The sequence below is a fragment of the Phyllobates terribilis genome, unplaced genomic scaffold, assembly GCF_046119375.1.
Source record: "Phyllobates terribilis strain yellow unplaced genomic scaffold, ASM4611937v1 Scaffold_11__3_contigs__length_659146591, whole genome shotgun sequence".
Taxonomy (NCBI): Eukaryota; Metazoa; Chordata; class Amphibia; order Anura; family Dendrobatidae; genus Phyllobates; species Phyllobates terribilis.
Window position 1 is genome coordinate 172,234,341 of NW_027362771.1, and position 144,179 is coordinate 172,378,519.

A 144,179-nucleotide genomic window follows, 5' to 3' on the forward strand; every position below is an offset into this window, starting at 1 on the left:
TTTTCTGCAGACCACGCAATGGTATACTGTACAGATAAATCCAGTGACTCACTGTTTACATTCTCTCTGGTCATAGCCATTCGCTTTCCCTTTTCTTTTCCATTCAGCCCAAACCACCATGACCACTTCTTCCATTCATGACTGATCTGTACAGAAATTGTATTTATTAAATAAGAGCTTTAGAGCTTGCCTTCTATGTTTGGAGGAAGTACTATCTATGACACATTTACTTTAGTAGCATGCCAGCAGATTGGTCCTTGGGTATGTTTTGATGTTGATCAAATGGTTCAGTTTCCTTTGTTTGGTGCTAGTACTCCATGGTGGAATGCATCAAGTGCTTTCACTTATTTACGCCAGGCTATTGGTGTGATTCTCTATTAGTAACTCACCATTATTTATTTATTTATTATGCGTTGCTTATATAGAGCCATATTCCGCACCGATTTGCATACATTATTATCTAATTCCCTAAAATAAATTCCCTATCAGTATGTCTTCGGAGTGTGTAAGGAAGCCCACACAAACATGGTGAGAACATAAAAACTCCTTGCAGATGTTGCTCCTTGGTGGGATTTGAACCCAGGACCCTAGTGCTGCAAAACAACAGTGCTAACCACTGAGCCACCGTGCACCATTAGACTGAAGTTTTACCTATGTATATAGTATTTGTGAAGTAGGGAATAAAGACTCTCATTTTAAGACAAGCAAATCTCTGATGAGTCCTTTACAAACAAATGTGGATACTGAGGCTGAGTGTAACATAGTCCGTTAACTCTCTTGTCATATGTGTGAGATTTTTCCCAATATTAAGTTTTCTTGATTTATGGATGCATTCTCTTCCTATCCTGAGTGCTCTTGTCTCTTTTTGCTTTCTTAATTTTACTTGACTCACATAGATACAGGAGCTGAGTGCTACATAGTGAGTTAACTACCCTGTGTTATGTGTGAGCCTTCGGGCTCGCTCACACCACCATATCAATCGGACGAGTGTTATATCATTATTTATTAAATAGCACTCAGACCAATGTTATTCACTGGGGCCATGCTGATGACTGTTTTTTTTTCTCTGACAGAATCTGCCTGTGAAAAAAATTGAAGCATGCTGCGATTTCACTCTGAAATCGGATTGATACGAGAAAAAAATCGGATTCCGTACGGAGACACAGTAAAGCCTCTGATTCTTATGTATACATTACACTTCTATAGCCTAGGAAACTGTAAATGGTTTTGTAAATGATAATAGCTGCTGAGTAAAAAAATGGATTGTATACGAACTGCACATGGACAGCACACAGATCACAAGTGAAGAAAAAATTGTACTACTTTTCTGGATGAAATCGTACCAATTTTTGATACTGTGACCCCAGCCTTTCTCTCCCAGTATTCAGATTTCTTGTTTAAAGAACTATTCTTTGTGTAACCTGAGTGCTGTTTAAGGATGAGCGGACCCATGAATATTAGGGTTCATTGGTTCGACCCAACTTTAGTCCAATGTTTGTTTCAGGTACTGAAACTCTACCCGAACTTGAAGCCAAACCCGAACCCCATAGAAGTCAATGGTGACCCGAACCCTGGTGCTGTAAAATGGGTCTAGTAAGGGCTAGTGGGCACTCTAGCTCTGTCCCTCTCTCCGTTCTCCCAGAACTCAAAACACTTAAACAGACTTCCGACCACTTAAACGGACTTCTGGGAGAAGTCGGTGTTCAGAGATCTGCAGCGGACGCTAGGTGACCGTTACGAACCCCGAACTTAAGGTTCGAGCTCGCTTATCTCTAGTGCTGTTGTCTCTTTTTGTTTTCTTAATTTTATGAATTACTGCAGAATGTAACGGACATTTTTGCATGTCACTTTTTCAGCACTCTACTCATATTCTGGAAAGGAAGTGTTGCCTTTATAAGCAGTATACTCTTTATAAGCACTATACAGTAGTTTTATGGAGAAATGATAAACCTTGGGTAGTGACCTCTGTAATTTTATACAGTCCATGTGTCAAAAAACATTCTAAACTACAAATAAGTATTTTATGAGATTTCAAGGTAAAAGTAATTTGTTATGTAATCTTTTTGCTAAATATTCCTAATCTGCTAGAGAAATAGTCTCCATGAATCATAATTGCAACTCTTTCTTGTTTTAAGCTGACATCATTCAAGAGGTTGATTATTAAAATTGTAAATAATTAAAGCTTTATTTATTAGAAGGTCCACAAGAAACAATTTGGCTTTTAATCTTTCCAGTCAACCATGTATAGCATGTGGACATGATCCTCTGAATATTTCATGGAGTCATTTTTAACACAGCTGCCTGTTCACACAGTAAAACAGCATTCATTTCAAAGTTGTGAAGGGAAGCTTTTAATCATTACAGCAACAGAGCAAAGATGTCAAGGATTATTAGGTGCAATTCATATGCATAATGTTGAAATTCAGATTTCACCAAAGATATATACGCATCTACAATTATGGCATAAATCTTATTTTCATGCAACGGATTGTTATTTTTAATACTGTGTATGCTTAGAAAAAATATGACGTTGCTCAAAATGATTTGTCTTTATCTACATGACATGTACATAGCAAAGAGAATCTATCATTTCAATTTTCTGAATAATATACAAATCTAGAGTAACTACTACTGTACCTTAATAAAAAGTATGCACTGGATCTCAGTTAGGTTGTCCGTGATGCATTTTTCCTCTTTAGCATATTACTTACTGTTATTCCCATAATTTTCTACACATCTGGAATTATTTCACAGTTACTGTTCTATTTGCTCAGCAGGAGCAGTAAGCAGTCTCTCATATCAAGATGCAATATTAGCCTTCTATATAGCCCACCATGAGATCTATAAAATTAAGACTGCTTAAGTATAAAACAGGGATGCACTTAAAATTTAGCAGCTGAGAGCAAAAATAAATAGGCAAATTATTTCTATAGAATTTAGGAAGTGGACCTTTTATGCTGAAATCTGATTTGCACTAGCCAAATGAAGTGTAGAGTCCATGGGATTTTTCTGGATCCTCTGTTTTCACCACCTGAATATTACAAGTTAAACTGAGTCAGAATTTTTTGGATTATGCGAGCTATACTTTTCAACACATCAATGAAGGTGTGAATGTAACCACAGGGTATCGTAAAGTTTGTGGTGCCTAAGAAATGAGAGACCAGCAGAGGTAACAGAGTCCAAGAAACAAAAAGAGAGCTGAGCAGAGCTTTAGTCGATAAACAGTCCAGAGGTCAGTAACTGTAATGAATCATAAATGGGAATAGCCAGCACTAAACCAGCAAGCCAATGATGCCTAGAATTAGGCAATGTCAGCAAGCTGAATCCACATTTAAAAAAAACTGTCATCAGGATATTAGACAAGTAACTGAAGGCTTGTTTGTAAAGGCCATTTAATGCTTATTAAATGAATACATTTCTTTGGAGTTTTTAGTTTGGAAATTATAGCGCAATCCATCTCTGAAGTTTTAATCGCATTGGGCAGACACTTCACTTCCAGCTGTCACGACTGTCACCTTTTTCCCTGCCTGCAATAGAGCTACAGTCTTTGACTGACAAATAACTCCCATCTTCTCCTGCCCAGGATTTTGTGCAGATTCTGGATAATTAGCTAGTGTTATCTCAGATGGGGATGAGTGTAAAGCGCCCAAACGAGTTAGTCGTGGGCGAGCTTTAGCCCCTGCTCGCTTTGGCACCCTACAGACAAAGTGTGTCCTCGTCCTGGTGTGCTGCTCTGTATGTGGTGTCTCCCACTTCCTTCTAGCCAGCCAACCTCTTCTGATTCCAGGAATCCTTCTTCTGGAACCAGGGCAGCAATAAATTCTGAGGACACATTGTTCATAAAAACAACCACAACTTTATTTGGTAACTGGCAGTATATACTGTATTTACAGGCAGGTATAAGGGATAAGGCTCAAGGTTTGTCATCTTTCCCACAGGTACCAGATACAAATTCAGCTCTGGTTGCCGATATAGGTGAAGCATCCCTGCTACTTTCTTCTCTAGCCGTAGGGATTCTTCCTCAATATTGACAGTATATGTGGATCCCATTGCACTTCGCCTCTGAAAGCTTGAGTTCTGACTTCTTTTGCAGCCTCACAGACAGATTGTGCCCCCCAGGCCCTGACGACTATCTCGAGGTTCCCAGGCCAGCTAAAGGGACTCTTGCAGAGGGATTTTCTAGAGATCCATTGTCCAGGATACTAGGCCCACGTCTACCCTTGCAGCCCCTAATGAGTCTGTTGCTCTTTGCTGTACTGCACAACTACTGACTGCTCATTTCCTGCACTTGACACTAGCACTCAGTTCCATCTCCCTCTACTGGGCTGGCTGTTACAGTTAACCCTACATAGGCCAAACTGAGTCCCAGAGGATTCTAACTTCGAGAACATATTTTTAACCCTTTTTAGCATCAGGAGCAGACTATCACCTCCACTACTACATTCTCACACACTTTAATTATGGTCGTCCTCGGCCATACTAGACAATCAGTGCAAGTGTTAATCTTCATAACATTATAACACATTGCTAAAACATTAAATGAAAGACTGGTCCTGACATCTTCTTCTTTGTGGGAAACTGACCCTTCTTAGTTAAGGGCCCTGGAACAGCAATCAGAACAGTTCATAGTTGTAACATTCTAAACTTCTCAGTAGCATCGGTCCTTCTTGTTAAGGACCCTGGAAACACAATGTCCATGTCCATTTTATTAACATTGGTCCATAGGTGAATTCAGCAACAGCCCTCCATTTGCTTAAGGGCAGAGTGTCGGAAAAAAAACACACCATCTTAATGGTAGAGAATATTAATACTCAAGGCTTGCTTCAGTGCCTCAAATTCCAGCAGAAAAAGGTACAACAGGGGCAACAAAAATAAACAAAAAGAAAGCAGCAATAAAAACACTCAACTTCGCTGCTTCAGGCCTCATCGGCTTCTAAGGTAAAATAACAGTCCTTCAGTAGGCTTTCAGAATGAACTTTTTAACACAAAACATGGGGCGGATCACCCTCAGCAGGGATTTCTTTGATGTGTCACTTCAACAGTGAGGGACTGGTCCCAGCAGAAATCATAACTCAGGGCTGGGTAACCTCTCTCTCTTGACTCTTCACTTCTTTTTCCAGGCTTCCTTCCTCTGCTTCATAAAAGCAGCCCAAGCTGAGGAGGAAGGTTGTTTCCTCCACTTCCAGGGCTGGTCAGGGTACTTGGTGGGCCCGGGGTCCTCTTCCGATGAAGTGTCGCTGCCGCTGCAGACTTGGGTGGGACCATAACTGGTCTTCTTTAACTTATGGACTATTTAGTCCACTGTGCTCACTCGGTGGTCTTCCACAGGCCTCTGACCAGCAGAACTAAGCTTTTCCACTTGTGAAGATAACAAGCCTGATGCATATGCCTCACAAGGATATTCGGCCACATCGCGACTCTCAAGGGTACCACCGATTTTTTCCTCAAACTCGTCACCCATCTGATCAGGTGTCATTCCTTCCTCACGAGGCCCACCGATCTTTGGCACCAACAGGAAACCCTTGAGTGCCTCCGTAGCCCATCTTTGCTTGGCCTCCCATTTGGCCCTTTTTCGAAGACCTCTTAGTCCCTTTCTAGGATGCCTTCCCAGGTTTATGACTGCACCAGGGATGGGGTGTCACTGCCCAATATATGGCTCCAGCACATGAGCTGAAGCTCGTTTGCCAAAAGAACCATGTCTGGTTGTGGTACAGTTGTCCACTGCACTGTGATAGGCAGTAGAGGTGGCGGTCCATGAGCAGCGCCAGTTGCTCGGTAACTTGCTGCTGGTACCTGCACAGTAACTCAGGCAGGGGAATAGACGAGTGATTTGGCAGTTAAAGTCTGAAAGCCAACGGTGGGTGGGGAAATAAGGAGACAGGCATGAGACCTAGAAGTGCAATTTCTGCTTACCGCACTTGTGAATAAAACATCAGATATGATTGCTCTACAATTTACAAACTAAATACTACAAGAAAGCTATGCATTTAATAACCTTTAAAAGGCCATTACAAACATGACTTTAGTTAGATGTCTTATTTCCTGATAACATGTACAGTCAGTTTGCATGATATCTTGAGCAGATAATGAAAGATCAGTGCTGCAACTTGGAAGACCAAAACCACAGTCCACGCTAAGTAGAGGAGGAGAGTGTCTCAGACTGCTTGGCCATCTTGCTCAATAGATGGAAAGATGTTTAGTTTCCACATTGCTCTTTGAGAGGAGATGTGAAAGAGGAATGTGGAAACTGAAGCAGGTGAGTAACCATTTTCTAGTACAGGGAAAATATATATATCTTTGTACCATGTTAGCCATGCCTGATGAAGAGACCTCAGTAGTCTTGAAAGCTTGCAATTTGTTACCATCTTTTCAGTTAGCCTTTAAAAGGTATCAACCACTGAGGACTCCCAAACCTAAACATTTTCTAGTGCATTTTAATCTGAACTTCACTGCAAAAACAACTTGGACTGGCATCCATAAAATAGCATAATAGCAAAAATGTAGTCAGACACTTACCTGAAGTTATGGGCAGATGATCAGCTAAGAGCAAAACGGGAAGTCGAATTCAGGATCTGAAGGCTAATTACAGACTCTATAGATACAGTAATTTAAAATTACTGGAACTTTTATTTACTATGTAGCACACATCCTAATGACAAGAAAATGGTAATATCCAGCTGATAACCCCATCTCTGAAAAAATGGGTGGAGATGGGCCAGGACGGGGGCGTAGTGACCTCTGATCCTCAAATTCATGATGAGCGATGATGTTTGCTATGCTATAAATATTATTCCAGTAAGGGCTGGAGTAGGATTTGTGGCAAGGCGCATGAAACAGGAGTGTCTAACTCCAGCATGCCTCAAGACTGAAGAAATCTGTTGCGGCCAGAAGATTCTTGAATGACATGACATGATTGAGCTAGCTGTAGTAAGCATGGCCTGAAGCCAGAAATAGAGCTGTTAGTTGAGGGCCCAAGGATACTAGAAGGAGTGAGGCTTAAGAGACAAGGTGTAAGCAGGTTCGGGAAGCATAAGAACAAAACTAAGCTGACCAGGTTGTGGCATGGACACAAATGCAAAAGCATACCTCCCAATTTTGAAGAACAAAAAGAGGGACATATGATGTGGCACATGCAGCGCGCCATGGTAATTTTGGCCATGCCCCTGGCCACACCCCAATCGACTCGCATTTACCATTATCTTTCTCCCCCGGCAGGAGGAGTTGTCAGAGGGGCACTGGTCATGAGGGACATTCAACAGATGCCCGAGACTGCAGGGCACAGACCCAAATACAGGACTAGAGATGAATGGATTGATTCACAGGACTCCAGTCCAGCGTCCAGGTAAGTGGTATCTGGCGGCTGGACAGGAGGCCGTGAATCTCTACCCCTCAGGCGCCCCTGGTGCGGATTTTGATTACCCAGGGCAGCGCAACATTATCTGTGTGTCCATTCAGTACGGATCTCATACTATGTACACCCTGTAGTATCAGGGCACCACAGATCCCAGCAGATGCTGGTTGCTATAAATCACCACTGGACAGAGATCATTGTTGTAAGGTAACGATAACAGGAACTTAGTTCTTACAACCTTGACAACAATGATCTTTGGCCAGTGGTGATTTATTGCAACCAGCGTCTGCTGGGATCTGTGGTGCCCTGATACTACGGGGTGTACATACAATAAATAACGTGTCAGATCATTTCTCTCAGAGAAGTTTCACTTTCTATTCGGGGCTGAAGGCTGCACTAGAACCTGTTACTGTTATGATCTGCTACAAGAACTAAGGAAAGAAAGGGAATCTGTCCCTACAATAAGACTAAGCTGATTCCCTACGTTGCAGCGGGCGACCTGTTCCTTGCGAACAGACCCGCCTTGGTCCTCAGCTAGTCTGAACGCAGACCTATAGAATAAAGGGAGGGGTCCCTAAAAGAACTAAGGACTGGGACAAAATTGGACACCTCCTAGCAGATGTTGTAGCAGAGCAAAAAGACAAACAGACAAAAAGTACTTAGAGGTCCAAAGGACCAAACAAACTAGAGAGATTGGTACAAAAGCACCTGGCTAGATAGAGAGTCAAATAACACTGAAGTCCAGCAAAGCCAGAAGGGCGGAGCTGGAATAAATAGGCAGCAGGTCACGTGACCAAAATAGAAAAAAACTAACAGGAGAGTTCTAACAGCTCTTCCTGCATTGTGCAGACCTCCTGTAAGCTTCAGGTCAGCCGGACATCCATGGTCTGATGGCTACTCCTCAGTGATCCTTACTACTCCACAGATCAGATGAGAACTATTTCCAATGTATTAATGCTGACTGAAAAAGAGGAGATAATCCATCATGTCTTCTACTCAGGATTCCCCCAGCAGGAGCAGCTCCTGTGTGCTTCATTGTGGCTGCTCTCAGTCCCTGTGTGTGCCTGCTTCTTCACTGCTGTGGCTGCTGCAACCACACAACGGAGCACACGCACAGGAGCTGCTGCTGCTGCAGGAGGGGATTGGTTTTTTTGCTTCTGAAATTACCTCACAGTACAGGAGAACGCCGGAATTATAAGCTGCTTCTGGTCAGTGAATGACCAGAAGAGGAGACAGAGGGGTGTGGCCTGATACAAGGGGGGCGTGTTGGCTGCTTCTCACTGCTTTGTGGGAGAAGTAGGGTCTCGGCTGGGACTGCGGGATGAAAACTCAAAATCGGGATGGTCCCACAATATGGGGGACGGTTGGGAGCTATGGCAAAAGTGTTCTATAGAGAGGTAGAAGGAAGATAACAAGGACATGGAGAGTTCAAGTACTTTGAAAACTTTATGCCGCCACTCATAACCATTATGTCTGTGCCTATGTGCAAAATAGATGATGTGAATACTAAGCTTTGGACTGAGATCTTAATTGTATACTGCATAAACCGGGAGTAGTTATACCATAATATACACTGTGTTCCAAATTATTATGCAAATAATATTCTCTCAGATTTTCCCAAATGACCTATATGAATTGCAGTCATTGTAATTTTATAGTCAAATAACTATTAGAGTACAATTGAAAGGTTTTTGTACAAACTGCCTATGATAACAGTATATTTTTTAAAAAATAAAAAACTCAAACTGCACTCAAAATGCATGTTCCAAATTATTATGCACAGCAGAGTTTTCAACCTTTTCATTTTAATAAAGTACAAAAAAATGGTCATTTTTTAAATGGTAAGGATTAGCAGGTTATTACAAACTGAAATCAAACAGTTTTCAACTCAAAACTTTATTCTAGGTGATGTTACATTTGCACATAGGACCGCTTGTTCGAAAGGAGCTTCTGAACTCTCTCGTCCATTGAATTTGTCAGGTTTTGGATGGTTTCTGCTTTAATTGTTTTGCATGAGGACAGAATACTCTCCCAGAGCTGTTGCTTAGATGTGAACTGCCTCCCGCCATCATAGACACTCCTTTTGATGATGCTCCAGAGGTTCTCACTGGGGTTGAGGTCAGGGGAGCATGGGTGCCACACCATAAGTTTGTCCCCTTTTATGCCCATAGCAGCCAGAGATGCAGATGTGTTATGTGCAGCATGAGACGGGGCATTATCATGCATGAAATGCTTTTTCACAAGCACACAAAAAATATCCCTGTATTAAGGGAGCAGAAACAGATGTTCTGTTTTGAAATTGAAGAAATAGTGGCTTCTTAGCTACTCAACTAGTGAAAAAAAAAATCTCAAATTTTTTGCATCTGCAACAGGTTTGCTATTTTAAAAATGACTAAACAATTACAATGGCTTCTTATCAAGCCTTGCAAAAATGATCTCTTTATTTAAAGAAGAGGAATAGGCTAGCAGTTTTCAAAGTGAAGAAACAATGTCATGTCAACAAGCTGGGAAAAAATTAACCCTATTTTGGGAGCTGTTTCATACTTAGGTACCCCGAAGAAGATAAGCCTTTTAGCAACAGTATAATATAGCTATACAACTCACTGGACAAGTACAGAAGATGTGTGGAAATTTAGAGAAAGTGTCAGTGGCAAAAGTTGCACAGCAGAATTGAATGACATTGCAGGCAAAGAGATGAATGGTACTATGGATCCAATGACGGCTGCCCTGGCAGGAGCTATACACTGCATATGACATAAAGGACAAGTAAAGTAAATGGCTGGCCCCAAGCACAAGTCACATTTGTCCTCCTTTGACTCTGGAATTCACATTAGCGGGAAGGAAGGTGAGGGTGTAATAAACTATTTGTTACATAATAATAATCTTTTTATTTATATAGCACCAAAATATTCCGCAGCACTTTACAATTCAGACAATATGGGCACTGTCCCCATTGGGGCACACAATCTAGATTCCCTATCAGTACATCTTTGGAGTGTGGGAGGAAACCCACATAAACATGGGGAGAACATACAAACTCCTTGCAGAATTTGTCCTTGGTGGGATTTGAACCCAGGACCCCAGCGCTGCAATGCTAACCACTGAGCCACCGTGCTGCCGCACATTCCTCATCTCAATCACAGCTCGATTATGTAACCTTTAACATTGACACCATCAGTTGGAGTTAGTGTTCTGCTCAGGCCACGTCCTCTGCCCACATAACGGTTAATGTCGTACATAGCGGAATTTCCAATCCGTAAATTTCACCTGTTTCTATTCTGCCCAAAGTCCCATAACCCACAGCTCCCTGGGCTATACGGAACGTATTACACCAGAACAACTTCTTCAGTAGACATTTTGAAAGACATCAAAAGTCTTCATTTGTTCTCGGATGACATGTTGCAGTCGCTAGCTGGTGGATTCTGATGACTTTTAAGAATTTATGGCATGCAGTCAGCCTTGCAGAAAGATACCAAGCAACTATTATTTCTTACAGAAAGTGGTGCCCACTCTTTTTCACATGCGAGAGAATGTACACCACTCTATAAACTTGACTTTCAGCTACAAAATGCACTGCATTATAGATACCTAAACCATAAACTATGGCCAAGGATAATACATGAGTTTTCTTGCTCACTGGGTGAATGTTTTCAAAGGCAGCAATGAGAATGTAGGCCACTCTCTGGACTTGTCTTTGAGCTACAACGTGCACTGCACTATAGAAACTTAGAGCAGAAACTATGGTCAAGGACAATATATGAGTTTCAACTCTCTGTAGGTGAATGCCTTCTATGGCATCGATGCACCACAGTATCTGTGTAAGTGGTGAGACTTCCGTGACTGGAAGCTATGTTCATTTCCACTACCAGACGGTAGTTATTTGTGTCCTCCTTAACCCCCACTGAATCTTGTTTAACTGACATGACCTCAAGCCACCTGGAAGAAAATTGTTTGCTGTGCATCAAGCGTCTACTTGCCCACTGGTTGGCTCCCATGAACTGCAACTTGGAATTGCTGTTAGCAACTCTGTCCAGAGCATTCTGGTTGCATTACAGTTAGCCAAATAATTCCCATTCCCTTCATGGCCCACATCTTGAATTTAATAGTGCACGTTTTCTTTCACAAATATGCACGCAACAAGGTGTACCCGATCAGGATGGTCCTAACTCTTATAGTTCACTGGCGGGTCCCTAACTCTTGTAGATTTCCAAAGGCAGGTTTTGAAACAGTGATGTCTGGGTCCTGCTCTGCCACCATCTATTTAAAGGCCTGCTGGAACATAGCGAGGTAAGCTACAAGAGTTAGGGACCATCCTGATTAAGTACACCTTGTCGCTCTTTTGATCATAATAGTGTCAACTAAGTACCCCAAGTTATATACATTTATGATTAATTTTTTTATTTATTTACTACAGAGTTTTTGCTCATTTTATTTTATCCTAGGTGCTGTTAAATGGCCACAGTGTGAATGTGCTCCTACACATTGCAATTATACCAACATGTGCTCTGACTTATTTATTTGTTTTTGCTTTATTTTTTTGCACTTTGTACAAACAGGAATTTGTCTCCCTCTTTTTAGGCTGGTCATTTTGTCTATATTGCTTTCCAGTGCTGTCTATATTGCTGAACATTGAGGTCTGGGTCCTGCTCTGCCCCCGACTATTTTGAGTACTGCTGACATGTAGAATTGTGAACTGCAAGAGTTAGGGTACATCCTGATTGTGTACACCTTGTCACAGTGGCGTGGCTTTTACGCTCTTTTGATCAAAATAGTGTCACCCAAGTACCCTATGTTATATACATATACTATTACTAGTTATTTATTTACTACATTATATTTGCTCATTTTGTTATTTCCATAGGTTCTGTCTGTCAAGTGGCCACAGTGTGAAAGTACAACATATCAACATCTGTTCTGGGCCATTTATTTGCATTTACTTTAGTTTTTTGTACTTTGCACAAACAGGGGTGTGGCTTTCTGTTTTTGGCTGGGAGTTTTGTATATATTGCTTTCCACAGGCAAGTGTCAACAGGTTTAGGTCCTGCTCTGCCTGATCTATTTTGAGATCTGCTGATACATAGAGAGGTAAACTATGTCTTATCTCTAATTGGATAAATCCTGATTGGGTACAGCTTGTCATGATGGAATGGCTTTTATGCTCTTTTGATCAAATAGTGTCAACTAAATACCCTATGTTATTTATGTGTACTATTAATATGTATTTATTTATTTACTACAAGGTATTTGGCAATTAGTTTTTATCTTAGATTCTGTCTAGTGATGAGCGAACGCGCTCGCCACTACTCGGTACTCACCAGAGCATCATGGTGATCGACAAGCTCTGACACCAAGGATGCAACAACAGGCTGAGGGGCATCAACATTATTAGAAAGGATCATGTTTGCTTCCAAAGATGTTCATACCATTTCAAGGTGGCTAATAGTGATGAACGAACGTGCTCGCCACTGCTTGGTACTCGCCCAAGCATCACTGTGCTCGACGAGCTGGGCGCTCGGCGAGTATTTCCGGGTTGCTCGGGCAGAAACTCGGGTCCCCTCCTTGCATGTTTGGCGCTCTTTAGAGAGCCAATGAACATGCAGGGATTGCCTGCCATGCACTGTAATGCAGTAGCCATGTTGGTTGTGGGCATTACAGTGATTGGCTGGCCGCACAGCGTCATCAGGTCTATATAAGACCTGGCACCGCCATGCTTGTCACAGTCACTCCGGATCAGACAGTGTAGGGAGAGCTGCTGCTGTGTCAGGGAGAGATTTAATCGTGTATTAGGTAGTGTAGGGAGAAAAACCTTATATTACACATATCCATCTTAACAAACAGTCCTTTTGAGGACTAACTAATCCATCTGCAGAGATATCAGGCAGGCAGTGTATATAGGCAGGCAGGCAGGGTATATAACAGACTGCAGTGCACATAGGACAAGAGGCTCCATTCCAGTTCTGCCTTCTGATGCTGTTAGATTCCTTGAAATAGGCCCCGGTCTCAGGGGCCAGGAAAAATTTTTTTTGGATCTTAATCCTCATAACTTGCTTAAAAAGCAATCCAGAGAACACGTTTTTTCTGCGCCATTTGCTTGTTGGCACTGCTGAATACAGCCAGGTCCTTTCCATATTACAGCGCTAAAAATCCAGCTATTTAAAACTGTGTTTTCTCCATCACACGGATCACATATACGTTTTCAGAAAATACTGCCATTTCTGGCCTGCATTAAAAAACATTTTTCAGTGTGTAAGCAAAGTTTGTCACACTGGTTTGCTGTTCAAAACAGTTACCTACAGACCAGGTATTTAAAAGTATGTTTTCTCTGTCACACGGCTCACATATACGTTGTCAGAAAATACTGCCATTTCCGGCCTCCATTAAAAATTTCAATCAGTGTGTCAGCAAAGTTTTTGACACTGGTTTGCTGTTCAAAACAGTTACCTACAGGCCAGGTATTTAACACTAGAACTACTGATGGAGTCATTTTGACTCCTTTCATTTTTTATTTCTCTTCTGTGACTACATTTTTCAGAATTCCGACTTGAAACTCGGTGACTTTTCCTCAAATATGATGTGAAAAAAGATTTTGTGAGAATAAATAATTTTGGTGAAAAATTTGCGCGTTTTTTTCAAAATTTACCAAGAACTACTGAAGGGAGTCATTTTGACTCCCTACTATATTTTGAGGTCCTTTTGTCACTAAATGTTGCTATAAAGTTTTGTGCATAATTTTTTCACTCTGTCTTATTTACCCTGATGTTCATATAGATGTAGTTCAATTTACATGTCAACTTTTCACATTTTCCTTGTGTTTTACCTGCTTGTATTACTGTGTAATGTGTATTGACACATATAAAGAACTGTACGCTTGCAGAAGCATGCAGGAACAATAATTTACAGTTTACTCTATCTGATGTGGAGCTAGATGCATTCATTGCGATATTCTATGCTCGTGGAATATCTGGCACGAACCGTCACTCGATTAGCAGTATTTGGTGTAATGACTGGGGAATACCGTTTTGCAAAGCGACAATGTCTAGGGACCGCTTTGTTGAAATTATGAGGTTTCTCAGATTTGATGAGAAATCTACTCGATCGGAGAGACTGCAAACGGACAAGTTTGCTCTATTTTCTACTGTGTGGGACAGGTTTATTGAAAATTGTATTGCGTGTTACAAACCTGGCCCATACATAACGGTGGATGAGCAACTTTTCCCAAGCAAAACTAGGTGTCCATTCACGCAGTACATGCCTTCCAAACCAGATAAATATGGCCACAAATATTGGCTAGCTGTTGATAAGAGGAGCAAATATCTGGCAAATGGCTTCCCTTATCTAGGCAAAGATGACACACGCCATGCTGAGGACCGTTTAGCTGACCATGTGGTAATGAAGTTATTCGACCCGTTTTTGAAAAAAGGTCGCAATGTTACAACCGATAATTATTTTACTTCAGTAAAATTAGCTAAACAGCTAAAAAGCAAAGGAACAACCATCGTGGGAACACTGAACAAGATAAGGCGAGAAGTGCCTAAAGAAATAAAATCCATGAAAGAGGAATTGTACAACACTAAAGTGTTTAGAAATGAAGACAATTTTACACTTACAGTATATCAAGGAAAGCCCAACAAAAATGTTGTCATTTTGAGTTCCGTCCATCCAGATGTTGTTGTTGCGTCTGATTCCGCTAAAAAAACTCCAGAAACGGTAAAGTTTTACAATGAAACAAAATATGGAGTAGATGTAGTGGATCAGATGGCACGAAAATATACCACACGAACATGCACAAGGAGATGGCCTGTTCATGCATTTGAAAATGCCTTAGACTTTGCGGGTATAAATGCATGGATAATATTCAAGGAGATTACCCACCAAAAAATGTCACGCAAGGCATTTTTGCAAACGCTTGTGAGAGAGTTGAGTGGTCCTTATGTCACAGATAGGGAAAAGGGTTCCACGTCCCAAGTTTCTACATGCTCAGAAGTGATGGTTCAAACAAAATTTTGTCAGATCAAAGAAAAGTGCAAGAAAAATAGATCTGTCGGAAATTGTAAGACTTGTGGTAAGTCTTTGTGTGGGCAATGTACTGCCATAAATCAAAGGCAATGCCTAAAATGCGAAACACCAAATGTTTAGAAGGTGAATTCTGCGCCATATTTTCATTTTTATGCTCCTCCACCTACATTTTCTCTGCTTTTTGTTCTTCAGTTGTTGTTTATATGTGTGCACTTGAATAAAAAAAAATGTTTGAAAAACGTCTATTATAATTATTGTTATTTTCTGTAGAAAAATAAGAAAAGCAGAAAAAAAACAATCAAAAGCATTACTGTTGGATCTCACAATAATAATACAGTGCAAAAAATATAATTATTATTAAATAACCACAAATGAAACTCTAAAAATAAACGAAAACAAGCAAGGAGTCAAAATTACTCCTTTCAGTAGTTCTAGGCGGGGTCACGAGTCCAGTAGTCCTAGTGTTAAAACTGTGTTTTCTCCATCACACGGATTACATATAAGTTTTCACAAAATACTGTCATTCCTGGCCTCCATTAAAAAAAAATTTCAGTGTGTCAGGGAAGCAATTCACAGCAGTTTGCTGTTTAAACTACTTACCTACAGGCCAGGTATTTAAAACTGTGTTTTCTCCGCCACACGGCTCACATATACGTTGTCAGAAAATACTGCCATTTCTGGCCTCCATTAAAAAAAATTTTCAGTGTGTCAGCAAAGTTTTTGACACTGGTTTGCTGTTCAAAACAGTTGCCTACAGGCCAGGTATTTAAAACTATGTTTTCTCCGTCACACGGATTACATATACATTTTCACAAAATACTGCCATTTCTGGCCTCCATTCAAAAAAATTTTCAGTGTGTCAGTGAAGCAATTGACACCAGATTGCTGTACAAAATAGTTACCTACAGGCCAGGCATTTAAAACTCTGTTTTCTCTATCACACGGATCACATATAAGTTCGCTCCAAACTCAGTCATTTGTAGTGAGCGTAGAAGATACTGACCTCCATTTAAAATGGGCAGGGCACGTGTCAAGGGACGGGGAACTGGACGTGATGGTATTGGTGCATGGAGAGGCTGAGGACAAGGCCGTGGGCAAGCTGAAATTGTGCCACAACAAACACCCACATCTTCTCGCCTGACCTTCTTGTCCCAATTTATAGGGAACCGCAGCACATCACTATTGAATCCAGAGCAGTGTCAAAAGGTTGTTGGTTTGATAGCGGATAATGCTTCTAGTCACGTAGCCACCACCACCACCACCCTGTATTCCACACGGTCAAGTCTAAGTAGCCGTGAGTCTGGACCGCATATTCCTCACCTGGATCCTCCTTCCTCCCACTATGCCGAGTACCCAGAGACAACTGATCCCACACTTGGACACTCTGAAGAGCTGTTCACTTTTCCATTTATAGATTCGGGCCTCTCGCCCGATCCACTTGAAGCGGGGCAAGAGGAGATCGCGTGTAGCGATGCCCAAATATTTGAGCAGCCATGGACACACGAAGGTGACGGTGGGAAAGTGTCACAAGAGGTGGATGAGGATGAGTCACAATTGCCAGAGAGTCAGGAGTAGGACCAGGGTGCGGAAGTGGAAGACGAGGTGGTGGATGATATAGTAACTGACCCAACCTGGCAGGAGGACATGCAGAGCGAGGACAGCAGCACACAGGGGGAGGGAGGCACTGCACCCAAACAGGCAGGAAGAAGCAGTGTGGTGGCTGCAGACAGAAGGCAGGCAATTGTTCCCCGTAACACCAACACAAAGGAAGTTGCAGGTACAACTGTTAGGTCTTCCCGAGTCCGGTTGTTTTTTAAAGACTCTGCCGATAACCCCAAAAAGGCCATTTGCACCACCTGCCAGGCTATCATCAGCAGGGGTGGAAAAACGACCAGCCTGACCACCACCAGCATGATCAGGCACATGGCAGCAAAGCACCCGACGCTATGGGCCGAACCCCAGGGTCCAGGAACAGTATCTGCGGGTGGCACCATTGCTTCTTCCGCTGTTGTGGAAGCAAGCCGATCCCCTGTCCATGGTGCATGCGAAGATGCCTCCTGCCCTGCACCTGTCATTGCACACTCTCAAGTAGCAGCATCAGGAAGCACGTCTATGTCCTTGTCCCAGCACAGCGTTCAGTTGTCCATACCCCAGTCCTTGGAACGCCAGCGCAAATATGCAGCCAACGCTCCACAAGCCACACTACTAAATTCTCAAATTTCACGACTGCTTGCGCTCGAAATGTTGCCTTTTAGGCTCGTGGAGACGGAAGCATTCGGCAACCTGATGGCGGCGGCCGTCCCTCGGTACTCGGTCCCCAGCTGCCACTATTTCTCCCGGTGTGCCTTCCCCAAATTACACAAGCACATGTCCCAAATCATTAGCCATGCTCTCAACACCGCAGTTACCGGTAAAGTCCACCTAACCACGAACACGTGTACAAGTGCTTGTGGGCAGGGACGATACATCTTGCTGATGGCACACTGGGTTAATGTGGCACCCCAGGGGTCCGGTTGCCACAGTGACATTGTCTCCCTCACTAGAGGTGATGCCATGCCTGGAAGCAAGTAGGGGTCCCCTAATCAGGTTTTGCTAAGCATGCAACACTTTCCTGGCTCCAGACCAGCAAGGGGAGCTCCTCCCCTTGGCAACTGGGATATGGAGGCGGGGTTAGTTAGACTTAGTGTGAGGATGTTACGGGTCCGGGTGGTGGAACCTCTGTGCCGAGGTGCAAGGAGGGACCCAGAGGGGCGTGACTAAGTATCAACCTGAACCGACCCTGGTCGTACGGTGGCTAACGACACCGTGACCAGGAAGGATCCGGGCTGAGGGACCAGGTGCTACTCTGGGGACGACCTTGTAAGAGAGCAGGTGGCTCCCACGGGTCAGATGGCTTGGACTGACCGGTATGGCGGATGGACACGGCAAGCAGACAGAAGTCTCTGGTGGCAGACAGGTGGTCACGGTACGTGACGGCAGAGCAGGAAGTAGTCTCTGGTTTTACCAGGCAGGTGGTCACAGCAAGTGACGGCAGAGCCTCCAGGCAGGCTGGCAGGAAACAGGCTGGCGCTCCCAGGTGAGCGGGCAGACTGACTAGGCAGGAAACAGGCAGGTAACAGGTGAGTGCTCCCAGGTGAGCGGGCTTACGGTCTCTGCAGGTAATATATGGTTGCTCCCAGGTGAGCGGACTGGCAGACAGGGCAGGTAACAGTCGGATGCTCCCAGGTGAGCGGACTGGCAGACAGGGCAGGTAAGAGGCGGATGCTCCCAGGTGAGTGGACTGGCAGACAGGGCAGGTAACAGGCAGATGCTCCCAGGTGAGCGGACTGGCAGACAGGGCAGGTAACAGTCGGATGCTCCCAGGTGAGCGGACTGGCAGACAGGGCAGGTAAGAGGCGGATGCTCCCAGGTGAGTGGACTGGCAGACAGGGCAGGTAACAGGCAGATGCTCCCAGGTGAGCGGACTGGCAGGCAGGGCAGGTAACAGGCGGATGCTCCCAGGTGAGCGGACTGGCAGACAGGGCAGATAACAGGCAGATAACAGGTGAGCGCTCCAGGTGAGCAGGCTGGCAGGTTCGGCAGGGAACGGGCATAAAACAGGCTGGCAGGCAGGACAAGGAGTCAAGCTAGCAGCGGGACCTGAGGGCTGAAGCAAAGATCAGACACTGTGCAACAACTTTGCTCGGGCACCTCCATTTTGGAGGAGGTGCCTTATATATGGGAGGTCCTCCGGCAATTGGCCGGGGACTCCTTAGGACGATGCGCGCGGTCCTTTTAAGAGAGCGGGAGCGCGCGTGCCCTAAGCACATTGCCGGGGAAGGAGCGCGTGCCGGCAGCAGCGGGGGAAGAAGCGCTGGAGGACGCGGCACCAGGAGCGGGAAGGTGAGAGGGACGGCGTCTCTGCCTAGCAAGGGGCAGAGACGCCGATGCTACAGTACCCCCCCCTTTAGGCCCCCTCTTTTTTCAGCCTGAAAGAAATTTTTCAAGGAGAAGCGAGGCGTGGATGTTCTCCCTGGGTTCCCAAGATCTCTCCTCAGGACCAAACCCCTTCCAATCTACCGGAAAAAAGGTCTTTCCTCTTACCCTCTTGGTGGCCAGAATACTCTCTACCTCAAAGATGTCCTCAGCGGAAACCAGAGCAGGAGGAGTACCTGGATTGTAGGAAAAAGAGTTAAAGACAACGGGTTTGAGGAGAGATACGTGGAAGGAGTAGGGAATCCGTAAGGTGGCCGGGAGTTTTAACTTGTAGGCCAATGGATTAATTTGTTTGAGGATTTCAAAAGGGCCGATGAAGTGAGGACCTAACTTGTAGGAGGGTATCTTGAGCCGCACATGTTTGGAGGAGAGCCAAACCTTGTCTCCCGGACGGAATTGAGGCGGATCCAGAAGTCTCTTACCAGCATATCTCTTCATCCGCTCGGAGGACTGAAGAAGTGCGGACCTAGTACTCTCCCAAATGGTAGAAAACTCGCTGACAAGAGACTCCGCAGCAGGGTTTAGCATAGAGGTGGTTCTGCCTGAGCCTAAGCAGGACCTGACGAACATCCCTCCGGTGTGTGGGAAGATCCGGAGAGAAGACCAAGATGTTGTCCAGGTATACCACCACGCAGGAGTAAAGAAGGTCACGGAAAATGTCATTGACCAGTTCTTGGAAGACGGCGGGAGCATTGCAGAGGCTGAAGGACATCACACGGTACTCGTAGTGTCCATCCCAGGTATTAAATGCCGTTTTCCACTCGTCTCCTTGATGGATACGGACCAGGTTATATGCTCCACGAAGATCTAGCTTGGAAAAGATCCTGGTGCCTTTAAGGCGATCAAATAACTTGGAGATGAGCGGCAGGGGGTATTTATTTTTAACTGTGATCTGATTGAGTCCTCTATAGTCAATACAGGGGCGTAGCGAGCCATCCTCTTTTTGACAAAGAAGAATCCGTCTCCAGCCGGGGAAGTAGACTTCCGGATGAATCCCCTAGCCAGATTCTCCTCTATGTACTCAGACATGGCCCGGGTTTCAGCTGCAGACAACGGATAAATTCGCCCACTGGGTGGAGTGGCGCCAGGTACCAGGTCGATCGGGCAATCATATGGCCTATGAGGTGGCAATGTCTCTGCTTCCTTTTTACCGAAGACGTCAGCATAGGGCCAGTAAGAAGCCGGAAGACCGGGCAAATTAGCTGGGGTAGGTGGCGGACGACCCGGACGAACCGGAACCAGGCAGGTCTTATGGCAGGCCGGCCCCCACCGAAGTACTTCACCGGAATGCCAGTTCAACACGGGTTCATGTGTCTGGAGCCAAGGTAGGCCTAGCAGAAGGGAGTGGGAGAGTCCGGGTAGCACATGGAAGGAGATTACCTCAGAGTGCAGCATTCCCACCTGCAGGGTTATGGGTTCCGTGACGAGCAGGATGGTCACCGGAAGGAGTCCTCCATCCACGGAGGCGACTGACAATGGTTCAGCCAGAGACTTGGTGGGAATACAGTATTTCTCAACCAGGAACTGGGAGATAAGGTTTCCAGTGGATCCAGAATCCAGGTGGGCGAGTTCAAAGTGACGGTTCTCTCCCCAGGAGATAGAGACAGACAAAGTCAGGGATGGAGAGGACTTACTTTTGTCTAGGGCGACCTCTCCGAGCGGTCCTAGACACTGGAGTTTCCTGGCCTCTCCGGGCAGGAACGGATCAGGTGCTCCTTACTGCCACAATAGAAGCAGCTCCCCTCGGCTTGGCGTGACTCTTGGCGAGATTTGACCATCTTGGTCTGGTCAATCTGCATGGGCTCGGGAGAGTGCGCCCGGGGAGTGACAGAAGAGGAGACAGGTCTCTGGAAAGTAGGAGCGAGGCGGGGAAACCTTCTCTCACGGGTGGTCTCTTTGGTGCGCTCTTGAAACCGGATGTCAATCCGGGTAGCCAGCGACACCAGGTCATCCAGGGTGGTAATAATGTCCCGAGCGGCGAGCTCATCTTTAATCCGACCGGAAAGGCCCTCCCAGAAGACGGACACTAGGGCTTCGTTATCCCAGGCAAGCTCAGAAGCGAGGGTGCGGTACCGTATGGCATATATTTTACCAGGCAGGTGGTCACAGCAAGTGACGGCAGAGCCTCCAGGCAGGCTGGCAGGAAACAGGCGGCCGCTCCCAGGTGAGCGGGCAGACCGACTAGGCAGGAAACAGGCAGGTAACAGGTGAGCGCTCCCAGGTGAGTGGGCTGATGGACTCTGCAGGTAATAGACGGCTGCTCCCAGGTGAGCGGACTGGCAGACAGGGCAGGTAACAGGTGGATGCTCCCAGGTGAGCGGACTGGCAGACAGGGCAGGTAATAGGCGGATGCTCCCAGGTGAGCGGACTGGCAGACAGGGCAGGTAACAGGCGGATGCTCCCAGGTGAGCGGACTGGCAGACAGGGCAGGTAACAGGCAGGTAACAGGTGAGCGCTCCAGGTGAGCAGGCTGGCAGGCTCGGCAGGTAACGGGCATAAAACAGGCTGGCAGGCAGGACGCGGAGTCAGGCTAGCAGTGGGACCTGAGGGCTGAGCAGAGATCAGACACTGTGCAACAACTTTGCTCGGGCACCTCCATTTTGGAGGAGGTGCCTTATATATGGAGGTCCTCCGGCAATTGCCTGGGGACTCCTTAGGACGACGCGCGTGGTCCCTTTAAGAGAGGGGGAGCGCACGCGCGCCCTAAGCACATTGCCGGGGAAGGAGCAAGGGGCTGAGACCCCAATGCTACAGAGGAGTTGAAGTGAGGACGTCGATGAGAGAGGACCTGGGGAGTGGAGCTGCGCGGCAGTTCACCCCAGAAGGAACCAACACAGAGGAACCGGACACGGGAGTCCTAGGCTGTGGGGCACTGAAGGCCCAGCAGCAGAAACCGGAGGGCAGGAGACTGCATGACTCCTGGCCCCATCAGACGCCCGGAGGCTCAGCAGCACCGCAGGGCCCAGCACCGCCATGTAGGAGCGATGCATCAGCAAGGCCCGAGCTGCCTGCCATACGGGTGAGCACAAAGATGTTGTAGTCAGGGACGAGGGCCACCGAACAGCTACAAGCAGCAGGGCCAAAGAGATTAGTGGAAAGGGAAGGCCTCCAACTTCACCTGGTGAGGTGGATTCCTTACTTGATTCCAGGCTGCCTGGACTTCCACTTCAAGCCAGTACCCTAGTACCAGTTTGCCTAATCACCGCCAGTAAAGATAAGAGGAAACCGCCATTAAGTTGTGGACTGATTATTGCTGCGCCATCAAACCCCGCACTACAATGCCCAGCATCAACTATAACATCTACACTGCCCTGGAGCTAAGCTCTACCTGTGGAGAGCCACACCAGTTTTGCTGCACTAACATCAGCTCCAGAGGACCTGTTCCGCAGAGGCGGCTCCCTTTAGCTGCATACCACAGGTGGCGTCACGAACTTTGTACATAAAAACTATAAAATCCACTTTTTACTGACTGCCCTGGGTCACGGACCGGGTCACCGCCACTGCGACATCTCCCCTAGCAATGACCGGCCTGGCACCAAGTACCCCACGGCCCAGGGGGCGCGTCATTAACATAGTGGAAGCAGGGACCCTGTCGGACCTTGGGACGGAACACGTCCTCCAGATGCCAAGGATTGCGGGCCCTAGGTCAATCAGGGTTGCCCCCATGGTCTACAGCTACTGCACCTCATCCTCCTCAGCCTCCTCCTCCTCTTCAGCCTCCATCTCCGAAATGACCACATCAGTCACAAGCTGGAAGCTCTACAGCACTGCCTCGGCCAAGCGGCAACAGGCTGTGCTGAAGCTAATATGCTTAGGTGAAAAAACGCACAATGCTGAAGAGTTGTGGACAGCTGTGAAAGAGCAGGCAGATCTGTGGCTCACACCGCTGAACCTACAGCCAGGCATGGTCGTGTGTGACAATGGCTGGAACCTGGTGGCGGTTCTGAGGTGAGGCGAGCTCACACACGTACCATGCATGGCCCATGTGCTTAACCTCGTGGTTCAGCGGTTTCTCAAATCCTACCCGGAGCTGCCAGATCTGCTTGTTAAAGTACGCCACCTGTGTGCCCATTTTAGAAAGTTAGCTACAGCTTACTCCACCCTTGCAGTGTTTCAGCAGCATTTGCAGCTTCCGGCTTACAGACTAGTGTGTGATGTCCCCACGCATTTGAACTCTACACTGCGGATGTTGGGAAGGATTTGTGAGCAGAAGAGGGCAGTTGTTGAGTACCAGCATCAACAAGGCAGTCGGTATTCAGTTCTGACGCCACACATATGACCTCAGGAATGGACATGGATGTCAGACATATGTACCATCCTCCAAAATTTTGAGGTCTCCACCAAGATGGTGAGCGGCGATGACGCCATAATTAGCATCACCATCCCACTTCTCTGTCTTCTGAAACGCTCTCTGCTCACAATCAAAGAGGATGTATTGCAGGCGGCGCACGATGAGATGGAGCAAGGAACCATACAGGGTGATTACACACAGCCAGGTCTCATCTCATCCCAACATGGATTGGGTGACAATGAGGAAGAGGAGGAGGAGGAGGAAGGACAGGAGCTAGTTTCATGCACTATAGATGGTACTACCTGCACAGCTATCATACCGTCTGTGCAGTGTGGATGGCAAGAGGACAGAGAGGAGGAGGAGAGCATGGTCAGTCATCCTCTTGGTGAGGACAAGGAATTCTTGCCTGTTTGTAGTCTGGCATGCATGGCTGAGTTTATGTTACGCTGCCTTTCCCATGACCCTCGCGTTCTCAAAATTTTGGATGACAGCCATTACTGGTTGGTGACACTTCTAGACCCACGCTACAAGGAGAACTTTATATCTCTTATTCCTGAGGCGGACAGGTCTACAAAAATGGGGCTGTACAAGAAGGACCTTGTTGCGGAAATATTAAAAAAATTCCCATCTTAAAACACTGGCGGCAGAGGGCACACTTCGTTGGACAACCAAGGAGTACAGGCGACAGAGACACAACTCCAATCTAGCAGAGGCAGGGGAACACTGTTAAAGTTCTGGGAGAGTTTTCTCAGACCCTCCCATCGAACAGGCCCTGAGGCGCGGGGTACTCTCACAAAGAGTGCAAAGTTTGGGAAGATGCTGAGGGAGTACCTTGCTGACCGTACCAACGTCCTCCATGATTCCGCTGTGCCTTATAATTATTGGGTATCCAAGCTGGATACGTGGAATGAACTGGCTCTCTATGCCTTGGTGGTCCTGGCCTGCCCTGCCGCCAGCGTTTTATCAGAGCGGGTTTTTAGTGCCGTTGGTGGAATTATTACTGATAAGCGCATCCACCTGTCAACTGAAAATGCTGACAGGCTGACTCTTACAAAAATGAACAAGGGCTGGATTGGGCCAGACTTCTCAACACCACCAAATGATAGCAGAGTAACATAAACTCCAATCCAGTGTCTTTTCTTGAGAGGTGTTTTCCCGTGCACCTTTTCACACCCACACATGGGTATACACTTCCTGATTTTGGCTATTTGCTCTTGTCCTCCTCCTTCTCCTCATCCTCCACCACCATATCACCAGGGTGACCGTGGTCCGTGATGCAACACCCACATAATTTTTTTAAAGGATGTTTATGATGCCCGTAAAAAAAAATTTTGATACAGTATGTTCATGTATATCCCCCAGGGGTAAATGTTTGTCAGCCCATACACTTAGTGCATGGGAATTACAAGTATAGGAGGCAAGCTCTATTCTAATGGGAACATTTTTTTATGAGGCCCTCCTCCACGTCTCTTCCAAGGGGCATTGAAGTGCCTCCAAATTTTTGGCAGCCCTTGCATTCACTGCATAGGCCAATACTAGGGGAGACTCTCTCATTTCTAATGGGAATTTGTCTTTACTGTGGCCCTGCTCTACGTGTCTTTAAATTCTTAGTGGAGTTTTTCCTAAAATTGTCAGCCGTTGGACTCACTGCATACCCTATAACTGTATAGCAGACTCTCTCCTTTCTAATGGGAACATGTCGTACCTTGTTACTGTGGCCCTGCTCTGTGTGTCTTTAAATTCTTAGTGGGGTTTTTCCTAAAATTGTCAGCCATTGGACTCACTGCATACCCTATAACTGTAGAGCAGACTCTCTCCTTTCTAATGGGAACATGTCGTACTTGTTACTGTGGCCCTGCTCCATGTGTCTAAATTCTTAGTGGTGTTTTTACTAAAATTGGTCAGCCGTTGGTCTCACTGCATACCCTATAACTGTATAGCAGACTCTCTCCTTTCTAATGGGCACATGTCGTACCTTGTTACTGTGGCCCTGCTCTATGTGTCTTTTAATTCTTAGTGGGATTTTTCCTAAAATTGTCAGCCGTTGGACTCACTGCATACACTATAATTGTACAGCAGACCCACTCCTTTCTAATGGAAACATGTCGCACCTTGTTACTGTGGCCCTGCTCTATGTGTCTTTAAATTCTTAGTGGGGTTTTTCCCAAATTTTGGCAGCCCTTGCAGTCACAGCATGGGCATTACCATTTATAGGAGACCCGCTCCTTTATACTGGGAACATTTTTTTTACTGACACCCTCTTCTATGTCTCTTCAAAGGGGTATTGGGTTGCGTCCAAATATTTGGCAGCCCTTGCAGTCACTGGATACGCAATAACAGTATAGGAGACCCACTTGTTAATAATGGGAACAAAGCATAGCCGGCTGATGGTTCTCTAACAATAGATAGGGCCGACTGCTGGCCTTTTAAGAATAGTAAGGGCCGTCTGATGTCCCTATAAAAATAGGCTTTATGACTTTCAGAGTCCCTCCATAATAAATAAATCAGGAAGTGTCTGATGATGTGTCACACACCACTTTATCAGCTAAGGTTGTAAAATGTTAAAATGACATTTACCTGTGAATGCATTTGTCTTAAAAAAAATCTTAAAAAAAACAAACCAATAGGATCTTTCTTTAGTATAAAAAATAGTGTCACCAGTTTAACAACAATGTAATCACATTGTTCAGCACATGCACCTCCTCCTTCATCTCCGAAATGACCGCATCAGTCACAAGTAGTGTTGAGCGATACCTTCCGATATCAGGAAATATCGTATCGGATTGGATCGGGCCGATACCCAAAAAGTATCGGATATCGCCGATTCCGATACCGGAAACCAATGCAAGTCAATGGGACACAAAAATCGGAATGAAAATAAACCCTTTCTTTCCTTGTAGGTTAATTCTACATGAAGTAAAACAACTAAGAATAATGTAGAATGACATGAAAAGCAGGCAATTCATCAGCGGCATTCACCGGTACCCGACAATTTACAACAGAAAGAATAGAGCTTCACACATAGATTAGGTAGATAGGACCATGTCAGTCACATATATATGAAGTACAGTGACAGTGTTGCTTACTGTACTTGTCATTTAGTGTAAAGGATTTATTTAAAAAAATATTAGTGTTTTCGTGCACCGTCTCTTTAAAAAAGCCGGCCGGCAATTCAGCAGCGGTACCCGACAATTTATAACAGACAGAATAGAGCTTCACACATAGATTAGATAGATAGAAACATGTCAGTCACATATCTATGAAGTACAGTGACAGTGTGGCTTACTGTGCTTGTCATTTAGTGTAAAGGATTTATTTAAAAAAATAATAGTCTTTTCATGCACCGTCTCTTTAAAAAAGCCGGCCGGCAATTCAGCATCTGTACCCGACAATTTAGAATAGAAGGAATAGAGAATCACACATAGATTAGATAGATAGAAACATGTCAGTCACATATATATGAAGTACAGTGACAGTGTTGATTACTGTACTTGTCATTTAGTGTTAAAATAAAGGATTTATTTAAAAAAAAATTGGCGTGGGGTTCCCCTTAATTTTAGGCTCTAGCGGAGGTTAAGCAGACAGCTGGGGCAAATGTTTGAAGCCTGGGAAGGGGGTAATACCCACGGAGCTTCCCAGGCAACTAATATCAGTCCCCAGCTGAATACCTAGCCTTTACCAGCTATTAAAATGGGGGAACCCCCCCAAAAAAATAACGTGGGGTCCCCCCTAATTTAATAGCTAGCAAACGCTAGGCAGACAGCTGGGGGCTGATTTTAATAGCCCAGGAAGGGTGCCATGAATATTGGCCCCCTCCCAGGCTAGAAACACCAGCCGTCAGCCGCCCCAGAAATGGCGCATCCATAGGATGCGCCAATTCTGGCACTTAGCCTCGCTCTTCCCACTGCCCTGTAGCGGTGGCAGTGGGGTAATAGGGCTGGGGTTGATGTCAGCTCATAATGCCAGCTGACATCAAGCCCAGGTTAGTAATGGAGAGGCGTCTATAAGACACCCCCATTACTAACCCCATAGTCAAAGTTAAAGAAAAACACAAACACCCAGAATAAAGTCCTTTAATTGAAATAAACACACAATTCTTTATTGTTCTAAATTAAACCATACTTACCATCACGCCCATTCCAGCTGAAGCCAACGATCTCCTGCAATAAAAGAAAAATAATAAAGCAACCTCATCCTTACCTTTCCATGGTTCCCACGACAGCTTCAGCTCTGCTACATCGAGATGACAGGCTGGACCGCAGCAGAACGCTGCCATCCAGCCTGTCATCCCGCAGACACTGAGAAGCGCAGGCATGCTTGCGCTCCTCAGTGTCTCTCTGTGACGTCATCCAGATGAGCCGAGTTCATGTCCAATGAACTCAGCTCACCTCATGCACGTCACTGACAGCGTGGGAAAATTCTCACGCTGAAGCGCTGAGTGCAGGAGAATTTTCCCACGCTGTCAGTGACGTGCATGAGGTGAGCTCATGTCCAATGAACTCAGCTCACCTCATGCACGTCACTGACAGCGTGGGAAAATTCTCCTGCACTCAGCGCTTCAGCGTGAGAATTCTCCCACGCTGTCAGTGACATACATGAGGTGAGGTCATGTCCAATGAACTCAGCTCACCTCATGCACGTCACTGACAGCGTGGGAAAATTCTCACGCTGAAGTGCTGAGTGCAGGAAAATTTTCCCACGCTGTCAGTGACGTGCATGAGGTGAGCTGAGTTCATTGGACATGACCTCGGCTCATCTTTATGCCGTCACAGCCAGACACTGAGGAGTGGAAGTATGCCTGCGCTTCTCAGTGTCTGCGGGATGACAGGCTGAATGGCAGCGTTCTGCTGCGGTCCAGCCTGTCATCTCGAGAGCTGAAGCTGTCGTGGGAGCCATGGAAAGGTAAGGATGAGGTTGCTTTATTATTTTACTTTTATTGCAGGAGATCGTTGGCTTCAGCTGGAATGGGCGTGACGGTATGTATGGTTTAATTTAGAACAATAAAGAATTGTGTCTTTATTTCAATTAAAGGACTTTATTCTGGGTGTTGTGTTTTTTTAAATACTTTACTAGAAATTCATGGTGGTCATGTCTAATATTGGCGTGACCCCATGAATTTCGGGCTTAGGGCCAGCTGATAATGCCAAGCTGGCCTTAACCCCTTTATTACCCAGTGAGCCACCGCACCAAGGCCCTGGATGAGTTGGGTACAGCGCCAGAAGATGGCGCTTCTATGAACGCGCCATTTTCTGGGGCTGCTGCGGACTGCAATTTGCAGCGGGGGTGGCCCAGAAAGCTTGGGTCTCCCTGCGCTGCGGATTCCAGCCCCCAGCTGCCTAGTTGTACCTGGCTGGGCACAAAAATAGGGCGAAGCCCCACGCATTTTTTTTTTTAATTATTTCATGAAATTCATGGAATAATTAAGAAAAAAAGGGCTTCCCTATATTGTTGTGTCCAACCAGGTACAAATAGACAGCTCGTGGTTGGGGGCAGCCCATTCCTGCCTGCTGTACCTGGCTGGACACAAATATAGTGCGAAGCCCCACGTCAATTTTTTTTTAATTATTTCATGAAATAATTTTTTTAAAAAAGGGCTTCCCTATATTGTTGTGTCCGGCCAGGTACAAATAGGCAGCTGGTGGTTGGGGGCAGCCTGTTCCTGCCTGCTGTACCTGGCTGGACACAAATATAGGGCGAAGCCCCACATCAATTTTTTTTTAAATAAATCCTTTATTTTAACACTAAATGACATTTGAGGAGTTAATAAAGATGCAGTCCCTAAATGATTATTTATTTTTTAATTAATTTTTCCCAAAACTTTTGACGTGGGCTTCGCCATATTTTTGTATGCCAGCCAGGTACAGGATCCAGCTTCTATGAACGCGTCATTTTCCGGGGTGGCTGCGGACTGCAATTTTCAGCGGGGGGGGGGCAGAAAGCTTGGGCCTCCCTGCGCTGCAGATTCCATCCCCCAGCTGCCTAGTTGTACCTGGCTGGACACAAAAATAGGGAGAAGCTTCACGGATTTTTTTTTTAAATTATTTCATGAAATAATTAAGAAAAAAAGGGCTTCCCTATATTGTTGTGTCCAACCAGGTACAAATAGGCAGCTGGTGGTTGTGGGCAGCCCGTTCCTGCCTGCTGTACCTGGCTGGACACAAATATAGTGCGAAGCCCCACGTCAATTTTTTTTAAATCATTTCAGGAAATTCATGAAATAATTAAAAAAAATTGATGTGGGGCTTCGCCCTATATTTGTGTCCAGTCAGGTACAGCAGGCAGGAACGGGCTGCCCCCAACCACCAGCTGCCTATTTGTACCTAGCCGGACACAACAATATAGGGAAGCCCTTTTTTTCTTAATTATTCCATGAATTTCATGAATTTAAAAAAAAAATACGTGGAGCTTCGCCCTATTTTTGTGTCCAGCCAGGTACAACTAGGCAGCTGGGGGCTGGAATCTGCAGCGCAGGGAGGCCCAAGCTTTCTGGGCCCCACCCGCTGCAAATTGCAGTCCGCAGCCGCCCTTGAAAATGGCGCGTTCATAGAAGCGCCATCTTCTGGCGCTGTACCCAACTCATCCAGGGCCCTGGTGCGGTGGCTCACTGGGTAATAAAGGGGTTAAGGCCAGCTTGGCATTATCAGTTGGCCCTAAGCCCGAAATTCATGGGGTCACGCCAATATTAGACATGACCACCATGAATTTCTAGTAAAGTATTTAAAAAAAACACAAACACCCAGAAAAAAGTCCTTTAATTGAAATAAACACACAATTCTTTATTGTTCTAAATTAAACCATACTTACAGTCACGCCCATTCCAGCTGAAGCCAACGATCTCCTGCAATAAAAGTAAAATAATAAAGCAACATCATCCTTACCTTTCGATGGCTCCCACGACAGCTTCAGCTCTGCTACATCGAGATGACAGGCTGGACCGCAGCAGAACGCTGCCATCCAGCCTATCATCCCGCAGACACTGAGAAGCGCAGGCATGCTTGCGCTCCTCAGTGTCTGGCTGTGACGGCATCCAGATGAGCCGAGGTCATGTCCAATGAACTCAGCTCACCTCATGTACGTCACTGACAGCGTGGGAAAATTGTCACTCTGAAGCGCTGAGTGCAGGAGAATTTTCCCACGCTGTCAGTGACGTGCATGAGGTGAGCTGAGTTCATTGGACATGACCTCACCTCATGTATGTCACTGACAGCGTGGGAGAAGTCTCACACTGAAGCGCTGAGTGCTGGAGAATTTTCCCACGCTGTCAGTGACGTGCATGAGGTGAGCTGAGTTCATTGGACATGACCTCGGCTCATCTGGATGCCGTCACAGCCAGACACTGAGGAGCGCAAGCATGCCTGCGCTTCTCAGTGTCTGCGGGATGACAGGCTGGATGGCAGCGTTCTGCTGCGGTCCAGCCTGTCATCTCGATGTAGCAGAGCTGAAGCTGTCGTGGGAACCATGGAAAGGTAAGGATGAGGTTGCTTTATTATTTTTCTTTTATTGGAGGAGATCGTTGGCTTCAGCTGGAATGGGCGTGACTGTAAGTATGGTTTAATTTAGAACAATAAAGAATTGTGTCTTTATTTCAATTAAAGGACTTTTTTCTGGGTGTTTGTGTTTTTTTTAAATACTTTACTAGAAATTCATGGCGGTCATGTCTAATATTGGCGTGACCCCATGAATTTCGGGCTTAGTGCCAGCTGATAATGCCAAGCTGGCCTTAACCCCTTTATTACCCAGTGAGCCACCGCACCAGGGCCCTGGATTAGTTGGGTACAGCGCCAGAAGATGGCGCTTCTATGAACGCGCCATTTTCCGGGGCGGCTGCGGACTGCAATTTGCAGCGGGTGGGGCCCAGAAAGCTTGGGCCTCCCTGCGCTGCGGATTCCAGCCCCCAGCTGCCTTGTTGTACCTGGATGGACACAAAAATAGGGCGAAGCCCCACGTATTTTTTTTTTTAATTATTTCATGAAATTCATGGAATAATTAAGAAAAAAAGGGCTTCCCTATATTGTTGTGTCCGGCTAGGTACAAATAGGCAGCTGGTGGTTGGGGGCAGCCCATTCCTGCCTGCTGTACCTGACTGGACACAAATATAGGGCGAAGCCCTACATAATTTTTTTTTAATTATTTCATGAATTTCCTGAAATAATTAAAAAAAAATTGACGTGGGGCTTTGCACTATATTTGTGTCCAGCCAGGTACAGCAGGCAGGAACGGGCTGCCCCCAACCACCAGCTGCCTATTTGTACCTGGTTGGACACAACAATATAGGGAAGCCCTTTTTTTCTTAATTATTCCATGAATTTTATGAAATAATTAAAAAAAAAAAAAACGTGGAGCTTCTCCCTATTTTTGTGTCCAGCCAGGTACAACTAGGCAGCTGGGGGATGGAATCTGCAGCGCAGGGAGGCCCAAGCTTTCTGCCCCCCCGCGCTGAAAATTGCAGTCCGCAGCCGCCCCGGAAAATGGCACGTTCATACAAGCTGGATGCTGTACCTGGCTGGCATACAAAAATATGGCGAAGCCCACGTCAAAAGTTTTGGGAAAAATTAATTAAAAAATAAATAATAATTTAGAGACTGCATCTTTATTAACTCCTCAAATGTAATTTAGTGTTAAAATAAAGGATTTATTTAAAAAAAAAATGGCGTGGGATCCCCCATAATTTTAGTCTCTAGCGGAGGTTAAGCAGACGGCTGGGGCAGATGTTTGAAGCCTGGGAAGGGGGTAAAACCCACGGAGCTTCCCAGGCTACTAATATCAGCCCCCAGCTGAATACCTAGCCTTTACTAGCTATTAAAATGGGGGACCCCCCCCAAAAAAATGACGTGGGGTCCCCCCTATTTTAATAGCTAGCAAAGGCTAGGCAGACAGCTGGGGGCTGATATTAATAGCCCAGGAAGGGTGCCATGAATAATGGCCCCCTCCCAGGCTAGAAACACCAGCCGTCAGCCGCCCCAGACATGGCGCATCCATAGGATGCGCCAATTCTGGCACTTAGCCTCGCTCTTCCACGCTGCCCTGGTGCGGTGGCAGGGGGTAATTGTGGTGGGGTTCATGTCAGCGCCAGCTGCCATGAAGCCCAGGTTAGTAATGATGGGCGTCTATAAGACACCCCCATTACTAACCTACAAAGTGTTAAAAAGAAAAAACACACTACACCCAGAAAAAAATAATTTATTTGAAATAAAACACACCATTTTATTTATTTCTTAGTTTACTAAAAATAATAGTTACCTGTCCACGTTCCTGTGCTGATCTCCCATGCACAGCTGTCACATCTGGAGATGGTGACAGCTGTGCATGGCTGCTGTAAGCTCACACTGCCGGGAACACGTCCGCTCCCGGCAGCGGGAGCCACTGACTGAGGTCACCGGAGGGCATTCAGTCAGCACAGCTCCGGAGACCTCTTTTACGGCACTGCTGTACCGTGGGAATTTCTCACGATACAGCAGGGCCGTAAAGGAGCTAACCGGAGCAGCGCTGCCTGAACTCCGGTGAACCCGCTTATGCAGTGACGGGGCTGCTTTACGGCCCCGTCATTCTAGCGGCGGCAGCAGTTCAGAGCGGTCACATTCTATGTGGCTGCTCTGAACTGGAGATCATGAGTGGGACACTCGTGGACTACTACGGAGGGGTAAGGATAAGGTTGTGGTTTATTATCTTATATTTTATTACAGGAGATTGATGGCTTCGGGGAATTAGGTGTCTAGGTGAGTATAGGTGTAGTTTTTTATTTTTTACTTTATTTTAGGTGGCGATCGGCGGGGACAGGTAATGTATGAACTAATTTATTGTAGGTAACCACTGGCCACCAATGACATGTATATAAAATTTATTGGGGCACAGTAGGGCAATTTAAATAGCAGGATCAGGCTGATGGGAACTACTGCTCCCATCGAGCTGATCCTGCTGGCACGAGTGGACGGGGGACAGACATAGGCCGATGGGAGTAGTAGTGTCACATCGGCCTATGTCTGCCTGCACGCACAGACACCGCGCACACCCGCACAAACCTCGCACAGACACCCCGCACACACACCCCGCACACACACCCCGCACACACACCCCGCACACACACCCGCACACACACTAATCATGACCGGTCTGATGGTCTGGGACGTGAGGCTGACCTCTGCGGCCGTGGGAAAGTTCATGTGAGTTCATGCAATGCAGTCAAGCATGAACTCACAAGAACCCTCTGAGGGCACCGCGGCTACTTCAAATGAACAGCTGATCGGCATTAGAGATGAGCGGTGTTCGACTAGAACTGTTCGCCAATCTCAAATTCGAGCTGTTTTGGACGGTGTTCGAGTTGTTCGACGAACCCGAACGATTTGCAAAAAATTCGGCTGTTCGAGGTTATGTTCGATAACTGTTCGTGCACCAAAAGCGTGTCCTGCATGTCTGGCGCTATTTAGAGCACCAATCATGCAGGGATTGTCTGCCACTCACTGTAATGCCACAGACATGGTGGTTGTGGCATTACAGTGATTGCCCAAATCGATGGGAACAGTGCCAACAGTGAAACACGAAAAGCCGGCAATTCAGCAGCGGCATACACCGGTACCCGACAATTTAGAACCGAAAGAATAGAGCTTCACACACAGATTAGATAGATATAAACATGTCAGCCACATATATACGAAGTACAGTGAAAGTGCTGCTTACTGTACTTGTCATTTAGCGTAAAGGATTTATCAAAAAAAATAACAGTGTTTTCATGCACCGTCTCTTTAAAAAAGCCGGCCGGTAATTCAGCATCTGTACCTAACAATTTAGAATAGAAGGAATAGAGAATCACACATAGATTAGATAGATAGAAACATGTCAGTCACATATATATGAAGTACAGTGACAGTGTTGTTTACTGTACTTGCCATTTAGTGTAAAGGATTTATTAAAAAAAATAATAGTGTTTTCATGCACTGTCTCTTTAAGAAAGCCAGCCTGCAATTCAGCATCTGTACCCAACAATTTATAACAGACAGAATAGAGCTTCACACATAGATTAGATAGATAGAAACATGTCAGTCACATATATATGAAGTACAGTGATAGTGTTGGTTACTGTACTTGTCATTTAGTATTAAAATAAAGGATTTATTATTAAAAAAATTGGCGTGGGGTTCCCCTTAATTTTAGGCTCTAGCGGAGGTTAAGCAGACAGCTGGGGCAGATGTTTGAAGCCTGGGAAGGGGGTAATACCCACGGAGCTTCCCAGGCTACTAATATCAGCCCCCAGCTGAATACATAGCCTTTACTAGCTATTAAAATGGGGGACCCCCCCAAAAAATGACGTGGGGTCCCCCCTAATTTAATAGCTAGCAAAGGCTAGGCAGACAGCTGGGGGCTGATATTAATAGCCCAGGAAGGGTGCCATGATTATTGGCCCCCTCCCAGGCTAGAAACACCAGCGATCAGCCGCCCCAGAAATGGCGCATTCATAGGATGTGCCAATTCTGGCACTTAGCCTCGCTCTTCCACGCTGCCCTGGTGCGGTGGCAGGGGGTAATAGGGATGGGGTTGATGTCAGCTTATAATGCCAGCTGACATCAAGCCCAGGTTAGTAATGGAGAGGCGTCTATAAGACACCCCCATTACTAACCCCATAGTCAAAGTTAAAAAAAACACAAACACCCAGAATAAAGTCCTTTAATTGAAATAAACACACAATTCTTTATTGTTCTAAATTAAACCATACTTACCATCACACCCATTCCAGCTGAAGCAAACGATCTCCTGCAATAAAAGAAAAATAATAAACCAACCTCATCCTTACCTTTCCATGGTTCCCACGACAGCTTCAGCTCTGCTACATCGAGATGACAGGCTGGACCGCAGCAGAACGCTGCCATCCAGCCTGTCATCCCGCAGACACTGAGAAGAGCAGGCATGCTTGCGCTCCACATTGTCTCTCTGTGACGGCATAAAGATGAGCCGAGGTCATATCCAATGAACTCAGCTCACCTCATGCACGTCACTTACAGCGTGGGAGAATTCTCACGCTGAAGCGCTGAGTGCAGGAGAATTTTCCCACGCTGTCAGTGAGGTGCATGAGGTGAGCTCAGTTCATTGGACATGAGCTCACCTCATGCACGTCACTGACAGCGTGGGAGAATTCTCCTGCACTCAGCACTTCAGCGTGAGAATTTTCCCACGCTGTCAGTGACGTGCATGAGGTGAGCCGAGTTCATTGGACATGACCTCGGCTCATCTGGATGCCGTCACAGCGAGACACTGAGGAGCGCAAGCATGCCTGCTCTTCTCAGTGTCTGCGGCATGACAGGCTGGATGGCGGCGTTCTGCTGCGGTCCAGCCTGTCATCTCGATGTAGCAGAGCTGAAGCTGTCGTGGGAACCATGGAAAGGTAAGGATGAGGTTGGTTTATTATTTTTCTTTTATTGCAGGAGATCGTTGGCTTCAGCTGGAATGGGTGTGATGGTAAGTATGGTTTAATTTAGAACAATAAAGAATTGTGTGTTTATTTCAATTAAAGGACTTTATTCTGGGTGTTGTGTTTTTTTTTAAATACTTTACTAGAAATTCATGGCGGTCATGTCTAATACTGGCGTGACCCCATGAATTTTGGGCTAGGGGCCAGCTGATAAAACCAAGCTGGCCCTAACCCCTTTATTACCCAGTGAGCCACCGCACCAGGGCCCTGGATGAGTTGGGTACAGCGCCAAAAGATGGCGCTTCTATGAACGCGCCATTTTCCGGGGTGGCTGCGGACTGCAATTTGCAGCGGGGGGGGGGCCCAGAAAGCTTGGGGCTCCCTGTGCTGCAGATTCCAGCCCCCAGCTGCCTAGTTGTACCTGGCTGGACACAAAAATAGGGCGAAACCCCACGTATTTTTTTTTTAATTATTTCATAAAATTCATGAAATAATTAAGAAAAAAAGGCCTTCCCTATATTGTTGTGTCCGGCCAGGTACAAATAGTCAGCTGGTGGTTGGGGGCAGCCCGTTCCTGCCTGCTTTACCTGGCTGGACACAAATATAGTGCGAAGCCCCACTTCAATTTTTTAAATTATTTCAGGAAATTCATGAAATAATTAAAAAAAAATTGACGTGGGGCTTCGCACTATATTTGTGTCCAGTCAGGTGCAGCAGGCAGGAACGGGCTGCCCCCAACCACCAGCTGCCTATTTGTACCTGGCCGGACACAACAATATAGGGAAGGCCTTTTTTTCTTAATTATTTCATGAAATAATTTAAAGAAAATTGACGTGGGGCTTCGCCCTGTTTTTGTGTCCAGCCAGGTACAACTAGGCAGCTGGGGGCTGGAATCCACAGCGCAGGGAGGCCCAAGCTTTCTGGGCCACCCCCGCTGCAAATTGCAGTCCGCAGCCACCCCGGAAAATGGCGCGTTCATAGAAGCGCCATCTTCTGGCGCTGTACCCAACTCATCCAGGGCCCTGATGCGGTGGCTCACTGGGTAATAAAGGGGTTAGGGCCAGCTTGGCATTATCAGCTGGCCCTAAGCCCAAAATTCATGGGGTCACGCCAATATTAGACATGACCACCATGAATTTCTAGTAAAGTATTTAAAAAAAACACAACACCCAGAAAAAAGTCCTTTAATTGAAATAAACACACAATTCTTTATTGTTCTAAATTAAACCATACTTACCGTCACGCCCATTCCAGCTGAAGCCAACGATCTCCTGAAATAAAAGAAAAATAATAAAGCAACATCATCCTTACCTTTCCATGGTTCCCATGACAGCTTCAGCTCTGCTACATCGAGATGACAGGCTGGACCGCAGCAGAACGCCGCTATCCAGCCTGTCATCCCGCAGACACTGAGAAGCGCAGGCTTGCTTGCGCTCCACAGTGTCTCTCTGTGAGGGCATCCAGATGAGCCGAGTTAATGTCCAATGAACTCGGCTCACCTCATGCACGTCACTGACAGCGTGGGAAAATTCTCCTGCACTCAGCGCTTCAGCGTGGGAGAATTCTCACACTGAAGCGCTGAGTGCAGGAGAATTCTCCCACGCTGTCAGTGATGTGCAGGAGGTGTGCTGAGTTCATTGGACATGAGCTCACCTTATGCACGTCACTGACAGCGTGGGAAAATTCTCCTGCACTCAGCGCTTCAGCGTGGGAGAATTCTCACGCTGAAGCGCTGAGCGCAGGAGAATTCTCCCACGCTGTCAGTGACGTGCAGGAGGTGAGCTGAGTTCATTGGACATGAGCTCACCTTATACACGTCACTGACAGCGTGGGAAAATTCTCCTGCACTCAGCGCTTCAGCGTGGGAGAATTCTCACGCTGAAGCGCTGAGCGCAGGAGAATTCTCCCACGCTGTCAGTGACGTGCAGGAGGTGAGCTGAGTTCATTGGACATGAGCTCACCTTATACACGTCACTGACAGCGTGGGAGAATTCTCCTGCACTCAGCGCTTCAGCGTGAGAATTTTCCCACGCTGTCAGTGACGTGCATGAGGTGCACCGAGTTCATTGGACATGAACTCGTCTCATCTTTATGCCGTCACAGAGAGACAATGTGGAGCGCAAGCAAGCCTGCGCTTCTCAGTGTCTGCGGGATGACAGGCTGGATGGCAGCGTTCTGCTGCGGTCCAGCCTGTCATCTCGATGTAGCAGAGCTGAAGCTGTCGTGGGAACCATGGAAAGGTAAGGATGATGTTGCTTTATTATTTTTCTTTTATTGCAGGAGATCGTTGGCTTCAGCTGGAATGGGCGTGATGGTAAGTATGGTTTAATTTAGAACAATAAAGGATTGTGTCTTTATTTCAATTAAAGGACTTTATTCTGGGTGTTTGTGTTTTCTTTTAACTTTGACTATGGGGTTAGTAATGGGGGTGTCTTATAGACGCCTCTCAATTACTAACCTGGGCTTGATGTCAACTGGCATTATAAGCTGACATCAACCCCAGCCCTATTACCCCCTGCCACCGCTACAGGCCAGCGTGGAAGAGCGAGGCTAAGTGCCAGAATTGGCGCATCCTATGAATGCGCCATTTCTGGGGCGGCTGACGGCTGGTGTTTCTAGCCTGGGAGGGGGCCAATATTCATGGCTCCCTTCCTGGGCTATTAATATCAGCCCCCAGCTGTCTGCCTAGCCTTTGCTAGCTATTAAATTAGGGGGGACCCCACGTCATTTTTTTGGGGGGGTCCCCCATTTTAATAGCTAGTAAAGGCTATGTATTCAGCTGGGGGCTCATATTAGTAGCCTGGGAAGCTCCGTGGGTATTACCCCCTTCCCAGGCTTCAAACATCTGCCCCAGCCGTCTGCTTAACCTCCGCTAGAGACTAAAATTAAGGGGAACCCCACGCCAATTTTTTTTAATAATAAATCCTTTATTTTAATACTAAATGACAAGTACAGTAACCAACACTATCACTGTACTTCTTATATATGTGACTGACATGTTTCTATCTATCTAATCGATGTGTGAAGCTCTATTCTGTCTGTTATAAATTGTCGGGTACAGATGCTGAATTGCCGGCCGGCTTTTTTAAAGAGACGGTGCATGAAAACACTATTATATTTTTTAATAAATCCTTTACACTAAATGACAAGTACAGTAAGCAACACTGTCACTGTACTTCATATATATGTGACTGACATGTTTCTATCTATCTAATCTATGTGTGAGGCTCTATTCCTTCTTGTATAAATTGTCGGGTACCGGTGTATGCCGCTGCTGAATTGCCGGCCGGCTTTTTTAAAGAAAGCGTCTTCTGAGCAGTTTGTCAGCTTTTGGACACCTTTGAAGGTGTTTTCTATGTGTTTCTATGTGTTTTTGTTTGCCTGCCATTGGTTTTAACGGTGTTCGACGGTGTTCTAAGGTGTTCGACGAACAGTTCGACGAACAGTTCCTCGAACATCCCGGTGTTCGACGAACCGAACCGAACCCGAACACTACGGGGGTGGCTCAACACTAATCGGCATCACCTGATACCTCAGCTGTTCATTTGAAATAACCGGCGGGAAAGCGCAGCACAGAACGGGAAAGCCCGCGGTGAAGTCTTTTCACTGCCGGCTTCCCCGCCCGGGTCCTTCGCTCCTTGGTGCTGCGCTCCCCGCCCGGTCCTAATTTACGATTGGGATTGGAGGTGGCGAGGGGAGCGGAGGATCGGGGTGGGAAGCTGCGGGGAAGCAGTATGGGGCTGTGTGATTGTTTAATAGCCGGCGGCTTTTTACCGCGCGCCGGCTTTTAAACAATCAGGAGAATTCTCCCCCGCTGGGATGGCATTCTGATGACAGGCTGGATCGCGCTGCCATCCAACTTGTCATCCTTCACAGACACTGCAGAGCGCAGGCATTATGGGAACTTCCGATTCCGGTATTCGATATTGTAAAAGTATCGGAATTAAGTATCGGAATTCCGATACCGCGAATATCGGCCGATACCCGATATTACAGTATCGGAATGCTCAACACTAGTCACAAGCTGACCGCACTGCAGCACTGCCTTGGCCAAGCGGCAACAGGCTGTGCTGAAGATAACATGCTTAATGCTTAAATGACAAACCGCCCAGTGCTGCCGAGTTGTTGAAATCTGTAACACAGCAGCCTGATCTGTGGCTCTCACCGCTGAACATACAGCCAGGCATGGTCGTGTGTGACAATGGGCGGAACCTGGTGACCGAAAAATGACAGCCGCGGTAGATATGGTTTCCCATTATGCCAGTCCTTTCACCGAGCTAAAGAATATGGCTGTGGGGAAATACAACTCCCACTGAGAAGCTGTTTCAGATTGAAAAACATTGTGCCCACCAGAGGATTTGATTCTGAAGGTTAACCTTTCTCCCCCGCTCAAGAGCCCCATAGCAGCTGCAAAGTTAGCACTATCATGAACTTTCCTGACGTAGAAGCCAAGGCACACCAGAGGATTCTCTGGTGGGACCGTCCAACCCTGCCGAGAAGCAGTACTGGCTAAGAAAAGTGTGTGGAAAGGTTCCGGGACACTCTATGGCTGCTTTTTTAATGTGGATCGGCCATGCTTATGCATGTTATTTCTCAAACCGCATTACTGATCAGGCCATTGTCCAACTCTGTATTCAGGAAATTAAATGCGCAAAGAAAGATGTGTGTGTGTCATAGCACCACCGACAAGGGCGAGTTGATGTTGGACCGGCTGCCATTGCTTCTGCAACAAGCTGCATTACAGGACTTCCCGTGAGAAATGACATGCAGGGTAGATACGGTTTCTCTCTATGCCAGTCCTTTCACAGAGCTAAATACAACTGTTGGCAAAAAAAAGTTGTGGACTGGCTCTGTACTGTCCCTGGCCACATTCACCTGTCCACGCGTTTGTGGTTAGGAGGTCCTTCCCAGTAAGTGCACTGGGGAGGGCACGGGTAATGTTGTGGGACCCGTGTTTGTGGAAGGCGGAGGCGATACGGGGAAATATAGTGGCGGCTGGGGACCTAGTATGGACACCCGGCTGCTGCCGGCATGAGGTTGTGAAAAGCTTCCGCCTCCACGAGCTTAAAAGGCCATATTTCAAGTGCAAAAAGCTGCCCAGAAATCTGGCAGTTTAGTGTTGCGGCCTGTGGGTGGGTGGGTTTTTGGCTTCATACTTGCACTTGCATTCCAAGTAACAGAAAACTAAGCAGATGGTGGCCTCTATCATTATCATGGCCTCACCTCGGCACTATGAACTCTCCTGAAGGAGAAGCCAGGACAAGCCGGAGGAGTCTCCGGTTCTCTAGTGGGCCCGTCCAACCCTGCCGAAAAGGAGCCCTGGCTAAGAAAAGTGTGGGGGAAGGTTCCCGGACACTCTTTGGCTGCTTTTTTAATGTGGATCGGCCATGCTTATGCATGTTATTTCTCAAACCGCATTACAGATCAGGCCATTGTCCAACTCTGTATTCAAGAAATTAAATGTGCAAAGAAAGATGTGTGTGTGTGTCAAAGCATCACCAACAAGGGCGAGTTGATGTTGGACGGGCTGCCATTGCTTCTGCAACAAGCTGCATTACAGGACTTCCCGTGAGAAATGACATGCAGGGTAGATAGGGTTTACCTCTATGCCAGTCCTTTCACCGAGCTAAATACAACTGTCAGCAAAAAAAAGTTGTGGACGGGCTCCGTACCATCCCTGGCCACATTCACCTGTCCACGTGTTTGTGGTTAGGCGGTCCTTCCCAGTAAGTGCACTGGGGAGGGCACTGGTAATGTTGTGGGACCCGTGCTTGTGGAAGGCAGAGGCGATACTGGGAAATATAGTGGTGGCTGGGGACCGAGTATGGACACCCGCTGTCGGCATAAGGTTGTGAAAAGCTTCCGCCTCCATGACCTTAATAGGCCGCATTTCAAGTGCAAGCAGCTGTCAAAAATTTGGCAGTATAGTATTGCAGCCTGTGGGTGGGTGGATGGCTGGCTGCCTGCACACTTGCGTTTGTATTCCAAGGAATGGGGTAGGGACAACTGAACGCTGCAGTGGGAGAAGGACGTGGATGGTGATTGTTGTAAGTCTGCAACGACAGGTGCATGGCGGGAGGCATCTTTTCATGTGCCAAGGATCACTTATGATGGGCACACTTTTAGGCAGTGACCTGGAAGTCAGAGATGCTTCCAGAGGTCTTCCCCATGCTGTTCCCATGTTTTTTCAGCGCTGTATGCATGTGTCTGATGATGTGTCACACACCACATGGCCAAATAAGGTTGTAAAATGTTAAAATTACATTTCCTGGTGAATGCATTTGTCTTGGTTTAACGCAATGCAAAAGTGCAAAAACGCATCAAAAACGCAACGTGTGAAAATAGCCCAAGGTGTGGAGGAGTATTTTTGGTTTTGGTTATTTATTTTGCCTTCTATACAAGTCATTACCCTGGAAAGGATGTTCCTTAACATATTTCCCAGGAAAATCCATTTTGGTTCCGTTTTTGTATGTTTTCTTGTGAGTCCGTAAAAGTGGCATAATACTCTGACAACGTTGTTAACAGCAGTGACCTGGGAGTCAGAAATGCTTCCAGGGGTCTTCCCCATGCTGTTCCCATGTCATTTGAGAACTGTTCCCATCGATTTGGGCAATTTTTAGGCCCTCTGCAGACCGCCGGGGGAGCCACCTGCTCGAGTTTCCCATAGACTTACATTGGGCTCGTTGCCCGGGTCGAGCACCCGAGTTATCCAATTTGCTCGACCAGAGCAACGAGTACCCAAGCATTTTAGTGCTCGCTCATCACTAGTTCTGTCTGTTAAATGGCCACAGTGTGAATGCGCAGTGTGAATGCTTCACCAACTTGTTCATTTCATGCCTAGAAAACTTGCTGCAGTCCTTAAAAATCATGGAGATCATACAAAATTCTTGATGTAGTAGTTTTGGATGTGGGGTGTATTCATTTTTTTCACCTAATTTGGTTAAAACAGGAGATTTTGTAATTAAAGTTATATTATTAACCTTACTTTCACGTTATGGGTTAAAAAATGTTATCTGTAGCTCAGTCTAGGCAAAATTTCTGAAATTATTCTTGTGTTCTGTAAGATATTGATTAAAATCTTGCTTTTCAAGGGGGGTGTACTTATTTATGCTCAGTACTGTATATTTCTATACATATATATATGTATATATATATATTGTGAGGCAGTGAGGGGAATCATATGTGAGAGACGGTATAAATCCCCCTGGATGCACATAGAGAATTATTGAACCCGCTGGAGTGCATTGCAATCACAGACACAGCTGTGGTTGAAGTGCAAAATAAAAGTAAGGCTTTGTGCCCACGATGCAGAAATGCTCCGGATTTTTCCTCAGCGTTTCTGCATCTCCCTGGCAGAAAAAACGCATACAGATTTCAGGGAGAGGCAAGCGTTTATCACGCGTGTTGCACATGCAATTTCGCATGCAGGTTGTCAAGTGCTTTCCAAGCGATTTTAGCATCACTTGGAAAAGTGCTTGACATCTTGATTACACTATATACACTGTGTTCCAAATTATTATGCAAATAATATTTTCTCAGATTTTCCCAAATTACCTATATGAATTGCAGTCATTGTAATTTTCCAGTACAATTGAAAGGTTTTTGTACAAACTGCCTATGATAACAGTATATTTTTAAAAAAATAAAAAACTCAAACTGCACTCAAAATGCATGTTCCAAATTATTATGCACAGCAGAGTTTTCAACCTTTTCATTTTAAAAAAGAACAAAAAAATGGTCATTTTTGAAATTCTAAGCATTAGCAGGTTATTACAGACTGAAATCAAACAGTTTTCAACTCAAAACTTTATTCTAGGTGATGTTACATTTGCACATAGGATCCCTTGTTCGAAAGGAGCTTCTGAACTCTCTCGTTCATTGAATTTGTCAGGTTTTGGATGGTTTCTGCTTCAATTGTTTTGCATGAGGACAGAATACCCTCCCTAAAAAGTGCCCAAAACGATAGTGACAGTGCTCAAATGACATGGGGACAGCATGGAGATCGCCTCAGGAAGCATTTATGACCCCCAAGTCACTGCTGTCAACAACGTGGTCAGAGGTATTAAGCCACTTTTACCGGCTCACAATAAAACGTTCAAAAACTAAACTGAAACTGTTTTCCTGTGAAATATGTTAAGGAGCATCCTTTCCAGGGTAAACTCTTGTGTATAAGGTAAAATAAATAACCAAAAACAAAAATACTCCTCCACACCTTGGGCTATGTTCACAAGTAGAATTTCTTATGAGTTTTTGTACTTTTGTATTGCTTTCAACCGTGTCAAATGCATTCACCGGGAAATGTCATTTTAACATTTTACAACCTTATCTGGCCATGTGCTGTGTGACACATGCATACAGTGCTGAAAAGACAAGGGAACAGCATGGGGAAGACCCCTGGAAGCATCTCTGACACCCAGGTCACTGCCTAAAAGTGTGCCCATCATAATTGATCCTTGCTGCATCAGAAGATGCAGACTTGCAACTATCCCTGTGCAAGTCTTTGTCCCAGGGCAGTGTTCAATTGTACCTCCCCCATTCCTTGCAATGCAAGCGCAAATATGCAGCCAACCACCCACCCACCCGCAGACTGCAATACTATACTGCTAGCTTGCACTTGAAATTGGGCCTTTTAGTTTGAAGGAGGCCAAAGCTGGCCACTACCTCATGGCTGCTTCGGCAGAGAGGTCTCCATACTTAGTCCCCAGCCGCCACTATTTGTCCCGGTAACTTTCCCCACACTTTTCTTTAAGGCAGCATTGGACGAGCCCACCAGACAACCAGACTCCTCCGGTGGGCCCTGGCTTCTCCATCAGGGGAGTTGAGAGTGCCAAGGTGAGGAGCATGATGATGATGATGGAAGTTAGCATCTGCTTTGTTTTCTTGGAATGCAAGCGTAAGTGTGCAGCCTGCCACCCACTCATCCCCAGGCTGCAATACCATACTGCTAGCTTGCTTGCACTTGAAATGAGTCCTTTTAGGCTTGTGGAGGCAGACGCTGGCCAACATGTCATGGCTGCGGCGGCGGCCTGGTATCCATACTCAGTCCCCAGCCGCCCGGCGGCCGGGTGTCCACGCTTGGTCCCCAGCTGCCCCATGGCCGGGTGCCCACACACGGTCCCCAGCCACCTGGGGGCGGCCGGGTGTCCATAAACGGTCCCCAGCCGACCCTATTTGTCCCGGTGTGCCTTATACACAAGCGCGCATACCAAAACATTACCTGTGCCCTCCCCAGTGCATTTAGTGGGAAGGACAGCCTAACCACAAACACGTGGACAAGTGAATGTGGCCAGGGATGGTCCATCTCACTGACGTCTTCACACTGGGTTAATATTGTGGAAGCCGGGACACAGTTGGACACTGGGATGCAACACGTCCTCCAGACATAGAGGATTGCGGGTCCTGGGTCAATCAGGCTTCAACACAAAGTTCAGAAGGTAGACAGCAGCAGTGGTCGGCCTCCTACACAACGAGTAAATTATTCATGATCATGAGGCCATCCATCTCCTTAGCTTTCTGTTCCTTGGAATGCAAGCGCATGTATGTAGTAGTGGCTAGGCCTGAGGTGGTCAGCGTTTTGGCGCATATCCTACCTCCTCCAGGATTGCTGGATGTTTTCCAGCTACTATCCCAGTTCTATGACTCCCATTAAAACAAAGCTTCAGGTGATGAATGATGGATGAGGTGGTGGCAAAGGAGAAAGAGCAGGAGGAACAGGGACCATTCACATAAATATTAGGCCAGTCAACCACACATGTCTTGTAGGATATGTTTCTGTACCAAAAGGAGCGGTTTGGCTACACAGTTATAGGGCATACAGTGAGTGCAATGCCTACCAAAAATTTTGAGGCACTCCAATGCCCCTTGGAAGTGACATGGAGGTCAGAGGGCCTTAACTAAACCGTTTTTTCCATTTATAGCAACTGGGTCTCCTGTACACGTTGGCCTAAGAAGTGAATGGAAGGCTTTCCAAAAATTATGAGGAACTGCAATGCCCCTTGAAACAGACGTAGATTACAGCGTACTAAAAACCTTCTAATCATTATTGGGGAGTGGGTCTCCCTTAGTGTTCGCCTATGCATTGAAAAGCAAAAGCTGACTAAAATTAGGAGGAAATGCAATGCCCGTTGGAAGCATCGTTGAGGTTAGAGGTAATTAAAAACACATTTTCAATGCCCCTTGGAAGAGCTGTGGAATTCAGAGTGGTTTAACAAGACTGTTTTAATGCCCCCTTGGAAGAGACGTAGAGGTCACAGTAGCTTAACAAGACGGTTTTAATGCCCCTTGGAACAGTGGTGGAGGTTACAGTGGAATAAAAAGACAAAATCAAGGCCCCTTGGAAGAGTGGTGGATGTTACAGTGGAATAAAAAGACAATATCAATGCCCCGTGGAAGAGATGTAGAGGTCACAGTAGCATAACAAGATGGTTTTAATGCCCCTTTGAAGAGTGGTGGAGGTCGCAGTGGAATAAAAAGACAAAATCAAGGCCCCTTGAAAGAGTGGTGGATGTTACAGTGGAATAAAAAGACAATATCAATGACCCTTGGAAGAGACGTGGAGGTCACAGTAGCTTAACAAGATGATTTTAATGCCCCTTACAAGAGCCATGCAGTACAGCATATTAAAAGCATTATTCCCATTATTAAGGAGTGGGTCTCCCATAGTCTTTGCCTATGCCTTCCAAGCAAAAGCAGCAAAAAATTAGGACGGAGGAACTTGCAATGCCCCTTACAAGAGCCATGCAGTACAGCATATTAAAAACATTATTCCCATTATTGGGGAGTGGGTCTCCCATAGTCTTTGCCTATGCCTTCCAAGCAAAAGCAGCCAAAAATTAGGATGGAGGAACTTGCAATGCCCCTTACAAAAGCCATGCAGTACAGCACATTAAAAACATTATTCCCATTATTGGGGAGTGGGTCTCCCATAGTCTTTGCCTATGCCTTCCAAGTAAAAGCTGCCAAAAATTAGGACGGAGGAACTTGCAATGCTGGCCACACGGACCACGGTCACCCTGGTGTATAGTGGTGGTGGAGGCTGAGGATAAAGAGAAGAGCAAAAAACAGCCAAAATGAGGAAGCGTATACCCATGTGTGAATGTGAAGCGGTGCATGGGAATAAACCTCCCAAAATAACACAGTGGATTTGACTTTATGTTACTCTTCTGTTATTTGGTGGTGACGAGAAGTCTGGGCCAATCCAGCCCTTGTTCATTTTGATAAGGGTCAGCTTTTCAGCATTGTCAGTTGACAGGCGAGTGAGCTTATCAGTTATAATTCCCCCAGCGGCACTAAAAGCACGCTCGGATAACACGCTAGCGGCAGGGCAGGCCAGGACCTCCAAGGAGTGCAAAGTGAGTTCATTCCAAGTGTCCAGCTTGGATACCCAATAATTAAAAGGCACAGAGAAATCACGGAGGATGCTGGCACGGTCGGCAAGGTACTCCTTCACCATCTTTTGAAACTTTCCACTCCTTGTGAGAGTACCCCGCGCCTCAGGGCCTGTAAGCTGGGCGGGTCTCAGAAAACTGTCCCAGAACGTTGAAAGTGATCCCCTGCCTCTGCTGGATCAGAGTTGTGTCTCTGTCGCCTCTACGCCTTGGTTGGGCAACGAACTGTGACCTCTGCCGCTAGTGTGTTCAGATGGGAATTTTTTTAACAGTCCTGCAGCAAGGGTCTTCTAGTACTGCCCCATTTTTGTAGACCTCTCCACCTCAGGAATAAGAGAGTGAAAGTTCTCCTTGTAGCGGGGGTCTAAAAGTGTCACCAACCAGTAATGCCTGTCACCGAACATTTTGACAACGCGAGGGTCACGGTTAAGGCAGCATAACATAAAGTCAGCCATGCGTGCCACACTGGTAACGGGCAAGACTTCCGTGTCCTCATCAAGATGATCTACCTGAGGAAGATAGCGTCTGTTATCGAAACGCGTCGTGGCGTTAGAGAGCGTACTAAACAATAAAAGGTTTGTGTGTTATAACCTAATCCCCTGTCTAGTTGTTCTAGCGCTTCACTAACACCGCACAATTCCTTCTTTCTTGATTGCTCATCAAGATGACGACTGACTCCTCTTCTTCCTCCCCCCCTGTCCTCAGGTCACCCACACTGAACCGATGGTATGACAGTTGCACAGGTACTACCGTCTACAGCGTATGATACCAGCTCCTGTTCTTCCTCCTCCTCTCCCTCATTGTCCCCCAATGCACGTTGGGATGAGATGAGGCTGGGCTGTGTGTAATCGCCCGCTACGGATTCTTGATCCATCTTATCATAGTCTGGCTTCAATGCCTCCTCTTTAATTTTCTGCAGAGAGCATTGCAAAAGACAGACAAGTGGGATGCTGACGCTAATGATGGCATCATCGCCACTCACCATCTTGGTGGACTCCTCAAAGTTTGTCAGGATGGTACATATGTCAGACATCCAGGTCCACTCCTGAGGTCTTATGTGTGGAGTCAGACCTGAATATCGACAGCCTTGTTGCAGCTGGTACTCCTCAACTGCTCTCTTCTGCTCACAAATCCTTTGCAACATGTGGAGGGTAGAGTTACAATGTGTGGGGACATCACACACCAGGCGGTGTGCCGGAAGCTTCAAACGCTGCTGCAACACAGCAAGGGCGGCGGAAGCAGTAGCCGGCTTCGGAAAATGAGCTGACAGGCGGCCTACTTTGACGAGCAGATCTGGCAACTCGGGGTATGATTTAAGAAACTGCTGAACCACGAGGTTAAGCACATGAGCCAGGCATGGTACGTGTGTGATCTCGCCTCGCCTCAGAGTCGCCACCAGGTTACGGCCATTGTCACACACGACAGTGCCTGGATGTAGGTTCAGCGGTCTCAGCCACAGATCTGCCTGCTCTTTCACAGCTGTCCACAACTCACAAGCAGTGTGAGGTTTATCACCTAAGCTTATGAGTTTCAGCACAGCCTGTTGCCGCTTGGCAGAGGCAGTACTGCAGTGCTTCCAGCTTGTTACTGATGTGGTGATATCTGAGATGGAGGCTGAACATGAGGAGGAGGAGGAGGATGATGCGCAGGAGCTGTACACTGTGGGGGCAACTCTGACTGACATAGGGCTCACAATCCTCGGTGTGGGGAGGATGTGTTCCATTCCAAAGTCTCACTGGGTCCCGGCTTCCACTATGTTTACCCAGTGTGCAGTCAGGGAGATGTACCGTCCCTGGCCACAAGCACTTGTCCACGTGTCCATTGTCAGGTGGACAATCCCAGTAACTGCGTTGTTGAGGGCATGGCAGATGTTTTGGGACACATGCTTGTGTAGTGCCGGGATGGCACACCGGAAAAAATAATGTCAGCTGGGGACCGAGTACCGAGGGACGGCCACCGCCATAAGGTTGCGGAAGGATTCCCTCTCCACCAGCCTAAAAGGCAGCATTTCCAATACAAGCAGTCATGAAATGTGCGTATTTAGGACTGTGGCCTGTGGGGCTTTGGCTGCGAATTTGTGCTTTCATTCAAAGGTCTGGGAAATGAACAATTGAACGCTGCAGTGGGACGTGGACGTGGACGTTGATGCTGTTTCTTGAGAAACTACCATAACAAGTGAAGACTGAGAGGAGGGGGCATCTTTGCATGCAGTATGGACAGGAGATTGCCTTGCACGCACAACAGGGGGTTCTCTTACACGCACAACAGCGGAAGAAGCAGTTGTGACACCCTCTGACACTGGTCGTGGACCCTGGGGTTCGCCCCACAAAGTCGGGTGCTTTGCTGCCATGTGCCTGATCATGCTGGTGGTGGTCAGGCTCGTAGTTTTGTCACCCACCCCTGCTGATGCTGGCATGGCAGGTGGTACAAATGGCCTTTTTGGGGTTATCAGCACAGTCTTTAAAAAAATTCCAGACTCTGGAAGACCCACCGGTTGTACTGGCAACGTCCCTCGTGTTGGTGTTACGGGGAACGGTTAACCGCCTTCTGTGTGCTGCCAACACATTGCTTCTTCAAGCCTGTTGGGGTACTCTGCCTCCCTCCCCCTGTGTGCTGCTGGCCTCACTCTGCATGTCCTCTTGCCACATTGGGTCAGTTACTAGATCATCCACCACCTTCTCCTCTTCCACTTGCGCACCTCGATCCTCCTCCTCACTTCGTGGAATTGTGTCTCGTCATCGTCCACCTCTTGTGACAATTTGCCAGCGTCGACTTCCTCTGGCCGTGGCTGTTCAAATATTTGGGTATCGCTACATGGGATCTCCTCTTCCACCATTTCAAGCGGAGCAGGCGAGGGGCACAAATATGGAAATGGACCAGTGAATAGCTCTTCAGAGTGTCCAAGTGTGGTATCAGTTGCTGTCTGACGACACTCGGCATGGTGGGAGGAAGGAGCATCAGGGTGAGGAGGAGTATGTGGTCGAGACTCACGGCTACTAAAACTTGACCGTGTGGAAGACAGAACGGAGGTGGAGGTGCCCAGGTAACTGGAAGTATTATCTGCTATCCAATTAATAACCTGTTCACACTGATCAGTTCGCAATACTGGTGTTGTAGTGTGCTTCCCTAGTAATTCGGTCAAGAAGTGGGAGCGAGAAGATGTGGCTGTTGGTTGTGGCACATTTTCACCTTGGCCACGGCCCCGTGCTCTACACGTACCATCACCAGAACGTCCAGTTCCACGTCCCTTGCCACGTACCTTGCCCATTGTAAATGAAGTAAAATACAGTGCTGGCCAAAAGTATTGGCACCCCTGCAATTCTGTCAGATAATACTCAGTTTCTTCCTGAAAATGATTGCAATCACAAATTCTTTGGTATTATTATCTTCATTTAATTTGCTTGCAAGGAAAAAACACAAAAGAGATTGAAGCAAAAATCAAATCATTGATCATTTCACACAAAACTCCAAAAATGGGCCGGACAAAAGTATTGGCACCCTCAACCTAATACTTGGTTGCACAACCTTTAGCCAAAATAACTGCGAACAACCGCTTCCGATAGCCATCAATGAGTTTCTTACAATGCTCTGCTGGAATTGTAGACCATTCTTCTTTGGCAAACAGCTCCAGGTCCCTGATATTTGAAGGGTGCCTTCTCCAAACTGCCATTTTGAGATCTCTCCACAGGTGTTCTATAGGATTCAGGTCTGGAATCATTGCTGGCCACTTTAGAAGTCTCCAGTGCTTTCTCTAAAACCATTTTATAGTGCTTTTGGTAGTGTGTTTTGGGTCATTGTCCTGCTGGAAGACCCATGACCTCGGAGGGAGAAACAGCTTTCTCACACTGGGCCCTACATTATGCTGCAAAATTTGTTTGTAGTCTTCAGACTTCATAATGCCATGCACACGGTCAAGCAGTCCAGTGCCAGAGGCAGCAAAGCAACCCCAAAACATCAGAGAACCTACGCCATGTTTGACTGTAGGGATCGTGTTCTTTTCTTTGAATGCCTCTTTTTTTTCCTGTACACTCTATGTTGATGCTTTTTTCCCAAAAAGCTCTACTTTTGTCTCATCTGACCAGAGAACATTCTTCCAAAACATTTTAGGCTTTCTCAGGTAAGTTTTGGCAAACTCCAGCCTGGCTTTTTTATGTCTCAGGGTAAGAAGTGGGGTCATCCTCGGTATTCAACCATACAGTCCCTTTTTATTCAGATGCCGACGGATAGTACGGGTTGACACTGTTGTACCCTTGGACTGCAGGGCAGCTTGAACTTGTTTGGATGTTAGTCGAGGTTCTTTATCCACCATCCGCACAATCTTGCATTGAAATCTCTCGTCAATTTTTCTTTTCCGTCCACATCTAGGGAGGTTAGCCACAGTGCCATGGGCTTTAAACTTCTTGATGACACTGCGCACGGAAGACACAGGAACATTCAGACCTTTGGAGATGGACTTGTAGCCTTGAGATTGCTCATGCTTCCTCACAATTTGGTTTCTCAAGTCCTCAGACAGTTGTTTGGTCTTCTTTCTTTTCTTCATGCTCAATGTGGTACACACAAGGACACAGGACAGAGGTTGAGTCAACTTTAATCCATGTTAACTGGCTGCAAGTGTGATTTAGTTATTGCCAACACCTGTTAGGTGCCACAGGTAAGTTACAGGTGCTGTTAATTACACGAATTAGAGAAGCATCACATGATTTTTCAAAGGGTGTCAATACTTTTGTCCACCCCCTTTTTTAGGTTTGGTGTGGAATTATATCCCATTTGGCTTTAGGACAATTCTTTTTGTGTTTTTTTCATTGAAGACAAATTAAACGAAGAGAATAATACCAAAGAATTTGTAATTGCAATCATTTTCAGGAAGAAACTGAGTAGTATCTGACAGAATTGCAGGGGTGCCAATACTTTTGGCCAGCACTGTAGCTTACACTCGCTCTATCAATGGAAAAAGGGTAATGAAAAGGAGATTAGAACCGTGGAAGAGGAAAACCACAGTTCTATTTGTCTGGCCTACACCTGAATCTTTTAAACAGATATATTTGTGACTTAACAGACAGGGAGACACTATTACTGTTTTTTTTACGTAAAACAGGCCAAAAGCTGGATAATACAGAGATTTGAACCGTTCAACTGCAAAACCACAGTTCGAATTTACTGGCGTATACCAGACTTTTTTAAACAGATATATTCGGGCTGAACAGTCAGCAACACACTCAAACAGTTTTTTTTATGTAAAAAACACCCACAAGTGGATAATGCAGAGATTTGACCCGTGGAACTGCAAAACCACAGTTAAAGTTATGTGGCGTACACCAGACTCTTTTAAAGAGATATATTGGTGTCTGACCAGTCAGGGAGACACTATTACAGTTTTTCTTACGGCAAAAGATGCCAAAAACAGGATAATATAGAGATTTGACCCGTGGAACTGCAAAACCACAGTTATAGTTATGTGGCATACACCAGACTCTTTTAAACAGATATATTGTTGTCTGACCAGTCAGGGAGACACTATTACAGTTTTTTTTACAGCAAAAAATGCCAAAAACAGGATAATACAGAGATTTGACCCGTGGAACTGCAAAACCACAGTTCTATTTTTCTGGCCTACACCAGACTCTTTTAAACAGATATATTGGTGTCTGAACAGTCAGGGAGACACTATCACTGTTTTTTTTTGCGGCAAAAAATGCAAAAAGCAGGATAATACAGAGATTTGACCCGTGGAACTGCAAAACCACAGTAATAGTTACGTGGCGTACACCAGACTCTTTTAAAGAGATATATTGGTGTCTGACCAGTCAGGGAGACACTATTACAGTTTTTTTTACAGCAAAAAATGCCAAAAACAGGATAATACAGAGATTTGACCCGTGGAACTGCAAAACCACAGTTCTATTTTTCTGGCCTACACCAGACTCTTTTAAACAGATATATTGGTGTCTGAACAGTCAGGGAGACACTATCACTGTTTTTTTTTGCGGCAAAAAATGCAAAAAGCAGGATAATACAGAGATTTGACCCGTGGAACTGCAAAACCACAGTAATAGTTACGTGGCGTACACCAGACTCTTTTAAACAGATATATTGGTGTTTGACCAGTCAGGGAGACACTATTACAGTTTTTTTTTACGGAAAAAAATGCCAAAAGCAGGATAATACAGAGATTTGACCCGTGGAACTGCAAAACCACAGTTATAGTTATGTGGCGTACACCAGAATCTTTTAAACAGATATATTGGTGTCTTAACAGTCAGGGAGACACTATTACAGTTTTTTTATGGCAAAAAATGCTAAAAACAGGATAATACAGAGATTTGACCTGTGGAACTTCAAAACCACAGTTCTATTTTTCTGGCCTACATCAGACTCTTTTAAACAGATATATTGGTGTCTGAACAGTCAGGGAGACACTATTACAGTTTTTTTTTACGGCAAAAAATGCCAAAAGCAGGATAATACAGAGATTTGACCAGTGGAACTGCAAAACCACTGTTATAGTTATGTGGCATACACCAGAATCTTTTAAACAGATATATTGGTGTCTGACCAGTCAGGGAGACACTATTACAGGATTTTTTACGGCAAAAAATGCCAAAAACAGGATAATACAGAGATTTGACCCGTGGAACTGCAAAACCACAGTTATAGTTATGTGGCGTACACCAGAATCTTTTAAACAGATACAGTTATATGAAAAAGTTTGGGCACCCCTATTAATCTTAAGCTTAATGTTTTCTTAAAATTGGTGTTTTTGCAACAGCTATTTCAGTTTGATATATGTAATAACTGTTGGACACAGTAATGTTTCTGCCTTGAAATGAGGTTTATTGTACTAACAGAAAATGTGCAATCTGGATTCAAACAAAATTTGACAGGTGCATAAGTATGGGCACCCTTATCATTTTCTTGTTTTAAATACTCCTACCTACTTTTTACTGACTTACTAAAGCACTTTTTTTGGTTTTGTAACCTCATTGAGCTTTGAACTTCATAGCCAGGTGTATGCAATCATGAGAAAAGCTACTTAAAGTGGCCACTTGCAAGTTGTTCTCCTGTTTGAATCTCCTCTGAAGAGTGGCATCATGGGCTCCTCAAAACAACTGTCAAATGATCTGAAAACAAAGATTATTCAACATAGTTGTTCAGGGGAAGGAAACAAAAAGCTGTCTCAGAGATTTAACCTGTCAGTTTCCACTGTGAGGAACATAGTAAGGAAATAGAAGAACACAGGGACAGTTCTTGTTAAGGCCAGAAGTGGCAGGCCAAGAAAAACATCAGAAAGGCAGAGAAGAAGAATGGTGAGATCAGTCAAGGACAATCCTCAGACCACCTCCAGAGAGCTGCAGCATCAACTTGCTGCAGATGGTGTCACTGTGCATCGGTCAACTATACAACGCACTTTGCACAAGGAGAAGCTGTATGGGAGAGTGATGCGAAAGAAGCCGTTTCTGCAAGCACGCCACAAACAGAGTTGGCTGAGGTATGCAAAAGCACATTTGGAGAAGCCAATTTCTATTTGGAAGAAGGTCCTGTGGACTGATGAAACCAAGATTGAGTTGTTTGGTCATACAAAAAGGCGTTATGCATGGCGGCAAAAAAACACAGCATTCCAAGAAAAACACTTGCTACCCACAGTAAAATTTGGTGGAGGTTCCATCATGCTTTGGGGCTGTGTGGCCAATGCCGGCACCGGGAATCTTGTTAAAGTTGAGGGACGCATGGATTCCACTCAGTATCAGCAGATTCTTGACAATAATGTTCATGAATCAGTGATAAAGTTGAAGATACGCAGGGGATGGATCTTTCAGCAAGACAATGATCCAAAACACTGCTCCAAATCTACTCATGCATTCATGCAGAGGAACAATTACAATGTTCTGGAATGGCTATCCCAGTCCCCAGACCTGAATATCATTGAACATCTGTGGGATCATTTGAAGAGGTCTGTCCATGCTCGGCGACCATCAAACTTTACTGAACCTGAATTGTTTTGTAAAGAGGAATGGTCAAAAATACCTTCATCCAGGATCCAGGAACTCATTAAAAGCTACAGGAAGCGACTAGAGGCTGTTATTTTTGCAAAAGGAGGATCTACTAAATATTAATGTCACTTTTCTGGTGAGGTGCCCATACTTATGCACCTGTCAAATTTTGTTTGAATGCAGATTGCACATTTTCTGTTAGTACAATAAACCTCATTTCAAGGAAGAAACATTACTGTGTCCAACAGTTATTACATATATCAAACTGAAATAGCTGTTGCAAAAACACCAATTTTTATAAAACATTAAGCTTAAGATTAATAGGGGTGCCCAAACTTTTTCATATAACTGTATATTGGTGTCTGACCAGTCAGGGAGACACTATTACTGTTTTTTTACGGCAAAAAATGCCAAAAACAGGATAAAACAGAGATTTGACCCGTGGAACTGCAAAACCACAGTTATATTTTTCTGGCCTACACCAGACTCTTTTAAACAGAAATATTGGTGTCTGAACAGTCAGGGAGAAACTATAACTGTTTTTTTTATGGCAAAAAATGCCAAAAGCAGGATAATATAGAGATTTGACCAGTGGAACTGCAAAACCACAGTTATAGCTATGTGGAGTACACCAGAAACTTTTAAACAGATATATTGGTGTTTGACGAGTCAGGGAGACACTATTACAGGTTTTTTTTTACGGCAAAAAATGCCAAAAACAGTATAATACAGAGATTTGACCCATGGAGCTGCAAAACCACAGTTCTATTTTTCTGGCCTACACCTGACTCTTTTAAACAGATATATTGGTGTCTGAACACTCACAGACACACTCAATTTTTTTTGGGGGGGGGGATACCAAAAAGTTAATAAGACAGACGCATATTTGGACAGTCTGACTGAAGAAAAAAACAAACAAACAGGATTTAGATGAAGAAAAAAATAATTTTTTCTGGCCCCTGAGACCGGGGTGATAAGTCTAGGAATTTGACCAACAGGAGCACACAGGACTGTAATGCAGCATTTGCTGGTATAACCACTGCGTCTCCTATACAGCCTGCCTGCCTGCCTGATATCTGTGATGTATATTAGTCCTGAGAAGGACTGTTTGTTTGATTTGGCAGGCTTTAGAGACCCTACACTACCTATTTCGCACTGTATATCTCTCCCTAACTCAGCAGCACTGACCCTACATTGGCTGATCCGGAGCGACTGTGTCGAAGATGGCTGTGCCCGGTTTTAAATACTCGAGGTGACGCTGTGTGGCCAGCCAATCACTGTAATGCCCACAACCAACATGGCTGCGGCATTACAGTGACTGGCTGGCAATCCCTGCATGTTCATTGGCTCTGTAAAGAGCGCCAAACGTGCAGGGCGGAGACCTGAGCTCCCACCCGAGTAACCCGGAAATGCTCGGTGCTCGCCGAACATTCCGAGTAGCGTGATGCTCGGGCGAGTAACGAGCAGTGTCGTGCAGGCTCGCTCAACACTATTCGCTATGTCTCTTTTCTCATGTGCGGGACCTTAGGTATCCATGGTTACGTCCACTGATAAAGTTACAGTTAGTTAGCTAGTTGCTAGTGCTCATAACCGTGGATACCTAAGGTCCTTTATTGCCTGCACATAAGGTAAGTGGCATAGCAAATCAAAAATACTATATTACATTTCTAATTGAAAGTATTTGCTAATATTATTATTATTATTACACCTACTACATCTTGGGATAGGATCTTGGAGATGGGAATACCCCTTTAAGTTCTGTGTAGGATCTGAAGGATTAAAAAATGTCCTGACTACAGTTTTCAAGTATTTGAAAAGTACCATTTTTAATATGGTATCCCTTTTGGGTAGTTTCCAAAATAGGCCCCTCAAAGTCCATTTAAATCTGAAAAGGTCCCTGAAGGTACAGGTTTTGTAAATGTCTAGAAATAATCCTAACAAAATAAATTGACGTTTGAAAAATGATGCAAATGTAAAGTAGACATATGTGAAATGTTATTTACTAATAATTTTCTCCAGCATGACTAACTGGTTTGAGGATAAAAAATTGAAAATTTTAAAATTGTGAATTTTTCACAATTTTCCTCAAAATTTCGATATTTTCAGAAATAAACGCAAAACATATTGACCTAAATTTAACACTAGCATATACTATAATGTGTCACGAAAAAAACAATCATAAAATCACTGGAATACATTGAAGCATTCCAAAGTTATTATCACATGAAATGACACTGGTTAGGTTTAAAAAATTTAGCCCAGTCATTAAGGTCAAAATTGACTTGGTCACAAAGGGGTTAACATCTACCCTGCCCCCTAACACAAATTCTGTAACCCTGCTATGTAGGTAGGTACACAAAAGTAAAGGAACATGTGGTTACAGCCCACAGTATTGTTGTCGTACATTTGTTAAATTGGACTAGTAAAACCATATCAAAGTCTTAACCGACTTTTGTATCTTATTTTTAATTGTTTTGCTTAAATCATCTACGCTTTGTCCATAAGTGCAATATAACCCTAAAATGCTATGTTTCTAAGTAGCTTACGCAGTTTCACTAGCAAAGGGTAGCATACGCAATAAAACGCAGTATTGTTGTGGTGTGTATGGTTGCCATATTGGACATTTAAAACAGATTTTAAAAAATTTAAATGTGTCCTGTTTTAAAGATTTAAAAAAAAGAAAAAGAAAAATAACACATCCCTGGTTCTTTACCAGAAAATGATAGGACAAGAAGAGCTAGGTAGGTTCATGTTTCAAAAGCAAACACCTGCCATCGGCCGCTGTATAAAGAATAAAAAATATTAAGGTGCTGTACTGTAGAATATTGCAGATCAATTAATTCCATACTTTTATTTGTAGTATACTACCAAATACCAGACAAACATATGATTTAATATAATGTATACAATATATGTTGTACTCTGCACGTTCCAGCAATTATCTCGTAACTACAAGTTTGCATTTTGCATCCTTAGAGTCAAGTGGCAACCAGAGTGTCAGCCATGTCTTGCAATGTTCTATTCATAGACATAGCTGACACTCTAGTTGTCACTCAACTGTAAGTATAACTGAGCTGGAAGGGCCAAATATACAGTATATCTATATATAAATATTTCTGGTAAAAAATAAAAATCTATATATTTATTTTGGGGGGGCTCTATTAGAACTTTTGTTATGGGCCTCTGCAATTTATATGTATGCCCCTGGCTTTGGGTCATCATCTTGTGTAAAAGGAGGATATGTGTCATCATATTATGTAAGGTGGGGTTGGGGGGAGGGCAATCATACTGTGTATGTGTGGCTGTAAAGAAGAGGCATAGTATGCAGAGGGATACAAACTGAGGATGGGAGTAAACTGGCAGGGGTAGCCTGAGGGGCAGTGGGGGGGCACAAATGTGAGGGAACAGCAGGAAGTAAGGAAAGTATGGTGAATATAGTTAATAGGGAGGGACAGAGTGGAGGTTACAGGTCATGCCGAATAATTGTGTGCTATAGTTCATAAAGGTAGACAATGTAAAGGATGTAGTTCATAACATCGGATGTTTTGAAGGCTATAGATCATAAGGGCGAACGTGTGGAGATTATAGTTAATATGGGTGTGAAGACCCAGGATCTTCCGTGGGCGTAATACTACTCAGACAATGAAGGGTGAGGGTAAAACAGTGTGACAATACTTTATTGAACCACAAAACAGACAATAAACACATAGAACAGTCCCAGCTAACACCCAAGATGGTACAACATTACACAGTTCTAACCCTTCCGCTGGCCCACCTGGGATAGAACAGCTGCGACTTTGGGACTTCCAGGGCCAACTACCTCAACCAGTGGCCCCCTGCTTCTGGTGGGCCCCCACAGGGAGAACTTAGCAGCAAGCTTAGGAAGCAAACAGGCAATCGAGTTACAAGGCAAGGAGACCCGAGGGTCCCACCCTGGTCTCTCCAAGAGTTTCCATTTGGCCAGATGACCAGTTGGTCCCAATCTGGCTTCTCCGAATGTCTCCATGGGTTCCAGGTGACTGGACGTTCTCACCTGGCAACCCCAAACAACATATCCATGGGTCCATGTGACTTCATCGTCCCAACCTGGTCTCCCCAAATGTATCCATGGACTCTCTGATGATCAATGGAGCAAATCCATATCTTTCCAGTCAGGGCCATATAGCCTTAGGCCGGAATCATGTAGAATCAAAATCTGTGTCTCTTTGGTTAAAGCTATGCTTCCAAGCAGATGGTCTCATAGTGTCTGATCTTTGATTCTCCTTGTAAAGTCTCTTTCCAATCTCTGTTTCAAATCTCTCTGCTACAGAAGCATATCTCCTTTTTAAGTACACATCCACATGTCAAGGGTTAGGGATGATATCATTCCAGGTCTCATTGTTTGTGCATTCAATCAATTTACATAGTTGGTAAAGGAGGGGGCTCTTTAAATCAACATCTAGCTGGCTTTTAGTACAACATGTAATTAGCATGTTAACAAACATCATTGTTCACAGACCCAAGAGGAGACAAAAATCAGGGATATACAAATTATCGTATGTCCTTCTTGACCAGCCACAGAAATACACATACATTCACAAGTCAACATAAACACAATAGTGTATTTCTCTTGGCTTAACAAATCTAATTGTCTGGCTGATTAAGATTATAAACTGCATCGTCACAATGGGTTTATGGTGTCTCACAGTTTATAAAGGCAAAAGGTATGAAGGCAATATTTTATTGAAGAGGACAGTGTAGAGTCAATATACCATAGGAAGGACAGTGTGGGAGTCCACTTTTGACCAGGGAACACAGTGAAGGGAAATTAGCTATTCCAGGGCACAGCATAGGGCAGATATTTGTTTTCAGGAGCAATATAAAGACTCTTTTACTTTTAAGACCACCATATAGGAATGTGCTGCAGACTGAACAAGCGGGAAGTTTGCAGAAACTAGGTGTGAATCTCCAAAGTCACAATAGTGATGGCATCGGGACGAAATGAAGACATTGGTATGAAAACAGCTCCAATCAGAGAAGGCCATCACCCCTGGTTCAATGAGGGTTCCGGTGGTGAGCCCACACTGAACCAAGCACATGTCAGCTGATTATTACAGCTGACATGAGCCCACAAAAGCCGCAGGTGGAACCCCGCCCATCGGTGACCCCGTCACGTGATCGCGGGTCACTGATGGGTGGGCATAACAGCCCTGGGACTGCAGCAGACCCCAGTGGTTGTCATGTAATGATCGCTATGAGCGCCACCTAGTGGTCGGCGCTCATAGCACAGGAGCATTTCTGCAATATAGAGGTGATCTGCTCATCTCTTTGAGGCGATCGGACAGTTGCTGCTTCTAGTCTCCTATGGAGACTATAGAAGCAAGCAAAAAGTGTAAAAAAAATGTTTTTAAAAATATTTAAAAATTTAAAAAAGTTTAAATCACCCCCCTTTCGCCCCATTCAAAGTAAAATAATTAAAAAAACACACATACACATATTTGGTATTGCCGTGTTCAGAATAGCCCGATCCATCAATATAAAAAAGAATTAATCTAAACGGTAAAACAGCGCAACGAGAAAAAAATTCCCAACGCCAGAATTACGTTTTTTGGTCGCCGTAACATTGCAATAAAATGCAATAACGGGCTATCAAAACATTGGATCTACCCCAAAATTGTATCAATAAAAACGTCAGCTCGGCACGCAAAAAATAAGGCCTCACCTGGCCCAGATCCCGAAAAATGGAGATGCTACGGGTCTTGGAAAATGGCACCATTTTTTTTTTTTTTTAACCAAATTTGGATTTTTTTTTCACCACTTAAATAAAAAAGAACCTATACTTGTTTGGTATCTACGAACTCATAATGACCTGGGGAATAAGAATGGCAGGTCATTTTTAACATTCAATGAACGTGGTAAAAAAAAAACATCTGTGGTATTTCACTTTTTTTGCAAACCTTACGTTTTCGTGTACACGATATGGTAAAACCAGTAATGTCGATCAAAAGTACAACTCGTCCCTCAAAAAATAAGCCCTAACACGGCCATATTGACTAAAATATAAAAATGCTATGGCTCTGGGAACAAGGGGAGCAAAAAACAAAAATGCAAAAACGAAAAATCCCAGGGTTCTTAAGGGGTGAAGGAACCTGGATGTAAATATTTATTTGTGATATTGCCTGTGTCGCAACAGTTATATAGTCCACAGTCTGATGATTGGTGACAACTAGTATATCCTTACCATTGTCGAGGATGTATTAGGAGTTATAGGTTAATGTGATATCAATATACATTGTGTGGGCTTACCAGAAATTGTGATTGTCAGCTGTACTAAGCTTTGTGCTGTATTCATGTATGGATGCTGGTGCTATTAATTTATATCTGAGCTGATGTTAGTGCTGGTAATTTATTAATTCACCAATGGTGGCTCTGGTGCTGTATTCCTGTACCGATGATGGATCTGGTAATGTGATCATGTATTGATGATGTTTTTGGTTTTATATTCATTAACTGTTGGTGGTTTTCCTGTTGTATTCCCATACTGATAATTGTTCTGGTGATGCATGTTATGATTCCAACAATCACTGTGTCATGGACACAGTGAGTGACAGCTCAGCCTTTCTGTAGAATCAGGTTCATGCTGACCTGTCAGTATTGTGAGTGACAGCTCAGCCAATCAATCTGGGGCGGTGCGTGCTGAGCTGTCAGTATTGTGAGTGACAATGCTTTTGCCAATCAAGGAGGGCCTCCTGAAACAATGTTCCCATTATTAGGAAGTTGGTCTCCCATACTGTTTGCCTATGGAGTGAAGCAACGGCTGCCAAAAATTTGGAAGAACTCCAATGCCCCTTGCGAGAGACGTAGATGTCAGAGGGCCTCCTGAAAACAATGTTCCCATTATTAGGAAGTGGGTCTCCCATACTGTTTGCCTATACAGTGAAGCAACGGCTGCCAAAAATTTGGAAGAACTCTAATGCCCCTTGCAAGAGATGTAGAGGTTGGAGGGCCTCCTGAAAACAATGTTCCCATTATTAGGAAGTGGATCTCCCATACTGTCTGCCTATGCAGTGAATGCAACGGCTGCCAAAAATTCAGAGGAACTCCAATGTCCATTGCAAGAGACGTAGATATGGTGATATGGTAGATATGGTCTTGATATGGAGGAGGATGTGGAGTATGAGGATGTGGATAAGGAGGAGGACAAGAGCAAATAGAGAAAATCAGGAAGCGTATACCCATGTGTGGGTGTAAAGACAGAGGTGATGGGAATAGAGTTAGACCTCCAAAGAAAAGACACTGTATTTGAGTTTATGTTACGCAGCTATCTATCGGTGGTGTTGAGAAGTCTGGCCCAATCCAGCCCTTGTTCATTTTTATAAGAGTCAGCCTGTCAGCATTTTCAGTTGACAGGCGGATGCCTATCGGTTATAATTCCACCAGCGGCACTAAAAACCCGCTAGTGGCAGGGCAGGCCAGGACCTCCAAGGTGTAGAGAGACAGTTCATGCCACATGTCCAGCTTGGATACCCAATAATTATAAGGCACAGAGGAATCATGGAGGAAGTTGGTACGGTCAGCAAGGTACTCCCTAACTATCTTCCGAAACCTTTTCCTCTTTGTGAGAGTACCCCGCGCCTCAGGGCCTGTGCGATGGGAGGGTATGAGAAAACTGTCCCAGAACTTTGATAGTGTTCCCCTGACTCTGCTGGATTGCATTTGTGTCTCTCTCGCCTGTACTCCTTGGCTGTCCAATGAACTGTGACCTCTGCCATCAACGTTGGGAATTTTCTTAATAGTTCCACAACAAAGGCCTTCTCGTACTGCACCATTTTATTAGGCCTGTCCTGCAAGGGAATAAGAGACAGAAAGTTCTCCTTGTAGCGTAGGTCTAGAAGTGTCACCTACCAGTAATGACTGTCACACAAAATTTGGACAGCGCAAGGGTCACGGGAAAGGCAGAATACCAAAAACTCCGCCATGTGTGCCAGACTGCTAACAGTCAAGACTTCCGTGTCCTCACCAAGAGGATGACTGGCAATACTCTCCTCCTCATCCTCCTCTTCCTCCTCTCTGTCCTCAAGCCATCCAAGCTGAACAGACGGTATGACAGTTGTGCAGTTAGTACCGTCTATAGCACAGGAAACTAGCTCCTGTTCCTCCTCCTCCTCCTCCAATTCCTCACTATCATCCAATCCACGTTGGGATGAGATGAGGCTGGGCTGTGTGGAATCACCCTGTATGGTTCCTTGCTCCATCTCATCTTGCTTCGCCTGCAATACATCCTCTTTAATTGTGAGCAGAGAGCGTTTCTTAAGACAGAGAAGCGGGATGGTGACGCTAATTATGACGTCATCGCCACTCACCATCTTGGTGGAGTCCTCAAAGATTTGGAGGATGGTACAGATGTCTGACATCAATGTCCACTCCTGAGGATTTATGTGTGGAGTCTGACCTGAATACCAACGGCCTTGTTTATGGTGGTAGTCAACAACTGCCCTCTTCACTCATCCTTCCCAACATCTGCAATGTAGAGTTCCAATGCGTGGAGACATCGCAGATCAGTCAGTGAGCTGGAACTTACAAATTCTACTGAAGCACAGAAAGGGTGGCGGAAGCTGTTACTGACTTTCTAAAATGGGCACACAAGCGGCATACTTTGGCAAGCAGATCCGGTTAGGTTTTGAGAAACTGCTGAACCAAGAGGTTAAGCACATTGGCCAGGCATAGTACGTGTGTGAGCTCATCTCACCTCAGAGCCACCACCAGGTTCCAGCCATTGTCACACACGACAATGCATGGCTGTAGGGTTGGCAGTGTCAGCCGCAGATCTGCCTGCTCTTTCAGAGCTGTCCACAACTCTTCAGTGTTATGCGGTTTGTCACCTAAGCATATTAGCTTCAGCACAGCCTGCTGCCGCTTGGTCGAAGCAATGCTGCAGTGCTTCTAGCTTGCGACTGATGTGGTCATTTCGGAGATGGAGGCAGAAGTGCAGGAGGAATAAGAGGAGGTGCAGGAGCTGTAGACCATGGGGGCAACCCTGATTGACCCAGGGCCCGCAATCCTCTGTGTCGGGAGGACGTGTTCGGTCCCAAGGCTCGACTGGGTCCCGGGTTTTACTATATTAACCCAGTGTGTCGTCAGCGAGATGTACCATCCCTGCCCACAAGCACTGGTTCACGTGTCCGTGGTTTGGTGGACTTTCCCAGTAACTGCGCTGTTGAGGGCACGTCTAATGTTGTGAGACACGTGCTCGTGTAAAGTGGGGACGGCCCACCAGGAGAAATAGTGGCGGCATCTGGAGACCAAGTACCGAGGGATGGCCACCATTAGGTTGCGGAAAGCTTCCGTCTCCACTAGCCTAAAAGGCAACATTTTGAGCGCAAGCATTCGCGAAATGGGTGAATTTAGTAGTGTGGCCTGTGAGGCGTTGGCTGCGTATTTGCGCTTGCGTTCCAAGGACTAGGGTAGGGACAACTTTAGCTGCACTGGGACAAGGACATGGACGTGCTTGCTGATGGTGCTAGTTGAGAGTGTTCAACAACATGTGCAGGGCGGGAAGCATTTTGGCATGTGCCATGGAGAGGGGATTAGAAAATAGAAGGAATGATCCAGCGTATCAGGCTATGAACTTGAATAAAACATAGCTTTTATTGAGCCATTAAAAAATGCTGCTACTACTGTAATAAGTCTTAGTGCACACAAGGATCACAGCTATCTCGACCTACGTGTTTCGACGTGCAGTCTTAATCATGGCCACGTTGAAACACATAGGTCGAGACAGCTGTGATCCTTGTATGCACTAAGACTTATTACGGTGGTAGCAGCATTTTTAATGGCTCAATAAAAGCTATGTTTTATTCAAGTTCATAGCCTGATACGCTGGATCATTCCTTCTATGTTCTCATTCATGAACCAGGCTACTCTGGCTGGATCCGTGCGAGGCTAAGACTGCACCACACTCCAATGGTGAGCGGACTTTAATTACTTTATTTTTTTTCAGGATGAGGAATATGCGGTCCAGACTCACAGCTACTGAGACTTGACTGTGTGGAAGACAGGGAAGTTGTGGTGGCAAAGTGACTGGAAGCATTATCTGCTATCCAACCAACAACCTTTTGACACTGCTCTGGGTTCAATAGCGGTTTACTGCGGTCCCCTAGTAATTGGGACCGAAAGGTTGAGCGACAAGATGTGGGTGCTTGCTGTGGCACAATTTCAGCTTATCCACGGCCATGTCCTCTGCCTCTTCATGCACCATCACCATCACGTCCACTTCCCCGTCTCTTGCCATGCACCTTGCCCATTTTAAATGGACGACAATATTTTCCACGTCCACGAGAAATGGCTGATTTTGGAACGCAGTTATTTGTGATATGTCTGACGGAGAACCACGGTTTTAAATAGCAGGCCTGTAATTTACTAATATTATTCTACACAGAGACCTAGTGTGAATAGCTTGACCGACACACTGCAACGAAATGGAAGGCAGAAATGTCTGATTTTGGAACACTATTATATGTGATCTGTCTGACAGAGAACCACAGTTTTAAATAGCAGGCCTGTAATTTACTAATATTATTTTACACAGAGACCTAGTGTGAATAGCTTGACCGACACACTGCAACGAAATGGAAGGCAGAAATGGCTGATTTGGAACACTGTTATATGTGATATGTCTGACAGAGAACCATGGTTTTAAATAGCAGGCCTGTAATTTACTAATGCTCTTCTTCACAGAGACCTAGTGTGAATAGCTTGACTGACACACTGCAATAGAATGGAAAAGGAGGCCAATATTTTCCACGTTCAGTTCAAATTTCTGGATTTTTATTGCTGTAATATGGAATAGAGCTGGCTGTATTCTGCAGTGCTAACAAGAAAATGTAACAGAAAAATAGTGTACTCTGGATTGCTTTTTAAGTAAATAACCAGGATTAAGATAAAAAAAAAAATTGCCCGGGTCCCTGATATCTGGGGCTATGTCTACAAATATCTGTAATTATTACAGCAGCAGACAGGACGTTCAATGGACCCTCTTGTGCTATATGCACTGCAGTCTGACACATACACTGCCTGCCTGCCTAACACTGATCATATGCAGCTGGATTAGTGCTCAAAAGGACATTTAGTTGAGATGGATATATATATATATATATATATATACAAACCAGAGAAACCTGACCAGCACCTCCTAGTGTGAACTGGTGCCAGCTGCCGTAACTATAAAATATATCAAAAGAATGCAGCAGCACTCCATACGGCCAAGATACGTCTTAACAATGAAAATAATGAAAATATTAGATCTAAACTGTTTTGCTTAGCAACAAGTACTTACAAACAATGAAGGTTTTTAGTGCATAAATTGGCCAATTCATGTGTGCCCATCAACCACGGCAAGGTAACCTCCCCCTGATGGGTAAATACTCGGCCTAGCATGCCACTTTTGGGCTACAAGCCTACAACTAAACGGACAAACATGTCTTCTTCTGGGCTAAAAAACCTACATTTAAAGGGCAAGCAGAGCTGTTTATACAACACCTGCTGGTTAATGGGAGTAGTGCAGAATCAGGCAAGAGGCAGTTGCACCCCCTTATAGTAATACAAACCAGAGAAACCTGACCATCACCTCCTAGTGTGAACTGGTGTCAGCTGCCGTAACTATAAAATATATCAAAAGAATGCAGCAGCACTCCATATGGCTAAGATACGTCTTAACAATGAAAATAATGAAAATATTAGATCTAAACTGTTTTGCTTAGCGACAAGTACTTACAAACAATGAAGGTTTTTAGCGCATAAATTGGCCAATTCATGTGTGCCTATCAACCATGGCAAGGTAACCTCCCCCTGATGGGTAACTACTCTGCTTAACATGCCACTTTTGGGTTACAAGACTACAACTAAACGGACAAATACGGATATATATATGTTGTGGAATACCTATACTAACAGGACATTCAATGGACCCTCTTGCGCTATATGCACTGCAGTCTGCCACATACCCTGCCTGCCTGCCTAACTCCTGCTATCACCACTGAATATATGCAGCTGGATTAGTCCTCAGAAGGACTGTTAGTTCAGATGGATATATAGATATGCTGTGGAATACCTATACTAACTATAAACAAGCAAATCTATCCCTGACTCAGCAGCAGCACCTCTCCCTACTCTGCCTGTTTCCGGGGTAGACTGTGATGAGCATAGCGACGCCAGGTCTTATATAAACCTGATGATACTGTGCGGCCAGCCAATCACTGTAATGCCACAACCAACATGGCTACGTCATTACAGTGCGTGGCAGGTAATCCCTGCATGTTCATTGGCTCCTGCTTAAAGAGCACTAAACATGCAGGGCAGGGACCTGAATTCCCGCCCGAGCAACCCGGAAATACTCGCTGAGCTTTGAGCTTGTCGAGCACAGTGATGCTCGGGCTAGTACCAAACAGTGGCGAGCACATTCACTCATCACTACTCTTGATGTTATAAATTTTTAAAATTTATTAATTTTTTCAAATTAAGTAGGAAAATGTCTAACTTTCACCTTCTGATATGTGTTCTATGTTCTGTTGTGAATAAAGTATGAAGCATACTGACTCATCACCGGAATCACCAGCAACACAGTAATAAATCACCAAAAATAAATATACAGCATTACACCCCCATCAGTACAGAAGTACTCACCAGAATCACCATCAATGCATGAATACAGAACCAGAACCACCATCCGTACATGAATAGACTGTATCACCAAGCTTACTACAGTGATCAGTTGTAATGTGAGGTCAGCCCCATACACAACTGTATCACATGAACCTACATTTCCCAGTATGTCCTTAACAATGGTAAGTAGGTGCTGGGGCTTTTTTTTATTAGTCATCCTCAGACTTTCAGACTGCGGACCATACAGGAACAAAGGCAGTATCACAAATAAACATTTACATTCAGGTTTCCTTCCTTTCCATACCGGGCTCCCTTTTCATACTGTCTCCTCACCCTGTGTCTGCCTCTATAGAGCGGAGTCTATATACTGTACCCTCCCTGCTGTTCCTTTACACTGTGTCCCCCTCTACTGACCAGTTTCTATTCTGTGCCCCATCTCATACTGCCCCTCATCTTCCTTCTGTCCCCTCCTTGCTATGCCCTCACAGTGTTCCCCCATACTGCTGTTTCTTCAAACCTCTCCTCCCCTCATACTGTCCTCTCTCAAGAAATTACATTACAACATTACAATAAAGCTTCAGTTTCTTCAGCTCCATTGGAGCTGAACCATACCGAAATACACTGCCTGTGCGGTGCAGGAGAGTGAACTTAGCAGCCTGATCATATGACTTAATCACGCTGTTAACATTACCCAGACCCGCATGTGCTGGTGGTCAGGGCTTCAATTGATCTCACGCCTGAAAGATGCAAGTACAATTGAATGCTTTAAGTCGGCGTGTCATGAATTCTCTAAGCTGGTTTGACAGCCAGCTAAGAAAATTTTTGAATCCCACTCTGGTGGGAGACAAAAAGAAGCCACCTGGGAGACACTTTAGACCACCACATCAGGAGGCTCAACGGCACCCTCCTGCCAGATGTGCCTGGAGCAAGTGCCCCACTTGCTACTTCCCCAGATACACTCCTGATCAAGGTCTTACTTATATCATGCATGGGGGTATCAATAGTATTTTTTCAGTAGCACCTCCACTTTTCGTTTTACTGACTGACCCAGAACCCCCTGTAATTTTATCAAACTTCTACAATTTAGCAGTGGCATTATCTCTTATTTTACTGAGATGCTTCAAGAAAGTTGGAGTAGCCCACAGTATTTAGGCAGTACCATTCAAACTTTACAGGAAAGTATAATTAAAGATAGATATACTATCAAACACAGCAAATCTATGTCAAAGTTGTGAAAACTATGTATAAGTAAAATGTATTGGATTTTCCACTTGAATTGTCTCACACTGAATGGTTTAAATGAAATGTGGGAGAAGTTGTATTGATTTTTTTAAGTTAACTTGTTTGAGTGCTGTTATGTGTACCTAGTAACAATTAGTAAGAGATAAATAAATCACAATGAGAATATTTCAAATAGCATGATGGTATCCTAAGAAATGGGGGAACCCCCAAAATTTGTTGATGCACCTATGTATGCACTATTTTTGTAAATTATTTGTACCAATTTTAACATAATAAATGTGTTCTAATGATGTTGATAGGAAGACTAAAGATTATTTGCTTACACTATATGTGGATCTGATACTTATTCTTGGAAGTGGTGGGGACATAACAGCAGTCCCTCCCCAAGAAAAGTGAGTATACTAGTTCTGTTATACCCATTGGAAGCATTTAGTCCTTCATAAATATTCACTCTCTTTTTTTTAATTCTATTTCAGTTTAGGCATAAAGATAATGATAGAAAGCTATAAAATATTGAAGAAACTGTTCAAAGATTGTGAAAACACAGTTGTGAAGTATGGTTAACTTCTATTTTCGTTCACCCATTAACATTTAAATATAAATCACTATTTGTTGTTTAAAGAAAATTATATAAAGGAGGATGAAAGTACATGACATGATTAACGTGGTTGATAATCATTGTATTTTAACCCCTTAGTGACCGGACCAATTTTTTTAAATCTGACCAGTGTAATTTTATGTAGTAATAACTCTGACACGTGATTCTTTCTAATAATTGTAAATTTAGGTTGATATGTTTTGTATTTATTTATAAAAATATCAGAAATTTGACAAAAATGTTTTAAAAATTGCAATTTTCAAACTTTGAATGACTATCACTTTAATCTCAATAGTCATACCACACAAAAACATTAATAAATAACATTTCCCTCATGTCTGCTTTAAATCAGCACCATTTGTGAAGTGTTGTTTTATTTTGTTAGCATTTTAGAAGGTTTAAAAATGTAGCAGTAATTTTTCATTTTTTCAAAGAAATTTACAAAACTTATTTTTATATGGACCTGTTCAGTTTTGAAGTGACTTTGGGGGTCCTATATGTTGGAAACTATCCAAAAGTCATACCATTTTAAAAACTGCACCCCTCAACATATTTAAAATTGCTTTCAACTAGTTCATTAACCCTTCTGTTTCTTTTAAGGAAGTAATGGAAAGTGGCATGACAAGAAAGAAAAAGTTTATTTTTACCACCTAAATTTTGATAACTTCTGTACAGGCCGCTATAACTGGCAGACTCTAAGTCCGTTATTTGGCCATGAACTGCCATGGCAAACATCAGGACCACACAATCAAGATCTCAAAGTGCCGATGAGGTTAAAGAGGGTGCCCCCACACTCTGTTAACTATTTAAATTCTGTAGTCACTGTTGACAGTAGGGTTAAACGTGCATGGTCGGTACCAACACTGATCATGGCTGATGCAGCAAGATAGCAGCTATAATGTACAGGTGACAGTTACAAGATTGTCACCTGTCGGGGAACACTAGTCTCTTATATCGCAAGTCAGTAAAAAGACATCTATTGGTCACTTAGGGGTGAAATACATAGCTTGAGGTTCAAAATGCCTTTAGTAATGACCTTTAGTTATTCAAATAGGTTTTGCCTATTTTGAAAGGTATTGTTAATAGCCCAACTTGGGGTTAAAAAAATCCTATACTCACCTCCTGGACCATCACCACTCTTTCGCATTCAGTTGCAAGACTATAGACATTTATTTGTAAAGTAGGGAAAACTCATTCAATGTATCTTCTTAAATGAAGGTTCTATGAATGAATAATCTAGAATATTCTTAAAATTTTAATTGCATAATGCCATTATGTTTCCTTTTCAATTCAGTATGTCCTTGCTCTGCAAATCTCTGCAATAAATTAGTGTATTCCTTTCCACATTTTCAGTCATACAACAGTGGAATTATCTATTGTTTTGATTCAAATTATGAGTATTTTTAGTTACATTTATCATATCATATTAGGCTGTATTGTTATTTTTACTCTCATATTGACTAATTGCAGTACATTTCTTAAAATTTATTTTTAGATTTTGCTTTTAGCCTTTGGAAGTGAAAATCTGTTCCTTGAATTAAGCGATTGCTGCTGCTAAATAACTAAATATTGCATATGCTTCTTTCATTTATAAAAAATTAAAACAAATTGAACACTTAACCTCACCACAGCACTTTCTTTAGACACATTCTGCAGAAGGAAAGCACTGAATATATTTATTTTATAAATGAAGTGGAAATTTTGTACATTCTCATTATGTTGCAATTTAGAATAAATGCAATAAGTCACTCTTAGGTAAAAATTTTAGTAGGCGCACAATTCAAATTACTTTTTAATGGGTTTCATGCTTTCAATAGCCTACATTCCCTAGTTTCTGAAACAATATTCAATAACAGCATGAAATGTGTATAATCATTGTTCACACAAAATACTTAAATGCATTTTTAATATTTATGTTTTTTATGGTGTGAGATGACATTTTCAGAACATTTAGGTTAACCATTGTGGACTAAGACAAATACACTGGCAATTTAATCAAAGTAAATTCTATATAAGGATATAAGATTTTTTTTCCTCTGAAAGAAATTCTGGCACAAAATCATCTAGTTTTTGCTTTACTTTGTAACTCATCATGTATTGTAAGCAAAAATGACTAAGAAAAAAATAACAAACAAAAATGAACACACACATATATACTGATTACATATATACATATATTACCTTCCCTTGAGAAAGCTTCTTACAGCCCACGCGAAAACACATTGGGAAGTTGGACAACCTTGTACCACCCTCTTTGTGCGGAGTACGTCCCGAGCTTGGTATGCAATATACTATCTAGAGCATATATAGACTATTCATTACTTTGATTGGCCTAGTTTGTCTCAAACGATTGCTTAGACACTGTGTCTGTTTAATTATTTCCTCTAGAGCTCACTGCCACCTATCACCTTTTCACATTTAGTCTTTCCTCTTACTCTATTTATCATCTGGCTTCCCAGATGAGTGACGCCATACTTATTTTCACACCCCGATATAAATGCACACGTCTATTGTTTATTTATTTATATGTACTGATTTTAACATATGAATTCAATAAAGATTTATATACTTTTTAAAGATTACCGTAAAACTACTTTGTCCTCCTTATATCTTTCCATACATTTTGGAGCAGTTCCCTTGTGGTGGCACAGACGTCTTTACGTGTTGATGTACTGACCACTAAAATGTTGATGGGATTTTGTGCATATATACAGTACAGACCAAAAGTTTGGACACACCTTCTCATTTAAAGATTTTTCTGTATTTTCATGACTATGAAAATTGTACATTCACACTGAAGGCATCAAAACTATGAATTAATACATGTGGAATTATATACTTAACAAAAAAGTGTGAAACAACTGAAAATATGTCTTATATTCTAGGTTCTTCAAAGTAGCCACCTTTTGCTTTGATGACTGCTTTCCACACTCTTGGCATTCTCTTGATGAGCTTCAAGAGGTAGTCACCGGAAATGGTTTTCACTTCACAGGTGTGCCTTATAAATGGGGTTGGGACCATCAGTTGTGTTGTGCAGAAGTCAGGTGGATACACAGCTGATAGTCCTACTGAATAGACTGTTAGAATTTGTATTATGGCAAGGAAGAAGCAGCTAAGTAAAGAAAAACGTGTGGCCATCATTACTTTAAGAAATGAAGCTCAGTCAGTGCCAAAAATTGGGCAAACTTTGAAAGTGTCCCCAAGTGCAGTTGCAAAAACCATCAAGCACTACAAAGAAACTGGCTCACATGAGGACCGCCCCAGGAAAGGAAGACCAAGAGTCTGCTTCTGACGATAAGTTTATCCAAGTCACCAGCCTCATAAATCGCAGGTTAACAGAAGCTCAGATTAGAGACCAGGTCAATGCCACATAGAGTTCTAGCAGCAGACACATCTCTTCAACAACTGTTAAGAGGAGACTTTGTGCAGCAGGCCTTCATGGTAAAATAGCTGCTAGGAAACCACTGCTAAGGAGAGGCAACAAGCAGAAGAGACTTGTTTGGGCTAAAGAACACAAGGAATGGACATTAGACCAGTGGAAATCTGTGATTTGGTGTGATGAGTCCAAATTTGAGATCTTTGGTTCCAACCACCGTGTTTTTGTGCGACGAAGAAAAGGTGAACGGACGGACTCTTCAAGCCTGGTTCCCACCGTGAAGCATGGAGGAGGAGGTGTGATGGTGTGGGGCTGCTTTGCTGGTGACATTATTGGGGATTTATTCAAAATTGAAGGCATACTGAACCAGCATGGCTACCACAGCATCTTGCAGCGGCATGTTATTCCATCCGGTTTGCGTTTAGTTGGACCATCATTTATTTTTCAACAGGACAATGACCCCAAACACACCTCCAGGCTGTGTAAGGGCTATTTGACCAAGAAGGAGAGTGATGGGGTGCTATGCCAGGTGATATGGCCTCCACAGTCGCCAGACCTGAACCCAATCGAGATGATTTGGGGTGAGCTGGACCGCAGAGTGAAGGCAAAAGGGCCAACAAGTGCTAAGCATCTCTGGGAACTCCTTCAAGATTGTTGGAAGACCATTTCCGTTGACTACCTCTTGAAGCTCATCAAGAGAATGCCAAGAGTGTGCAAAGCAGTCATCAAAGCAAAAGGTGGCTACTTTGAAGAACCTAGAATATAAGACATATTTTCAGTTGTTTCACACTTTTTTGTTAAGTATATAATTCCACATGTGTTAATTCATAGTTTTGATGCCTTCAGTGTGAATGTACAATTTTTTATAGTCATGAAAATACAGAAAAATCTCTAAATGAGAAGATGTGTCCAAACTTTTGGTCTGTACTGTATATATATATATATATATATATATGTGTGTGTGTGTGTTTTCTTTATTTGCTAGAGATATATGTAAAGGATTCAGAGTGATATACATATATCTCTAGCAAACAAAGCACATATACATATGTATATGATATGTACATGTACATATATGTATATATATATATGATTCAGGGTGATTAATCTTCACTCTGAATCAAATTTGGGGTGGGGGAATTGGCAAATTTCAAAAGATTTACTCATCTCTACTTATCACCCCTCCATATGATAGGTAATAGCTTGTTGGATGATTGATTGGTATCTGACTACTGGGACTTGCACAAACTGACAGAATAGAGAACTTCTATCCCCGTTAGAATAGAGCAGCAGTGCACATGCTCGAATATGTTCCATTCATTACCTATGGGGATGCTATTACCCATAGGGAAAATAAAAACTGCACTTTTTTGTGGCCACTCCACCGAGAATAAATGGAGTGCTAATCAAGTGTCTGACCTGCTTCTCCATTTTTGATACTGGGATAAATGTTCACAGTCGGGTATAAAAATTCCATTATCTTCTGATCATTGCAAATCCCGGAGTTGGGGCACACATTGATAAGCAAGTTATTATTTATCCTGCAGATAGATGATAACGAGTATTGAGCCACCCCCGTAGTGTTCGAGTTCGGTTCGGTTCGTCGAACACCCGTATGTTCGCCGAACTGTTCGTCGAACTGTTCGACGAACACCTTCGAACACCGTTAAAACCAATGGCAGGCAAACACAAACACATAGAAAACACATAGAAAACACTTCAAAGGTTTCCAAAAGCTGACAAACTGCTCATAAGACACAACTAACACATGGAAAAGTGACAAGTACATATAGTCCTGCTAAAAGAAAAGAGGTGGAGGAGTAAAAGGAGGGGGAGACACAGATATAGGCATGACATTCCCTTCTAAAACCAAAAAAGTGCGAAGCTGACACGGCCAGTCCGTTCCTGCCCGTGCGACCTCCATGTCGCCGGGTTTGTGCCAAAGCCGCGGTGGACCCTGACGGCCAGCCCCCCTCTCCCAATACTGGTGCCTGTCCGCTGGTGGGTCGAGCGAGCCCCCCTGCGGTGGAGGCAGGTCTAACCTTTTTAATTTAATTGTCTCTCTAATTTGAATGAGTACACTTTAAATCCTTTTACAAGGATCTATTGAAGGGCAAGTCTCATGCCAGCAGCCGCGGTAATTCCAGCTCCAGTAGAGCTTTTATAAGGATCAAGCTTGGCGGTCCACCGCAAGGCATCCTACTGCCAGTCCCAGCCTCTGTGCCTTGGGGTGCCTCCCCGATGCTCTTCACTGAGTGTCCCGGGGGCCCGAACCATTTCCTTTGAAAAAATTCCAAACTACAGGTGGTGTTGCTTGCTTAACAGCTGGGATAATCCGCTGACTAGCAGACACTGCTACTAGGCACAAAGTATTTCCTGGGCTAGATGCAGTTAAAAATTTGTAATTAGATACTCTCGTTGGATGCTGAGAAAGCATTCCATAGAGTCTCCTGGCACGCCATATATTATTCTCTTCAAAAGCTTGGGGTAGGAGTCTAGGGGACCCTTTTATAGGCAAAATCACGGCCCTGTATCGCAATAAGTCACCTAGGCTGAAGATAAATGGAAAATTTTCATCACCTTTCATAATCACCAATGGGACAAGGCAGGGATGTCCTCTGTCCCCTCTCTTATACTTCCTAGTGATGGAGCACCTGCTCTCATCAATTCGCCATAACCCCAATATTAGGTGGGTTGAGGTGGCAGGCACCAAGTACAAGTGCTCTGCATTTGCTGATGATGTCCTAGTATATATCACTCAATCACATATATCCATCCCTGCTGTTATGGCTGAAATAGATCACTTTGTTACATGGTCAAATTTTAAAATCAATGCAGCGAACTCTGAGGCCCTCGATGTCTCCCTCCCCAAATCCATACAGGATTCCATCCAGTCCAACTTTCCCTTTGCCTGGCCCTCACAGGGTATCAAATACTTAGGAATTCGTATTCATAGAGACCTCTCCCGTCTATGTTATCTTAATTTTGGGCCCTTTATTGAACAACTCCATACAGACCACGGTTGGCAAGTTAGAACTGTAAGATTCACTACGTGAACCACTGGTGTTTTGTGGAAAAGCACATGTACACTGTGTTCCAAATTATTATGCAAAAAGTGTTTAAGAGTGATAAGGTAAGAATTGTTTGGTTTGTCAGTTAAACTCAATGATGGTGATGTGTGTCAGGGCTCTTTATATCACTGTAAGCAATTGCAGACACCTGTGCTAATTAGATTGGCAGGTGTGTCCAATGTAAGGCAAGCCTAATTAAGAAGGCTGTCCCACATTATTAAGCAGCCTACATTTTCTGCAAAAAAGGGGAAAGAAAAAGGATGTGACGGCTGCTGAGAAGCAACAAATTGTGGAGTGTTTAGGTCAAGGTATGACTACAATCAACATTGCCAAGACACTTCATCCTGATCATCGCACAATCAAGAAGTATGTAGCTGATTCACAGTACACACGTCTGCGTGCTGATAAGGGAAAATTGAGGACTCTTTCCTACAGGCAATTACATCAGGTTAAAAGAGCAGCGGCAAAAAAGCCTAGTCTCAGCAGCAGACAAGTTTTTGAAGCTGCTGGTGCCTCCAACGTCCCCCGAACAACAAGATGCAGGGTCCTTCAGAGGTTTTCAGCTGTGCGTAAGCCATCCTGTTGACCTCCTCTATCCACTGTACACAAGCAGAAACCGCTCCAGTGGGCCAAACAATACATGAAGACTGACTTCAAAACTGTTTTGTTCACCGATGAGTGCCTTGCAACGCTCGATGGTCCAGATGGATGGAGTGGAGGATGGCTGGTTGATGGACACCCCATGCAAACATGGCTACGGCGCCAACAAGGAGGAGGTGGAGTAATGTTTTGGGCTGGAATCAAGGGGAGAGAGATTGTCGGCCCCTTTAGGATCCCTGAAGGGGTAAAGATGAACTCCATAATGTATGTGGAGTTTCTCAAACAGCACTTCCTGCCATGGTTCAAGAAGAAGAACCGTGTATTCCACAGCAAGATCATTGTCATGCATGATAATGCACCTGTCATGCTGCACATAACACATCTGCATCTCTGTCTGATATGGGCATAAAAGGGGACAAACTTATCGTGTGACCCCCATGCTCCCCTGACCTCAACCCCATTGAGAACCTCTGGAGCATCATCAAAAGGAGTGTCTGTGATGGCTGGAGGCAGTTCACATCTAAGCAACAGCTCTGGGAGGGTATTCTGTCCTCATGCAAAACAATTGAAGCAGAAACTATCCAAAACCTGACAAATTCAATGGACGAGAGAGTTCAGAAGCTCCTTTGGAACAAGGGGTCCTATGTGCAAATGTAACATCACCTAGAATAAAGTTTTGAGTTGAAAACTGTTTGATTTCAGTTTGTAATAACCTGCTAATGCTTATAATTTCAAAAATGACCATATTTTTGTTCTTTATTAAAATGAAAAGGTTGAAAACTCTGCTGTGTATAATTATTTGGAACATGCATTTTGAGTGCAGTTTGATTGTTTTATTTTTTAAAAAATATACTGTTATCATAGGCAGTTTATACAAAAACCTTTCAATTATACTCTAATAGTTATGTGACTGGAAAATTACAATGACTTCAATTCATATAGGTAATTTGGGAAAAACTGAGAAAATATTATTTGCATAATAATATGGAACACAGTGTATATATATCAAACTGAACTAGCAGTCCATCTGAGGACTAATCCAGCTGCATATATTCAGTGATGATAGCAGGAGTTAGGCAGGCAGGCAGTGTATGTGGCAGACTGCAGTGCATGATACAGCACAAGAGGGTCCATTGAACCACCTGCTAGAATAGGTATTCCACAACATATATATATATCCATCTGAACTAACAGTCCTTCTGAGGACTAATCCAGCTGCATGTATTCAGTGGTGACAGCAGGAGTTAGGCAGGCAGGCAGTGTATGTGGCAGACTGCAGTGCATGATACAGCACAAGAGGGTCCATTGAACGTCCTGTTAGTATAGGTATTCCACAACATATATATATCCATCTGAACTAACAGTCCTTCTGAGTGCTAATCCAGCTGCATGTATTCAGTGGTGACAGAAGGAGTTAGGCAGGAAGGCAGTGTATGTAGCAGACTGCAGTGCAAATAGCAAGAGGGTCCATTGAACGTTCCTGCTGCTGCTGTTCTTAGAGAAATTTGTAGATATAGTCCCAGATATCAGGGGCCGGGGAAATATTTTTTTTCTTAATCATGGTTATTTGCTTAAAAAACAATCCAGAGTACACCATTTTTCTGCTCCATTTGCTTGTTCTCACTGCAGAATACAGCCAAATCTGTTCCATATTTCAGCGATAAAAATCCAGAAATTTAAATGGAACGTGGAAAATATTGGTCTCCTTTTCCATTCTGTTGCAGTGTGTCAGTCAAGCTATTCACACTAGGTGTCTGTGAAGAATAGTATTTGCAAATTACAGGCCTGCTACTTAAAACCGTGCTTCTCTGTCAGACATAACACCAATAAGAGTGTTCCAAAATCCGACATTTCTACCATTTTCATTCCGTTGCAGTGTGTCAGTCAAGCTATTCACACTAGGTGTCTGTGAAGGATAGTATTAGCAAATTACAGGCCCGCTATTTAAAACCATGGTTCTCTGTCAGACATATCACCTATAAGAGTGTTCAAAAATCAGACATTTCTTCCATTTTCATTCCGTTGCAGTGTGTCTGTCAAGCTATTCACACTAAGTGTTTGTGAAGGATAGTATTAGCAAATTACAGGCCTGCTATTTAAAATTGTGGTTCTCTGTCAGACGTATCACATATAATTGTGTTCTAAAATCATCCATTTCTCCTGAATGTGGAAAATATTGTCCTCCATTAAAAATGGGCAAGGTGCGTGGCAAGGGACGGGGAAGTGGACGTGATGGTGCATGCAGATACCAAGGCTGAGGACGTGGCTGTGGGCAAGCTGAAATTTTGCCACAACAAACACCCACATCTTGTCGCTCGATGTTCCTGTCCCAGTTTTAATAGGGGACTGTGGAACACCACTGTTAAACACAGAATAGTGTCAAAAGGTTATTGGTTGGATAGCAGATAATGCTTCCAGTCACGTAGCTGTGAGTCTGGACCACATATTCTTCACCCTGATCCTCCTTCCTCCCACCATGCCGAGTGCCCAGAGACAACTGATCCCACACTTGGTCACTCAGAAGAGCTGTTCAATTTTCCATTTGTAGATTCGGGCCTCTCACCCGAGCAGCTTCAAGCGAGACAAGAAGAGAACGCGTGTAGCGATGCCCAAATATTGGAGCAGCCACAGTCACATGAAGGCGATGGTGGGAAAGTGCAATTACTGTCTCAAGAGGTGGATGATGATGATGATGAGACACAATTGCCAGAAAGTCAGGAGGAGGACCAGGGTGCGGAAGTGGAAGACGATGTGGTGGATGATAGAGTAACTGACCAAACCTGGCAGGGGGACATACAGAGCGAGGACAGCAGCACACAGTGGGAGAGAGGCATAGCACCACAACAGGCAGGAACAAGCAGTGTGGTGGGCGCAGACAGAAGGAGAGAAAGCATTCCCTTTAACGCCAACATGACGACGTTGCCAGTACAACTGTTAGGTCTGGTTATTTTTTAAAGACTCTGCAGATAACCCCAAAAAGGCCATTTGCACCACCTGCTAGGCCAGCATCAGCAGGGGTAGCAAAACTAGCATCCTGACCACCACCAGCATAATCAGGCACATGGCAGCAAAGCACCCAACTAAGTGGGCCGAGCCCCAGGGTCTAGCAACAAAGAGACACCACTGCTCTTTCCGCTGTTGTGCGTGCATGCCAATCCCCTGTCCATGGCGCATGCCAAGATACCTCCCGCCGTGCACCTGTCATTGCACACTATCAACTAGCACAATCAGCAAGCATGTCCACATCCTTGTCCCAGCGCAGCGTTCAGTTGTCCATACCCCAGTCCTTGGAACACAAACGCAAATACGCAGCCAATGCCCCACAGGCCACACTACTAAATTCACCCATTTCGCAAAAAGTTGCCTTTTAGGCTTGTGGAGGCAGTAGCTTTCTGCAACCTGATGGCAGTGGCCGTCCCTCGGTACTCGGTCCCCAGCCGCCACTATTTCTCCCGGTGTGCCATCCCTGCATTACACAAGCACGTGTCCCACAACATTAGACGTGCCCTCAACAACGCTGTTTATGGGAAAGTCCACCTAACCACGGACAAGTGGACAAGTGCTTGTGGGCAGAGATGGTACATCTTGCTGACGGCACACTGGGCTAATATAGAGGAAGCCGGGACCCAGTCGGACCATGGGACGGAACACGTCCTCCCGACGCCAAGGATTGCGGGCCTTGGGTCAATCAGGGTTGCCCCCACATTCTACAGCTTCTGCACCTCCTCCTCCTCTTCAGCCTCCACCTCTGAAATGACCACATCAGTCGCAAGCTGGAATCACTGTAGCACTGCCTCGGCCTAGCGGCAAGGAGCTGTGTTGAAGATAATATGCTTAGGTGACAAACCGCACAACGCTGAAGAGTTGTGGACAACTGTGAAAGAGCAGGCAGATCTGTGGCTGACACCGCTGACCCTACAGCCAAGCATGATCATGTGTGACAATGGCTGGAACCTGGTGGTGGCTCTGTGGCGAGGCGAGCACACACACGCACCATGCCTGGCCCATGTGCTTAACCTCGTGGTTCAGCAGTTTCTCAAAACCTACCCGGATCTGTCGGATCTGCTTGTCAAAGTACGCCGCCTGTATGCCCATTTTAGAAAGTCAGCTACAGCTTCTGCTGCCTTTGCCATGCTTCAACTCATTGTTTATAAGACAGTTTCTCATTACCAAGGTGCCACACAAGAAAAATTTCATGTTGGGTGAAACCAGTGAGCTGTTTGAAGACATTCAAACCCTTATTGGTACAAAACATACTAATGGCTCTAATTATAGAAGATTTTCTAAACTACTGAAGGCTCCAGTGAGCACTGTTGGGGCCGCAATTCAGGAATGGAAAGAACATAATTTCATCATAAAGAGGAATTGATTAAATCAACTGATTAAATTACTTTTTAAATCAACCATCAAGTGCGGTAAAAGATGTGGGCTCAGCATGTGAGCCTGCATCCAAGGCAGGGGCATGGCCAACGACGTACGTGTATGTCATCAGTCATAGAGGGGTTAAATAATTTTCAGTAAGCGTTTTCAATATTTTTTCCCTGTGTCATTTCTAGAGATGAGCTGTGTTCGACTAGAACTGTTCGCCAATCTCAAATTCGAGCTGTTTTGGGCGGTGTTCGAGTCGTTCGACGAACGCGAACGATTTGCAAAAAATTCGGCTGTTCGAGGTTATGTTCGATAACTGTTCGTGCACCAAAAGCGTGTCCTGCATGTCTGGCGCTATTTAAAGCACCAATCATGCAGGGATTGTCTGCCACTCACTGAAATGCCACAGCCATGGTGGTTGTGGCATTACCGTGGTTGCCCAAATCGATGGGAACAGTGCTCACAGTGAAACATGAAAAGCCGGCAATGCAGCAGCGGCATACACCGGTACCCGACAATTTAGAAGAGAAAGAATAGAGCATCACACATAGATTAGATAGATAGAAACATGTCAGTCACATATATAATAAGTACAGTGACAGTGTTGGTTACTGTACTTGTCATTTAGTGTTAAAGGATTTATTTAAAAAAATATTAGTGTTTTCATGCACCGTCTCTTTAAAAAAGCCGGCCGGCAATTCAGCAACGGTACCCGACAATTTATAACAGAAAGAATAGAGCATCACACATAGATTAGATAGATAGAAACAGATCAGTCACATATATAAGAAGTACAGTGATAGTGTTGATTACTGTACTTGTCATTTAGTGTTAAAATAAAGGATTTATTAAAAAAAAATTGGCGTGGGGTTCCCCGTAATTTTAGTCTCTAGCGGAGGTTAAGCAGACTGCTGGGGCAGATGTTTGAAGCCTGGGAAGGGAGTAATACCCACGGAGCTTCCCAGGCTACTAATTTCAGCCCCCAGCTGAATACCTAGCCTTTACTAGCTATTAAAATGGGGGACCCCCAAAAAAATGACGTGGGGTCCCCCCTATTTTAATAGCCAGCAAAGGATAGGCAGACAGCTGGGGGCTGATATTAATAGCCCAGGAAGGGTGCCATGAATATTGGCCCCCTCCCAGGCTAAAAACACCAGCCGTCAGCCGCCCCAGAAATGGCGCATCCATAGGATGCGCAAATTCTGGCAGGAAAAATGCATGTACAATCCGCATGCGTTTTTTCTGCCAAGGAGATGCAGAAACACTCAGGAAAAAATTCGGAGCATTTCTGCATCGTGGGCACATAGCCTTACCCCTGCAAAAAATGTGGAAGACACAAACAGCAGCAGCAACTTCACTAGCACTGCCAGCACCAGTTATCTCAGCAGCAGTAGTAGCAAACACAGGTCACAATTGGCCTCCTTTGCCTCTTGTGTACTAGGGAGGAGAAATTATCATTTATCTCAAGCACAACTGAGTCACAGTTGTCTTGTTGGACATGTAGAAATTAAAGCACAAAATCGAATTTGAGTTAAAGCATTGAACAAAATTAAATGGTCGTCTAAAAATTAATAAGTGTAATTTAATACTATAACCACCCAAAATGTCACTATCTGATTTCCAGGGGTTACAGAAAGTTTTCAAATGAATTAACCCATAACAAATGTATCTCACATTTCATTAGTAGGCAAATTTCTTTCTGCCTCACCTGTAATTTTTTAGGACAAATTCAAAAGTATGTAACAAAGCTATAATTATAATGCAGAGATAAGGTGAAAGTAAAATAACAGTTATTTCATTTATATATTTATTAGGTTGTTGCTCAGCAGTTAAATGTTAGGTATTGACACCCTGCATACTACTGCAAGCAAGTGCTCCTGAGGACAATTTGGATGTTGTATGAATGATCTGGAAATTAATTGGAGTAGGTATTAGTTTCTACAAAGAAATAATATTCAAATTATAACATACTGTAGTATAGCGAAAATTATAGTAATGACCTCTTCAACCTGGAAGATTTTTGGAGTTAACTTGTGGACTGAAGGAAATAGTTTTTGGAATTATGCCATGAAAGCAGTGTGCATGTCAATGCTGGATAATAATTGAATTTATAGCAGTGTTATGAATAAAGCTTGAAAATGTTATCTGCAATGCCCTTTTTTTAGATAAACTTGCATTGTGCTAATTTATTCATTAAATGTCTGTTATGTTGTCAGCAGCTCTTAAATTGGTCCTTGTTTTCAATGATATCACTGATCCAGCAGAATATTTTGCATATATTAGTTTCTTCTCAAAGTCTCTGCCTTAATTGTTTTATAGTATCATGGAAACAGCTCATAGCCTTCAGAGAAAGAATGATGTACTATACTTTGCTGCATTTGTGTGCAGTCAAAGATCAACCTAATCGGAAAGATGTTGACAGCATACATCTTGAACACTGCAGATAAATTGCTTTAATTTATTTTTTGATAAATTATATTCTAATGAATGTTAATGTACATTGGTTTTAAAGTGTTTAAAGAAAAGCAAAATAAAATGCATTTTACATCTTATGATAGCAGATAGGTAAGTATAGGTGATCATATCATTTGAAACATAAACTCGTCAGGTTCAACAAAATTTTCCAAAATATTTAAATTTGCAGCAAATCAATATGACAAGATTTACTGCAAAGCTTACAAGTGCCATCAAAAGACGTGTGTTGCACTCTGAGGTTTCGGTGGACTGTATTAAACCCCTTTCAAGCTCTTTAACACAAACGCAGCCAGAATAATGTCAAACTGTCCTCACAAAAGGATTATAACCCAATAGATTTAGTAATGAACAGTCCATTTAATAATACAGTGCATTAAACAGACTTTTTATGTTTTTTAAAAGACAAAATGGCCCAAAAACTATACCTCTTAGTTACAGATGAGCAGATCTTTTGAAATTTAAATTTGCAGCATTCTATACATTTTTCCCAAAAATGTGATATACAAAGAATAAATTCACACAAATTGCATAATAAAAATAGTTCTAATTGCCTGTAAAATATGAGTAGAACACTGGGAGTTCAACTTGAAGTTAATTGAACACATTTTGAGCTCTGTAGTGCAAACACGGCCTTTTTAATGTACAAATGACAACAATTTATCTGGCTAGGGAACATGAATGGTGACAAGAGTTTATCAACAGCAAACTTAACAATACACTGCATTATCAGACTTTTTAGGTTATCTAAATTATATAAACTGCCTAAAAATAAACCATATTAGGGGAATAGATGCATGTAGTGCTGCTGTCTTTAGGTATAGTGCAAAAAGATGAAGACATTTCATTTTTTAAGCAGTTTGGTGCAATCATTTACTAAATATTATTATATTTGGCATTATTCCAAATATTATTATATTTGGGCTTTTCCATAAGCCGTCTAAAAATTATTTAATTACAGAGAGAAAAAAAGGTGTACTATACTGTTTTGAATGTGATTAATAATTTCCTTTTTTGGAGTATGGAACTGGCTTGTTAATCACAAAATGATTAGGCAATTACAAAGCTGTTTCATTAGGCCTTCCAAAAATGATCCACTTTGTTCTGGAGACCAACCAGGAATACTGTTTTGAATGTGAAGAAGTTATGACTTGATGTCACCAAGCCTTTTCAAAAATTAGCCCTATTTTGAAAGTTCTTTTTTGAGGGTTCAAAAACAAGAGAGCATGTTTCATAGCATCAGTAGTGCTGTCTACCACACAGTAGGCAGCCTGGAGATGTGCAACTGACATGGCTATGCAATGACAGTGGTAGGAGCAATATGGCAGAGAGTTAGGACTTGATAGGCAAGGAGATGTTTTGCTATTTAGGACCAGAAATGGCAGCCCCATCAGCAGCAGTAATAAAACAGAAATTACATGACAGACACGGAGACAATGTCTGGAAAGTGAAATAATAGCAGCAGAATGGTGTGGATGACTGTCAACAGACAGTCAGGCAAACAGAGATAGTAAGGCTAATTTAATCATTAGCATCAGCCATTGGTGTATGAAAGTCTGCCGTGATCCATGACTTGTTCATTTTGACAAATATTATTCTTTTTGCATACTTGTAACAGATGAATAGGTTTACTTTGGTTTGACAAATCCACTTGATTTACTTAATACCCTCTCTGACATGTCACTGGAGGTTGCATACAACAATACTCCCATTGCAAACTGGGTCTTGACACTGGTCCAATTTGTTGACTTAGAAATCAATGGGATCAAGGATCAGGGTATTTGCCTTAGAAAGGACACAGTCGAGGTATAGCTGAACCTGGCTGTTCAGACAGTGCATCCCTATTTGTTTAATTGTACCACGTTGTTGGAAAGGCAGAAAAAAACATCTGGTCCATAATATCAAATATACTCGTGTGTGTTGCTACTACTGCCTCGGCTACGTGTCATAGCCTTAACGCTGGCACAAATAGGGTAACGTTGGCAGGCGTATGCTTTGCAAAAACTTTGCAGAGTAGGTAAAAGAGCTCATCATAGATGTAAGCCAATTTATCCTCCCTTTTGAAAGCTGGAAAAAAATACCCCAATTTATTATTATAGCGAGAGTCAAAAAGTGTGGTTATCCAATAGTTATCACTTTGTTTCATGTTAACAATATGCCATACTCCCACAAGCATTGTAACATAGTAATTTGGCAGCACGGTGGCTCAGTGGTTAGCACTACCTGGGTTCAAATCCCACCAAGGACAACATTTGCAAGGAGTTTGTATGTCCCCCCCCCCGTGTTTGCATGGGTTTCCTCCGGGTTCTCCGGTTTCCTCCCACACTCCAAAGACGTACTGATAGGGAATGTAGATTGTGAGGCCCAATGAGGTCAGTGCCCATAATGTCTGTAGCGCACTGTGCAATTAATGGTGCTATATAACTGAGTAAAATAAAATAAAAATTGTTGTTCTTCTTCCATTTCATCTTACAAGCTTTTGCAGAATAAATATTAGTGGGATAACATCGCTGATTACACATGATTCCCTGCTGACAAATTTTGTTGCCTCTCTAAAAGGATTCAGTAGACAACATGCAACTCTTATTAGCTGCAAAGTTGGATCTCAAAGTAACCCATGCTCCAGTTTTACTGCTGCATGATGTAATCCTTCAACATGTATTCTGAAAACAAAGTCTGACTGTTCATGTCTTCCAAAATATCCATTGTAAGAATTTTTTCTGGAGTAGTATGTGTATAACCCCCATGGTGCTGTGCTGTGGTTTATGAAATTTTGGGGCAGAATATAAACAGCTGTTATTAACAGTTTGGAAATTTTACTATATACAATATTAATTGTTAAGGTGGTGGAGAAGGTGGACTGAGCAGAACACTGACTAGAGTTGATGGTGATGCTGACAGAGGCCACATCATCCTGCTGTAATTGAGATGAGGGATGGGATATATAAATCTTTTACGCTCACCTTTTCCATTCCGCTAATGCGCTTTCCAGAGTTTTCAAAGAAGAGAAAGTGTGACTAGCATTTGGTACTACTACAGCTGGGACAGTTGGTATCTATGAAATTATTATTTTTTTCTATCGCCCTGCCAAATCCATCATTCATCCCATATTTGGGTTTAGAATACATTTTGGACATAAGTATATAGTTTCATTTCTTTTTTAACTTTGTTAAATATTTTTTGGTATAAAATTATCCCACCCTTAGGTTCATGATCTGTAACGAAAATGCGGCCACAAGTGCAGAATTATCTAGAGTACGCAACTGAAACAGGCATTCAAAAAATAATAATAGATCTTTTATATTAAAGGGGAAGGAAAAAAAAAACAGAAAAAAACAAGTGATTTACAAAATAGAATCAAACCAGAAGTTATCATTAGAATCATGTCCCATAAACAAGCACCTACATAGATGACATGTGTAGGTGTCTAATATTAGATTATTGAAGCAATGAAGCAGGCTCAAAACTTAGGTAAACACTTGTGTTTAAGTTTCAGAATTAGGTGGATATATCTTTAAAAAAAATCGTCCCAAATCACATGGATTGCAGTTTCATTTACAAATTGAAACAAAGCTTGAATTTTGAATTTGCATTCAGTTGCAAAATGTGTACTGAGTGGTGTAACACTACTCTTGCCTGCTGGCACCGTGTAAAAAATAATAAAAAATGCAGCTATTAAGGTGCTGTTGCTGGTGTATATCACAGATGTATAATTCACAGTCACACACTGAGTGGCGATGATGAGACTGCTACAAGAGTTCACTGTATATTAGTTGAATCTTGGATTTCTATTCACAGACTAACAATATCAATCCCATTTTCAGTCTAGTGCATCAGCACTGAAGAACTACAGCGCAATCACATTATGCCTTTTTCTATCACTATGCTGTATGCTTTGAGAGGTTCTATCCCTTCCCTGTACAGGCTTAATATTAAATTCCTTGGCCGGCTCCTATGTTTTATACTATCTGTGATAGCTCCCTTGATAGTCTGTGCTACAACAATTTGATCAGATTGCTGGCGGGAATTAAGGGAAATCCAATGTTGAAGCTACAGTGGCAAGTAAAAGTTTGGGCATCCCAGGTCAAAATAACTGTTATTGTAAGCAATTAAGCAAGTTGAAGAGGAAATGATCTCTAAAATGGCTAAAAATGACACATTTCCTTTGTATTTTAGGCAAAAAAATATATCTTTTTTCATCTTTTACATTTTAAAAGTTAAAAAAAGGAAAATGGGCAGATATAAAAGTTTGGGCACCCTGCATGGTTAGTAGCTAGTAGCACCCTCTTTTGAAAGTATCACAACTTGTAAACATTTTTTGTAGCCAGACAAGAATCTTTCAATTTTTGTTTGAGGGATTATCATCCATTCTTTCTTGGAAAATTCTTCCAGTTCTTTGATATTCCAAGGTTGTCTTGCATGTACTGCTATTTTCAGGTCTTGCCGCAGATTTTCAATGATGTTCACATCAGGGGACTGTGAGGGCCATTGTAAAACCTTCAGCTTGCACCTTTTGAGGATTGTTGTGGATTTTGACGTGTGTTTAGGATCATTATTCATTTGTTGAAGCTATCCTCTTTTCAACTTCACCTTTTTTACAGTTGGTGTCATGTTTGCATCAAGAATTTGTTGAAATTTCATTGAATTCATTCTTCCCTCTACCTGAGAAATGTGTCCCCTGCCATTGGATGCAATACAACTTCAAAGCATGATTGATCCACCCCCATGCTTAATGGTTGGCGAGATGTTCTCTTCCTGAAATTATGTGCCCTTTTTACTCCATACATACCTTTGATCATTGTGGCCCAAAAGTTCTATTTTAACCTCATCAGTCCATAGGACTTGTTTCCAAAATGCATCAGACTTGTTTGAATGTTCTTTGTCATACTTCTGATGCTGAATTTTATGGTGAGGATGCAGGAGAGGTTTTCTTCTGATGACTCTTCCTTGAAGGCCATATTTGTGCTGGTGTCTCTGAACTCATCACAACTCCATAATCTGCTAAATCTTTCTAGAAGTTTTCTTGCAGTCAAGCAGGGGTTCTTATTTGCCTATCTAGTAATGCTACGAGCTGCTCTCACTGAAATTTTGCTTGGTTTTCCAGACCTTATCTTGTCCTCCACTGTTCCTGTTAACTGACATTTCATAATTACATTTCGAACTGAGGAAAGGGTAACTTGAAAACACTTCGCTATTTTCTTATAGCCTTCTCCTGCTTTGTGGCTCCGCCATTTTCATTTTCTGAGTGCTAGGCAAAAGCTTAGAAGAACCCATGGCTGCGATTTTGGCATAAGGTCAGAGGAGGCTGGGTTTTTTTAAAGCTGGAAAATTTGCATCATCTGGGCTTTCCGTACGATGTCATTCCGTACAAGTCATAACCCTAACGGGTTAATTAAGGTCTGAAACCTTGGTCAAAGTTGTTTGAGCACACAAATCTCCAAGGGTGCCCAAACTATTGCTTCAGCCCATTTTCTTTTTTGTAATTTTCAAAATGTAAAAAATTACAATATATATATATATATATATATATATATATATATATTTTGCCTAAAATACAAAGGAAATCTCTCTGTCCACTGCCATTGCATCTTTTTTGTTTGCCATACATATTTTACAACACTAAAATTTACTTTTGTCAATCTTTTCAACCACAGTTATTCAACTCTTGTCAATGGAAACAAAGGATATAAAAATAAATGCTAGATAATTAGAGATGATTGAATCTTTTGAAATTCAAATTCGCTAAGTTTGACAAATTCTGGAAAAAAAATTAGCTTTGCCTGGAATCACCAGTACTGCTAAGCTTTTATTTGCCCTGAAAATATGTATAACACTCAAAGTTCTCAAGCTAAGTGTATCCCCTTTGTTTGTTTACCTTATTGTCTTTAGTTTGTAGTGGGGCCTGACTAATGCTCACCCTGTCCCTTACATATCCAGGGCCTAGGTCTAGAAGCATTCAGGGCTTAGTTTCCTGCTTGGCGATTGGTGCAGAACCAATATAGGAGCGATAGGGAAGGAAGGGTAATATTAGATCTTCCTAGGGGTCTCCAGTCCCCCTTTCCATAGTTTTTGGGCCCCTTTCCCTAGTTGTTGGGCTCCCTTCCCCCTCTTCCTGTCATTGTACACTTATTCCTTCCCTCTCCTTGCGTGACACAGACTTCTCAACACCACCGGATGATAGCAGTGGGACATAAAGCCAAATCCAGTGGCTTTTTTTGGGGGGGGGTCTATTCCTATGCACCTCTTCACACCCAGACATGGGCAGACACTTCCTGATTTTGTCTATTTTCTGCTGTCCTCCTCCTTCTCCTCCTCATGCTCCACCCCCATGTCACCAGGGTGACCGTGATGCAACACCCACATCATTTTTATTAAGGGTGTTTATGATGCCCGTAGGAAATTTTTTAGAGGCCCACCTCTAATATTCTGTATGTTATACAGTATGTTCATGTATACCCCCCAGGTGAAAATGTTTTTCAGCCTATGCACTTAGCGTATGGGCATTACCAGTATAGGAGACCCACTACTTAACAATGGTAACAATTTTTTTTAATGAGGAACTCCTCCACGTCTCTTCAAAGAGTTCCTTGCCATCACTGCATGGGCATTACCAGTATAGGAGACCCACTCCTTAAACGGAATCTGTCACCCCCTTGGACCTATAAGATCTCTAATATGGACATATGGGTGATAGAAATGTGAATCTATATATACCTGTATGCCCCATATTAGAGGTTTACTTGCTTTGAAATACATTTTTATTAAATTAGTTTTGACAAGCTTCGCGTCTGAGGGGACGCCAAGAAATCCCCGCCTATTAACTCAATATCCGTATCCCCCTCCCTTGTATGTCACAGGGCCATGTGACCTACAGTTCCCAGTCGGATCCCACGCCTGTGCGATTTACCTTGTACAGAAGGTGCAGTAATCCCTGCTGTCTGTGTAGCCTTGTGGAGCAGGAAACTTGTGAGCCGGCACCGGTGAGTCACTCTGCCTTCCCAGCGGCTGCGCACAAGTTTCCTGCTCCACAAGGCTACACAGATGGCAGGGATTACTGCACCTTCCATACAAGGTAAATTGCGCAGATGCGGGCTCCGGCCGGGAAATGCACGTCACAGGGCTTTCTTCGTGTCCCCCTGATGCTATGCTTGTTAAAACTATTTTAATTAAAAGCTATTTCAAAGCAAGCAAACCTCTAATATGGCACATGCAGGTAAGAATAGATTCACATTTCTATCACCTGTATGCCCATATTAGAGGTCTGATAGGTCCCAGGGGGGTGACAGATTACCTTTAATAATGGGAACAATTTTCTTAATGAATGAGGACCTCCTCTATGTCTCTTCCAAGTGGTACTGGATTGTGTCCAATTTTTTGGCAGGCCTTGCGGTCACTGAATGGGCATTACCACTATAGGAGACCCACTCCTAATGGGAATTTTTTTTTCTAATGAGGACCTCCTCAATGCTCTTCAGAGTGGTATTGAAGTGCGTCCTAATTTTTGGCAGCTCTTGAACTTGCTGCATACTCAATAAAAGCATAGGAGACCCACTCCTTTATAATGGGAACATTTTTTTAATGAGGCCCTCCTCAACATCTCTTCAAAGGAGTATTGGAGCTTCTACTCCTTAATAATGAGAACAACGAAGCATAGCCGGCTGATGGACTTCTAACAATAGTGAGGATAGTATTTAAGAATAGTAAGGGCCGCCTGATGGCCTTGTAAAAATAAAGTATGTGACTTTCACAGTCCCTCCATCATAAATGAAACAGGATGTGTCTGATGATGTGTCACACACCACATAGCCAGGTAAGGTTGTAAAATGTTCCCATCGATTTGGACAATTTTTAGGCCCCCTCCAGACTTCCGAGGGGGCCACCGGAAAAATTCTTGTGTTTCCCATTGACTTACATTGAGCTCCTTGCTCGCCTCGAGCACCCGAGCATTGCGATTTGCTCTTTCCGAGCAATGAGCACCCGAACATTTTAGTGCTCGCTCATCACTAGTAATCAACACTTTGTTTAACAACATTTTTAATGGCAAAAATAGTCCAAAAATTAACCATTTTTGGAGATGCTTGCCTTGAAGGTATTCATACTGTATAGAAAATTTTCACATGGAAGGAGCTGTGGGTTTTTCACAAGGGGGGTTCCACATCTATACCTTTTTGGGGACTAGGATGAGGTTTGTTCTCTGATACTTAAAGAAGTGATAACTATTTCATTAACTGTCCAAAATTATCTCTGTTTCAGGATCAGCTGTTATTAACAGATTTGCTGTTTAGATAAAGATGAAGCTATGGAAGGTTTGTTACATTCCATGCAAAATTATCCCTATTATGGGTACCACCAGAGGTGTTATGTTTGTAAAATGAGGAAATAATGGTGTATTCCCAAGCTGTACAATTTATTTTCTTTATTTAGGGAACTGAAACAAGTGAAAAATAACAATGGCTTATCGAGTAAGAGTGAGAGTGAAACGATTAGCACATTTTTGGGTTCCGAAACAAGTTTGCTATCCAAAAAATTAACAGCCAACATAATGGGGAGTGCTGGATTAAGGTACTCAAAAATTAAATAAAAATATATTCCTTTAATTCAATGCACATTAAAAGAAATCTAATATAACAAAACACACAGAAACAACATAGTATTAGCAATTGAGCCATCAAGGAATCTCATACAACATGCATCGAAGACAAAAGGACCCCCCTTACAGAAATAAAGAAAAGGGTACAAGAGGTACAATGAAAAGTAACAGAGATAGGTTCAGAAGTAAATATCAGAGGTTAATATCATAATAGACCATCTGTTACCCTGTAGAGAAAAATGGAGGACATAGCTACTGTAGTGTCTATCTGAGTACAACAGCCTAATACTTTTTCTTTATGCATCTTGTGCCCATTTTCCTATTTATATATAGGGGGTGGTGTTTTTGTCTTGGATCCATACGGTATGAGATTCCTTGATGGCTTACCAACCATTCAAATCTTGAGTCTTTGTGTTGGCATTTTACATCTTTTAAATTGCATTCAAATATTGTTTAATGTAAATTATGAGTACCTTAACACTGCATGTTCCCATATGTTGACTCTTGATTTCCTTATGTGCGTTTATATTATTTACTCTACCTCTGGTCAATGCCCCTCGGTTGGCTTTGTATTCACAAAATGAATAAATAATTTCATTGGCTTTTTCTGAAGCCATCTAAAAAATATCCCTTTATTTAGGGTGTTAGAACAGGTTAACTTTTTGAATGAGATGAAATAGAGTTGATCAAATCAAATAGCTGCAAATCGGCTTTGAGTTGAATTTCCTGAAATTTTCAGGTTCTGGTGAATTTGAGCAATATGCATTTCGATTCATGCAGATTAAAAAAAACAAAACAAATACTAAGTGCTATTTTACACATTGTTGAAGGTTGCATCAGCCAGAGAGGGCTCACATAACATAAGGTGCAGCTGTGTACACTGTTCCATTATGCCTTGTCGATATCAAATCATAGGGTCCAGCACAGCCAATCAGGAGGACTATTACAGGTAATATAAAAAATGTCCCTGCCCACATTACAGAAAGGGATAAGAATTGCTGGAAACAGAGTGTGGTGTACTACTGTAGCACTGAAGAAAATAGAATATGACAATGGTAATTTCTTCCTGTTATTAATAATAATGCACTGATTCAAGTGATAGGGAGGTGCTGGACCTTCAGAGTCTGTATGACTGTGAATAGATTTACCTGATGATATACGGCAGTACAGCACCTTAATAAAAAACACATTTTTAATTGTTGATGCACTGCAAACAAGGAAGACAGTGTAAGTCCTAAATTTCCTACTGAATAAAAATATTCAGACATAAATTTGGATGCAGAGCATCCAAAGAAACCACTGACAAATGACATATAAAATCAATTGAATTTTATTAGTATACAGTAAAATATGAAGACACATTTAAAAACCGCAGTATTGTAAATAAACTGCAAAGAGGTGAAATCAAAAAGGGATTTACAAGCAAAAAATGGGTGGTGAACCCTATGATGGGTAAGATATCTATATATCACAAGAGAAGTTTCCAGCCCAAGTATAAATATACATTTTTTTTCATGGCCTGTTAACAAGGCATTGCTTCGTCACTGCTAACATGTTCCTTCTCCCTAAAAAATGGGATTCTTGTTGGAAGGTTTGCTAAAAAGCTTTGCAATAGTTTAATTATTTTGGGAATAGTAAATCTGCTGATCTCGAAAAGGGATAATTTTCTTACTCCAAGTCGAGAAGCCATTAATTTATCACTCTCAAAACAGCTACCTGTTTCTGCTTCCTAAATAAAGGGATACATTTTTGACAGACTGTGAAAAGCTATAATTTTTCCATTTAGCAAAGAACAAATCTTTTACTGCTCCCAAAACAGGGATCATTTTTTTCTCCATCCCTTGTTTAAAAGCAATGAGCTTTTCTGTTTGCATCGCCTGTGTATACTAGCAAAGTAGGTCTCTGTCTCCAAAATGCCATAATTTTTGAACAGTTTTTTACAATTTAATTAGCCTAATATGTCTGTTAGTGCAGTCTGTTAGATAGACTGTTGGTTCCTACCAGTTACCATCCATTTACTCTTAGCCAGATAGGTTGAGGCAACTGACATTTCTAAGGTTGTGTTTACATTATAGAGCTAAAAAGACTGTAATATTAAACAGAGAGCGGGAAAAGAAGTTTGTATAATATATGAATTCAAGATCACCACTGAAGTTAATATAATTGATGTCTATTGATTAGTATGAACAGTATAAAACTACATGATTAAAAACAGTTTAAATAAGCCCACGTAAGTAAGGCATACAGTACAGACCAAAAGTTTGGACACACCTTTTCATTTAAAGATTTTTCTGTATTTTCATGACTATGAAAATTGTACATTCACACTGAAGGCATCAAAACTATGAATTAACACATGTGGAATTATATACTTAACAACAAAGTGTGAAACAACTGAAAATATGTCTTATATTCTAGGTTCTTCAAAGTAGCCACCTTTTGCTTTGATGACTGCTTTGCACACTCTTGGTATTCTTTTGATGAGCTTCAAGAGGTAGTCACCGGAAATGGTCTTCCAACAATCTTGAAGGAGTTCCCAGAGATGCTTAGCACTCGTTGGCCCTTTTGCCTTCACTCTGCGGTCCAGCTCACCCCAAACCATCTCGATTGGGTTCAGGTCTGGTGACTGTGGAGGCCAGGTCATCTGGCGTAGCACCCCATCACTCTCCGTCTTGGTCAAATAGCCCTTACACAGCCTGTAGGTATGTTTGGGGTCATTGTCCTGTTGAAAAATAAATGATGGTCCAACTAAACGCAAGCAGGATGGAATAGCATGCCGCTGTAAGATTCTGTGGTAGCCATACTGGTTCAGTATGCCTTCAATTTTGAATAAATCCCCAACAGTGTCACCAGCAAAGAACCCCCACACCATCACACCTCCTCCTCCATGCTTCACGGTGGGAACCAGGCATGTAGAGTCCATCCGTTCACCTTTTCTGCATCGCACAAAGACACGGTGGTTGGAACCAAAGATCTCAACTTTGAACTCATCAGACCAAAGCACAGATTTCCACTGCTCTAATGTCCATTTCTTGTGTTCCTTAGCCCAAGCAAGTCTCTTCTGCTTGTTGCCTGTCCTTAGCAGTGGTTTCCTAGCAGCTATTTTACCATGAAGGCCTGCTGCACAAAGTCTCCTCTTAACAGTTGTTGAAGAGATGTGTCTGCTGCTAGAACTCTGTGTGGCATTGACCTGGTCTCTAATCTGAGCTGCTGTTAACCTGCGATTTCTGAGGCTGGAGACTCGGATAAACTTATCCTCAGAAGCAGAGGTGACTCTTGGTCTTCCTTTCCTGGGGCGGTCCTCATGTGAGCCAGTTTCTCTGTAGCGCTTGATGGTTTTTGCAACTGCACTTGGGGACACATTCAAAGTTTTCCCAATTTTTCGGACTGACTGACCTTCATTTTTTAAAGTATTGATGGCCACTCGTTTTTCTTTACTTAGCTGCTTTTTTCTTGCCATAATACAAATTCTAACAGTCTATTCATTAGGACTATCAGCTGTGCATCCACCAGACTTCTGCACAACTGCTGGTCCCAACCCCATTTATAAGGCAAGAAATCTTATTAGACCTGACAGGGCACACCTGTGAAGTGAAAACCATTTCCGGTGACTACCACTTGAAGCTCATCAAGAGAATACCAAGAGTGTGCAAAGCAGTCATCAAAGCAAAGGTGGCTACTTTGAAGAACCTAGAATATAAGACATATTTTCAGTTGTTTCACACTTTTTTGTTAAGTATATAATTCCACATGTGTTAATTCATAATTTTGATGCCTTCAGTGTGAAGGTACAATTTTCATAGTCATGAAAATACAGAAAAATCTTTAAATGAGAAGGTGTGTCCAAACTTTTGGTCTGTACTGTATATATCCAAGGCAGTCCGTATAAGGACTTCTATTTCCTCTTCATAATTCTAGACTATATTGTTACAGATAAGTTATGAGTAGCAAGTAAATCTTGACAATACTTAAAATGCCCATGTAAAGCTGGCATATGTATTAGAGCACAATAGTGTCCATGCAAAAATATATAATGCTAATATAATACAAGTGTAATATACACAATCATTACAGAAATGAGGTTTGGACCTCAAAAAATATATAATGCTAATATAATACAAGTGTAACATATACAATCATTACAGAAATGCAGGCGAGGGGTGCATAATATAGATGACCTGTGATAACTGCTGTCACTCTTTATCTAGAAATGTGTGTATGTTTCAAATCAGGACATGACACTACTTGAGTCTAGTGGACAACAAAAGCTGCCCGTACTATCTATTTAAACAATGATGTAGCAATAATAAAAGCTATATCAAATGATACCCATTATTATATAGTAAACAGATTAATCAAGGCAAAAAATAAACCTGTCCTGAGTAGATGACTGGAGAGGATCACCCTCTGGATCCTCTCCAGCCATCCACTTAGGACAGGTTTGTTTAGTGTGTCTAAAAAATAATTCTACTCTGCAGCCACCTCTTCCTCCGAACGCCACTCGGATGGCCTTGACTTTATTTGAGGTGTAGGACCTCATCATCCCCATTGCATCATCACACCTTTCTAGTCCTTAACTCTTCTGCCCTACTCCTCCACTTCTGTCCTCACTACTCCTCCACTTCTTCCCTCTGCAAATCCGTTCACTGTCTCCCAATTCCACAAAGTACCCACTTCAAGCTACTAACAGTGACCTACAAAGCCATCCATGATTGGTCTCCCCCCATATATCTCTGAACTAACCTTCCTCCTCCTCCTCTTCCTCATTTGCCAACACCTAATCCATCATCGCCTAAAACATTTTTTTAAGGAATAATAGAAGTGGGATAGTAACGCTGATGATGGCGTCATCAGCGCTGGTAATGTCCGTGGAGTACTCGAAGCTGTGAAACATGACACACTTCTCACATGGAGGCCCATTCGTTGGTCTTGAAGTACTGTTGTTCCGCATGCTGCAGCTGAAACTCCTCTGTCTTGTGCTGCTGCTCGCACAGTCTCTCCAGCACATGCAAGGTGGAGTTCCTCACTACTCCCACGCTTCACCCCTTTGCAAATCCCTTCATTTTCTCCACATTCCACAATATATCCACTTCAAGCTACTAACACTGACCTACAAAGCCATCCATAATTTGTCTCACCAATATATCTCTGTAATAATCTCTCGATATCTCCTACCACATAATTTCTGGTCCTCACAAGACCTCCTTCTCTCCTCCACAATCGTACGTTCCTCATCCAATTGCCTGCAAGACTTCTCCCGAGTATTCCCATCCTGTAGAATTCTGTGACCCAACACATGCGATTATCCACTACATTTGGAACTTTCCAGTGGAACTTGAAAACCCACGTCTTCAGAAGAGCTTACAGCCTGCAAAGACCCTGCTGCCACCTTACCAACTCCAGAGCTGCTGAAAACCCCAAACCTACTGTCTCATCCCCCATTATCCTGTAAAATATAAGGCCGGAAGAGTAGGGTCCTCTCCCCGAGGTACCTTTCTGTCACTATTAGTTTGTTCATTGTAATTTCTTTTTGGGCTTTGTATGTATGTTTTCATTTGTACTACTTTTTTTTACATATGACTCTGATTGCTTTTTATTCATTTTTTTGTGTTAGTATGATGAAGAAGCTACATTTTTGGTGTGATTTTTTTTTATGGTACTCGCCATATGGAATAAGTAACATGACAGTTTTATAGATAAGATTGTTCTGAATGTGGCTATAATAATTATGTGTACTTTTATTTGTTTATTTTTGTTTCATCACAACGGCTGCATTTTTTGTGGCAAAACTGGTTTTCGTGATTGTGCGCTTTTTTATGTTATATTTACTTTTTTTTTTTTTTTACACATTTTATGTAACATTTTTTAACTTACTTCGTCCCACTATGGAACATGTATAATTTTTACTTTGATTGCTGGTCTCATGCACTGAAGTACTAGTGCACAGCAGTGCCGGAGACATGTCAGTGTCTCACTGACACAGATTGTGAGACCCAACTTCTAGTTGAATCTCACAGGCCACCATACCCTGGTGTTATCAGATGACCCCAGGGCACCATGGCAATGATCGACACACACGATTACAATCGCCGGGGTCGATCCTGCCAAAAGGGGTCTTTAACCCACTTTTAACCAGTTAGATACCATGATTTACATCAGTATTTAATGGGTTAATTGAACCCGATCAGTTCAAAAACTGTCCAGGGCTGATACCACAGGGTGTCAGATGTCATATAAAGCAGTAACCCGCCCGAATTTTGGCCGTGAGGCAACACTATTTTCTTATTCCCAATAGCTATTTTAAAAAGATGATGAGGGAATATGGCTCCTTAACAACCGCAGCTTTAATGCGTTTTGGCAGTCGTTTAGGGGTTAAGATGCATGGCAAATCAAGTTTCAGAAGATTTAATCACCCCTAATATCAACTGTTTTATGATTTATTTTTATTTTTTATCTGCAAACAACAGTTGCTGCTTTGGAGCATTACTAGTTAGGGTACATGTGAAACAGTAACTATGGGGAGGAAGAAATCTTTGCAGAAAATATCTGAGACTATAGGAGATAAAACATGAATAAAAAAAATAGACGATTGTTCAAACAATTGAACATTCAGTCAGAACATATCGTCACAAGGCACAAATAAAGATCAGTATCACACACGCTGTAATTGACATACAGATTAATGAACACAACCAGGTACACATGGGAACAGTACAACAAAGACCAGATGAGTAAAATAATTGCTGAGTTACAGCTAAATCCCAAATCCCTATCAATCTCCATCTATTCTAAGTATTGATGCATTGCAGACATTAAGAAGAAAGCAATACAGTAATGATTCATAACTGTGGTGATACAAATAAATTGTAATCACAGGAGCAATATATTTTTCAAATAACTGTGGTTACATTTTAAATGTGATGTTCTTTTGCATTTCTGTTGAAGAGTTGTTAAAGCAACTCGCTTGTGCTGAAATTGTCACTTCTTTAATGTTATAGAAGTGCAATAAAAAGTTGACTTCATCTAATGCAGTGTTATCGTGATCAATCTCTTCTTCAATAATAGCATTAACACATCTCCTAATAGAGTTAAGTATTTAGTAATGAAGTGGCAGCAACTTGATAAATTGGAACAGATGCAACTTTTCTCTTGGCAGACATGCCACCCTTTGGACTAATTATATCTGACATTGTGGCCATTCACATCACAGCACATCAAATTAATGAAATGAACAGACTGCAAATATTTTTATCTCTCGTTTCAGTGGGACATCATTTTTTACAGATTTTATTCCCAAAATGAACAACATATTATTCACTAGATAAACATTTTATTTCAATGTTTTACAACTTAAAATGGAAAAAAAGACATTTGCGCTTACACAAATTACGCGGCATTAAACAAATGATCATTTGTTTATATAGGAAATAAAAAAGAAGTTACATTTTTTTATTTATTTTAGTTATATTAGTAGATTAGAAGAAGAATTCATCTGAGATCAGATGACATTGAAAAGTAGTGCACTTGGCTCACATGCTTTGCCTATTAAATATTATAGAACTTGGCAAGCAACCAAAACTATTAGCTTGTAACATTATTGGAACACACATTTTGCATGGAAGTACACATTTAACTCTTAAACTAATAACTTATGACATTTGTGGATAAAATGCTGCTCAGTAATTGTGAAGCTCAGAGTATCGATCAAAAATTCTGTGGCGGTCTGGGTCTTGAAAACTTTACCATACTCTGCAACACTGTGCTTCTGCTTAAGCAAATGCAAAGAGATGTATATAGGCTAAATGCAAAGACTGTATGACACAGTACTCCATTCTGTGTATAGGTTTGTATACTTTCTATTGAGTCCATAAATCACTTGGAGAATGTGCTCAGTGCTTCAGAATGCTGACCATTGCACTGCAGAATGACTTCTTGAGCGATCCTTGAGGGTCTCAGGATGCAAACGCTGACTGATCTGTTATACTGGTTAGGTAGAGACAATCATTAAAAAAATTTAAAAGATAGTTACACTTAAATAAATATGTTATAAAACTTGAAATTAAAATAATTCTAACATTTATAGTAAAATGTCCATGTTTATTATCAACATCATTATCATGATTTGTAAATACTGAATATTAAACAAAATAGGGTGTTTCTATACTTGGTTTCAATTAAGTACAGAAAAGAAGAGACCACATATTAACTTGATATAATTAATCATTGTTGTGGCCACTGCCCCAAAGGATATCACTCTTGAAAATCACACTCATCTTAAACTCATCAAATTTACCCACATTTAAAAGTGTTGTCTGAGAATTTAAAAAATGGAAAGAATAGAGATCATGAAATCTCTGAAATTCAATTTCACCAAGTTTGGCAAAATTTTCCCAAAAACTAGAACTGCAGACTGTAAGCCCGTAAGGGCAGGGCCCTCTCCATTCTGCACTAATCTGTCAATGTTAGTTTTATCACCGTATTTTATATTTGTATCTTGTATGTAACCCCTTCTCATGTACAACACCATGAAATCAATAGTGCTCTAAAAATAATAATAGTAATAATTTATGGCAAATAAGTTCACCACAAATTGCCTGTACTCCAATTTCCCTGAAATTATGTATATAACACTGAGAGATGGATAATAAGCTTGTAGTAACCAACAACCCATTTAATAACACAGTACACTTACAGAATTTTCATGTTTTTAAAATATGAAAAAATGGTCCAAAAATGATCCCTCTTAGTCGTTTGTGATCAGGCAGACAATTCTGTAAAGAACACTGACTCAAACTGATGGTGTCATTGCTATAAGTAGCATCATTTTGTTGTGACTAAGATGACTGATGAGTAGTGTTGAGCATTCCGATACTGTAATATCGGGTATCGGCCGATATTCGCAGTATCGGAATTCCGATACTTAATTCCGATACTTTTACAATATCGAATACCGGAATCGGAAGTTCCCATAATGCCTGCGCTCTGCAGTGTCTGTGAAGGATGACAAGCTGGATGGCAGCGCGATCCAGCCTGTCATCAGAATGCCATCCCAGCGGGGGAGAATTCTCCTGATTGTTTAAAAGCCGGCGCGCGGTAAAAAGCCGCCGGCTTTTAAACAATCACACAGCCCCATACTGCTTCCCCGCAGCCTCCCACCCCGATCCTCCGCTCCCCTCGCCACCTCCCATCCCGATCGTAAGTTAGGACCGGGCAGGGAGCGCAGCACCAAGGAGCGAAGGACCCGGGCGGGGAAGCCGGCAGTGAAAAGACTTCACCGCCGGCTTTCCCGTTCTGTGCTGCGCTTTCCCGCCGGTTATTTCAAATGAACAGCTGAGGTATCAGGTGATGCCGATCAGCTGTTCATTTGAAGTAGCCGCGGTGCCCTCAGAGGGTTCATGTGAGTTCATGCTTGACTGCATGAACTCACATGAACTTTCCCACGACCGCACAGGTCAGCCACACCTCACAGACCATCAGACCGGTCATGATTAGTGTGTGTGCGGGGTGTCTGTGCGGGGTGTCTGTGTGCGGGGTGTCTGTGTGCGGGGTGTCTGTGCGATGTTTGTGCGGGTGTCTGTGCGGGTGTCTGTGCGTGCAGGCAGACATAGGCCGATGTGACACTACTACTCCCATCGGCCTATGTCTGTCCCCCGTCCACTCGTGCCAGCAGGATCAGCTCGATGGGAGCAGTAGTTCCCATCAGTCTGATCCTGCTATTTAAATTGCCCTACTGTGCCCCAATAAATGTTAAATACATGTCATTGGTGGCCAGTGGTTACCTACAATAAATTAGTTCATACATTACCTGTCCCCGCCGATCGCCACCTAAAATAAAGTAAAAAATAAAAAACTACACCTATACTCACCTAGACACCTAATTCCCCGAAGCCATCGATCTCCTGTAATAAAATATAAAATAATAAACCACAACCTTATCCTTACCCCTCCGGAGTAGTCCACGAGTGTCCCACGAAGATCTCCAGTTCAGAGCAGCCACATAGAATGTGACCGCTCTGAACCGCTGCCGCCGCTAGAATGACGGGGCCGTAAAGCAGCCCCGTCATTGCATAAGCGGGTTCACCGGAGTTCAGGCAGCGCTGCTCCGGTTAGCTGCTTTACGGCCCTGCTGTATCGTGAGAAATTCCCACGGTACAGCACTGCCGTAAAGGAGGTCTCCGGAGCTGCGCTGCCTGAATGCACTCCGGTGACCTCAGTCAGTGGCTCCCGCTGCCGGGAGCGGACGTGTTCCCGGCAGTGTGAGCTTACAGCAGCCATGCACAGCTGTCACCATCTCCAGATGTGACAGCTGTGCATGGGAGATCAGCACAGGAACGTGGACAGGTAACTATTATTTTTAGTGAACTAAGAATTAAATAAAATGGTGTGTTTTATTTCAAATAAATTATTTTTTTCTGGGTGTAGTGTGTTTTTTCTTTTTAACACTTTGTAGGTTAGTAATGGGGGTGTCTTATAGACGCCCATCATTACTAACCTGGGCTTCATGGCAGCTGGCGCTGACATGAACCCCACCACTATTACCCCCTGCCACCGCACCAGGGCAGCGTGGAAGAGCGAGGCTAAGTGCCAGAATTGGCGCATCCTACGGATGCGCCATTTCTGGGGCGGCTGACGGCTGGTGTTTCTAGCCTGGGAGGGGGCCATTATTCATGGCACCCTTCCTGGGCTATTAATATCAGCCCCCAGCTGTCTGCCTAGCCTTTGCTAGCTATTAAAATAGGGGGGACCCCACGTCATTTTTTTTGGGGGGGTCCCCCATTTTAATAGCTAGTAAAGGCTAGGTATTCAGCTGGGGGCTGATATTAGTAGCCTGGGAAGCTCCGTGGGTTTTACCCCCTTCCCAGGCTTCAAACATCTGCCCCAGCCGTCTGCTTAACCTCCGCTAGAGACTAAAATTATGGGGGATCCCACGCCATTTTTTTTTTAAATAAATCCTTTATTTTAACACTAAATGACATTTGAGGAGTTAATAAAGAGCAGTCCCTAAATTATTATTTATTTTTTAATTAATTTTTCCCAAAACTTTTGACGTGGGCTTCGCCATATTTTTGTATGCCAGCCAGGTACAGCATCCAGCTTCTATGAACGCGCCATTTTCCGGGGCGGCTGCGGACTGCAATTTTCAGCGGGGGGGGGAGGGGGGCAGAAAGCTTGGGCCTCCCTGCGCTGCGGATTCCAGCCCCCAGCTGCCTAGTTGTACCTGGCTGGACACAAAAATAGGGAGAAGCTCCACGTTTTTTTTTTTTTTCATTATTTCATGAAATTCATGGAATAATTAAGAAAAAAAGGGCTTCCCTATATTGTTGTGTCCGGCTAGGTACAAATAGGCAGCTGGTGGTTGGGGGCAGCCCGTTCCTGCCTGCTGTACCTGGCTGGACACAAATATAGTGCAAAGCCCCACGTCAATTTTTTTTAATTATTTCAGGAAATTCATGAAATAATTAAAAAAAAATTGACGTGGTGCTTCGCTCTATATTTGTGTCCAGCCAGGTACAGCAGGCAGGAACGGGCTGCCCCCAACCACCAGCTGCCTATTTGTACCTAGCCGGACACAACAATATAGGGAAGCCCTTTTTTTCTTAATTATTCCATGAATTTCATGAAATAATTAAAAAAAAAAAATGCGTGGGGCTTCGCCCTATTTTTGTGTCCAGCCAGGTACAACAAGGCAGCTGGGGGCTGGAATCCGCAGCGCAGGGAGGCCCAAGCTTTCTGGGCCCCACCCGCTGCAAATTGCAGTCCGCAGCCGCCCCGGAAAATGGCGCGTTCATAGAAGCGCCATCTTCTGGCGCTGTACCCAACTCATCCAGGGCCCTGGTGCGGTGGCTCACTGGGTAATAAAGGGGTTAAGGCCAGCTTGGCATTATCAGCTGGCCCTAAGCCCGAAATTCATGGGGTCACGCCAATATTAGACATGACCGCCATGAATTTCTAGTAAAGTATTTAAAAAAAACACAAACACCCAGAAAAAAGTCCTTTAATTGAAATAAAGACACAATTCTTTATTGTTCTAAATTAAACCATACTTACCATCACGCCCATTCCAGCTGAAGCCAACGATCTCCTGCAATAAAAGTAAAATAATAAAGCAACATCATCCTTACCTTTCCATGGCTCCCACGACAGCTTCAGCTCTGCTTCATCGAGATGACAGCCTGGATCGCAGCAGAAAGTTGCCATCCAGCCTGTCATCCCGCAGACACTGAGAAGCGCAGGCATGCTTGCGCTCCTCAGTGTCAGGCTGTGACGGCATCCCGATAAGCCGAGTCTCTCACGCTCACCGCATGCGCAGGAGAATTTTCCCACGCTGTCAGTGACGTGCATGAGGTGAGCTGAGTTCATTGGACATGACCTCGGCTCATCTGGATGCCGTCACAGCCAGACACTGAGGAGCGCAAGCATGCCTGCTCTTCTCAGTGTCTGCGGGATGACAGGATGGATGGCAGCGTTCTGCTGCGGTCCAGCCTGTCATCTCGATGTAGCAGAGCTGAAGCTGTCGTGGGAACCATGGAAAGGTAAGGATGATGTTGGTTTATTATTTTTCTTTTATTTCAGGAGATCGTTGGCTTCAGCTGGAATGGGCGTGATGGTAGGTATGGTTTAATTTAGAACAATAAAGAATTGTGTGTTTATTTCAATTAAAGGACTTTTTTCTGGGTGTTTGTGTTTTTTTTAAATACTTTACTAGAAATTCATGGTGGTCATGTCTAATATTGGCGTGACCCCATGAATTTCGGGCTTAGGGCCAGCTGATAATGCCAAGCTGGCCTTAACCCCTTTATTACCCAGTGAGCCACCGCACCAGGGCCCTGGATGAGTTGGGTACAGCGCCAGAAGATGGCGCTTCTATGAACGCGCCATTTTCCGGGGCGGCTGCGGACTGCAATTTGCAGCGGGGGTGGCCCAGAAAACTTGGGCCTCCCTGCGCTGCAGATTCCAGCCCCCAGCTGCCTAGTTGTACCTGGCTGGACACAAAAATAGGGAGAAGCTCCACGTATTTTTTTTTTAAATTCATGAAATTCATGGAATAATTAAGAAAAAAAGGGCTTCCCTATATTGTTGTGTCCGGCTAGGTACAAATAGGCAGCTGGTGGTTGGGGGCAGCCCGTTCCTGCCTGCTGTACCTGACTGGACACAAATATAGGGCTAAGCCCCACATCAATTTTTTTTAATTATTTCATGAATTTCCTGAAATGATTTTAAAAAAATTGACGTGGGGCTTCGCACTATATTTGTGTCCAGCCAGGTACAGCAGGCAGGAACGGGCTGCCCCCAACCACCAGCTGCCTATTTGTACCTGGTTGGACACAACAATATAGGGAAGCCCTTTTTTTCTTAATTATTTCATGAATTTCATGAAATAATTAAAAAAAAAAATGCGTGGGGCTTCGCCCTATTTTTGTGCCCAGCCAGGTACAACTAGGCAGCTGGGGGCTGGAATCCGCAGCGCAGGGAGACCCAAGCTTTCTGGGCCACCCCCGCTGCAAATTGCAGTCCGCAGCCGCCCCAGAAAATGGCGCGTTCATAGAAGCGCCATCTTCTGGCGCTGTACCCAACTCATCCAGGGCCCTGGTGCGGTGGCTCACTGGGTAATAAAGGGGTTAAGGCCAGCTTGGCATTATCAGCTGGCCCTAAGCCCCAAATTCATGGGGTCACGCCAATATTAGACATGACCACCATGAATTTCTAGTAAAGTATTTAAAAAAACACAACACCCAGAATAAAGTCCTTTAATTGAAATAAACACACAATTCTTTATTGTTCTAAATTAAACCATACATACCATCACGCCCATTCCAGCTGAAGCCAACGATCTCCTGCAATAAAAGTAAAATAATAAAGCAACCTCATCCTTACCTTTCCATGGTTCCCACGACAGCTCCAGCTCTGCTACATCGAGATGACAGGCTGGACCGCAGCAGAACGCTGCCATTCAGCCTGTCATCCCGCAGACACTGAGAAGCGCAGGCATGCTTCCACTCCTCAGTGTCTGGCTGTGACGGCATAAAGATGAGCCGAGGTCATGTCCAATGAACTCAGCTCACCTCATGCACGTCACTGACAGCGTGGGAAAATTCTCCTGCACTCAGCACTTCAGCGTGAGAATTTTCCCACGCTGTCAGTGAAGTGCATGAGGTGCGCCGAGTTCATTGGACATGAGCTCACCTCATGTACGTCACTGACAGCGTGGGAAAATTCTCCTGCACTCAGCACTTCAGCGTGAGAATTTTCCCACGCTGTCAGTGACGTGCATGAGGTGAGCTGAGTTCATTGGACATGAGCTTACCTCATGCACGTCACTGACAGCGTGGGAAAATTCTCCTGCACTCAGCGCTTCAGCGTGAGAATTTTCCCACGCTGTCAGTGACGTGCATGAGGTGAGCTGAGTTCATTGGACATGAACTCGGCTCATCTGGATGACGTCACAGAGAGACACTGAGGAGCGCAAGCATGCCTGCGCTTCTCAGTGTCTGCGGGATGACAGGCTGGATGGCAGCGTTCTGCTGCGGTCCAGCCTGTCATCTCGATGTAGCAGAGCTGAAGCTGTCGTGGGAACCATGGAAAGGTAAGGATGAGGTTGCTTTATTATTTTTCTTTTATTGCAGGAGATCGTTGGCTTCAGCTGGAATGGGCGTGACGGTAAGTATGGTTTAATTTAGAACAATAAAGGATTGTGTCTTTATTTCAATTAAAGGACTTTTTTCTGGGTGTTTGTGTTTTCTTTTAACTTTGACTATGGGGTTAGTAATGGGGGTGTCTTATAGACGCCTCTCCATTACTAACCTGGGCTTGATGTCAGCTGGCATTATAAGCTGACATCAACCCCAGCCCTATTACCCCACTGCCACCGCTACAGGGCGGTGGGAAGAGCGAGGCTAAGTGCCAGAATTGGCGCATCCTATGGATGCGCCATTTCTGGGGCGGCTGACGGCTGGTGTTTCTAGCCTGGGAGGGGGCCAATATTCATGGCACCCTTCCTGGGCTATTAAAATCAGCCCCCAGCTGTCTGCCTAGCCTTTGCTAGCTATTAAATTAGGGGGGACCCCACGTTATTTTTTTGGGGGGGTCCCCCATTTTAATAGCTAATAAAAGCTAGGTATTCAGCTGGGGGCTGATATTAGTAGCCTGGGAAGCTCCGTGGATATTACCCCCTTCCCAGGCTTCAAACATCTGCCCCAGCTGTCTGCTTAACCTCCGCTAGAGCCTAAAATTAAGGGGAACCCCACGCCAATTTTTTTTTTAAATAAATCCTTTATTTTAACAGTAAATGACAAGTACAGTAATCAACACTGTCACTGTACTTCATATATATGTGACTGACATGTTTCTATCTATCTAATCTATGTGTGATTCTCTATTCTTTCTATTCTAAATTGTCGGGTACAGATGCTGAATTGCCGGCCGGCTTTTTTAAAGAGACGGTGCATGAAAACACTATAATTTTTTAAATAAATCCTTTACACTAAATGACAAGTACAGTAAGCAACACTGTCACTGTACTTCATATATATGTGACTGACATGTTTCTATCTATCTAATCTATGTGTGAAGCTCTATTCTGTCTGTTATAAATTGTCGGGTACCGCTGCTGAATTGCCGGCCGGCTTTTTTAAAGAGACGGTGCACGAAAACACTAATATTTTTTAAAATAAATCCTTTACACTAAATGACAAGTACAGTAAGCAACACTGTCACTGTACTTCTTATATATGTGACTGACATGTTTCTATCTACCTAATCTATGTGTGAAGCTCTATTCTTTCTGTTGTAAATTGTCGGGTACCGGTGAATGCCGCTGATGAATTGCCGGCTTTTCATGTCATTCTACATTATTCTTAGTTGTTTTACTTCATGTAGAATTAACCTACAAGGAAAGAAAGGGTTTATTTTCATTCCGATATTTGTGTCCCATTGACTTGCATTGGTTTCCGGTATCGGAATCGGCGATATCCGATACTTTTTGGGTATCGGCCCGATCCAATCCGATACGATATTTCCTGATATCGGAAGGTATCGCTCAACACTACTGATGAGGTATTTATTTCATAACACCCTCCATTTCCTACTCATCAACATGCTTGCTGGGGGTGCTAGCTAGCGGCTCCTACATTCTTAGTCACGTTTCCTTTACTTTACACTGACCAAAGCCATTGCCATTTTGACTTTTACCATACATTTTATAATAACAGCATAAAGTGTTAGTAACAACCCACTATTAACAATAAAGAATCCAACTCAGTTAAGTCAGAAATAGCATATGTGAGAACATTAAAACATAACTTTTAATAATTCTAATTAATAAAATCTCATAGTGCCACCTAAAAAATAGAAGCTTCAACTTAGGTATGGGTCACCTTATATATTGTCTGGAGGTCTATTTTTCTTATAATCAATCGTTAATGAAATGAAAAACCTGATCTACCCTGCAGTATGGAGACCAAGATTTACACTAGGACCTGTATCCAGAGGCGGGTTGGCTACTAGAAGACAGTCACTGAATTTCTGTCAAAATAATCACCCAAACTCCAAAAGACAGAATATCCTCATGTACATATGTTCATAGGACCATAACACATATATCCCAAACTGTTTCTGCCTATCTTGTACAAATAGGTTTATGAGCAAGTATCAAGAAACCCATACAACAGAAAAGGGATACAAATTTAAACATGGCATATGTTACAGATAAAATGGTTAGAAATAGTATGGAAAGCTCTCACCCATTCTGTCATCTTCCAGGTGGGGATGTGTTCTGTCCTGGTTGGTTTGCTCCAGAACAAACAGTGGGGTTTAAGCTGCCCCTACAGATCCCTTAACAGGCTCAAGCTTATTCTAACCCCACAAACTCCTGTCCTGGCAAGGGCAGTCCCCATTTAGCACTTTATGGAGACCCTGCACTCTCCCTTATTGCATGCCCCGACGCTTTTTCGTCCAAGTCACTCTTCAGGGGACTAACTTGTGTCCAACCATGATAATCCATGGGTCTCTCCACTCTCTGTCCTAATCTGAAAATTAGGACAGAGAATGGAGGGACTCACAGTTTTCATGCACCTAGCACTTTAGGAACCTTATGGTTTGATACAAGTTAATCCCCTTATTTACTTATTTGCTTGAATTTTGTCATATGACATGATTAGTGATGAGCGAGCACTAAAATTCTCGGATACTCGTTGTTTGAGTCGAGCAACAAGCCCAATGTAAGTCTATGGGAAACTCATTTTTCCAGTGCCCCCCCCCCCCACCAGAGGTCTGCAACCGGCCTAAAAATTGCCGAAATAGATGGGAACAGTGCTCAACTGACATGGGAACAGCATGGGGAAGGCCACTGGAACCATCTCTGACTCCCCTGCTACTGCTTTGAACAATGTTGTCAGAGTATTATGCCACTTTTACAGACTCACAATAAAACATACAAAAACTAAAAATGGATTTTCCTGGGAAAAATGTTAAGGAACATCCTTTCCAAGGTAATGACTTGTATAAGGCAAAATAAATAACCAAAAATAAAAATGCTCCTCCACACCTTGGGCTATGTTCACACGTAGCGTTTTTGATGCAGTTTTGCACTTTTGCATTGCTTTCAACTGTGAAAAATACCTTCACCAGTATATGTAATTTTAACATTTTGCTAACTTATCTGGCCATGTTGTGTGGGAGACATGATCAGACACATCCTGTTTCATTTATGAAGGAGGGACTCTGAAAGTCACAAAGACTATTTTTAGAGGGCCATCAGGTGGCCCTTACTATTCTTAAGGGGATAGCAGTCAGCCCTCACTATTGTTATAGAGCCATCAGCCGGCTATGTTTTGTTGTTCCCATTATTAAAGAGTTGGTATCCTATACTGTTATTGCGCTTGCAGTGACTGCAAGGGCTGCCAAAAATTTGGACGCATCCCAATACCACTTTAAAGAGACAGGAGGGCCTCAGTAAAAAAAAATGTTCTCATTATAAAGGAGTGGGTCTCCTATAGTGGTAATGCCCATGCAGTGACTGGAAGGGCTGCTTAAGTTTGTGAAATACCCAAATACCAATTTGAAGACACATAGAGGTGGGCCTCAGTAACGACATTTTCCCATTAGAAAGGAGTGGTTCTGCTATACAGTTATTGCGTATGAAGTGAGTACAATGGCTGCCTAAATTTGGGAAAAATCTCAATACCAATTTAAAGACACATAGAGCTGGGCCTCTGTGACGACATGTTACCATTAGAAAGGAGCGGTTCTGCTATACAGTTATTACGAGTGCAGTGAGTACAACAGCTGCCTAAATTTGGGAAAAACCCCAATACCAATTTGAAGACACATAGAGGTGGGCCTCAGTAACGACATGTTCCCATTAGAAAGGAGCAGTTCAGCTATAAAGTAATTGTGTAAGCAATGAGTACAATGGCTGCCTAAATTTGGGAAAAACCCCAATAACAATTTAAAGACACATAGAGGTGGGCCTCAGTAACAAAATGTTCCCATTAGAAAGAAACGATTCTGCAATACAGTTATTGCGTATGCAGCGAGAACAAAGGCTGCCTAAATTTGAGAAAAACCCCAATACCAATTTGAAGACACATAGAGGTGGGCCTCAATAACGACATGTTCCCATTAGAAAGGAGAGGGTCTGCTATACAGATATTGCGCATACAGTGAGTACAAGGGCTGCCTAAATTTGGGAAATACCCCAATACCAATTTGAAGACACATATAAGTGGGTCTCCGTAACAACATGTTCCCATTAGAAAAGAGTGGTTCTGCTATACACTTATTGCATATTCAGTGAGTACAATGGCTGATTAAATTTGGGAAAAACCCCAATACCAAGTTAAAGACACATAGAGGTATGCCTCAGTAACGACATGCTCCCATTAGAAAGGAGCAGGTTTCCCATACTGTTCTTGCATAAGCAGTGACTGCAACGGCTGCCAAAAATTTGGACGCACTCCAAGATATAGAGGAGGGCCTCATGAAAAAAATGTTCACATTATTAGGAAGTAGGTCTCCCATACTGTTATTGCCTATGCAGTGAATGCAAAGGCTGCCAAATATTTGGACGCCCTCCAATGCCCCTTGGAAGAGAGATGTAGGGGAGGGCCTCTTGAAAAAAATGTTCACTTGTGCGATGATAGAGTCTGAGAAAACAGTCCAAGAACTTTGAGTGTTCCCCTGCCACTGCTGGATTGGATTAGTGTCTCTCTAAGCCTGTGCTCCTTGGTTGTCCAACGAGCTGTGAACTCTGCCACCAGCATTTTCAGATGGGAATTTTTTTAATAATTCTGCAACAAGGGCCTTCTGGTACTGCCCCATTTTAGCAGACCTATCCGCCATTGGAATAAGAGATAGAAATTTCTCCTTGTAGCGTGGGTCTAGAAGTGTGACCAACAAATAGTGACTGTCACACAAAATTTGGAGAATGCGAAGGCCACGGGAAAGGCAGAGTAACAGAAACTCAGCCATGTGTGCCAGATTGCTAACAGGGAAGACTTCCGTGTCCTCACCAAGAAGATAACTGACCATGCTCTCCTCCTTATCCTCCTCATCCTCCTCTCTCTCCCCAGGCCATCCACAGACAATATGACACTTGTGCGGATAGTACCCTCTATAGCGCAGGAAACTATCTCCTGTTCTTCTACCTCCTCCTTCTCCTCCTCTTCCTCATTGTCACTCAATCCACATTGGGATGAGATAAGGATGGGCTGTATGGAATCAACCTGTATGGTTAATTGATCCATCTCATCGTGCTCTGCCTGCAATGCCTCCTCTTTAATTGTGAGCAGCGAGCGTTTCAAAAGACAGAGAAGCGGGATGGTGACGCTAATTATGGCGTCATTGCCGCTCACCATCTTGGTGGAGTCCTCAAAGTTTTGGAGGATGGCACAGATGTCTGACATCCATGCACACTCCTGAGGTCTTATGTGTGGAGATTAACCTGAATACCGATGGCCGAGTTGATGCTGCTAGTCAATAACTGCCCTCTTCTGCTCACAAATCCTTCCCAACATCTGCAATGTTGAGTTTGAATGCATGGGAACATTGCACACCAGTGAGCCGGAAGCTGCAAGCGCTGCTGAAGTACGGCAAGGGCGGCGGAAGCTGTTGCTGACTATTTAAAATGGGTACACACGCGGCATACTTTGACAAGTAGATCCGAGTAGGTTTTGAGAAACAGCTGAACCACGAGGTTAAGCACATGGGCCAGGCATGGTACATGTGTGAGCTCGCCTTGCTTCAGAGCTGCCACCAGGTTCCAGCCATTGTCACACACAACAATGCCTGGCTGTAGGTTCAGCTATGTCAGCCACAGATCTGCCTGCTCTTTCAGAGCTGTCCACAACTATTCAGCATTGTGCGCTTTGTCACCTAAGCATTTTAGCTTCTGCACAGCCTGTTGCCGCTTGGCTGAGGCAGTGCTGCAGTGCTTCCAGCTTGTGACTGATGTCGTCATTTCAGAGATGGAAACTGAAGAGGAGGAGGAGGTGTAGGAGTTGTAGAACATGGGGGCAACCCTGATTTACCCAGGGCCCGCAATCCTTGGGCTCGGCTTCCACTATATTAACCCAGTGTGCCGTCAGCAAGATGTACCATCCCTGCCCACAAGCACTTGTTCACATGTCCATGGTTAGGCGGACCTTCCCAGTGGCTGCGTTGTTGGGGGCGTGGCTAATATTTTGGGACACGTGCTCGTGTAATGCGGGGATGGCAAAGCGGGAGAAATAGTGGTGGCTGGGGACCGAGTACCGAGGGATGACTGCTGCCATCAGGTTGCCGAAAGCTTCCGTCTCCACCAGCCTAAAAGGCAACATTTCGAGCACAAGCTTTCGTGAAATGAGTGAGTTTAGTAATTTGGCCTGTGGGGCATTGGCTGCATATTTGCACTTGCGTTCCAAGGACTGGGGTAGGGACAACTGAACGCTGCACTGGGACAAGGACGTGGATGTGGTTGCTGATGATGCTAGTTGAGAGTGTGCAATGACACGTAAATGGTGGAGGGATAGACAGGGGATTGGCGTGTACACACAACAGCGGAACAGTCAGTGGTGTCACCCGCAGACACCATTGCTGGACTCTGGAGTTCGGCCCACTTAGTCAGGTTCTTTGCTGCCATGTGCCTGATCATGCTGGTGATGGTCAGGCTGCTAGGTTTGCTAGTCCTGCTGATGCTGGCCTGGCAGTTCGTGCAAATGGCCTTTTTTGGGGTTATTATCAGAGTCTTTAAAAAACAAGCAGACTCGGGAAGACCTAATAGTTGTACTGGCAACTTCCGTCGTGTTGGTGTTCCAGGGAACGGCTGCCCTCCTTATGTCTGTGGCCACCACTCTGCTTGTTCCTGCCTGTTGTGGTGCTACATCACCATCCCCCTGTGTGCTGATGTACTCACTCTGCATGTCACCTTGCCAGGTTTGGTCAGTGACTTCATCGTCCACCACCTCATCTTCCACTTCCGCACCCTGGTCTTCCTCCCAACTTTCTGGCAATTGCTTCTCATCATCATCATCCACCTCTTGCGGCAGTAATTGCACTTTCCCACCATTGCCTTTGTGTGACCATGGCTGCTCAAATATCTGGGCATCTCTACACAAGTTCTCCTCTTGCCCCGCTTGAAGCTGGCCTGATAAGAGGCCCAAATTTATAAATGGAAAAGTGAACAACTCTTCGGAGTGTCCAAGTGTGGGATCAGTAATTTCCAGATACTCGGCATGATGGGAGGAAGGAGGATCAGGGTGAGGAATATGCAATCCAGACTCACGGCTACTCAGACTTGACCGTGTGGAAGACTGGGTGGTGGTGGCAAAGTGACTAGAAAGCATCATCTTCTATCCAACCAACAACGTTTTGACACTGCTCTGGGTTCAATGGTGGTATGCAGTCGTCTGCTAGCAATTGGGACAGGAAGGTCGAGCGACAAGATGTGGGTGTTTGTTGTGGCACAATTTCAGCTTGCCCACATCCTTGGCCTCGGCCTTGGCCTCTGCTTGCCCATCACCATCATGTCCACTTCCCCCTCCTTTGCCACTCACCTTGCCCATTTCAAATGGAGGACAATATTTTCCACGTTCAATACAAATGACTGGATTTGATCTGCAGTTATATGTGATACGTGTGATGGACACCCACGGTTTTAAATAGCGGCCCTGTAGTTTACTATTGTTGGCAGCAACCTCGTGTGAATAGCTTCACTGACAAACTGCTACAAACTCTAAATGGAGGACAATATATTCCACATTCACTACAAATGACTGGATTTGAATCGCAGTTTTATGTGATACGTCTGACGGACACCCATGGTTTTAAATAGCGGCCCTGTAGTTTACTATTCTTCACAGCGACCACGTGTGAATAGCTTCACTGACACACTGCTACAAACTCTAAAACACCCACGGTTTTTACCCCTTCCCGACATGCGCCGTACATGTACTGCTCGGTGGGAGTTGCGTTTCCACAAAGAACAGTACATGTATGGCGCAGTAATCGGGCGGTCTCACATTGAGCGCCACCGCGATCATATGCAGATGTCAGCTCTGTGTGTCTCTAGCACCGATCGTGGGCATTTAACCCCTCTGATGCCGCTGTCAGTAGCACCGTAAAAAAAAAAAAAAAAAAGGCAAAAACAATGCTTTATCATCATACCTCCAATCAAACAATGGAATAAAACGCAATCAAATAGACGCTTGTAGATAAAAATGGTACCACTGAAAACTTCATCTTGTCCCGCAAAAAACAAGCCACCATTCAGCTTCATCAGCTGAAAAATAAAAAAGTTACAGCTCTCAGAATAAAGTGATGCCAAAATAATAATTTTTCCTATAAAATAGTTTTTATTGTGTAAAAGCGGAAAAACATAAACAAATATATATAAATGTGGTATCTCTGTAATCGTACTGACCAAAAGAATGAAGCTGCCTTATCAATTTTACCGGAATGGCATAAAAAAAAGTTCCCAAAAAACAATTCCTGAATTGATGGTTTTTGTTCATTCTGCCTCCCAAAAAACGGAATAAAAAGTGATCAAAAAAAGTCACGTGCCTGAAAATGGTACCAATAAAAACATCAACTCGTCCCACAAAAAACAAGCCCTCACATGACTCTGTTGGACAAAATATGGAAAAGTTATAGCTTTCAAAATATGGTGATGCAAAAACTTGCTTTTACAATAAAAAGTGTCTTTTAGTGTGTTACAGCTGTCAATCATAAAAACCCAATATAAATCTGGTATCGCTGTAATCGCACCAACCCGAAGAATAAAGTCGTCTAATCAATTATGCTGCACGAGGAAAGGCGTAAAAAATAAATAAAGCCAATTATTTTCCTGCTGCTTATTTGTTCATTCTGCCTCCTAAAGATCGCAGTAAGGTTCGGTTCACATTTTTCCTGCGATCTGCGCTGAGCGCTTAAACCGGGTCTCCGTGTAAATCTCTGAAATACATGATTCAGACGGAAGCCACAGCGAAAGATTCTATGCAATGAGGCACATGAAGGCACTGTGGATGCCGTCTGGCCTATGATCAGGCGGTGTCTGTCTTTTTATTTATTTATGCATAAAAGTGCCGTCGGCCACAGTTTTGTGCACTTCTGAAAAGAAGGACACCGCTGATCAGAGGCCAGATGGAGTCCAGAGTAACTCTACTGCCTCATTATAGTGAATGGATAGCTTGAGGATTTCTTCTGAATCAAGTCATTTGGGAGATTTAGATGGAAAACCTGATATAAGTGCTCAGCGCAGAGCGCAGGATAACCGTGATCCAAAATGTTATGTAAAATGTTCCCAATAAAAGCTTCAACTCCATGCACAAAAAAGCAAGTCCCCACTCAAGTCCGTCATCAGTTAACAATAATATAGGGGCTTCCACATTACTGGTAGCACAAAGGCCCTGGAAAAACTAAATGGCTCCTCGGCCACCAAAAGAAATACAACAATTTCTGTGCTCCCAAATCCCAATGTCCACCTCCCTTCTGAGCTCCAGTGTGTGTGTAAACTGCAGTTAGCGTCCACATGTTTGGCATTTTTGTAGCGATGAGAGAAATGCCTAAATTACGGGTGCATGTCTCCAGAAGCATGAGCTGGTACTGGTCACCACAATGTACTGGTCACTATAACATACTGGTCACTACAACGGCAGTTTGCAATCTTCACTTAGCAATATCCACTGCTGCTTGTTTGTGGAAAACACCCATGGTGTCAAAATCGTCACTACACCTATAGATAAATTCACAAAGGGGTATAATTTCCAAAATGGGGTCACTAGAGTGGGGATATTGCTCTTCTAGCATGTAGGGGCTTTGTATATGGAGTCCGCAAACTATTATAGGAAAATCTGTGCTCCAGGAGGCAAATTGGGCTCTGTCCCTCCCGTGTCTCGCCGTGTGGCTAAGCAGTACTGTACAGCCACATGTGAGGTATTTCTAAATTCAGTAGAAACTGTGGGACAAATTTTGGTGCCATTTTTACCCATTTCCCAGTGTGAAAAAGTAAAATCTGGCGCTGAAGCATAATTTCCGTGTTAAAAATGTAATTATTTTTTATTCACTGCCCAATGGTATAAAATTACGAGACCCACCTGTGGTGTCAATATGATCACTGCACCACTAAATGAATTCATTGAAAGGTGTAGTTTGTAAAATTGGGTCACTTATGGGAGGGTTCAGCTGCTCTGGCACCTCAGGGGCACTACCAATGTGACATGGCACCCTCAAATCAGTCCAGCAGAATCTGAACTCCAATATGGTGCTTCTTCCCTTCTGAGCTTTGCACTATGCCTCAAAAGTAGTTGTCAACCTCATATGGGGTATCTGCATACTCAAGAAAAATTGCACAACAAATTTTGGGGTCAATTTCTTTCTGTTATCCTTGTGAAAATGAAAAATTTTGTGCTAAAAAACATTCTTTCTGGAATTTTTTTTTTTCACTGTTGTGAAAATGTTATTTTTATGGCTCAATGTTATAAACTTCTGTGAAGCACCTGGGGGTTCAAGGTGCTCACCACACATTTAGATAAGTTCCCTGGGTGGGTCTAGTTTCCAAAATGGTATCACTTGTGGGGGGTTTCCACTGTTTTGGCACATCAGGGGCCCTCCAAACACAACATGGCGTCTGCTCATTATTCAAGCAAATTTTACATTCAAAAAGTCAAATGGCGCTCCTTCCCTTACGAACCCTGCCATGCGCCAAAACAGTGGTTTTCTTCCACATATGGGGTATCGGCTTACTCAGGAGAAATTTCACAACAAATGGTATGGTGCAATTTCTCCTGTTACCCTTATAAAAATGCAAAGCTGAAAATTTTTTTTGTGGGAAAAAGGTGAAAATTTTATTTTTACGGCTCAATGTTCTAAACTTCTGTGAAGCACCTGGGGGTTCAAGGTGCTCACCATACATTTATATAAGTTTCCTGAGGGGTCTAGTTTCCAAAATGGTGTCACTTGGGGTTTTTTGTACTGTTTAGGCACATCAGGGGCTCTCCAAACGCAACATGGCGTCCGCTCATTATTCAAGCAAATTTTACATTCAAAAAGTCAAATGGCGCTTCTTACCTTCTGAACCCTGCCGTGTGCCCAAACAGTGGCTTTCTCCAAAATATGGGGTATCGGCTTACTCAGGAGAAACTACTCAACAAATTTCGGGGTTCTTTTTTTCCTGATACCATTGCAAAAATAAAAAAATTGGGATCTAAAGTAACATTTTTGTGAAAAAAGTTAAATGTTCATTTTTTCTTTCCACAATCCAAAAATACCTGTGAAGCACCTGAAGGGTTGATACACTTCTTGAATGTGGTTTTGAGCACCTTGAGGGGTGCAGTTTTTAGAATGGTATCAATTTTGGGTATTTTCTGCCATAAAGACCCCTTAAAGTCACTTGTAATGTGGTCCCTAAAAAAATGGTTTTGTAAATTTTGTTGGAAAAATGAGAAATCGCTGGTCAACTTTTAACCCTTATAATTTCCTAACAAAACAAAATGTGGTACCAAAATTGTGCTGATGTAAAGTAGACATGTGGGAAATGTTATTTATTAACTATTTTTTTGTGACATGACTCTTTGATTTAAGGGCATAAAGATGAAAATTTTGAAAATAGCTAAATTTTCAAAATTTTCGCCAAATTTCTGACTTTTTTCACAAATAAATGTAAGTATTATCAAATAAATTTTACCACTATCATGAAGTACAATATGTCATGGAAAAACAAGTATCAGTGCGATCCGTTGAAGCATTCCAGAGCTATTATTTTAAAAAGTGACAGTGGTCAGAATTGTAAAAATTGGCCTGGTCAGGAAGGTGAAAACAGGCTTTGGGGTGAAAGGGTTAAATAGTGGCCCTGTAGTTTACTATTTTTGGCAGTGACCTCATGTAAATAGCTTCACTGACACACTGCTACAAACTCTAAATGGAGGACAATATTTTCCACGTTCACTACAAATTTGTGGATTTTTATCGCTGTAATATCTATATATACACAGTATCTATATATATATATTTACAATGGGTACAGAAAGTATTCAGACCTCTTTAAATTTTTCACTCTTTGTTTCATTGCAGCCATTTGGTAAATTCTATAAAGTTCATTTTTTTTTCTCAATAAAGTAGACTCTGCACCCCATCTTGGCTGAAAAAAAGAAATAGAACTGTAGAAATTTTTGCAAATTTAATAAAAAAGAAAAACTGAAATATCACATGGTCATAAGTATTCAGACCCTTTGCTCAGTATTGAGTAGAAGCACCCTTTTGAGCTAGTACAGCCATGAGTCTTCTTGGGAATGATGCAACAAGTTTTTCACACCTGGATTTGGGGATCCTCTGCCATTCTTTCTTTCAGATCCTCTCCAGTTTGGTCAGGTTGGATGGTGAACGTTGGTAGACAGCTATTTTCAGGTCTCTCCAGAGATGCTCAATTGGGTTTAGGTTAGGGCTCTGGCTGGGCCAGTCAAGAATGGTCACAGAGTTGTTCTGAAGCCACTCCTTTGTTATTTTAGCTGTGTACTTAGGGTCATTGTCTTGTTGGAAGGTGAACCTTTGGCCAAGTCTGAGGTCCAGAGCACTCTGGAAGAGGTTTTCATCCATGATATCTCTGTACTTGGCCTCATTCATGTTTCCTTCAATTGCAACCAGTCGTCCTGTCCCTGCAGCTGAAAAACACCCCCATAGCATGATGCTGCTACCACCATATTTCACTGTTGGGATTGTGTTGGGCAGGTGATGAGCAGTGCCTGGTTTTCTCCACACATACCGCTTAGAATTATCACCAAAAAGTTCTATGTTCATCTAATCAGACCAGAGAATCTTATTTCTCATAGTCTGGGAGTCCTTCATGTATTTTTGAGCAAACTGTATGTGGGCTTTCATATGTCTTGCACTGAGGAGAGGCTTCTGTTGGGCCACTCTGCCATAAAGGCCTGACTGGTGGAGGGCTGCAGTTGACTTTGTGGAACTTTCTCCCATCTCCCTACTGCATCTCTGGAGCTCAGCCACAGTGATCTTGGGGGTTCTTCTTTACCTCTCTCACCAAGACTCTTCTCCCATGATTGCTCAGTTTGGCTGGACAGCCAGGTCTAGGAGGACTTCTGGTGGTCCCAAACTTCTTCCATTTAAGGATTATGGAGGCCATTGTGGTCTTAGGAACCTTGTGTAATGCAGAAATTCTTTTGTAACCTTGGCCAGATCTGTGCCTTGCCACAATTCTGTCTCTGAGCTCCTTTGGCAGTTCCTTTTAGCTCATGATTTTCATTTGGTCTGACATGCACTGTGAGCTGTGAGGTCTTATATAGACAGGTGTGTGCCTTTCCAAATCAAGTCCTATCAGTTTAATTAAACACAGCTGGATTCCAATGAAGGAGTAGAACCATCTCAAAGAGTATTACAAGGAAATGGACAGCAAAGGGTCTGAATACTTATGACCATGTGATATTTCAGTTTTTCTTTTTTAATAAATTTGCAAAAATTTCTACATTTATGGGTTTTTTTCAGTCAAGATGGGGTGCAGAGTATACTTTATTGCGAAAAAAATGAGCATTTTAGAATTTACCAAATGGCTGCAATGAAACAAAGAGTGAAAAATTTAAAGATGTCTGAATACTTTCCGTACCCACTGTATGTAATATCATGTCTGATAATGGAAAAGATCTGTCTGTATTCTGCAGTGCTAACATGCAAATGGAGCAGTAAAATGGTGTACTCTGGGTTGCTTTTTAAGCAAATAATCAGGATTAAGATGAAAAAAAGAGTCCTGGCCCCTGATATCAGGGGCTATGTCTACGCATATCTGCAACATCAGCAGCAAACAGAATGTGCAAAGGACCCTCTTGCGCTGTAAACACTGCCACAAACCCTGCCTGCCTACCTGCCTGCCTAACTCCCGCTATCGTTACTGAATATATGCAGCTGGATTAGTCCTCAGAAGGACTTTTAGTTCAGATGGATATATAGATATGCTGTGGAATACCTATATTAACTAATAAACAAGCAAATCTGTCCCTGACTCAGCAGCAGCTCTTCCTACTCTACCAGTTTCCGGATTAGACTGTGACAAGCATGGGGGCACCAGGTCTTATATAGACCCGATGACGCTATGCGGCCAGCAAACCACTGTAATGCTTCAACCAACATGGCTTCGGCATTGCACTGCGTGGCAGGCAATCCCTGCATGTTCATTGGCTCTCTAAAGTGCACCAAACATGGAGGGCGGGGACCCGAGCTCATGCCCGAGCAACCTGAAAATATTCACTGAATGCCGAGCATGTCGAACACAGTGATGCTTGTGCGAGTACCGAGTAGTGGCGCTCATCACTCCTAAAGAAGAAAAATGAAAAGGTTTGCAGGATTACAGGAAGAAAGATGTTAGTGTGAATTGGGTTGTGTGATAAGCGTTTTAATCTGTGTTAACTAATTTTCAGCAGTCGTTAAGCAGTACTGAATATGAGAGTAGGATGGAGTTCAGAAGTGAGAGAGAGACTTCTGTTTAGCTGTGAGGTATGTTGGGGAAGCCCATGCAGCAGTCTATGACAGATACAATCTACTACAATGTGTAAAATTGTGATGACCATTTTTGGGAGATTCACCCAATTCAAATCGCACATTGCTTGAATTCAAAGAGATCTACGGATTTGAAGAAATTTGACTCAAATTCGATTTGCATCAAAACAATTCTCTCATGGATAAAAGAGACACATCAGACATAACTGAGATCTTCAAAATGCCAGAACTTTATTTAGGCACACTAAAAATTCATGGAAAAGCCCTTATGTTTTTCAGACTTAATCTAGGTTCATAGTAAAAACTGTATCACTTAGACCAGATCCATACATGTGTAAGGGGCTTTTTCATGCATTTTTCATGTGCTTCAATAAAGTTCTGCTTTTATGGAGAATGGAGATCACAGTGCTGTATTTTTTTAATTCTGGTGCAACTTGTAGTTTTTCTCCCAATTTAGCAAAAAATATACGTTATAGCTGGGAGATTGTAGAGATAGATTGGATCATCACATACAAATATACCGTATTTTTCGGATTTTTTCCCCAAGATTTGGGGGGAAAATGGGAGTGCTTCTTATAATCTGAATGTAGCTTATTGGGGGGGGGGCGGCTGCGATGGAGCGTCCCAGGCTGCTGCAGGAAGCTGGCGACGGAGGCAGGAGTGGGGCAATGCTGCGAGCCCCGGGCTTGGAGGAGGTGGTGTTCAGCGGTGCGAGGCTGAAGCGGGTGCCGGGCTTTCACAAAATGTCAGCGGAATCCCCGCACTTCCCATTCTTTTTACTGCTGTACACTGTGGGAAAGTAACTGTCCAAGGAGGCCCATGTGCAGACTGAGGTCTCTGCTCCTGAGATCTCATCTCCCGAGATCTCATATCCTGATATCTCAATCTGCACATGTGCTACCTACAGCAGCCATTTTCCCAAAGTCCACCGCAGAGAAAAGGATGGGAAGTGCGGGGACAAAATTTTCTGAAAGCCTGTAGCCCGCCACAGCCTCGTACTTCCAAACAACCCCTCCTTCAGGCCCGAGGCCTGCAGCATCATCCTACTCCTGCTGCCAGCTTCTTGCAGCAGCAACCCTGCCTCCTGGGACCCAGCACCACTGCAGCCTCCCCACTTGGTAGGCACCCGTAAAAGCAGACTATAAGACCACCATTTTATTTTAAAAAATGTTTTCCTATTTTCCTCCCCAAAACTTAGGTGTGTCTTATAGTCCGCAAAATGCGATACTTAGTTGTTCCTGTAAATTAACTGGTACAGGAAATGTGAACATCAATAATAAGGGGTTTGACTACCAATAGTATTTGAATCAAAAGTTTAAATATGCTGAAACTTTAATTTTATAGTTGTAATAAATTTTAAACCAAGTGTAGAATATTTCTTACATTTTTGAAACAATTACCTGTATATATTTTTGCAACAAACAGATATATGCAGATGTGCAGATTGTTTTATATATTTCTCAGAGAAAAATAGGATTCTGTTTTTATATATCCTAGGTGGTGACAAGGACATAAAGGAAGGAGTAGATTGCAGTAGATAAACACTGAAAAATGTTTCTTGGCAAATCAAAAGGAAAAACAGATTAGTAGCTGAGGTCAGATATACTGTTCAAAGAAGGCTAAAGTTTTATTTTGTGCTTCAAATCTTCTAACTTCCATCACTTACATGTTCACAGAAATTTCCTAAAAACATTTAAACTTTTAAAATTCTCTGTGTTCTCCTTAGCAACAGAATAAAAACTGTTACTTTGTAGCAATACATGACAACAAAGTTTAATGTCTTTTGCTACAGAGTGACTGACAGTTTTAAATATGCTGCAGAGGGAAAACTAAGAGATATAGAAATGGAAAAATATCTACAAAAACTGCATCTAGTTTCCATTTTTTAAGATGCAGTATTTCTCTCTAAACTAATCCAAATAAATACAGATGTCTGGAGACACAAGTCAATCAATTTATTCTCTTGTGTGAATACTAGTTTTTAATATTTAATCAATATGTTTCTAAACTAACCGCTGTGTAATAGATGCTGGCTGTGCAAAGGTGACAACATGTATGGCATATAAATTTGCATTGTTTTTTAGCTACTAGAATGCCATCTTTCCATAAACATCCCATTATAACAGCCCCAGTAGTAATATTTTGTTTTTGAAAAAAATTACAATATAACCAGTAAGCAATGCTGCAATAGTACCAGCAATCTGCTGAGATGAGACTTCTGTGATTCAATATTTGTGGAAATGACTATAAATTATAGACAAACAGTTTATTTAGAATTGTCTGCATAGGTTATTAATATGAAATATTAATCTCTGTAGAGATTGCTCACTGGTAATGACGTAGTGATATATCTATTTTTTAATTTTAGCTAACATCCATCAAGGATACATTTTCTCAAAGGGCCTGGCATAGAGTACATCTATGTCTCACTCAGTGTACGACTGCATAGAGTGTGGCAGTATAAGACCACTGACCACTGGCAGTATAAAATCACTGTATACATTGTAGGTGCCTACAACAATGATCAGCGATATCTGAAATCACTGTTGTTTATCCAATTAGATGCAGCAATCAAATATTGACAGCAGCATTTAAATCTCTCGTCACTGCTCATGTGCTCATAGGTGCAGATGGGAACTGAAAAACTTCTGAAGGGCCCATTGTCTCAATTTTGTAACACGAAAGAAGCCAAGGCATAAAATAACCTGCGAAAGAAATTGTTCTTTTACTATATAATGCAATACCAAGCTTTGCAGCTTATACAGTAGTTCATGACATGAAATGATTCCAGGTATTAAAGCCAGTAGACACTCTCAGTGCAGAAATGAATGTGTTGCATGGATTTATGTCTTTCTATATCAACTAAGGAATGTGGGGGCATCAAGACCCTGGACCAGACCTCAATCACAGGACAATAAAACTTTCACACTCCTTATCTATGAACTGTTCCATTATTTACAGCCACAACTGTTTATCCCTCTCCCATAATGATAATTCTGCTTCACATCACTTGTCTAATCTATTGCATTATTTCTGTGTCCTGTTGTGCATAAATATGTGACTCTTCAGATTTTGTGTTATTCTATGCCTGATGAAGAGACTCTAGTAGTCTCAAAAGCTAGCAATTTATTACCATCCTTTCAGTTAGCCATTTAAAGGTATCAAACCACTGAGGACTCTCAAATCTTAATATTTTTCAGTGTTTTATACATTAAAGTGAATGGTGTTATTAAAACTATAACTTGTCCTGCAAAAATGAAGTCTTTACAAGGATATGTTGATACAAAAATAAAAAGTAATGTCTTTTGGAAGAAAGGGAGGATAGAAATAAAACATCAAAAATGAAATATGGCCCAGTACTATAAAGGTTAACCCCTTCACGACCTTGCGAATTTCCATTTTTGCGTTTTTTGTCTTTTGTTCCCTTTCTTCCCAAAGCCTTAACTTTTGTATTTTTCCGTAAATATGGCCATATTAAAGCTTGTTTTTTGCAGGACAAGTTGTACTTTTGAACAACACCAATGATTTTACCATATAGTGTAGTGGAAAATAGGAAACAAATTCCAGGTGCGGTGAAATTGCAAAAAAATTCCAAAATAGTTTCTTTGCTTTTTATTTACCATGTTCACTAAATGCTAAAACTGACCTGTCATTATGATTCTCTAAGTCATTATGAGTTCGCAGATGCATGCTTTTTATTTAATTGTTGAAAAAATAATTCAAAGTTAGTAAAAAAAAAATGGCGCCATTTTCCGAGACCGGTAGTGTTTCCATTTTTCGGGAACTAGAGCTGAGTGATGGCTTATTTTTTGCTTGCCAAGCTGATGTTTTTATTGATACCATTTTTAAATAGATACAATCTTTTGATCGCCATTTTATTGCAATGTTGTGGCAACAAAAAAAACGCAGTTCTGCCGTTTTGATTTTTTTTCTCGTTACGCAGTTTACCGATTGAATTAATTGTTTTTATATTTTGATAGATTGGACATTTCTGAACTCAGCGATACAAAATATGTGTTTTTTTATTGTTTTATTTTGAATGGGGCAAAAGGGGGGGGGGTGATTTCAACTTTTATATAATTTTTTTATATTTAAAAAAAAATGTCTACTTTTTACTTCAATAGCCCAATTAGAGGACTTGAAGCTGCGATCTTCTGATCACTTGTGCTACACATAGCAGGGTTCCATCTGCAATAACAATCACTGGAGTCTTCTGCATACCCCCAGTTGTTATGCCAACCCATCTGCGCCCTATGATTATGTGACAGAGGCGCCAATGGGTGGGGTTTGTGACGTGCTTCTGGCGTGTTCGTGCTAAATGCCACTGCCAGTGGTTGACGTAACATGTGGATCGCGATTTCACCCGCGGCTGTTAGAAGCACATGACCGCTGATCAAATCAGCTGTCATGTGCAGGGAAAGATGCGGGCTCAGCACCGGAGCCCTTATCAAATGCAGGGACACGACCTATGACGTATCTATATGTCATAGGTCTTGAAGGGGTATTAGAAAAGTTAATGTGTAACTGGATTTTCAAGTGAATTTTAAGAGTAATCAAGTGCACATGAGGAATAACACTATTTTTATACATTATATGCCTTGTATTTTGCATTTATTAGCATGTTTTGATTCTGCATGCTCAAGTCAAAGTTCAGAAGTTTCTCGTTGTGCGCTGTCTCTCTAACTCCTCCCCTCTAAATAAACTTTTGTAGATATTAACAACCTACAAAATATAGGAGACTGTACTGCTATATACATTTAATCAATTATTTATATTAAGTAAAGATTCACTTAAAAACCAATAAAAGAATATTAAAAGCTGGATATGTGATACAAGAATAGAAGTTTGGTTGCACACTAAGAAACCAAGGGATCAACCATTATTAAAGTGAAAATGCATATAAAGCCTAAGTATAAATTAATTAAAAAAAGCATGATGCCAATTTATTAAGGCTGTGCTGCATTTTCGTTGTGGCTGCAATATGACTTTAGCATGGCTGTAATGTGGAAAGTTAAACATAAAGGGATTGTCCGACGAATAAAGTACATTTTAATCAAGAGATCTTGGAAAATGAATACGTTTCACAATGAGATTTGTTTAAAAATGTTCCTGTGTTGAGATAATCTTATAAATGTGCCCCTGTTATGAACAGTCTTATTGTTTGACAATGCAAAGATGTTTTTTTACATGGTCAGAACATACCACACCTTTTGGCAAAGGGATGAAGGATAAGTGAGTATGCAGTAAACATAGCAGAGGATTGCAGCTGCTGCTTTATGTGAGGTAACATATTTCCCTTACTGTTAGTTTTATCACAGGAGTGAGTGGTATCTGCTGACCATAAACAGGAGCAGCTCTTTTATTCCAAGATCTTTGATAAGTAATGCATGAAGAGGCATGTTTAATATGTTTTAAATTAATCATGTTGTATTTTGGAAAATGTACAATGGGAATCCATTGTATTTGGAATCCACTAGATAGTATATCACGGATTCATGCAGTGAAAAAAAAAAGCAGGGACATAGATTAAGTCATATGCCATCGAGAAACGAGTAGAAAATCATTCTGTCTGTCTCATAATTTTATTTGACCCATAATACACTATTCCATATGGTTTGAATAAAGAGAAGCAGCTCAAATAGTAATGCATGTGTGATGTATATTATAGAAGAGCAGAGTATACCACAGCTTGCAGTGCTAGGGTCCTGGGTTCAAATCCCACCAAGGACATCAACTGCAAGGAGTTTGTATGTGCTCCCCGTGTTTACGTGGATTTCCTCCGGGTTCTCAAGTTTCCTCCCACACTCCAAAGACATACTGATAGGGAATGTAGATTGTGAGCCCCAATGGGGACAATGCTGAAGATATCTAACCACTTAAGGTGAACTATTGTATTTGCACATGTACAGTGTATAATACTTGAACTTGGTCTGATAACTTTGGAGCAAAGTAGAAATAAAGCAAATCAACATGAGGTATGTGGATATACACATGGAGACTCTAAGTTAATGGTCAGATCAAATCTCAGACCATGAAATTGCAATAAACTCATCTGCTAAGCTGCACTATCACCGGTGGTAGAGTTTAAATCTTTATTCAACACAAAAATAAAAAAAAATGTTTAAATAATAGAGCATACAATCAACTATAAGTAATAATTAACAGTCTTTAATATACAGCCTGTGACTCAAAATGTATTCAGCCTTACTAGGCACCTCTAATGGTTGATTCATAGATAATAATGAGTGGATAAGGCAAAATTCAAATTTGCCTGTTCGCATGCATTTTACCTGGAAATTCAATTCTCAGTTATTATTTTCAAATCTTCAGTTATTCTCCACAAATTTAATATCCATTATTATTCACTGGGGTCTTTCAAGACCCCAGAGCATAGTAAATGTAAGATGTAAAAATAAATCCTTTTACTCCGGCCCCTCCTTTCTTATCCCCACAATCCTCTTTACTACTCTTGATCCCCTGTAGCTAGTAAAAAATGCTATGTGTGAAGAAGATATCTTCTGCTGATTGCTATTTTTTGTTAGTTAATATCCAAGTCATGTTTAATGATTCTATGTGGAGTTAGATCTTAACTCACAGCTTAGTTGTGTAAATGGTACTTTCGAGGCAGTTTTACTACTTTTGGTTCAGAGTTATTTGCATATTTTATGTCACGGATATGTATAACATTTTGGCTTAAAGTAATGTGTTTCTTTACACAGGGACTAATACTAATTTACAACTATTGTTGCTTTTTTAAATGTTTGGCAATATAAATTACAAACTTCAAGGAGCATACTGAATGCATTCTGCTCTCTAATGTACTAGTGTTAACAAGTGTTGTGCATTAAAACACCAATACATCTTTATCAGCTTTGGAGGCATACCATTAACATTTTAATAAATAATACATAGGAAGTCATACATTTTTAATACTGAATGGTACGTTAAGAGCTCCATTTTGATAGGTAATAATAACCTGCTTACAGAAACTCTTGAATAATTTATACTCATTTGAAACAACAAAATCATCTGTCTTTTTATAAGGTCAGGAAACACATAATTTCTATTAATAATATCATTACATATCTTGGGAATTAAGAATATTTACATTTAATTCAAAGTGATGAGGCATCTATCACGGTATTAAATTATATGTTATAAACTGAGGTTTGAGGCACTGTTCTCTTATAAGAATATTTTTAAATGATTCTTCCAATTCTTCCCCTCGAGATTGTAACTAGTATCTTGCCATGTTCAAGTGTTTTATAAGTGTTTTCCAGGAAAACAGTATATCAAGAATACTGACTTGTTTCTTCAATGTTTAATGATCCAAAGGAACATGTAAATATTTGACTGACAGTTGTACATCAACCTACCATGCCACATTTTAAAGTAAAAAAGTCGTTGAAAAAAGGTATTTCCAGATCATATTTTTGTGAATTTTTATATTTTTATATTTCATACACTGACATCAGATAACTGTTTATAATAAATTACAATAATTTTGCATGGCACAGTTTTGTACTCAGTATAGAATAAAAAAATTTAAAGAATTCAATGCTTTTAATTAGAGATAAGTGGATCGATGCACAGATGATCAAGTTTAAGTTGAATCTCTTAAAATTTGTGGTTTCATTCAAATTCGAACACTTTAAGATTTGATCCGCGGTTCACAAAAAAAACTTTGCCTGGCACAATTTCCCACACTGCTGAAGCAAATAAAAGGTTAACATCATTTTGCTTTGCGTTCCTCCTCATAATGACCTTCAGCTATGACATTATACAGATTATCATACATTGTATAGGGGCGTCAGTACTAGTTTATATGGCAGAGTTGTTTTCCATTTCCAGAGTCACTTGGTAAGTTTGTCTCTCCTGTAGAGTGTAAACTAGTAAGGTTAACAGAATCCTCTCTTTCTTTCTCCTGTTCAGTGTAAGCTTTTATGGTGAGCAGGGTCCGCTCACTCACTCTCCTGTAAAGTGTAAGATCTTAAGGTTAGCTGTGTCCTCTCTCTCTCCTGTCCCCCATGTGTATTTCCTGAACAAGTACAACCTTTCCAGTATTGAGATTTACACAAATTTTTTCTCTGGACATCAAATTTTGGGGGAAAATTCAAATTTTAAAAGCACCACTCATCTCTACTTTAACGCCTATTTATTGAAAATTAAAAACAAAAATAAATAACTAACATTTTTATTTTTTTAAATATAAAAAAAATTATGATTTCTTAAAGAGATCTTTCAGTCATTTTATGCTGCCTTCTCAGATAGAGTAGCATGCAGTATTGACAGGCAAGCTGAATTAATTAGTGTATATTTTATATGACTACAGGGTCATTTGGTTAAGGTCAACGTTTAATTCTTAACCCGGACAACCCAGCCAAAGCCGCAAGGGAAGAGTATGATATATTCATGTTATGTACACTCCACAAACCCAGCAGCCTGCTGATTGGCAGCTTTCTCCCTATTTCTCCCTATTACTGTGCCTAAACCAAAGTCATTTAATAAATAGCTGGAGTGCAGGGGTGTCAATCTCTTCATCAATTTTTTATTGCACAACTAAATCAAGAATCACAGGCAGCCCAAAGTTTTTGAACAACTTACCTCCTTTTAGCGACATTTGCCAAATTTCACACACCATGCCCTCACAAAGACCCCAGAATTAATATACAGTAGATTTAAAATCTATCAGTAATCCTTTTTGAAAAAAAGAAACACATTTTTTACATTTTGACTCCTGTCATAGCTTTGTTTAGATAGTACATTTATTACCTATGTATTGTGACTCTTTATAGAACCATGTTTAAATTAATGCACTAAATTGTTACAGTAATTTATGGGTGTATTTATAAAAAAAAAATTGGCGTGACATATGAGAATATGATCACGTATGCGGTGTTTCACCTCAGGCGGCAGAATGTAAGAGGGGCTGCAGAACAGCAGATAAAAGAGTGCTGACTACTCTCAGACGCTTCCACATAGTAGCTAAAGGTGGTGCTACCTTTACCCTTTCACCCCTGGGCAATTTTCAATTTTTCTTAGTTTTTCCCTCCACTTCTTCCAAGACCCATAACTTTTTTGGTAAAAGAATCCAAAAAATTAGCAAAAACAAATTTGCAATTCCACAATTGTTTTTTTATTAACATTTTTCACTGTATGGTAAAACTGACCTGGTAATATGATTCTTCAGGCCAGTATAAGTACATAGAAAACAAACGTATAGTTGCTTTTTTCATGCAAGTGGTGAAATTTTTTTTGAAATTTGTAAAAAAAAGTTGCTTTTTACATCATTTTCCGAGACCTGTAACATTTTCATTTTTTTGGCATAAAGGGCTGTGTGAGGGTTTATTTTTAGCTCCCTGAGCAAATGTTTTTACTGATACCATTTTGAGGTACATATGATATTTTGATTGCCTCTTATTGCATTTTGTTGCCATGTTGTGACAGCCAAAAATATGTAATTCATGTGCTTTGATTATTTTTTTTCCTTTACACTTTTTACTGACTGGATTCATTTACTTTATATTTTGATACATCAGTTTTTTTTTGCAATGATGCCAAATATCTGTGTTTTTTATTACTTTTTTAACTGTTTTATTTTTAATGAGGCAAAAGGGGGTGATTTGAACCTTTGTGCTTTTTTTTATTTTTTAATATTTTTAAAAACTTTTTTTCCCACTTGTTATGGTAATAATAGTCCCCTTAGGACTTGAAGCTGCGATCATTGTGCTATACATAGCAGTGCATCAGCTTTGTAGGTCTGTTACCAGTGGTAGCCTGGCAGTTCTAAATTGGCTACCATGCTATCTGTGAAGTAAAATTGGTTCTTGTGACTGTTATTGTATTTAATCTCAGTAAGCTTGCCTCTATGTATTAAAAGAGCTATTCCATTTTAGTTATGTACTGCAGTGGTTATAACGAAAATGCATATCACTCACCCTCCCCGGGTCCAGTGCCTAGACTATGCAACTGATGATGATATAGCTACACTGCAGACAAACAACTGAGACAGGGCAGCGATGGTGAGTCAGTACTGAAACTGGGTAAGGTAAGTAATAGTGATGAGCGAACGTGCTCACCACTGCTCGGTACTCGCCCGCGCATCACGGTACTTGACAAGCTCGGCGAGTATTTCCTGGTTGCTCTGGCTGGAGCTCAGGTCCCCTCCCTGCATGTTTGGCGCTCTTTATAGAGCCAATGAACATGCAGGGTTGCCTGCCACACACTGTAATCCCATAGCCATGTTGGTTGTGGCATTACAGTGATTGGCTGGCTGCACAGCATCATCAGGTGTATATAAGACAGGGTGCCGCCATGCTCGTCACAGTCTACCCCAGAATCAGGCAGAGTAGGGAGAGGTGCTGCTGCATCAGGGAGAAATTTGATTGTTTAGAGTTAGTACAGGTATTACACAACATATATCTATAATATCCATATGAACTAACAGTCCTTCTGAGGACTTATCCAGCTGCATATAATCAGTGGTGATAACAGGAATTAGGCAGGCAGGCAGCGTATGTGGCAGACTGCAGTGCATATAGCAAGAGGGTACATTGAATGTCCTGTTAGTCTAGGTATTCTACAACATATACATATATAGTACAGACCAAAAGTTTGGACACACCTTCTCATTTAAAGATTTTTCTGTATTTTCATGACTATGAAAATTGTACATTCACACTGAAGGCATCAAAACTATGAATCAACACATGTGGAATTATATACTTAACAAAAAAGTGTGAAACATCTGAAAATATGTCTTATATTCTAGGTTCTTCAAAATAGCCACCTTTTGCTTTGATGACTGCTTTGCACACTCTTGGCATTCTCTTGATGAGCTTCAAGAGGTAGTCACCAGAAATGGTCTTCCAACAATCTTGAAGGAGTTCCCAGAGATGCTTAGCACTTGTTCGCCCTTTTGCCTTCACTCTGCAGTCCAACTCACCCTAAACCATATCGATTGGGTTCAGGTCTGGTGACTGTGGAGGCCAGGTCATCTGGCGTAGCACCCCATCACTCTCCTTCTTAGTCAAATAGCCCTTACACAGCCTGGAGGTGTGTTTGGGGTCATTGTCCTGTTGAAAAATAAATGATGGTCCAACTAAACGCAAACCGGATGGAATAGCAGTATCAGTATGCCTTTAATTTTGAATAAATCCGAAACAGTGTCACCAGCTAAAGCACTCCCGCACCATCACACCTCCTCCTCCATGCTTCACGGTGGGAACCAGACATGTAGAGTCCATCCGTTCACCTTTTCTGCGTCGCACAAAGACACGGTGGTTGTAACCAAAGATCTCAAATTTGGACTCATCAGACCAAAACACAGATTTCCCCTATTCTAATGTCCATTCCTTGTGTTCTTTAGCCCAAACAATTCACTTCTGCTTGTTGCCTGTCCTTAGCAGTGGTTTCCTAGCAGCCATTTTACCATGAAGGCCTGCTGCACAAAGTCTCCTCTTAACAGTTGTTGTAGAGATGTGTCTGCTGCTAGAACTCTGTGTGGCATTGACCTGGTCTCTAATCTGAGCTGCTGTTAACCCAATTTTTTGCACTGACTGACCTTCATTTCTTAAAGTAATGATGGCCACTCGTTTTTCTTTACTTAGATGCTTTTTTCTTGCCATAATACAAATTCTAACAGTCTATTCAGTAGAACTATCACCTGACTTCTGCACAACACAACTGATGGTCCCAACCCCATTTATAGGGCAAGAAATCCCACTTATTAAACCTGACAGGGCACACCTGTGAAGTGAAAACCATTTCCAGTGACTACCTCTTGAAGCTCATCAACAGAATGTAAAGAGTGTGCAAAAGCAGTCATCAAAGCAAAAGGTGGCTACTTTGAAGAACCTAGAATATAAGACATATTTTCAATTGTTTCACACTTTTTTGTTAAGGATATAATTCCACATGTGTTAATTCATAGTTTTGATGCCTTCAGTGTGAATATACAATTTTCATAGTCATGAAAATACAGAAAAATCTTTAAATGAGAAGGTGTGTCCAAACTTTTGGCCTGTACTGTATATATATATATATATGTATATATATATATATATCAGAGCTAGGCTGGCAGGCAGTGTATGTGGCAGACTGCAGTGTATAATACATCACAAGAGGCTCCATTCCAGTTCTGTCTGCTGCTTCTATTACAGATATTTCTACAAATAGCCCCAGGTATCAGGGGCCAGGGATAATTATTGTTTTGATCTTAATCCTGATTATTTGGTTAAAAAGCAATCCAGAGAACATCGTTTTTATGCTCCATTTGCTTGTTGCCACAGCAAAATACAACCAGATTCTTTTGATATTGCAGCGATAAAAATCCATAAATTTGTAGTGAACGTGGAAAATATTGGCCTCCATTTAAATTTTGTTGCAGTGTGTCAGTGAAGTTATTGACACCAGGTCGCTGTGAAAAATAGTAACCTACAGGCCAGCTATTTAAAACTGTGGCTTTCCGTCAAACGTATCACATACAAGTTCGCTCTCAATTCAGCCATTTCTGGCATCCATTTAAATTTTGTTTCAGTGTGTCAGTGAAGTTATTGACACCAGGTTGCTTTGAAAAATAGTAACCTACAGGCCAGCTATTTAAAACTGTGGATTTCCGTCACACATATCACATACAAGTTCCCTCCAAATTCAGCTATTTTTGGCCTCCATTTAAATTTTGTTGCAGTGTGTCTGTGAAGTTATTGACACCAGGTCGCTGTGAAAAATAGTAACCTACAGGCCAGCTATTTAAAACGGTGGTTTTCTGTCACACGTATGACATATCACTTCAGTTCAAATCCAGCCATTTGTAGTGAACATGGAAAATATTGTCCTCCATTTAAAATTGTCAAGGCACATGACAAGGGACGGGGAAGTGGACGTTACGGTGATGATGGTGCATGCAGAGGATGAGGCCGAGGCCGTGGGCAAGCTGAAATTGTGCCACAGCAAACACCCATATCTTCTCACTCGACCTTCCTGTCTCAATTAATAAGGGACCGCAGAACACCACTGTTGAATACAGAGCAGTGTGAAAAGGTTATTGGTTGAATAGCAGATAATGCTTCCAGTCACTTAGCCACCACCACCCTGTCTTCCACACGGTCAAGTCTCAGTAGCCGTGAGTCTGGACTGCATATTCTTCACTCTGATCCTCCTTCCTCTCACCATGCCGAGTGCCTAGAGACAACTGATCCCACATTTACACACTCCGAAGAGCTGTTCACTTTTCCATTTATAGATTCGGGTCTCTCAACCGGTCCACTTGAAGCGGGTCAAGAAGAGATCGCATGTAGCGATGCCCAAATATTTGAGCAGCCACGGTCACATGAAGGCGAAGGTGGGAAACTGTCACAAGAGGTGTATGATGATGAGACACAATTGCCAGATAATCAGTAGGAGGACCACGGTGCGGAAGTGGAAGATGAGGTGGTGCATGATGAAGTCACTGACCCAACCTGGCCAGGTGACATGCAGAGCGAGGACAGTGGCACACAGGGGGGAAGGAGGCTTAGCACCAAAACAGGCAAGAACAAGCAGTGTGGTGGCCGCAGACAGAAGGCAGGCAACCGTTTCCCGGAACATCAACACAACGGAAGTTGCCAGTACAACTGTTAGGTCATCCTGAGTCTGGCTGTGTTTTAAAGACTCTGCTGATAGCCCCAAAAAGGCAATTTGCACCATCTGCCAGGCTAGCATCAGCAGGGGTAGCAAAACTACCAGCCTGACCACCACCAGCATAATCAGGCACAAGGCAGCAAAGCACCCGACTAAGTGAGCCGTACCCCAGGGTCCAGCAACAGTGTCTGTGGGTGACACCACTGCTTGTTCCGCGGTTGTTCATGCACGCCAATCACCTGTCCATGGCGCATGACAAGATGCCTCCTGCCCTGCACCTGTAATTGAACCCTCTCAACTTGCACCATCAGCAAGCCTGTCCACGCCCTTGTCCCAGCTCAGAGTTCAGTTGTCGCTACCCCAGTCCTTGGAACGCAAGCACAAATACGCAGCTAAAGCCTCACAAGCCACGCAACTAACTTCACACATTTTGTGAATGCTTGCGCTCAAAATGTTGCCTTTTAGGCTTGTGGAGACGGAAGCTGTCCATAACGTCATGGTGGAGGCCATCCCTCGGTACTCGGTCCCCATCCTCCACTACTTCTCCTGGTGTGTCGTCCCCGCATTACACAAGCACGTGTCCCACAACATTAGCCTTGCCCTCAACAATGCAGTTACTGGGAAAGTCCACCTAGCCATGGACACATGGACAAGTGCTTGTGGGCAGCAATGATACACCTCGCTGATAGCACACTGGGTTAACATAATGGAAGCTGGGACCCAGTTGGACCTTGGGACAGAACACGTCCTCCCAACACCGAGGATTGTGGGCCTTTGGTCAATTAAGGTTGGCCCACATGCTACAGCTCCTGCACCTCCTCCTCCTCTTCAGCATCCAGCTCCGAAATGACCACGTCAGTCGCAATCTGGAAGCCCTGCAGCACTACCTCGGACAAGGGGCAACAGGCTGTGCTGAAGCTAATATTCTTAGGTGACAAACCACACAACGTTGTAGAATTGTGGACAGCTCTGAAAGAGCAGGCAGAACATTGGCTGATACCGCTGAACTGACAGCCAGGCATTGTCATGTGTGACAATGGCCAGAACCTGGTGGCGGTTCTGAGGCGAGGCGAGCTCACGCACGTATCATGCCTGGCCCATGTACGCCGCCTATGTGACCATTTTAGAAAGTCAGCTACAGTTTGCGCCGCTCTTGCCGTGCTTCAGCAGCGTTTGCAGCTTCCGGCTCACCGACTGGTGTGTGATGTCCCCACACATTGGAACTCTACATTGCAGACGTTGGAAAGTATTTTTGAGCAGGAGAGAGCAGTTGTTGACTACGTGCATCAACAAGGCTGTTGGTATTCAGGTCAAACTCCACACATAAAACCTCAGGAGTGGACATGGATGTCAGACATCTGTACCATTCTCCAAAACTTTTAGCACTCCACCAAGATGAAAAGCTTCGATGACACCATAATTAGCTTCACCATCCTGCTTCTCTGTCTTCTGAAACACTTTCTGTTCTCAATTAAAGAGGATGCATTGCAGGCGGCGCACGATGAGATGGAGCAAGGAACCATACAGGGTGATTACACACAGCCCTGCCTCATCTCATCCCAACGTGGATTGATTGACAATGAGGAAGAGGAGGAGGAAGAACAGGAGCTAGTTTCCTGCGCTAAAGAGGTGCTACCTGCTCAACTGCCATACCGTCTGTTCAGCGTGGATGGCCTGAGGACAGGGAGGAGGAGGAAGAGGAGGTGGATGAGGAGGAGAGCATGGTCAGTTGTCCTCATGGTGAGGACACAGAAGTCTTGCCTCTGCAGTCTGGCACACACGACTGAGTTTAAATTACACTGTCTTTCCCATGACCCTCACGCTATCCAAATTTTGGGGACAGTCATTACTGGTTGGTGACGCTTGTAGACCAACGCTACAGGGAGAACTTTCTGTCTCTTATTCCCTTGCAGGACAGGCCCAATAAAATGGTGCAGTAGGAGAAGGCCCTTGTTGCGGAATTCTTAAAAAAATTCCCATCTGAAATCACAAGCGGCAGAGGTAACAGTTTGTTGGACAATCAAGAAGTGCAGGCGAGAGAGCCCCAAATGCAATCCAGCAGGGGAACACTGTCAAAGTTCTGGGACAGTTTTCTCAGACCCTCTCATCTCACAGGCCCTGAGGCGGGGGGTACTCTCACAAGGAGTGCAAAGTTTCAGAAGATGGTGGGGGAGTACCTTGCCGACCGTACCAACGTCCTCGGTGCCTTATAATTATTGGGTATCCAAGCAGGACACATGGCATGAACTGGCTCTCTGCGCTTCGGAGGTCCTGGCCTGCCCAGCCGATAGAGTTTTGTCAGAGCGGGTTTTTAGTGCCTCGGTGGATTATAGCCAATAGGCGCATTCGCCTGTCAACTGAAAATGCTGACAGGCTGACTTATAAAAATGAACAAGGGCTGGATTGGGCCAGACTTCTCAACACCACCGATAGATAGCAGTGTAACATAAACTCAAATGCAGTGTCTTTTTTCGGGGATGTCTAACTCTATTCCCATGCACCTTAGACATGGGAATACGCTTCCTGATTTTGTCTATTTGCTCTTGTCATCCTCCTTCTCCGCATGCTCATCCTCCACCACCATATCACCACCATATGTACCATATCAACATATCTGTCTCTTGCAAGGGGCAATGGAGTTCCTCCAAATTTTTGGCAGCCTTTGCTTCACTGCATAGTCAAACACTATGGGAGACCCAGTTCCTAATAATGAGAGCATTGTTTTTAGGAAGCTCTCTGACCTCTACTTCTCCTGCAAGGGGCATTGAAGTTCCACCAAATTTTTGACAGCCGTTGCTTCATTGCATATGCAAACACTATGGGAGACCCACTTCCTAATAATGGGAACATTGTTTTTAGGAGGCTCTCAGACCTTTTTATCCCTTGCAAGGGGCATTGAAGTTCCTCCAAACTTTTGGCAGCTGTGCTACACTGCATAGGCAAACACTATGTGAGATCTACTTTCTAATAATGGGAACATTGTTTTAGGAGGCTCTCTGACCTCTACATCTCTTGCAAGGGGCATTGGAGTGCCTCCAAATTTTTGGCAGTCCTTGCATAAGCAAGAACAGTATAGGAGACCCACTTGTGAATAATAGGAACAACAAAGCATAGCCGGCTGATGGCTCTCTAGCAATAGCGAGGGCCGACAGCCGGCCCTTTAAGAATAGTAAGGGCCGCCTGATGGCCCTATAAAAATAGGCTTTGTGACTTTAAGAGTCCCTCCATCATAAATGAAACAGGATGTGTCTGATGATATGTCACATACCACATGGCCAGATAAGGTTGTAAAATGTTAAAATGAAATTTCCAGTGAATGCCTTTGTCTTAATAAATTAACGTAAAAAAACAAAACAGTAGGATCTTTTTTAGTATAAAAACCAGAGTCACCAATCTAACCTCAATGTAATCACATTGTTCATCTGATGCCACTCCTCATCCAGTTTGGCCTCCATCTCCAAAAGACCACATCAGTCACAAGCTGAAAGCACTGCAGCAATGCCTTGGCCAAGTGGCAACAGGCTGTGCTGAAGATAACATGCTGAATGCTTAGGTGACAAACCACCCACCGCTGCAGAGTTGTTGAAAGCTGTGAAACTGCAGCCTAATCTGTGGCTCTCACCGCTGAACATACAGCCAGGCAATGTTGTGTGTTACAATGGGTGGAACCTGATGAAGTAGAAATTTCCCCAAAGTCAGTCCTTTCACAGAGCTAAAAAATATGGCTGTGGTGAAATACAACTCACCGATAAGCTGTGGACTGGCTCCGTACCGTCCCTGGCCACATTCACTTGTCCACATGTTTGTGGTTAAGCGGTCCTACTCAGTAAGTGCACTAGGTAGGGCATGGGTAATATTGTGGGACTCATGCTTGTGAAAGGCGTAGACAACACCGGGAGAAATAGTGGTGACTGGGGACCGAGTATGGACACCCAGTCACCACCATGAGGTTGTGGACAGCTTCTGCCTCCATGAGCCTAAAAGGCCACATTTCAAGTGCAAGCAGCTTTAGAGGACTTCCTGGGAGAAATGACAGCTGGAGTAGATACGGTTTCCCAAGTCCTTTCACCAAGCAAAAGAATATGGCTGTGGTAACATACAACTCTCAGAAAAAAAGCTGTGGACTGGCTCCGTACCGTCCCTGGCCACATTCACTTGACCACGTGTTTGTGGTTAGGCAGTTCTTCCCAGTAAGTGCACTGGGGAGGGCACGAGTAATGTTGTGGGACCCGTGCCTGTGGAAGGTGAAAACAACACCTGGATGTCCATACTTGGTCCCCAGCCACCACCGCCATGAGGTTGTGGACAGCTTCCACCTCCACGAGCCTAAAAGGCCACATTTCAAGTGCAAACAACTGTCAAAAATGTGGCAGTATAATATTGCAGCCTGTGGGTGGGTTGGTGGCTGGCTGCATACTTGTGCTTGCATTTCAAAGAATGGGATAGGGACAACTGAACGCTGCGCTGGGACAAGGACGTGGATGGTGATTGTTGCAATGACAGGTGCATGGTGGGAGGCATATTCGCATGTGCCAAGGATCACTTATGATGGGCACACTTTTAAGCAGTGACCTGGAAGCCAGAGATGCTTCCACAGGTCTTCCCCATGCTGTTCCCATGTCATTTGAACACTGTTCCTGTCAATTTGGGCAATTTTTAGGCCCTCTGCAGACCACTGGGGGGAGCCGCAGGAAAAATGCTAGAGTTTCCCATAGACTTACATTGGGCTCGTTACTCGGACCGAGCACTCAAGCATTCCACCTTGCTCGACCCGAGCCACGAGTACCTGAGCATTTTAGTACTCTCTCATCACTATTGAGTAACATACTATTCTGTTTCTGCATTTGTGTATTAAACCATATTTATGTAGTAAGTGTCAAATCTTGGTCAAGATGCTTCGATATAGAGTTTAAAGTTTTGAGTTCCCTACATAGGGAATTTCACATATTGGTCAATTCCTAATTACTACTAAGGATGCTGATGATCCAAGTCCTGTATTTCTCAGCATTGGGGCCACCAAAAAATGGGTCATAAATCCTGTTGTCTTGCACAGAAACTTAGCGTAGCAGGTGCTCTGGACCTCTGTCAAACCAGTGTCAATCTTTTTAGGTAGACTTGCACAAAAGCACAGATTTTGTAGCAATATAGTCAGGTGTATGAATAACTAATTATATCTAACAGGTTAATGATCATTATTTTATTGCGTAGGTTGAAACAGTAATTAAATGAAAAAAGATGTGAAGTTGTAAAGGAAATCTGTCTGCAGGTTTTTGCTATGTAGTCTGAAGACAGCAGGTGTTGAGGGCTGAAACACAGATTACAACAATGTATCACTTTTTTGGTTGTGTTCTGTTGTTTATTTACAATGAAGGTTGTATCACCTGGGGATTATCATTGCCAGACTGGTGTCTGCATGAGCAGTGGTCCGACTCTGCCCCCTTCTCTGATAAGCAGCTCACTGTCAATAGGCAATGTACAAAGCTTGGCATGGGTGCAGTTAGCTTTCTTAGCTCTGCTTCATGCTGCATCTAAGAACTCTGATTGTGTCATTGCTCTACCCAGTAAACTAAGTGATACTGTATATCGATGGAATCAAGCTCATTTGCCCTATATCATGCTACTCTAAGAATAAAGGAAGCCAGAGAAACTATGAGTTTTTTGTGCAAAAGTATAACAAAGTCTTTATTAAATACAAATATATACACTGTGTTCCAAATTATTATGCAAATAATATTTTCTCAGATTTTCCCAAATTACCTATATGAATTGCAGTCATTGTAATTTTCCAGTCAAATAACTATTAGAGTACAATTGAAAGGTTTTTGTACAAACTGCCTATGATAACAGTATATTTAAAAAAAAAATAAAAAACTCAAACTGCACTCAAAATGCATGTTCCAAATTATTATGCACAGCAGAGTTTTCAACCTTTTCATTTTAATAAAGAACAAAAAAATGGTCATTTTTGAAATTATAAGCATTAGCAGGTTATTACAAACTGAAATCAAACAGTTTTCAACTCAAAACTTTATTCTAGGTGATGTTACATTTGCACATAGGACCGCTTGTTTGAAAGGAGCTTCTGAACTCTCTCATCCATTGAATTTGTCAGGTTTTGGATGGTTTCTGCTTCAGTTGTTTTGCATGAGGACAGAATACCCTCCCAGAGCTGTTGCTTAGATGTGAACTGCCTCCCACCATCATGGACACTCTTTTTGATGATGAATGAGAATTGGCAGCAACCAGTAGTACCCAGTTAAATTCATCTACTGTTCAGAGAACTGGCAGAAGTGGTCTTTACATAAGAATTGTGGTAAAAAAAAGCCATGCCTTTGCAATGGAAATAAGACCAAATTAATTAATTAGGCAAAAAAACAAAGGAACTCAGTTGCAGAAGAATGGCAGCAGGTGCTCTAGACCGATAAGTCAAAATGTGAAATAATTGGCTAAAATAGAAGGCAGTTTGTTTGCAAATGTGGTGGAAAGTAAAATTGGTACAATAATTTGTTTCTGCAAGCAACAGTGAAGTTGGAGGTTCCTTACAGGTTTAGGGCTCAATTTCAGGAAATTAAGTTGGCGTTTTGGTAAAGAATTATGGCGTCCTGAACGTTGAGAAATTCAGGAAGATATTTATCTATCATGGATTGCCATCAGGAAAGTGTCAGATTGGCTACAAATTGATTCTGCAGCAGGAAAACAACCGCAAACATAGAGCTAATGTTTTTAACCGCATTGCGAACGCTGACGATAGAAAAACGTCAGCGCGTTTTTGGCTTTGTGCAACAACAACATTTGTTGATGGCCAGCGGTTTTGCACTGTTCGAGACCCCCATGTACCATTAACCCTAGAACGCATACCTGGGGCCTCGCAGGCCCGCCCTGTTAATTGTTTTCTATTTTCTGCAAGATTACTTTAGTTAGAATTTTGAAACTCTAGGTATTCCTCAGGTATATAGTTGTTTGTCATTTTTGTTTGAGTTATTCCATGTTATTTGCACACATGCCTAAAAGGCCCCAGGTATGTGAAAGTGTAGATTTTTATGGTCATGCGTTCTAGGGTTAAACACTGGTATTCTGGTGCAGGCAGCTGGCTGTGACCCCTGACCTCATTGAGACCTCATTGGTTCAGGTCCTGATGACGTCACCGTCATGCCAGCCAATGAGAGCAAATCCCTGGGAAAGTTTGTTGTAGTAACAAACTTTCCCGAGTGATTTGCGTCATATAAAACTCTGTTTCTCTTCGGATCTGTCAGTGAGTGATTAGATGAGAAACAGTGTGACAAGTGCTTCTGGCAAGAGCTCTGTCAGTGAGCAATCTTGTCATATTGTAAAAAAACAGAGACAAAGCAATAATTTCCCTATATAAAAATATAAAAAGTAATAAAAATGGCACCTCTGTCTAATACTGCAGAAGAGGTATATGCCCCATTATGTTCTGACAGTGAAAAAAGTGTAATGTCAGACGGCGATGATGATTTCGAGGGCTTTAGTTACAGCGACAGTGATAAATTAGAAATGAGCAGTTATTCTGGTTCATCTTCAAACATGACAAGAACCAGTACAAGAGAGGCAAATAGCCCTACTGGAGATACATCTCAAATCAGAGAAAAATGCCCAGTACAAATACTGTTCCTAGTACTAGTGAATTGGCTTTGCCACTTGATGTAACATTTCCCAGATGTGAGACTTCAGATTCAGTTTCTCCATTCATCCCTGATTTTAATGACATTCCTGGTATAAACATGGAGATGGAAGATTTTGGACCAGTTATTTTTTTCAATTTGTTTATGACAGATAGGTTGCTAGAGCATATTGTCCTGAAAATAAATTTATATGCTTCCCAATTTATCAGTCAGAATCCACAATCCTATTATGCTTGATCAAATTTATAGATGCCAATCAATCTTCCTAAAAAAGAAAAAAAATTAGGACTTATATTTGGCATGAGGCTTGTTAAAAAAACAAACATTCGGTCCTACTGGTCCAAACACCCTTTTCAATCCACCCCTATGTTTTCTGTTATTCTTCCTACTACCCGCTATTAGAGTGGAGCGAATATTTCAATATTCGGTTCGGATTACGATTGCTGATTTTGCAATATTCGCAGACTTATTCTTCGAATATTTGCCGAACATAGCCGAACGCCATTGGATTCAATGGGTGCCAAAATCAAACTAATATACAACACCTCCAAATGGGCCCAAAAGCTGCCAAAGCACATCAAATTAAGGGCAGACACAAGGAAAGTGCCATCAATTGACCCAAAGTAGTAGAATTATTATTATTTATTATTATAGCGCCATTTATTCCATGGCGCTTTACATGTGAAAAGGGGTCACCAACTAGTACAAGAGGAGAGAGGACCCTGCCTGAAAGGGCGCACAAACAATCTACAAGGGATGGGTGAAGATACAGTAGGTGAAGGTACAGCTGGTCATGCAGCTGTCTGGTGGAGCAAGGGTTACTGCAGATTGTATGCTTGACAGAAGTAGTGGGTCTTCAGCTTCCTTTTGAAGGTTTCCATGGTAAGTGAGAGTCTGATGTGTTGGGGTACAGAGTTCCACAGTAGAGGAGATTCACGGGACAAACCTTGTATTGTGGCAAGAAGAGATAAGAGGAAAGTAGAGAAAGAGATCTTGGAGGTTGTGCGCAGGTAAGTACAGGGAGACTAGGTCACAGATATATGGAGGAGACAGGTTTTGGATAGCTTGGTATGCCAAAGTTAGGCTTTTCAACTGGAGTCTCTGGGCAACTGGGAGCCAGAGCAGGGATTGAAAGAAGAAAGAAGTCGGGGAATATTGGGGTGACAGGTGGATTAGTCGGCCAGCACAGTTTAGAATAGATTGGATGGGTGCGAGAGTAGTAAAAGGGAGGCCACAGAGCAGGAGCTTGCAGTAGTCAAGGCGGTAGATGATGAGGGCATGCACTGGTGTATTTGTAGGTATGATGTATGGTTGATGAATGTGCGGATACCAGAGATAGTTTGGAGTTGGAGTCGGCAGCAAGTGGAAAGGGCTTGGATCTGACATTTGAAGGACAGATCAGAGTGAAGCTTGCGGGACTGGGGACAGTGAGCATCCATTGACTCTGATGGATAGGTCAGTTGGGGGTGAATGAGATGGTGGAAAGATGATGAATTCGGTTTTATCCATGTTATGTTTTAGCAATCTAGCAGAGAAGAAAGATGAAATAGCGGACACACATTGTAGGATTCTGGTTAGTAA